This window comes from Somniosus microcephalus, chromosome 4 (assembly GCF_052327205.1).
Source record: "Somniosus microcephalus isolate GS21.2 chromosome 4, FLI_Smic_1.0, whole genome shotgun sequence".
Lineage (NCBI taxonomy): Eukaryota > Metazoa > Chordata > Chondrichthyes > Squaliformes > Somniosidae > Somniosus > Somniosus microcephalus.
The window spans coordinates 183,900,649-184,015,441 of record NC_140990.1 but is presented as its reverse complement, the minus strand read 5'-3'; the positions used below and the strand labels follow the sequence as shown (position 1 = coordinate 184,015,441).

Below are 114,793 nucleotides of genomic sequence, written 5' to 3'. Positions count from 1 at the left end.
CTTCCTTTTTACATACCGCTGATTTTTAAAACCCTCACAACCCCTAGGCTGGAAAAGTGGTCCAATCATGACTAACCAGAGAAGTTAAGGATAATATTAGATTAAAAGAGGCTTACAATGTTGCCAAAAATAGTACACTTTTTGGCAACATTGTAAGCCTCTTTTAATCTATTATCCTTAACTTCTCTGGTTAGCCATGGTTGGACTGCTTTTCCAGTGGAGTTTTTATTCCTCAAGGGAATGTATATTCATTGAAAATTATGAATTATTTCTTTAAATGTTTGCCATTGTTTATCTACCATCATATTGTTTAATCTAATTTCCCAATCTACCTTAGCCAACTCATCTCTCATACCTACATAATTGGCTTTGTTTAAATTTAAGAGCCTCGTTTTGGACTTAACCACATCACTCTCAAATTTAATATGAAATTCTATTATATTGTGATCACTCTTCCTGGAGGATCCTTCACTGTAAGATTACTAACTAACCTCATTACACAACATTAGATCTAAAATAGCCTGTTCCCTCGTTGGTTCCTCGATATATTGTTCTAGAAAACTGTCTTGAATGCATTCCATGAACTCGTCCTCTAAGCTACCTTTGCCAATTTGGTTTGCCCAGTCTATATGAAGATGAAAGACCCCCACGATTATTGCATTACCCTTGTATGCTCCTCTAATTTCCTGATTTCTACTCTGTCCAACAATATGATCACTGTTAGGGGGCCTATAAACTACCCGACCAGTGTTCTGGCTGGGCTATGTATAGACTAGACTGTCCGTGGACACGATAAGAAGAAGAAGCTCCACCCATACTGATTCTACAACTTGATTTTCTGGGCTAAGATCCTTTCTCACTACTGTCTTTATCTCATCCTTTATTATCGGAGCTTTTCTATTTTGCCTAAATTTTTTAAAAGTCAAGTATTCTGGAATATTTAGTTCCCAGCCTTGGTCACCCTGCAACCACGCTTCAGTAATGGCTACTAGATCAAACCCATTTATCTCTATTTGTGCCATTAATTCTTCTATTTTGGTATGAATGCTTCGGGTATTTAGATAAAGTGCCTATAATTTTAACTTTTTACTGTTTTCCCTAATGTGGCCTTCGTCACTAATGACCTATTACCGTTGTTAAACTCTTTGTCCCTCCGACACACTGCTTGATTTCACCCAAATCACTACTCTGCTCTACAGCCTTGCCTTTTCTCTTTCGAGTTACAAATTTACTTGAACCCTCGCGCCCCCTTATTAGTTTAAAGCCCTATCTACTGCCCTGAGTACTGGGTACAACTCTGGGCCCTGGTACCCCACACCTGGAGTACTGCGTACAATTCTGGGCCCTGGTCCCCCACACCTGGAGTACTGGGTACAATTCTGGGCCCTGGTACCCCACACCTGGAGTACTGCGTACAATTCTGGGCCCTGGTACCCCACACCTGGAGTACTGGGTACAACTCTGGGCCCTGGTCCCCCACACCTGGAGTACTGAGTACAATTCTGGGCCCTGGTCCCCCACACCTGGAGTACTGCGTACAACTCTGGGCCCTGGTCCCCCACACCTGGAGTACTGCGTACAACTCTGGGCCCTGGTCCCCCCACACCTGGAGTACTGCGTAGAATTCTGGGCCCTGGTCCCCCCACACCTGGAGTACTGGGTACAACTCTGGGCCCTGGTCCCCCACACCTGGAGTACTGAGTACAATTCTGGGCCCTGGCACCCCACACCTGGAGTACTGAGTACAATTCTGGGCCCTGGTACCCCACACCTGGAGTACTGGGTACAATTCTGGGCCCTGGTCCCCCACACCTGGAGTACTGCATACAATTCTGGGCCCTGGTCCCCCACACCTGGAGTACTGGGTACAATTCTGGGCCCTGGTACCCCACACCTGGAGTACTGCGTACAATTCTGGGCCCTGGTACCCCACACCTGGAGTACTGGGTACAACTCTGGGCCCTGGTCCCCCACACCTGGAGTACTGAGTACAATTCTGGGCCCTGGTCCCCCACACCTGGAGTACTGCGTACAACTCTGGGCCCTGGTCCCCCACACCTGGAGTACTGCGTACAACTCTGGGCCCTGGTCCCCCCACACCTGGAGTACTGCGTAGAATTCTGGGCCCTGGTCCCCCCACACCTGGAGTACTGGGTACAACTCTGGGCCCTGGTCCCCCACACCTGGAGTACTGAGTACAATTCTGGGCCCTGGCACCCCACACCTGGAGTACTGAGTACAATTCTGGGCCCTGGTACCCCACACCTGGAGTACTGGGTACAATTCTGGGCCCTGGTCCCCCACACCTGGAGTACTGCATACAATTCTGGGCCCTGGTCCCCCACACCTGGAGTACTGGGTACAACTCTGGGCCCTGGTCCCCCACACCTGGAGTACTGAGTACAACTCTGGGCCCTGGTATTGCCTCGGTATTTTTCCAGTGTTTAGGGTACATTTGCCTGTGTTCGTGGTGTTTTCACGGTATCTGCCCTTGCTTTCCTGGGTAATTGCTCAGTGATATCCCGGGTATTTTCCCTGTGTTTTCCGGGGTATTTGACACGTTTTTTGGCGCGTTTGCCCTGTGTTTTCCGGGGTATTTACCATGTTTTCCGGGTAGGGTGTTGGTCGGGGTATTTGCCCTGTGTTTTCCGGGTGTTGGTCGGGGTATTTCCCCGATTCCCAGAACGCGCCGCAGTCGCAGTGACTCAGCTCTCTGTCACCGAACAGCACATTTCCGGGTCCGCCGAGGCCGCAGTCAGGCCGTCCCGGCCGGAGCCCCGCCGCCACCGCCGGCCGCTCTTCCAGGTCAGTGCCGCTTGCTGCCTGCCGGCCGCCGCAACAAAACACAGGCACCGGGCCGGAGCCTCCACACTCTTGGCCTGTCCCTGGTCCCAGGGGTTGGACGAGGGCCGGCGCCTGTGACCCTGACACATTCCCCGCAGCGATACACTGTATCCCGGGCCGTGTAGCCAGTCCCGACCCGGCAACAGTGTGAGAGGCGGAGAGACAGAGAGGAAATCAGCCAGGCTTCCTGCTCCTGATCACTGTCCAGTGACCCCTGGGATAGAGAGGGGGAAATCAGCCAGGGTTCCTGCTTCTGATCACTGTCCAGTGACCCCTGGGATAGAGAGAGGGGAAATCAGCCAGGATTCCTGCTCCTGATCACTGTCCAGTGACCCCTGGGATAGAGAGAGGGAAATCAGCCAGGGTTCCTGCTCCTGATCACTGTCCAGTGACCCCTGGGATAGAGAGAGGGGAAATCAGCCAGGATTCCTGCTCCTGATCACTGTCCAGTGACCCCTGGGATAGAGAGAGGGAAATCAGCCAGGATTCCTGCTCCTGATCACTGTCCAGTGACCCCTGGGATAGAGAGAGGGAAATCAGCCAGGATTCCTGCTCCTGATCACTGTCCAGTGACCACTGGGTTACAGAGCGGGAAATCAACCAGGGTTCCTGCTCCTTATCACTATCCAGTGATCCATGGGATAGAGAGAGGGGAATCAGCCAGGGTTCCTGTAGTGTCCGCGTTTAAATAACACACGGACTGCAGGAGAACGGTAATAACAGGTGTTTACTGAACAGAGGGTATGCTGGAACTAACTGTACAAATTGCTACATCGTGTTATATACAGGTGTGGTCACTACTGGTACTGCAGTATACAGAGGCTGTAAAAGATAGTTCCTCTCTTAAAGGTACATACATTACAATTCCTCCCCTTTTAGATAAACAGTACATAACATTCATTTAAAAATTAAATAATAACTAATTACAATTACAATTTTCTTTGTACTATATACATCAGCTGAACGTAATCATTTATAAATTCAGTCTTTGAGGAGGCTTCCTGATCCTGTCTGGATAGCGCCTTTCTCGAATATCCTGTTCTTGAGGCGGAGTCGATTCTGGCTCATTGTCATTAGTTGGTTCATCAGCTTCCAATACCACTGATTCTGAGGTAGACGCAATCTGTACTTCGGGTTCATCACCAGGTGCGTATGATCGTGGCATGGATTTGACTTGTTCCTGTGACTCTAGAATCTGGTCAGCGTGGCGTCTCACGATGCTCTCTCCAACGTCCACTGTGTACATTAGTGGTCCCTGCCGTGTGCATATCGTTCCTGGCTGCCATTTTTCTGTTCAGTAGTCGCGGGCCAAGACTGGTTGCCCTATCTTGAAGCTCCTGGTTGGCTTCTCATTGATGTGCTGGAATTGCTTATTCTCAACATCTCGTCTTATGTTTGGTTTGAGCAAATCCAGGCGACGTCTTAACCTTCGGTTAAAGAACATCATGGCTGGAGCTTGGTTGGTGACTGCATGTGCCGCATTCCGGTAAGCAAACAAGAAATTATTCACCTTGTGTTGCAGTGGTATGTTGTTGTTATACATCGCCTTTATTGCTTTTTTAAAGGTTTGAACAAACCTCTCAGCCAATCCATTTGTGGCTGGATGATATGGGGTGGATGTGTAATGCTTTACCCCATTATTCCTCAAAAACCTCCGGAAATCCTCGGACACAAACTGTGGTCCATTGTCGGAGCAAATCTGTTCTGGCAAACCATTCCTGGCGAAGATGGTCCGTAGGACTGCAATAGTTTTCTCCGTGGTGGTGGAGGACATTTTGATGACCTCTGGCCATTTCGAATGTGCATCCACGGCGATTAAAAACATTGAGTCCATAAATGGACCAGCAAAATCAATGTGTACCCGTTGCCATGGAGATGAGGGCCACTCCCATGGGTGTAGCAGGGCCTGTGGTGGAGCGTTTTGGACTTTCTTGCATCCTGTGCAGCTCTTGGTCATTTCCTCAATTTCTTTATCGATTCCCGGCCACCACACAAACGCCCTGGCTAGGCTCTTCATTTTTACCCCTCCCAGATGACCCTCATGAAGCTCATTGAGCACTCTATCTCTCAACTTGGGTGGAATTACCACTCGGGATCCACACATCAAGGTCCCCCGGCACACTGACAGCTGTTCTCTCCTTGGCGAGAATGCTGGCAACAGTGAGTCGCCATGTGCTGGCCATCCCTTCACCGTCAAATCATAGACCAGAGAGAGTGTCGGGTCATTTCGGGTTTCCTTCTCTATACTTGAGTTTGTAACAGGTAGACATTCGACTATGGTTGAATGGAATATCTCAACAGGGTCCACTGCAGGTGCTTCCTCCACCGTACGCAGCGGCAGGCGCGACAGCCCATCAGCGTTTCCATGCTGTTTCGTGCCCTTATACTCTATTTCGTATTGATGTGCCCCTAGAAAAAGGGACCATCTTTGCAGCCGTTGCGCCGTCATCACCGGAACGCCCTTCTTTGGGTTAAAAATGGAGACAAGAGGCTGGTGATCAGTCAGTAAGGTGAATTTCTGCCCGTGCAGATAGTGATTGAACTTCTTCACCCCCCACACCAGGCTGAGGGCCTCCCTGTCAATCTGGGCATAGTTACACTCGGCTGAGGTTAACGAGCGTGACGCAAAGGCTATTGGCCTCTCTGAACCGTCATGGAATTTGTGCGAGAGCACCGCTCCAATGCTGTAGGGAGACGCATTACATGCCAACCGAATCGGTAGTGTTGGATTGTAGTGGGCCAATACTTCTTTTGAAGTGATTAGGCATTTACATTTCTGAAAGGCACGCTTACACTCATCACTCCATTTCCATGCTACTCCAGTTTGCAGCAGGGCGTTCAGTGGATGCAGAATTGTAGACAAACTTGGCAAGAACTTATGGTAGTTGTTCACCAACCCGAGGAACGACCTCAGTTGCGACACATTTTCCAGTGCTGGAGCCTTGACTACTGCCTCAATCTTGTCTGGGGACTTATGTAACCCCTCTTCATCAATCACGTGGCCACAATACGAGATTTGTTTCCTGAAAAACTCGCATTTGGGGTGGTTGGCTCGTAGCCCATATTCTTGTAATCTAGTGAGCACCTGCTCCAGGTTGGCAAGGTGTTCACTGTCATTTTCGCCCGTAACCAGGATGTCGTCCAAATAACACTGGGTCCCCGGGATCCCTTGCAGGACTTGTTCCATCGCCCTCTGCCAAATAGCCGGAGCTGATGCTATCCCGAATACCAGTCGGTTGTACTGGTAAAGACCTTTGTGAGTGTTTATCGTGAGGTATTTTCTAGATGCTTCTTCTACCTCCATTTGTAGATACGCTTGGGCCAGATCAATCTTCGTAAAGTGTTTCCCTCCAGATAGTGAGGCGAAAATATCTTTTATCCGCGGAAGTGGATATTGTACTGTGTGAAGGACTGGGTTCACAGTTACCTTAAAGTCCCCACAGATGCGAACCTTCTTCAGCTCCCCAGGCGTGCTGCTCAATGATTTCTTCATTACAGGAACGATGGGTGTGGCCCACTCGCTCCAGTCCACCTTGGACAGCACACCCGAATGCTCCAGACTCTCCAGCTCTGCTTCGACGGCTGGGCGGATTGCATACGGTACCGATCTAGCGTAAAAAAATGTTGGGTTTGCGTTATCTTCAATTTTTATCGTTGCCGTTATGCCTTTTAGAGTCCCAAGTCCTTGCTGGAACACTTCTTTCGCGTCAGTTAGAATTTTTGACAGTCGTCCAGGTGTGACGTCGTCATCCTTTTTGTCAGCCACAGTTAGCGCCTGAATGGAATGCCAATCCAATTGTATTTTTCGGATCCATTCACGTCCCAATAATGGTGGTCCTCCATCTTGTAGTATATATAGATACAGTTTCTGTGTTTCCTTGCCGTTATATTTAACGGGCGCCGTTATATTTAACGGGCACCCTTATTTTTCCTCTGGGCTAGACTTTTTGCCCCGTATATGTCTTCAAGACAATGGACGTCTCCTTCAAGGGTATGTGTGAGAATAGCCGCTCATAGTCTCGTCGATTCATGACTGTTAGGGCTGATCTTGTGTCCAATTCCATCTTTACTTGGGACCCTGCTATCATGAGGGTGACCCAAATGGTTCGGTGATCCTCCTTTGTGATCACGTTGTGTAACTTTAGACAATTTAGTCTCCTGCTCCCGGAGTCATTATCACTCTTCTGATCTTCTGAACTACTGTCCGTCATCTTTTGTACTTTCTTGTACTTTTCCTTAGTAGTTCTTTTAGTGTTGGTTTTCTTTCCCGACCTGCAGACTCATGCTGTGTCCCACTTTTCCACATTGCCTGCATACTTTGTCCTTAAACCAGCAATCCTTCTGCTCATGGGTTGTTCTGCCGCAGTGATAGCACTTTTCTGCTTCATATGCCATTTCATTGGTGCTATATTCTTGCAGTTTCTGTTGTATTTCCGCAGCTCCCCGTGCTGCTGCTTCGTAGGATACTGCAACGCTGAAAGCCTTTTCTAGCGTAAGGTCCTTTTCCGAATGTAGTCGTTTCTGGGTTCCTTCACTCTGGAGCCCGCAGACAAACTTATCCCTTAAGGTATCTGCCAGTCCTGCTCCGAACTGGCAGTGTTTCGATAACTTGCGTAGTTCCGTAAGATAGTCAGCATTACTTTCGTCTTTGTGTTGGTTTCTTTTATGGAACTTGAATCTTTCTGCTATCAGCAGCGGTGTAGGGTTTAGATGTTCCTGTAAGATATTGACAATCTCTTCAAAGCTTTTCTCCATTGGTTTAGCTGGGGTAATTAAATTCCGCAATAGGCCGTACGTTCTCGCGCCCATCAAATTCAATAATACCGACGCCTTCTTTTCATCGGCCACCTCATTTGCCTTGCAGTACACTTCAATTCTTTCCACATACGTGGTCCAGTCTTCTATTTCGTTGTCGAAAGCAGTGATGCTGCCACTCTTCGGTACCTTGGGTGGTTTAAAATGGCGCCTCCCGCGCTTTTCCTTCTTCCCCAATGGATTAAAATGGCGCCTCCCGCGCTTTTCCTTCTTCCCCCCACTGCTGCCAACGCTGCTCCTAGCGTTCTAAATAGTAATGGCGACGCCTCGCAGCTTTCTGCACGTCTCTCTTTTGTTAATTAATTTTCTTCATTTTCTTCTTCTTCGACGCTGTCCACTGCGCGTCTCTTTTCCTTCCCCCTTTTTTATTTTCTTGAACGCTGCCCGGCTCTTGAGCACCGGCCGCGCCCTGTGCACTCCACCCTCTCTCTCTCTTTTTCTTCCCAACGACGCTGCTCGGCCCCCTTGCAGAGCCGCTCGATCGAGCTCTAGCCCGCTGCAGTCTGGGAAGGGTCAGCGCACTACCTGCTACCAGCCCGATTTGCTGGAACACCCTGACTGGAGAACCAAGCCCAGCCCTCCACAGCCTCCCCTGCGATTCTCTGAACTCCGATGGATCACTGGGCGGTTGCCCGCGGTCGACGCCCGTTGCTCTGGCTTCGACCTCCAAGAAGCTTCTTTTCAGGGATGGATCCCCGTGAGGTGATGCAGTACTGCAGGTGAGTTCGAACCTGCTCGTCGCCACTGTAGTGTCCGCGTATAAATAACACACGGACTGCAGGAGAACGGTAATAACAGGTGTTTACTGAACAGAGGGTATGCTGGAACTAACTGTACAAATTACTACACGGTGTTATATACAGGTGTGGTCACTACTGGTACTGCAGTATACAGGGGCTGTAAAAGATAGGTCCTCTCTTAAAGGTACATACATTACAGTTCCTGCTCCTGATCGCTGTCCAGTGACCACTGGGTTAGAGAAAGGGGGCATCAGCCAGGGTTCCTGCTCCTGGTCACTGTCCAGTGACCACTGGGTTAGAGAGAGGGGATATTAGCCAGGGTTGCTGCTCCTGATCACAGCCCAGTGACCCCTGGGTTAGAGAGAGGGGGCATCAGCCAGGGTTGCTGCTCCTGATCACTATCCAGTGATCCATGGGATAGAGAGAGGGGGAATCAGCCAGGATTCCTGCTCCTGATCACTGTCCTGTGACCCCTGGGATAGAGAGAGGGGGAATCAGCCAGAGTTCCTGCTCCTGATCACTGTCCTGTGACCCCTGGGATAGAGAGAGGGGGAATCAGCCAGAGTTCCTGCTCCTGATCACTGTCCTGTGACCCCTGGGATAAAGGGGTCCCAGGGGTTGGACGAGGGCTGGCGCCTGTGACCCTGACACATTCCCCACAGCGATACACTGTATCCCGGGCCGTGTAGCCAGTCCCGACCCGGCAACAGTGTGAGAGGCGGAGAGCAAGAGAGGAAATTAGCCAGGCTTCCTGCTCCTGATCACTGTCCAGTGACCCCTGGGTTAGAGAGAGAGGGGGAATCAGCCAGGGCTGCTGCTCCTGATCACTGCCCAGTGACCCCTAGGTTAGAGAGAGGGGGCATCAGCCAGGGTTCCTGCTCCTGATCACTATCCAGTAATCCCTGGGATAGAGAGAGGGGAAATCAGCCAGAATTCCTGCTCCTGAGCACTGTCCTGTGACCCCTGGGATAGAGGGGAATCAGCCAGGGTTCCTGCTCCTGATCACTGTCCAGAGACCCCTGGGTTAGAGAGAGGGGGAATCAGCCAGGGTTCCTGCTCCTGATCACTGTCCAGTGACCCCTGGGTTAGAGAGAGGGGGAATCAGCCAGGGTTCCTGATCACTGTCCAGAGACCCGTGGGTTAGAGAGAGGGGGAATCAGCCAGGGTTCCTGCTCCTGATCACTGTCCAGAGACCCCTGGGTTAGAGAGAGAGGCAATCAGCCAAGGTAGAGAATGAGGCATGGGGTGAATGTGGTAGAGGAGGGGAGAATGGGGTGGGGGTGCGGATGGAGATGAAGGGGATGGGGAGGGTAGAATGGGGCGGTGAAGGAAACAAATGGGTGGGGGAAGTATTTGTGGAAGGGGGAGTCTGCAATGGGGGTCTGACACTCATCCACTCTCTGCTCATGCAGGTGTTCGAAGGGGGGATGGATTTCACCAACTTGCGATTCCAAGGCCTTCTCAATGACATCAGTGAGAACCTGGGCTCCGACGAGCTGAAGGCTATGAAGTTCCTTTGCCGAGATTTGTTGAGCAGTAACCGGCTTGATAGGGCTGATTCCGGGCACAAACTCTTCAGCGTTCTGCAGGAGCAGGGCCTCCTTGAGGTGAGCGACAGCTTCATCGTTGCTGAGCTCCTGTACCGGATCAAACAGTTCAGGCTCCTGAAGAGAATGAATTACGACAAATACCAGGTCTGCAAGAAGCTGAAGGGCAAAGGAAATGCAAGGATCTCATCGTACAGGTGAGCAAGGCCTTACGGCCAGCTGGACCTGCACCGACCCTCCTTTATGTTCATCTCAGGAGGATTGCATTGAGGGGAGATGCTGGGGAAGCCTAAGCTATGTGGGGTCAGGTGCTCCAGCTATGTGGCTGGTTCCCAGTGGAGCTGTCAATCACATGGCTAGCAGCAGTGGCTATTCCCTGAAACATTTGCAAATGAGCTGATCCCAGTTAGCCAGCCTCCCAACAAGGCTGTGTGTTGGGGGACGAGAGAAGGACCACTCTCAAATCTGATTAACGCGATAAATACGGGTATTTATAAAAAGAGTTACAATATTTAAATATATTTGTATCTGCCCTGGGAGTGTTTGATGGGATGTTTTAGAGGGAGCTTTACTCTGTATCTAATTCATGCTGTACCTGCCCTGAGAGTGTTTGATGGGACAGTGTAGAAGGAGCTTTACTCTGTATCTAACCCATGCTGTACCTGCCCTGGGAGTGTTTGATGGGACAGTGTAGAGGGAGCTTTACTCTGTAACCAATCCATGTTGCACCTGCTCTGGGAGTGTTTGATGGGGCAGTCTAGAGGGAGCTTTACTCTGTATCTAACCCGTGCTGTACCTTGTAAAGCCCGCGCCTCAATAATACACGGACTTCGGGAGAACAGTTTAACAGGTACTTTACTGAACAAGAGGCAGCTTGAAACTGAAACTACAGAAGCCTGCTAGGGCCTTTTATACAGGGGTGGTCACTGCCGGTACTGCAGTGTAAGACCAGTTATTCCCTTAAAGGTACATACACAACAATCCCTCCCCTTTTAGATAAACAGTACATAACATTCATTTAACAACTAAATAATAACTAATTACAATTACAATTTTCTCAGTAATATATACATCAACGGAAATAGTCATTTATAAGTTCAGTCTTTGAGGAGGCTTCCTGATCCGGACTGGATAGCGCCTTTCTCGAGTAGCCTGGTCTGGCGGTGGAGTCAATTCTGGCTCATTGCCATTGGTTAGTTCGTCAGCTTCCAATACCCCTGCTTCTGAGGTAGACGCAATCTGTACTTCGGGCTCATTACCAGGTGCACATATTTGTAGTACAGGTTTGGCTTGTTCCTGTGACTCTAGAATCTGATCAGCATGGCGTCTCACGATGCTCTCTCCAACGTCCACTGTGTACATTAGTGGTCCCTGCTGTGTGCATATCGTGCCTGGCTGCCATTTTTCTGTTCGGTAGTCGCGGGCCAAGACTGGTTGCCCTATCTTGAAGCTCCTGGTTGGCTTCTCATTTATGTGCTGGAACTGCTTATCCTCAACATCTCGTCTTATGTTTGGTTTGAGCAAATCCAAGCGACATCTTAGTCTCCGGTTGAAAAACAGTACGGCTGGAGTTTGGTTGGTTACTGCATGTGTCGCATTCCGGTAAGCAAACAGGAAGTTACCCACCTTGTGTTGCAGTGGTATGTCGTCATTATACATTGCCTTTATGGCCTTTTTAAAGGTCTGAACAAACCTCTCAGCCAATCCATTTGTGGCTGGATGATGTGGGGCAGATGTGTAATGTTTCACCCCATTATTCCTCAGGAACCTCCGGAAATCCTCAGACACAAACTGTGGGCCATTGTCGGGACAGATCTGTTCTGGCAACCCATTCCTGGCGAAGATGGTCCTTAGGACTGCAGTAGTTTTCTCCGCGGTGGTGGAGGACATTTTAATGACCTCTGGCTATTTCAAATGGGCGTCCACAGCGATTAGAAACATTGAGTCCATAAATGGACCAGCGAAATCAATGTGTACCCGTTGCCATGGAGATGAGGGCCACTCCCATGGATGTAGCGGGGCCTGTGGTGGAGCATTTTGGACCTTCTGGCATCCTGTGCATCTCTTGGTCATATCCTCGATTTCTTTATCGATTCCCAGCCACCACACAAACGCCCTGGCTAGGCTCTTCATTTTTACCCCTCCCAGATGACCCTCGTGAAGCTCATTGAGTACTCTATTTCTCAACTTGGGTGGAATTACCACTCGGGATCCACACATCAAGGTTCCCCGGCACACTGACAGCTGTTCTCTCCTTGGCGAGAATGCTGGCAACAGTGAGTCGCCATATGCTGGCCATCCCTTCACCGTCAAATCATAGACCCGAGAGAGTGCTGGGTCATTTCGGGTTTCCTTCTCAATACTTGCGTTTGTAACAGGCAAACATTTGACTATGGTCGCATGGAATATCTCCACAGGGTCCACTGCAGGTGCTTCTTCCGCCGTAGGCAACGGTAGGCGCGACAGCCCATCAGCGTTTCCATGTTGTTTCGTACCTTTGTACTCTATGTCATACTGATATGCCCCTAGAAAAAGTGACCATCTTTGCAGCCGTTGCGCCGTCATCACCGGAACGCCCTTCTTTGGGTTAAAGATTGAGACCAGAGGTTGATGATCAGTCAGTAGGGTGAATTTCTGCCCGTGCAGATAGTGATTGAACTTCTTCACCCCCCACACCAGGCTGAGGGCCTCCCTGTCAATCTGGGCATAGTTACGCTCGGCTGAGGTTAGCGAGCGCGATGCAAAGGCTATTGGCCTCTCTGAACCGTCAAGGAATTTGTGTGACAGCACCGCTCCAATGCCGTAAGGTGACGCATCACATGCCAACCGAATCGGCAGTGTTGGGTTGTAGTGGGCCAATACTTCTTTTGAAGTGATTTGGCATTTACATTCCTGAAAGGCACGCTTACACTCATCACTCCATTTCCATGTTACACCAGTTTGAAGGAGGGCGTTCAGTGGGTGCAGAATTGTAGATAAATTCGGCAAGAACTTATGGTAGTAGTTCACCAACCCGAGGAACGACCTCAGTTGCGACACATTATCTGGTGCCTGAGCCTTGACTGCAGCCTCAATCTTGTCCGGCCACTTATGCAACCCTTCCTCATCAATCATGTGGCCACAATACGAGATTTGTCTCCTGAAGAACTCGCATTTGGGACGGTTGGCTCGTAGCCCATATTCCTGCAATCTCGTGAGCACCTGTTCCAGGTTGGCAAGGTGTTCATTGTCATTTTCGCCCGTAACCAGGATGTCGTCCAAATAACACTGGGTTCCCGGGATCCCTTGCAGGACTTGTTCCATTGCTCTCTGCCACATAGCCGGGGCCGATGCTACCCCAAATACCAGTCAATTGTACTGGTAAAGGCCTTTGTGAGTGTTTATCGTGAGGTATTTCCTAGATGCTTCTTCCACCTCCATTTGTAGATACGCTTGAGCCAGGTCAATCTTTGTAAAACGTTTCCCTCCAGATAGTGAGGCGAAAATATCTTCTATCCGCGGAAGCGGATACTGTACTGTGTGCAGGACTGGGTTCACAGTCACCTTGAAGTCCCCACAGATGCGAACCTTCCTTGGCTCCCCAGGCGTGCTGCTCAATGCTTTCTTCATTACAGGAACGATGGGTGTGGCCCACTCGCTCCAGTCCACCTTAGACAGCACCCCCGAACGCTCCAGACTCTCCAGTTCAGCTTCCACAGCTGGGCGTATCGCGTATGGCACCGGTCTGGCCTTGAAAAATTTTGGGGTTGCGTTATCCTCAATCTTTGTGGTTGCCTTTACTCCTTTTAGAGTCCCAAGTCCTTGTTGGAACACCTCTTCCGCGTCAGATAGAATTTGTGACAGACGTCCAGGTGCGCTGTCATCATCTTTTTTGTCAGTCACAGTTAGTGCCAGAATGGAATGCCAATCCAATTGTAATCTTCGGATCCATTCACGTCCCAATAATGGTGGTCCTCCATCTCGTAGTATATACATGTATAGTTTCTGTGTTTCCTTTCCGTTATATTCAACTGGCACCCTTATTTTTCCTCTGGGGTAGACCTTTTGCCCCGTGTATGTCTTCAATACAATGGACGTGTCCTTTAAGGGTATGTGTGAGAATAGCCGCTCATAGTCTCATCGATTCATGACAGTTAGGGCTGATCCTGTGTCCAATTCCATCTTCACTGGGGACCCTGCTATCATGAGGGTGACCCAAATGGTTCGGTGATCTTCTTTTGCGATCATGTTGTGTAACTTTAAACAACTTAGTCGCCTGCTCCCGGAGTCCTTATCACTCTCCTGATCTTCTGAACTACTATCTGTCAGTTTCTTTAATTTCCTGTACTGTTCCTTAGTAGTTCTTGTCGTGCTGGTCTTCTTTCCCGACCTGCAGACTCTTGCTATATGTCCCATTTTCCCGCATTGCCTGCATATTTTGTCTTTAAACCAGCAGTCCTTCTGCTCATGGGTTGTTCTGCCGCAGCGATAGCACTTTTCGGCTCCATACGCCATTTCGTTAGCGCTGTATTCTTGTGGTTTCTGTTGTATTTCCGCAGCTCCCCGTGCTGCTGCTTCGTAGGATACTGCCACGCTGAAAGCCTGTTCTAGCGTCAGGTCCTTTTTTGAAAGTAGTCGTTTCTGGGTTCCTTCACTCTGGAGCCCGCAGACAAACTTATCCCGTAAGGTGTCTGCCAGTCCTGCTCCGAAGTGGCAGTGCTTCGATAACTTGCGTAGTTCCGTAAGATAGTCAGCATTGCTCTCATCTTTGTGCTGGTTTCTTTTATGGAACTTGAATCTTTCTGCCATCAGCAGTGGTGTAGGGCTTAGGTGTTCCTGTAAGATATGAACAATCTCCTCAAAACTTTTCTCCATTGGTTTAGCTGGGGTAATTAAATTCCGCAATAGGCCGTACGTATTCGCACCCATCAGATTTAATAATACCGACGCCCTCTTTCCATCGGCCACCTCATTTGCCTTGCAGTACACTTCGATTCTTTCTACATACGTGGTCCAGTCTTCTACCTCGTTGTTGAAAGCAGTGATACTGCCACTTTTTGGCATCTTGGGCGATTTAAAATGGCGCCTCCCGCGCTTTTGCTTCTTCCCCAATGGAATAAAATGGCACCTCCCGCGCTTTTGCTTCTTCCCCAACGGGATAAAATGGCACCTTCCGCGCTTTTGCTTCTTCCCCTTACTGCCACGCTGCTCCTAGCGTTCTACGGGGTAATGGCGGCGACCCGCAGCTTCGGCGCGTCTCGCTTTCCTTCCCCCTGTTTAGTTTCTCTCCGCTGTCCTGTTCTTGAGCCCGACCGCGCCCTGTGCGCTCCACCCTCTCTCTCTTGTTTTCTTTTCCCGGCGACGCTGCGCGGCCCGATTTGTAGAGCCGCTCGATCGAGCTTGAGCCCGCCGCAGTCCGGAAGGGTCAGCGCGCTACCTGCTACCAGCACGATTCGCTGGAACCACAGTCTCTCCCACAATTCTCCAAACACCGATGGATTCTTTGGGCGGTTTCCCTCGGTCGACGCCCGTTGCTCAGACTATGACCTTCCAGGACCTTCCTTTCAGGCGAGATCCCCATGAGATGATGCCACACTGCAGGTGAGTTCTAACTTACTCATCGCCACTGCAAAGTCCGCGCCTCACTAATACACGGACTTCGGGAGAACAGTTTAACAGGTACTTTACTGAACAAGAGGCAGCTTGAAACTGAAACTACAGAAGCCTGCTAGGGCCTTTTATACAGGGGTGGTCACTGCCGGTACTGCAGTCTAAGACCAGTTATTCCCTTAAAGGTACATACACAACATACCTGACCTGGGAGTGTTTGGTGGGACAGTGTAGAGGGAGCTTTACTCTGTATCTAACCCATGCTGTACCTGCCCTGGGAGTGTTTGATCGGACAGTGTAGAGGGAGCTTTACTCTGTATCTAACCCGTGCTGTACCTGCCCTGGGAGTGTTTGATGGGACAGTGTAGAGGGAGCTTTACTCTGTATCTAACCTGTGCTGTACCTGACCTGGGAGTGTTTGGTGGGACAGTGTAGAGGGAGCTTTACTCTGTATCTAACTCGTGCTGTACCTGCCCTGGGAGTGTTTGATGGGACAGTGTAGAGGGAGCTTTACTCTGTATCTAACCTGTGCATTACCTGCTCTGGGAGTGTTTAATGGGACAATGTAGAGGGAGCTTTACTCTGTATCTAACCCATGCTTGACCTGCCCTGGGAGTGTTTAATGGGACAGTGTAGAGGGAGATTTACTCTGTATCTAACCCATACTGTACCTGCCCTGGGAGTGTTTGATCGGACAGTGAATAGGAAGCGTTAATCTTTATCTAACCCATGCTTTTTCTGTCTGGGAGTGTTTGTTAGGGTTGTGTAGAGTGAGCTTTACTCTTACATAGAATTACGTAGAACATACAGTACAAAAACACGCATTCAGCCCAACCGGTCCATGTCGGTGTTTATGCTCCACTCCAGCCTCCTCCCATCTTTCCCCAGCTAACTATCAGCATAACCCTCTATTCCCTTCTCCCTCATGTGCTTATCTAGCTTTCGCTTAAATGTATCTATTCTTTTCGCCTCAACCACTCCCTGTGGTAGCGAGTACCACATTCTCACCACTCTCTGGGTAAAGAAGTTTCTTCTGAATTCCCCATTGGATTTCTTGGTGACTATCTTATATTGATGGCCTCTAGTTTTGCTCTTCTCCACAAGTGGAAACACTCTCTCTCTCTGTCTACTCTATCAAAACTTTTCATAATTTTAAAGACCTCTATTAGGTCTCCCCTCAGCCTTCTCTTTGCAAGAGAATAGAGACCCAGCCTGTTCATCCTTTCCTGATCGGTATAACCTCGCATTTTTGGTATCATCCTTGTAAATCTTCTGTGCACCCTCTCCAGTGCACAGTACTCCAAGTGTGGTCTAACCAAGGTTCGATACAAGTTTAACATAACTTCACTACTTTTCAATTCAATTCTCCTAGAAATAAATCCTGGTGCTGGGTTTGATTTATTTTTATGGCCTTATTAATCTGTGTCGCTACTTTCAGTGATTTGTGTATTTGTACTCCGAGATCCCTTTGCTTCTCCACCCCATTTAGATTCTTATTTTCCAATTAATATGTGAACTTATTTTTCTTACTATAATGTAATACCTCACACTTATCTGTATTAAAATTAATTTGCCAATTATATGCTCATTCTGCAAGTTTATTAATATAAGAACATAAGAAATAGGAGCAGGAGTAGGCCCTTCGAGCCTGCTCCGCCATTCAATGAGGTCATAGCTGATCTTCTGCCTCGACTCCATTCACCGGCCCTATCGCCATATTCCTTGATGCCCTTACTAGTCAGAAATCTATCGACTTCTGTTTTGAATATACCCAATGACTAAGCCTCCACCGCCCTTCTGGGGTAGAGAATTCCAAAGACTCACCACCCTCTGTGTGAAGAAATTTCTTCTCATCTCAGTCCTGAATGGCCTACCCTTTATCCTGAGGCTGTGGCCCCTGGTTCTAGACTCCCCAGCCAAGGGAAACATTCTCCCAGCATCCATCCTATCAAGCCCTGTAATAATTTTGTATGCTTCAATGAGATCCCCTCTCATTCTTCTGAATTCAAGAAAATACAGGCCTAGTTTACTCAATCTCTTCTCATACGACAGTCCCGCCATCCCAGGAATCAATCTCGTGAACCTTCATTGCACTCCCTCTATGGCAAGTATATCCTTCCTTAGGTAAGGAGACCAAAATTATACACAGTACTCTAGGTGTGGTCTCACCAAGGCCCTATATAATTGGAGTAAGACTTCTTTTTTCCTGTACTCAAATCCTCTTGTAATAAAGGCCAGCATACCATTTGCCTTCCTAATGGCTTGCTGCACCTGCACATTCACTTTCAGTGACTCATGTCCAAGGACAACCAGGTCCCTTTGAGCATCTGCATTCCCCAATCTTTCACCGTTTAAGAAACATTCTGCCTTTCTGTTTTTTCTACCAAAGTGAATAACTTCACATTTATCAACATTATATTCCATCTGCCATGTTCTCGCCCATTCACTGAGCCTGTCGAGATCCCCTTGACGCCTCTTCACATCCTCTTCACAACTGACACTGCCACCTAGCTTTGTATCATCAGCAAATTTGGAAATGTTACATTTAGTCCCCTCATCCAAATCATTGATATAGATTGTGAGTAGCTGGGGCCCAAGCACCGATCCTTGCGGTACCCCACTAGTCACAGCCTGCCATCCTGAAAAAGACCCGTTTATCCTTACTCTTTGTTTTCTGTCTGTTAACCAATTCTCAATCCATGCTAGTATATTACCTCCAATTCCATGTGCCCTAATTTTGTTCACCAACCTCTTGTGTGGGACCTTATCGAAGGCCTTCTGAAAATCCAAATACACCACATCTACCGGTTCCCCTTTGTCTACTCCACTAGTTACATCCTCAAAGAACTCCAATAGGTTTGTCAAACAGGATTTCCCTTTCATAAATCCATGTTGACTCTGCCCAATCTTACTATTAGTTTCTAAGTGCCCAGTTATTGCATCCTTTATAATAGATTCCAGCATTTTCCCAACTACTGATGCGAGGCTAACAGGTCTGTAGTTCCCCGTTTTCTCTCTCCCTCCTTTCTTAAATAGCGGGTTACATTTGCTATCATCCAATCTGCAGGAACCGTTCCAGAATCTAGAATTTTGGAATATGACAACCAATGCATCCACTATCCCAATGGCCACCTCTTTCAAAACCCTAGGATGTAGGTCATCCGGTCCTTGGGATTTATCGACTTTTAGTCACATTAATTTTGCTAGCACTGTTTTTTTACTAATAATTTCTTTAAGTTCCACATTCTCGCCACACCCTTGGTTTTCTCGTATTTCTGGGAGATTTTTTGTGTTTTCCTCCGTGAAGACAGAAACAAAGTATTTATTAAATTTCTCTGCCATTTCCTCATTCCCCGTTATAAATTCTCCCCTCTCTGACTGTAAAGGACTTACAGTTACCTTCACCAGTCTTTCCCTTTTCACATACCTATAGAAGCTTTTACAATCCGTTTTTATATTTTTCGCTAGTTTGTGCTCATATTCCATTTTCCCTTTCTTTATCAATTTCTTGGTCCCCCTTTGCTGACTTCTAAAAAGATCCCAATCCTCAGGCTGACCGCTTTGTCTGGCAACTTTATAAGCTTCCTTCTTTGACTTAATACTAGCTTTAATTTCTTTTGTTAGCCATGGTTGGATCACTTTTCCTTTTGGGTTTTTATGCCCTAGAGGAATATATGTTTTTTGTTGCAAATTACGCATTATTTCCTTGAATGTTAGCCATTGTATGTCCACCTTCATACCTTTTAGTGTAGTCTCCCAATCTACCATGGCCAACTTGTCCCTCATACCCTTGTAGTTTCCTCTGTTTAGATTGAAGACCTTAGTTTCAGATTGGACTATATCACTCTCAAACTTAATGTAAAATTCAATCATATTATGGTCACTTGTCCCTAAAGGCCCCTTTATAAGATTATTGATTACCCCTTTCTCGTTACACCGTGCCAGATCCAGAATCGCCTGTTCCCTGGTTGGTTCCTCCACATACTGATCCAGGAAACCATCTCACATGCATTCCAAGAATTTGTCCTCCACACCATTAGTGGTAATTTGATTTGCCCAGTCAATATGTAGATTAAAGTCCCCCATGATTACCATATTGCCCTTGTTACATGTACTTCTAATCTCTTGATTGATACTGTGCCCTACATTACCACTACTGTTTGGTGGCCTATACACAACTCCCACCAATGTTTTCCGCCCTTTGCAGTTCCTCAGCTCCACCCAAACTGATTCCAATTCTACATCATGATCTGCTGAGCCAAGATCTTTTATCTCTGCCGTACCGATCTCATCCCTTATTAACAGCGCTACGCCACCTCCTTTTCCTTTTTGTCTGTCCCTCCTAAATGTTGAGTACCCTGGCTGGAACATTCAGTTCCCAGCTTTGGTTACCCTGCAACCATGTCTCTGTAATGGCAATTACATCATACCCATTTACTTCTATTTGTGCCATTAATTCATCCACCTTGTTGCGAATGCTACGTGCATTTAGATAAAGTGCCTTCAACTTTGCATGTTTAATATTTTTCTGCACTTTGACCCTCTTTACTGTTGGCCTTTGTTTCTGCTCCCTATCTTCTTGTAATTTGCTGCAGTCCTCCTCAGTATTGACTATACCCCCCAATTTGGTGTCATCTGCAAATTTCGAAATTGTGTTTTTGATTCCAAAGTCAAAATCATTAATATAAATTATGAACAACTGTGGTCCCAGCACTGATCCTTGTGGGACCCCACTTCCACCTTCTGTACTCTGAATAGCTACGCTTTACCCCTACTCTTTGCTTTCTGTCTTTCAGCATACCAGCTATCCATTCTGCTACTTGTCCCCTGAGTGCGCCTGCTCTGATCTTATTTATTAGTCTAATATGTGGCACCTTACCAAAGGCCTTTTGGAAATCTAGATAAGTTACATCTGCTACATTACCCTTGTCTACTCTCTCTGTTACCTCCGCAAAGAATTCAATGAGGTTGGAAAGCAAAAATTTCCCTTTTGCAATCCATGCTGACTATTCATTATTATTCTATTATTATTACACTATTCACTTCATTATTATATTTTTGGTTTCTAGATGTTTTTTCTATTTTCTCCTTTAGTAGGGATTCCATTATTTTTCCTACCAATTATGTGAAGCTGACTTGTCTATAGTTCCCTGGATAGGTTCTGTCTCCCTTCTGTGTAGAGGGAGCTTTACTCTGTATCTTACCCGTGCTGTACCTACCCTGCGATTGTTTGATGGGACAGTGAGCATGCTATGGAAAGTTTTGAACATATTACCATAATTTTCATTTTTGAAATGTTTTTCTAATGGTTCAGTAGTTTAGCGTTGAGTTAGCACCTCCTCTGGAGAATTGGAGAGGATTCCATTCAATTCAGCCTTCTCCTGACTTATATCTGCATCCGAGGCATCTTTTATGTTATAAACTTGCTTCTAATTGCAGACAGCTTTTGTTCGAGGTATCAGAGGATATCACTATGAATGACCTGGAGACTGTGAAACTTTTATTGCACAACGACCTGTCCAAATCTAAGCTGGAGAACATCACGGTGAGTACAATGGTTGTGCTGTATTTGGTGCCTGACACACTCCAGCCTGTGTTATCTTGTGTATAACATAGAATTTTATAGCACAGAAGGAGGCCGTTCAGCCTATCGCTCCTCTGCCCTCTCTCTGATAGAGCTATCCCCTCGGTCCCATTTCCCTGCCGTTGCCCCATATCCATTTTTTTTCTTTAAAAAATATTTATCCACTTCCCTTTTAAAAGCGATGATGAATTCTGCTTCCCTCACTGTATCTGGTAGGGCGTTCCATGTCCTTACATCCCTCTGTATACATAAAAAATTCTCCTAACTCTCCCTTTGAGCTTCTGGAGGTGATCTTAAATTGATGCCGTCTAGTTATTGACTCACCAAACATTGGAAATAGTTTCATCCTGATTTATAATAGCAAAATACTGCAGATGCAGGAAATCTGAAATAACAACAGAAAATGCTGGAAATACTCAGCAGGCCAGGCAGCATCCGTGGAGAGAGAAACAGGGTTAACGTTTCAGGTCTGGGACCCTTCACCAGAACTGGAAAAAGCTGGAACTGTAACAGATATTAAGCAGTTTCAGCCTGTTCTTGCCCCACGGAACTTATCTCTTCCTATCTCGACTCTATTTTTTCTCCCCTTGTCCAGTCTCTTCCCACCTACATTCGCGACTCTTCCGACGCCCTCCATCACTTTAACAGTTTCCAGTTTCCTGGCCCCAACCGTCTCCTTTTCACTATGGACGTCCAATCCCTCTACACCTCCATTCCCCACCAGGACGGCCTTCGGGCGCTCCGTTTCTTCCTTGAACAGAGGGAGAGTCAGGTAGCGGATTCAATTTAATGTGAGGTAATATATGTAGGAGGAAAAACAAGGAATGAGAGTGTACACTAAATAGAAAGAGACTGAAAGGTGTAGATGAACAGAGACCTAAGAGTTCAAATACATAATTCCCTGAACGTGCAGGGAGATAAATCCATAAAAAGGGCAATAGCAGTTAGGGTTTTTCAAATAGGGACAGAGAGTAGAAGAGTTAAGCAGTAATGATAAATTTATACTAATCATTGTTTAGGCCACAGTTCGAGTATTGTGTGCAGGTTTGGGAGCTCTATTGCAGAAAGGACATTAAAACCATAGACAGCGTACAGCACAGATTCACCAGGTTGATGCCAGGGATGGGAAACTATATTTATGAGGAGAGACTTGAGATACTGGGACTGTTTCCACGGGAGCCGAGAGAGATAAGAGGGGATTTAATTGAGCTTTTTAAAATTATGGAGGGTTTTGTTGGAGTGAATAGGGAAAGACAATTTCCTCTGGTTGGGGAGTCAGTGACGAGGGGTCACCAATTTAAAACTGTGACTCAGAGTGAGGAGAGAGGTTAGGAGAAATTTCATAGTCTCAGGATAAGGGGTCGGCCATTTAAGACCGAGATGAGGAGGAATTTCTTCACTCAGAGGGTTGTGAATCTTTGGAATTCTCTGCCCCAGAGGGCTGTGGATGCTGAGTCTTTGAGTATATTCAAGGTTGAGACAGATAGATTTTTGGACTCTAGGGGAATCAAGTTTTATATGGAGATTGGGCGGGAAAGTGGAGTTGAGGTCGATGATCAGCCATGATCTTATTGAATGGCAGAGCAGGCTCAAGGGGCCGTATGGCCTACTCCTGCTCTTATTTCTTATGTTCTTAAATGAATAGCTAAATCAATAGTAGTCCCATCTGATCTACTCTTCACCAACAGTTTGTTGTGTAAATCTGACATTTCACTTCTTCCTCAGACGATGCTGGATGCCCTCATTGAAATGGAGAAGGAGGGATTGCTGGAAGAAGATAATATGAAGCTTCTGGAGTACATCTGCAAACAACTGGGGGAGGATTTAGTGAAGAAGTTTGACCGTTACAGACAGAAAGGTAATGACCATTGACCTCAGCCCAGTGTTGTACTGAGAGCAATGCAGAAATGGTCGGTGACAGTGAATCTGGGGCCATTATGATGCAAATTACAACACTCCGATTTGCTGCTTTAAAGATAAGCCCCCTTTCTGCTGGGTGATATAGATCGGTGATTTCAGCTAATCCACCAGCTCTAATTGACTCTCATGCCCACTCCCGCCCCCTTGACCCTGGCGTCCAAACTCTCCAGGGGACTTAATTGGTCTCAGTTCCCAGCCTGGGAGTGGTCAGTGGGTGGTGGTCAGAGATCAGGGGGCTGTGGGCAGGGTAGGGCAGGGGGCAGCAGGTAGTGGGCAGCTGGCAGGGTAGGGCAGGAGGTAGCGGGTGGTGAGTATTGGGTGGTTGGTGGTAGGCAGAGGGCAGGGGCAGCAGGTAGTAGGCAGTGGGTGGTGGTCAGCGGCACGTCATCCACCAGCCGGGTAGCGGTCCAGCCCTCCATTCAAAACGGGTGAGATTGGAGTATCGAAGATCCGATGATAGCCCAGGCACTCCTCTCCTGTCGTCTCATCAGGGCCCAGATGTGCTGGGTAAAGATCCAGGACACGGGGCCATTCCTCCTGTGTCTGCACTGTATTCGATTTTTGAAAGTCAATGGGTGCTGATTCTAACTGCTCCCATCAGAGATCAGCTACCCCAGCACAGATGGGCAGTTTATTCCAAAACTCGTTACTCTGCGACCCTTTTAAACTGTGAATCCCATTACTGCGGCCCCGTTACTCTGCGGCCCCGTTGCCCTGCGGCCCCGTTGACCTGCGGCCCCCGTTACCCTGCGATTCCTATGCTGATTTGTTCCTTTGTTAATTTAGGAAGCTGGCAGGATGAGGAATCTGCTCTGGTGCTGGCTCCGACTCCCGAGACCCACTGTCTTGCTGGGATCTTAGTTGCACGAAGTACGCAGCCCATAGAGCTGCCGCCTGCTGTAAGTACGCCTCCTGTTCAGTGCACATAATCTGACTAAGGGGATGTGGTGGACAGGCACCGGCCGTGAGTTCAATGAGAGGAGGGGACAGTAAGAGAAGTTGAATGGCTGAACTTGTTCTCACATTGAACAACTTCTCCTTTGACTCCACTCATTTCCTCCAAATCAAAGGTGTTGCTATAGGTACCCACATGGGTCCTAGCTATGCCTGCCTTTTTGTGGGATATCACAGAATCACAGAAACCTCACAGTACAGATAGAGGCCATTTTGGCCCATCGAGCCTGCACCGACACATATCCCACCCGATCCCTGTAACCCCTACACCAACACATATCCCACCCTATCCCCGTAACCCCACGTATTTAATCCCCCTAACACTAAGGGTCAATTTTTATCATGGCCAATCAACCTAACCCGCACATCTTTGGACTGTGGGAGGAAACCGGAGCACCCGGAGGAAACCCACGCAAACACGGGGAGAATGTGCAAACTTCACACAGACAGTCACCCGAGGCCGGATTCGAACCCGGGTCCCTGGCGCTGTGAGGCAACAGTGCTAACCACTATGCCACCGTGCTGCCCACATAACGGATATGTGGAACACTCTTTGTTCCAGTCCTACTCGGGTCCCCTCCCTCACCTCTTTTTCCGGTACATTGATGACTGTATCGGTGCCGTTTCCTGCTCTCGCCCTGAACTAGACAATTTCATTCACTTTGCCTCCAATTTCCACCCTTCCCTCTCCTTCACATGGTCCATCTCCGACTCTTCCCTTCCCTTCCTCGACTTCTCCGTCTCCATCTCTGGGGATAGGTTACTGACCAACATTCACTACAAGCCCACTGACTCCCACAGCTACCTGGACTACACTTCCTCCCACCCCGCCTCCTGTAAGGACTCTATTCCGTTCTCCCAGTTTCTCCGACTCCGCCGCGTCTGTTCTGACGATGCCACATTCCATACCAGTGCTTCCGACATGTCTTCCTTTTTCCTCAACCGAGGATTCCCCTCTACCGTGGTTGACACGGCCCTTGACTGTGTCCGTTCTATCTCCCGCACTTCTGCCCTCACCCCTGCCCCTCCCTCCCGTAACAACGATAAGGTTCCCCTTGTCCTCACCTTTCACCCCACCAGCCTCCACATTCAACGGATCATCCTCCGCCATTTCCGCCACCTCCAAAGTAAATCCCACCACTAAACGCATCTTCCCCTCCCCTCCCCTCCCCTTTCAGCATTCCGTAGGGACCGCACCCTCCGAGACACCCTAGTCCACTCCTCTATCACCCCCAGCACCCCTTCCCCTTCGCCCAGCACCTTCCCGTGCAAGCGCAGGCGATGCAACACCTGCCCTTATACCTCCTCCCTTCCCACTGTCCAGGGCCCCAAACACCCCTTCCAGGTGAAACAGTGATTTACTTGTACTTCTTGCAATTTAATATACTGTATTCGCTGCTCATGATGCGGTCTCCTCTACATTGGGGAGACCAAACGCAGATTGGGTGGCCGCTTTGTGGAACACCTCCGTTCAGTCCGTAAGGATGACCCCGAGTTTCCGGTCGCCTGTCATTTTAATTCACCGCCCCATTCCCATTCAGACCTCACTGTACTCGGGCTCTTGCATTGTTCCACGGAAGCTCAGCGTAAACTCGAGGAACAGCACCTCATCTTCCGATTAGGCACTTTACAGCCTTCCGGACTCAATATCGAGCTCAACGATTTCAGATCATAACCTCGGCCCCCATTACATTTTTACTTATTTTTTATCCACACCTTTGTTTTGGCCCTTTCCCCCCCCACTTTTTTTCTCTCCCACATGGCAGCTGTCTCCCATTCTGCCAGCGCATTTCACACCTAATCTAGAGCCGTCTTTTGTCTCCACTAGTCCTATCACCATCTCATCTCGTTTTGAATACCTCTTAATGTCTCTTCACTTCTCTTTTGTTCTCTCCCAGCCTGGCCTTCAGTCTTGACAAAGGGTTTGACCCGAAACGATGACTCGCTGGGGGAGGGGATGTGGTAGGAGGTGGAGTGAATGGTAGTGTGAACTAGGATGGGGTTGATAAGGGTAAGGGGTGCGAGGGGGGGAAGGGGATAATAAGGAGTCCCTCCCACTCACTGAATGGGAGCTGGGATAACCCCGCCGCAATAACAGGCCCATCCCACTTATTGGGAGCTGGGATAATCCGACTCCTAATAATCCCAGCTCAGACACCATCCTTGGGCTAGAAAGTCCATGAGTGGAGGTCCATGGAGCAGTGTCCCCCCTGGGGAACAGGGTGTTGGGGAGGTGGGCGAAGGAGAGACCCTGGCCCATGGAGCAGTGTCCCCCCCCCTGGGGGACAGGGTATTGGGGAGACCCTGGCCCAGGGAGCAGTGTGTCCCTGGGGGACCGGGTATTGGGGAGACCCTGGCCCAGGGAGCAGTGTGTCCCTGGGGGACCGGGTATTGGGGAGACCCTGGCCCAGGGAGCAGTGTGTCCCCTGGGGGACCGGGTATTGGGGAGACCCTGGCCCAGGGAGCAGTGTGTCCCTGGGGGACCGGGTATTGGGGAGACCCTGGCCCAGGGAGCAGTGTGTCCCCTGGGGGACCGGGTATTGGGGAGACCCTGGCCCAGGGAGCAGTGTGTCCCCTGGGGGACCGGGTATTGGGGAGACCCTGGCCCAGGGAGCAGTGTGTCCCTGGGGGACTGGGTATTGGGGAGACCCTGGCCCAGGGAGCAGTGTGTCCCCTGGGGGACCGAGTATTGGGGAGACCCTGGCCCAGGGAGCAGTGTGTCCCCTGGGGGACCGGGTATTGGGGAGACCCTGGCCCAGGGAGCAGTGTGTCCCTGGGGGACCGGGTATTGGGGAGACCCTGGCCCAGGGAGCAGTGTGTCCCCTGGGGGACCGGGTATTGGGGAGACCCTGGCCCAGGGAGCAGTGTGTCCCCTGGGGGACCGGGTATTGGGGAGACCCTGGCCCAGGGAGCAGTGTGTCCCCTGGGGGACCGGGTATTGGGGAGACCCTGGCCCAGGGAGCAGTGTGTCCCCTGGGGGACCGGGTATTGGGGAGACCCTGGCCCAGGGAGCAGTGTGTCCCCTGGGGGACCGGGTATTGGGGAGACCCTGGCCCAGGGAGCAGTGTGTCCCTGGGGGACCGGGTATTGGGGAGACCCTGGCCCAGGGAGCAGTGTGTCCCTGGGGGACCGGGTATTGGGAAGACCCTGGCCCAGGGAGCAGTGTGTCCCCTGGGGGACCGGGTATTGGGGAGACCCTGGCCCAGGGAGCAGTGTCTCCCCTGGGGGACTGGGTATTGGGGAGACCCTGGCCCAGGGAGCAGTGTGTCCCCTGGGGGACCGGGTATTGGGGAGACCCTGGCCCAGGGAGCAGTGTGTCCCCTGGGGGACCGGGTATTGGGGAGACCCTGGCCCAGGGAGCAGTGTGTCCCCTGGGGGACCGGGTATTGGGGAGACCCTGGCCCAGGGAGCAGTGTGTCCCCTGGGGGACTGGGTATTGGGGAGACCCTGGCCCAGGGAGCAGTGTGTCCCCTGGGGGACCGGGTATTGGGGAGTCCCTGGCCCAGGGAGCAGTGTGTCCCCTGGGGGACCGGGTATTGGGGAGACCCTGGCCCAGGGAGCAGTGTGTCCCTGGGGGACTGGATATTTGAGAGACCGTGGCCCATATTCAGGTGCGACTGATACGTGCTGGCGCAGTCAGAGGATCGAAGACATTGGGCACACTGAGAGTTCTGAAGGATAATGTGCACCCGAAGTGTTACCATGCCCTTTGTGCTTTCGTCTACACACTGACCCACTCTGCGTATCCAATGTTTTCAGTTTGTATTTTAGATTTGACACTGATCGTATCCTTAAATCAACTCGCTTTCTGTTCAATGCAGGAACAGTCGGGACCCCTCATGTCGCTAGAACCCCACAATCGATTGTTGGCGGAATTTTCACTACTTTCTGGTGCGTATAATTACACTGCCAGGATTCACTGGGTAGCTGGGAAAATTTTATCTTCCCTCTGATTGGATTGAATCAATCTGAAGTATCGAGTCAGCACAACAAAAAACTGGGTCCATTACTAGTGGGTACACGTCTGTCGCTGTATTACACTGGGGGACAGCATTGGTGGGTACAGGTCTGTCACTTCATAACACGTGTCCAGTACTGGTGGGTGCAGGTCTGTCACTGTATAACACAGGGGGACAGTATTGGTGGTTACAGGTCTGTCACTATATAACACTGGGGGTCAGTATTGGTGGGCACAAGTCTGTCGCTGTATAACACTGGGGGACAGTATTGGTGGGTACAGGTCTGTCACTGTATAACATTGGGGTTCAGTATTGGTGGGTACAGGTCTGGCACTGTATAACATTGGGGTACAGTACTGGTGGGTACAGGTCTGTTGCTGTATAACATTGGGATCCAGTACTAGTGGGTACAGGTCTGTCCCTGTATAACACAGGGGGCCAGTATTGGTGGGCACAGGTTTGTCACTGTATAACACTGGGGGACAGTACTGGTGGGCACTAGTCTGTCACTGTATAACACTGGGGTTCAGTATTGGTGGGTACAGGTCTGGCACTGTATAACATTGGGGTACAGTACTGGTGGGTACAGGTCTGTCGCTGTATAACACTGCAGTCCAGCACTAGTGGGTACAGGTCTGTCACTGGATAACATTGTGTGGCAGTACTGGTGGGCACAGGTCTGTCGCTGTATAACATTGGGGGACAGTATTGGTGGTTACAGGTCTGTCGCTGTATAACACTGGGGGACAGCATTGGTGGGTACAGACTGTTGCTGTATAAGACTGGGGTACAGTATTGGTGGGTACAGGTCTGTCACTGTATAACACTGGGGTCCAGTACTGGTGGGTACAGGTCTGTCACTGTATAACATTGGGGGACAGTATTGGTGGGCACAAGTCTGTCACTGTATAACACTGGGGTCCAGTACTGGTGGGCACAAGTCTGTCACTGTATAACACTGGGGGACAGTGTGGGTGGGCACTAGTCTGTCACTGTATAACACTGGGGGACAGTATTGGTGCGTAGAGCTCTGTCACTGTATAAGACTGGGGTCCAGTACTGGTGGGTACAGGTCTGTCACTGTATAACACTGGGGGACAGTACTGGTGGGTACAGGTCTGTCGCTGTATAACACTGGGGTCAAGTACTGGTGGGCACAGGTCTGTCACTGTATAACACTGGGGTACAGTACTGGTGGGCACAAATCTGTCACTGTAGGTCCAGTACTGGTGGGCACAAGTCTGTCGCTGTATAACACTGGGGTTCAGTATTGGTGGGTACAGGTCTGGCACTGTATAACATTGGGGTACAGGTCTGTCGCTGTATAACAGTGGCGTACAGTACTGGTGGGTACAGACTGTCGCTGTATAATACTGCAGTCCAGTACTAGTGGGTACAGGTCTGTCACTGGATAATATTGTGCGGCAGTACTGGTGGGTACAGGTCTGTCACTGTATAACACTGGGGAACAGTACAGGTGTGTACAGGTCTGTCGCTGTATAACACTGGGGGACAGCATTGGTGGGTACAGACTGTTGCTGTATAAGACTGGGGTACAGTATTGGTGGGTACAGGTCTGTCACTGTATAACACTGGGGTCCAGTACTGGTGGGTACAGGTCTGTCACTGTATAACACTGAGGGACAGTACTGGTGGGTACAGGTCTGTCGTTGTATAACATTGGGGGACAGTATTGGTGGGCACAAGTCTGTCACTGTATAACACTGGGGTCCAGTACTGGTGGGCACAAGTCTGTCACTGTATAACACTGGGGGACAGTGTGGGTGGGCACTAGTCTGTCACTGTATAACACTGGGGGACAGTATTGGTGCGTAGAGCTCTGTCACTGTATAAGACTGGGGTCCAGTACTGGTGGGTACAGGTCTGTCACTGTATAACACTGGGGGACAGTACTGGTGGGTACAGGTCTGTCGCTGTATAACATTGGGGGACAGTATTGGTGGTTACAGGTCTGTCGCTGTATAACACTGGGGTCCAGTACTGGTGGGCACAAGTCTGTCACTGTATAACACTGGGTGACAGTATTAGTGGGTACAGGTCTGTCACTGTATAACACTAGGGTACAGTACTGGTGGGTGCAGGTCTGTCACTGTATAACATTGGGGGACAGTACTGGTGGGTACAGGTCTGTCACTGTACAACATTGTGGTTCAGTACTGGTGGGCACAGGTCTGTCACTGTATAACACTGGGGGGCAGTATTGGTGGATACAGGTCTGTCACTGTATAACACTGGGGGACAGTACTGGTGGTACAGGTCTGTCACTGTATAACACTAGGGTACAGTACTGGTGGTACAGGTCGGTCACTATAACACTAGGGTACAGTACTGGTGGGTACAGGTCTGTCACTGTATAACACTGGTGGACAGTGCTGGTGGGTACAGGTCTGTCACTGTATAACACTGGGGGACAGTATTGGTGGTTACAGGTCTATCTCTGTATAATACTGGGGTCCAGTACTGGTGGGTACAGGTCTGTCACTGTATAACACTGGGGTTCAGTATTGGTGGGTACAGGTCTGGCACTGTATAACATTGGGGTATAGTACTGGTGTGTACAGGTCTGTCGCTGTATAACACTGCAGTCCAGTACTAGTGGGTACAGGTCTGTCACTGGATAACATTGTGCGGCAGTACTGGTGGGTACAGGTCTGTCGCTGTATAACACTGGGGTACAGTATTGGTGGGTACAGGTCTGTCACTGTATAACATTGGGGGGCAGTACTGGTGGGTACAGGTCTGTCACTGTATAACATTGTGGTTCAGTACTGGTGGGTACAGGTCTGTCCCTGTACAACACTGGGGGACAGTATTGGTGGGTACAGGTCTGTCACTGTATAACACTGGGGTTCAGCATTGGTGGGTTCAGGTCTGGCACTGTATAACATTGGGGTACAGTACTGGTGGGTACAGGTCTGTCGCTGTATAACAGTGGCATACAGTACTGGTGGGTACAGACTGTCGCTGTATAACACTGGCGTCCAGTACTAGTGGGTACAAGTCTGTCACTGTATAACACTGGCGTCCAGTACTGGTGGGTACAAGTCTGTCACCGTATAACACTGGGGGACAGTACTGGTGGGTACAGACGGTCGCTGTTTAACACTGGGGTACAGTACTGGTGGGTACAGGTCTGTCGCTGTATAACACTGGGAGACAGTACTGGTGGGTACAGGTCTGTCACTGTATAACACTGGCGTCCAGTACTGGTGGGTAAAGGTCTGTCACTGTATAACACTGGGGGACAGTACTGGTGGGTACAGATTGTCACTGTATAACACTGCGGTCCAGTACTGGTGGGTACAGGTCTGTCACTGGATAACATTGGGAGACAGTACTGGTGGGTTCAGGTCTTTAATTGGATAACATTGAGGGACACTACTGGTGGGTACAGGTCTGTCACTGTACAACACTGGGTGACAGTACTGGTGGGTACAGGTCTGTCACTGTATAACACTGGGGTCCAGTACTGGTGGGTACAGGTCTGTCGCTGTATAACACTGGGTGACAGTACTGGTGGGTACAGGTCTGTCGCTGTATAACACTGGGTGACAGTATTGGTGGGTACAGGCCTATCACTGTATAACACTGGGGTACAGTACTGGTGGGTACAGGTCTGTCACTGTATAACACTGGGGGGCAGTGGTAGCTGAAAATCACTTGAAGGAGTTGTCCTTCTGACCCCTACCCCAGTTAGCTGATTGTGACAGTCTGGGTCTGCAGACTCTGCCTCTAACCTTCCCTCTGTTTTATTATGTTCATATTTCAGTCTCACAAGATCAGCAAACTCCTGTACAGGACGCAAGTATCAGCCACATGGTGCTTCAAGGTAACCAACTACATCTGAAGAGGGGAGGGAGGTGGACAGTGATAGAGAGAAAGGCCTAGAAATTCGGTTGGGGCGCCAAAGTGGCACAAAAGTCACCTGAGCGCAGGATTTAGCGCAGCGTTCGAGGTTTTAGCGATCGTCAGATTTTCAGTTTCATTGCCCCTCGAGGGACACGGGGCAAGGCTCGAGGCGCTCCGCGTCCCTCTTAGGGCGCTGAAACTGAATATCGCAGCGCAACGCGCCGCAGCGCCACACGCTGCGGCACGGCACGCTGTGGTACTGCAGGCCTTCCTCCCACTGTTAAGGGGGAGGGGCCTGCAACAGCGCGATCCCCGCTCGCGAGTGCCGGCAAATGAGCCCGGCACCAAGGAGAAGTGCCGGGCTCTCGGGAAACAGCCGGCAATGCCGCGGGGGGGGGGGTTAGGAGGCCGGGGACGGAGGTGCTGGCAGGCGGCCGCCCCGCACCTCCACCTTAACTTGCGCCGCTGCCGGCACAGTAAGGCCCGTGAACCGGGCGTGGGTAGCGAACGGCGCAACTGCGGCGTTCGCTGCCAAATATCACGAACGGGGCGCGAATGGGGCGCTGCGCACACCGATGACGTCATCGGTGGCGGCGCAGCGCAAATGGCTAACGCCACCATTAGCACCCCTGCTGAATATTGCGGGAGGCACAGCCAATGGCGCTATAGCCACTGACTGCCTCTTTAGGCGCTAACAGGTGGCGCTACTCACCCAATTTTTCCCCCAAAGTGTATAAAGAGGAGAGAAGAGCGAGTGAATGAACAGAGAGCTGGAGAGATGGTAGGGGTGAGGAGATCGAGCAAGTGGGAGATGGAGTAGTGTGAGCGAGAGACAGAAAGTAGATGGTGAGAACGAGAGTGAATGAAAGAGGAAGACAGTGGGAGAGCTAGAAGCGGTGGAAGATTGACAATGGAGTGAGAGAGATGGGGAAAGAGAGAGAAAGACGAGAGGCAGTGGGAAGGAGAGAGAAAGGCAGACAGAATGGGAGATGTGTTGGAAAGTAACGAATATGACTCCCATTTCTAAAAAAAGACAAACGAAGTGTTCTGAAATTACAGACAGGGATCTTGCCCTGGCTGTGCGGAAGATGTTTGAGAATATGATGAGGGATCAGTGAGGGAGTATTGGGAAGGGCAGCGTCTGATTCGCGAGAGACAGCTTGGGTTCAGGAGGGTTAGGTCAGGTCAGGTCTCCCCAGTGTACTGGGGTAAGCAGGTTTGGTAATCTGGTGGCTGAGGCAGTGTATGGTATCAGTTGGGTTTCGGGAAGACATTAGATACATTGCCACGTAACCGACAGATTGACAGGATGCATGTCTCTAGGATAGATGTCACAATATTTGTCTGATTAGACACCTTGGAAGGAGTGCAGCGTAGATTCACCAGAATGTTACCAGGGCTCCAAGGGTTAATTTATGAGGAGAGATTGCATAAACTAGGCTTGTATTCCCTGGAATATAGGTTAAGGGATTGTAGTGTCCGAGGATCAATAATACTCAGACTGCAGGAGAACAATAAAACAGGTATTTACTGAACAGAGAGTAATTCAAGACTGAAATACAGAAGCCTGCTATGGCTTTATATACAGGGGTGGTCACTGCCGGTACTGCAGTATAGAATCAGTTCTTCTCTTAAAGGAACATACACAACAATTCCTCCCCTTTTAGATAAACAGTACATAACATTCATTTAACAACTAAATAATAACTAATTACAATTACAATTTTCTCTGTACTATATACATCAACTGAAATAATCATTTATAAGCTCAGTCTTTGAGGAGGCTTCCTGACCCTGACTGGATAGCGCCTTTCTCGAGTATCCTGTTCTTGCGGCGGAGTTGATTCTGGCTCATTGTCATCGGTTGGTTCGTCAGCTTCCAATACCACTGCTTCTGAGGTAGACGCAATCTGTACTTCGGGTTGATTACCAGGTGCACCTGCTCGTGGTATGGGTTTGACTTGTTCCTGTGACTCTAGAATCTGGCCAGCATGGCATCTCACGATGCCCTCTCCAACGTCCACTGTGTACATTAGTGGTCCCTGCTGTGTGCATATCGTTCCTGGCTGCCATTTTTCTGTTCGGTAGTCGCGGGCCAAGACTGGTTGCCCTATCTTGAAGCTCCTGGTTGGCTTCTCATTTATGTGCTGGAATTGCTTATCCTCAACATCTCGTCTTATGTTTGGTTTGAGCAAATCCAGGCGACATCTTAGCCTTTGGTTGAAGAACATTATGGCTGGAGCTTGGTTGGTGACTGCATGTGTCGCATTCCGGTAAGCAAACAAGAAATTATCCACCTTGTGTTGTAGTGGTATGTCTTCATTATGCATTGCCTTTATGGCCTTTTTAAAGGTCTGAACAAACCTCTCAGCCAATCCATTTGTGGCTGGATGATATGGGGCAGATGTGTAATGTTTCACCCCATTATTCCTCAGAAACCTCCGGAAATCCTCTGACACAAACTGTGGCCCATTGTCGGAGCAAATCTGTTCTGGCAAGCCATTCCTGGCGAAGATGGTCCGTAGGACTGCAATAGTTTTCTCCGTGGTGGTGGAGGACATTTTGATGACCTCTGGCCATTTCGAATGGGCGTCCACAGTGATTAGGAACATTGAGTCCATAAATGGACCAGCAAAATCAACGTGTACCCGTTGCCATGGAGATGAGGGCCACTCCCATGGATGTAGCGGGGCCTGTGGTGGAGCGTTTTGGACCTTCTGGCATCCTGTGCATCTCTTGGTCATATCCTCGATTTCTTTATCGATTCCCAGCCACCACACAAATGCCCTGGCTTGGCTCTTCATTTTTACTCCTCCCAGATGACCCTCATGAAGCTCATTGAGCACTCTATCTCTCAACTTGGGTGGAATTACCACTCGGGATCCACACATCAAGGTCCCCCGGCACACTGACAGCTGTTCTCTCCTTGGCGAGAATGCTGGCAACAGTGAGTTGCCATGTGCTGGCCATCCCTTCACCATCAAATCATAGACCCGAGAGAGTGTCGGGTCATTTCGGGTTTCCTTCTCTTTACTTGAGTTTGTAACAGGTAGACATTCGACTATGGTCGCATGGAATATCTCAACAGGGTCCACTGCAGGTGCTTCCTCTACCATAGGCAATGGTAGGCGCGACAGCCCATCAGCGTTTCCATGCTGTTTCGTACCCTTGTACTCTATGTCGTACTGATGTGCCCCTAGAAAAAGTGACCATCTTTGCAGCCGTTGCGCCGTCATCACCGGAACGCCCTTCTTTGGGTTAAAAATGGAGACCAGGGGCTGATGATCAGTCAGTAGGGTGAATTTCTGTCCGTGCAGATAGTGATTGAACTTCTTCACCTCCCACACCAGGCTGAGGGCCTCCCTGTCAATCTAGGCGTAGTTACGCTCGGCTGAGGTTAACGAGCGCGACGCAAAGGCTATTGGCCTCTCTGAACCGTCAGGGAATTTGTGTGACAGCACCGCTCCGATGCCGTAGGGAGACGCATCACATGCTAACCGAATCGGTAGTGTTGGATTGTAGTGGGCCAATACTTCTTTTGAAGTGATTAGGCATTTACATTTCTGAAAGGCACGCTTACACTCATCACCCCATTTCCATGTTACTCCAGTTTGCAGTAGGGCATTCAGTGGGTGCAGAATTGTAGATAAATTCGGCAAGAACTTATGGTAGTAGTTCACCAACCCGAGGAACGACCTCAGTTGCAACACATTTTCCGGTGCTGGAGCCTTGACTACAGCCTCAATCTTGTCCGGCGACTTATGCAACCCTTCCTCATCAATCATGTGGCCACAATACGAGATTTGTCTCCTGAAGAACTCGCATTTGGGGCGGTTGGCTCGTAGCCCATATTCCTGTAATCTCATGAGCACCTGCTCCAGGTTGGCAAGGTGTTCACTGTCATTTTCGCCCGTAACCAGGATGCCGTCCAAATAACACTGGGTCCCCGGGATCCCTTGCAGGACTTGTTCCATCGCCCTCTGCCAAATAGCCGGGGCTGATGCTACCCCGAATACCAGTCGATTGTACTGGTAAAGGCCTTTGTGAGTGTTTATCGTGAGGTATTTCCTAGACGCTTCTTCCACCTCCATTTGTAGATACGCTTGGGCCAGATCAATCTTTGTAAAGCGTTTCCCTCCAGATAGTGAGGCGAAAATATCTTCTATCCGTGGAAGTGGATATTGTACTGTGTGCAGGACTGGGTTCACAGTTACCTTGAAGTCCCCACAGATGCGAACCTTCTTCAGTTCCCCAGGCGTGCTGCTCAATGATTTCTTCATTACAGGAACGATGGGTGTGGCCCACTCGCTCCAGTCCACCTTGGACAGCACACCCGAACGCTCCAGACTCTCCAGCTCTGCTTCAACGGCTGGGCGGATCGCGTAAGGTACCGGTCTGGCCTTAAAAAATTTTGGGTTTGCGTTATCTTCGATTTTTATCGTTGCCGTTACTCCTTTTAGAGTCCCAACTCCTTGTTGGAACACCTCTTTCGCGTCAGTTAGAATTTTTGACAGTCGTCCAGGTGTGACGTCATCATCCTTTTTATCAGTCACAGTTAGCGCCTGAATGGAATGCCAATCCAATTGTATTTTTCGGATCCATTCACATCCCAATAATGGTGGTCCTCCATCTGGTAGTATATATAGATACAGTTTCTGTGTTTCCTTGCCGTTGTATTCAACTGGCACCCTTATTTTTCCTCTGGGGTAGACTTTTTGCCCCATGTATGTCTTCAAATACAATGGACGTGTCCTTCAAGGGTATGTGTGAGAATAGCCGCTCATAGTCTCGTCGATTCATGACAGTTAGGGCTGATCCTGTGTCCAATTCCATCTTTACTGGGGACCCTGCTATCATGAGGGTGACCCAAATGGTTCGGTGATCCTCCTTTGCGATCACATTGTGTAACTTTAGGCAAGTTAGTCTCCTGCTCCCGGAGTCCTTATCACTCTCCTGATCTTCCGAACTACTGTCTGTCAATTTCTTTACTTTCTTGTACTTTTCCTTAGTAGTTCTTGTAGTGTTGGTTTTCTTTCCCGACCTGCAGACTCTTGCTACGTGTCCCATTTTCCCACATTGCCTGCATACTTTGTCCTTAACCCAGCAGTCCTTCTGATCATGGGTTGTTCTGCTGCAGCGATAGCACTTTTCTGCTCCATACGCCATTTTGTTAGCGCTGTATTCCTGTGGTTTCTGTTGTATTTCTGCAGCTCCCCGTGCTGCTGCTTCATAGGATACTACCACGCTGAAAGCCTGTTCTAGCGTCGGGTCCTTTTTCGAAAGTAGTCGTTTCTGGGTTCCTTCACTCTGGAGCCCGCAGACAAACTTATCCCGCAAGGTGTCTGCCAGTCCTGCTCCGAACTGGCAGTGCTTCGATAACTTGCGTAGTTCCGTAAGATAGTCAGCATTGTTCTCATCTTTGTGCTGGTTTCTTTTATGGAACTTGAATCTTTCTGCTATCAGCAGCGGTGTAGGGTTTAGGTGTTCCTGTAAGATATTAACAATCTCTTCAAAACTTTTCTCCATTGGTTTAGCTGGGGTAATTAAATTCCGCAATAGGCCGTACGTTCTCACACCCATCAAATTTAATAATACCGACGCCTTCTTTCCATTGGCCACCTCATTGGCATTGCAGTACACTTCAATTCTTTCCACATACGTGGTCCAGTCTTCTACCTCGTTGTCGAAAGCAGTGATACTGCCACTCTTCGGCATCTTGGGTGATTTAAAATAGCGCCTCGCGCGCTTTTTCTTCTTCCCCAACGTAATAAAATGGCGCCTCCCGCGCTTTTCCTTCTTCCCCAATGGAATAAAATGGCGCCTCCCGCGCTTTTCCTTCTTCCCCTTGCTGCCACGCTGCTCCCAGCGTTCTACAGGGTAATGGCGGCGACCCGCGGCTTCGGCGCGTCTCACTTTTCCTTCCCCGCGTTCTATCCTCTCCACGCTGCCCTGTTCTTGAGCACCGACTGCGCCCTGTGCGCTCCACCCTCTCTTTCTCTTCCTCCCGACGACGCTGCACGGCCCCTTTGCAGAGCCGCTCGATCGAGCCCGAGCCCCCCGCAGTCCGGAAGGGTCAGCGCACTACCTTCTACCAGCACGACTTGCTGGAACACCTCGACTGGGGAGCCAGGCCCAGCTCTCCACAGCCTCCCCCGCAACTCTCCGATGGATCCCTGGGCGGTTGCCTGCGGTTGACGCCCGCCGTTCTTATTATGTCCGTGTATAATTGAGACACGGACTGCAGGAGTTGGTTATAACAGGTCTTTACTAAATGGAGGCAACCTGGAACTACTATGCAAATTTTATGACACAGGCTTATATACAGGGGTGGTCACTACTGGTACTGCAGTATACAGGGGCTGCAGAATATAGTTCCTTCTGCAAAGTACATACACTACAATTCCTCCCCTTTTAGCTAAACAGTACATAACATTCGATTAACAATGAAATAACATATTTACAATTACAGTTGCTAGATACATTAGTTGAAGTTAAGCAATTATAAGTTCAGTCTTTGAGGAGGCTTCCTGATTCTGTCTGGATAACGCCTCTTTGGGGTATCAGGTTCTTCTGGCAAAGTTGAGTCGGGATCAATGTCGTTGTTTGGTTCGTCTGCTTCCAATATCACCGATTCTGAGGTAGCTGCCATTGGTACTTCGGTTTCATCGCCAGGTGTATCAGATCGCGGTGTGGAGTTGACGTTTCCCAGTGACTCTAGAATCTGGTCAGCATGGCGTCTTACAATGCTCTCTCCAATGTCCACGGTATACATTAGAGGTCCTTGCCGTGTACAGATCGTTCCTGGCTGCCATTTCTCTGTGCGGTAGTCCCGGGCCAAAACTGGTTGACCTATCTTAAAACTCCTGGTCGGCCTTTCATTCATATTCTGAAACTGCCTGTTCTCCACATCTCTTCGGACGTTTGACTTAACCAAATCCAAGCGGCATCGTAGTCTTTGATTGAAGAACATCATGGCTGGAGTTTGGTTGGTAACCGCATGTGTCGCATTCCGGTAGGCAAACAAGAAGCTATCCACCTTGTGCTGTAGGGGTATATCTTCATTACACATTGCCTTGATAGCCTTCTTGAATGTTTGAACGAACCTCTCGGCCAATCCATTAGTGGCTGGATGATATGGGGCGGATGTGTAATGCTTAACACCATTGTTCTTTAAGAACCTCCGGAACTCTTCAGACACAAACTGTGGTCCATTGTCGGAGCAAATCTGTTCAGGCAGCCCATTCCTGGCGAATATGGTTCATAAGACTGTGATAGTTTTTTCTGTGGTGGTTGAGGGCATCCACCGCAATTACAAACATCGAGTCCATAAATGGACCAGCAAAATCAATGTGCACCCTTTGCCATGGAGATGAGGGCCACTCCCATGGATGTAGAGGGGCTTGTGGTGGGGCGTTTTGGACCTTCTGGCATCCTGTACAGCTCTTGGTCATCTCTTCGATTTCTCTATCGATTCCCGGCCACCACACAAACGCTCTGGCTAAGTTCTTCATTTTTACCCCTCCCAGATGACCCTCATGAAGCTCATTGAGCACTCTATCCTTCAATTTGGGTGGTATTACTGCTCTGGATCCACACATCAAGGTTCCTCTGCACACTGACAGCTGTTCTCTTCTCGGCGAGAATGCTGGCAGCAGTGGTTCGCCATGTGCTGGCCATCCCTTCACCGTTAAATCATAGACCCAGGAGAGTGTCGGGTCATTTTGTGTTTCCTTTTCTATGTTTGCATTCATCACAGGGAGACATTCGACTATGGTCGAGTGGAATATCTCCACTGGATCCACTGCAAGTTGTTCTTCCACCGTCGGCAATGGTAGGCGCGACAATCCATCAGCATTCCCATGCTGTTTAGTTCCTTTGTACTCGATGTCATATTGGTGTGCCCCTAGGAAAAGGGACCACCTCTGTAGCCATTGTGCTGTCATTATCGGTACGCCCTTCTGAGGGTTGAAAATGGAGACAAGAGGTTGATGATCAGTAAGTAGAGTAAATTTCTGACCGTGCAGGTAGTGATTGAACTTCTTCACCCCCCACACCAGGCTGAGGGCCTCTCTGTCAATCTGGGCGTAGTTACGCTCGGCTGAAGTTAACGAGCGTGACGCAAAAGCTATCGGCCTCTCTGAACCATCAAGGAATTTATGTGACGGTACCGCCCCAATGCCGTAGGGAGACGCATCACACGCCAGTCTTATCGGTAGTGATGGGTTGTAGTGAGCCAATACTTCTCTTGAAGTGATTAGGTCCTTACTCTTCTGAAAGGCCCGCTTACATTCATCGCTCCATTTCCATGCTACTCCCGTTTGTAGTCGGGCGTTCAGTGGGTGCAGAATTGTGGACAAATTTGGCAAAAACTTATGGTAGTAATTCACCAATCCGAGGAATGACCTCAGTTGCGACACATTTTCAGGCGCTGGAGCCTTAACTACCGCTTCAATTTTGTCAGGGGACTTATGTAACCCCTCTTCATCAATCACGTGGCCACAATACGATATCTGTTTCTTAAAAAACTCGCACTTAGGGCGATTGGCCCGTAGCCCATGTTCACGTAGTCTAGTGAGCACCTGCTCTAGGTTGGCAAGGTGTTCACTGTCATCTTCACCTGTCACTAGGATGTCGTCCAAGTAACACTGAGTCCCCGGAATTCCTTGCAGGACTTGTTCCATCGCTCTTTGCCATATCACCGGAGCTGATGCTACTCCGAATACCAGTCGATTATACTGGTAAAGATCTTTGTGAGTGTTTATCGTGAGATACTTCCTAGAGGATTCTTCCAACCTCCATCTGTAAATATGCTTGTGCTAGGTCAATTTTTGTAAAACGCTTCCCTCCAGATAGTGAGGCGAAGATATCTTCTATCCTTGGAAGAGGATATTGTACTGTGTGAAGGACTGGGTTCACCGTCACCTTGAAGTCCCCACAGATGCGAACCTTCCTTGGCTCCTCAGACTTATTGTTTAATGTTTTCTTCATGACAGGAACGATGGGTGTCGCCCACTCGCTCCAGTCTACCTTAGATAACACGCCTGCATTCTCCAGATTCTCCAGCTCTGCCTCGACGGCTGGGCGAATTGCATATGGTACCGGTCTTGCTTTGAAAAACTTGGGAATTGCATTCTCTTCTATTTTTATCGAGGCGGTTGCGCCTTTAAGAGTTCCCAGTTCTTGTTGAAATACCTCTTTGGCGTTAGCTAAGATTGTTGACAATCGTCCAGGAGTGACGTCGTCATCCTTTTTACCAGCCACCGTCAGTGCCTGAATGGAGTGCCAGTCTAAACTTATCTTTCTGATCCATTCACGTCCCAATAACGGTGGTCCACTGTAAAGTATGTGTCTATACTTAATCCAATAATGAAGAGACAGCTTGGAGGATTCAACGTAGGTCTTTACTTAATACCAACAGGCGGGGAACTGAGGGGAGATCAGTACCCACAGTACTATTTATACCCCTATGGCCAGGAGTGGTACTACGGTATCACTACGCCCTACAAAGTAGTGCTGCCCTGGCCATAGGTTTAAAGTAACATACCTATTACATACACAACATTCCTCCCCTTTTAATTAAAACGTACCCGTGCAATTAAGTCAATAGATGCCCCATAACTAGGGCTAATAACATTTGGTAACACAATATACATAACATATTTACATCAAGAGTTGTCTACTTATATATATATATATATATATATAAACAGAAACATGTTATAGATTCAGTCTCTGAGGAGGCCTCCTATCTCGACTAGGATAACGTCTTTCTCTAGTCGGTCTCGGTGTAGGCGGCGGTACTTCCGTCACCCCTTCATCGCTGGACTCGTCGGTGTCTGATGGCACATCCTGTGCCGTGGAGATCACTGGAGTGCTGAACTCCTCGCAATCCTGAGCCCTCTGTAACGACGAGCTGGGCCGTGATTCCGCTGTAACAATGTGCTGAGACGTTTGAGGTAGTGAATCAGTTGGGGTTCTGGACTCCACAAGTTGATCAGCATGTCGTCTGATTATGCCTTCCCCTGTCTCAAGTGTGTACATCAAGGGTCCCTGGCGGGCCTTTATCGTACCAGACCGCCACTTTTCATTCCGATAATCACGGGCCAACACTTGCTGCCCCACCTCGAAGCTCCGTGTCTGTCTGTCAGGAGCCCTACGAAATACTCGGTTTTCCACATCTCTCCAAATGTTTGGTCTGAGCAATTCAAGGCGAGACCTTAACCTTCTATTAAAGAACATGATGGCGGGGGCCTGGTTGGTCACCGTATGTGCAGCATTACGGTATGCGAATAGGAAGTTGTCCACCTTGTGTTGTAGTGGCAACCTTTCCTCCCCCATCGCCTTGATGGCCTTTTTAAAAGTCTGTACAAAGCACTCTGCCAGCCCATTTGTAGCCGGATGATATGGTGCGGACGTATAATGTCGCACTCCATTCCTTTTTAGGAATGCTTGAAATTCTTCTGCCACAAATTGTGGCCCATTGTCCGAACAGACTTGCTCGGGCACCCCGTTTCAGGCAAAAATGGTCCTTAAGACTGCGACCGTCTTTTCGGCTGTCGTTGATGACATCTTTATGACCTCCGGCCATTTTGAATGGGCGTCCACTACAATAAGGAACATCGCATCCAGGAAGGGGCCAGCGAAGTCCACGTGGATCCTTTGCCACGGCGTTGAGGGCCACTCCCACGGATGTAGTGGGGCTTGTGGTGGTACGTTCTGTACCATCTGGCACCCTTGGCACGCTTTTGCTACTTCCTCAATGTCCCTGTCAATGCCGGGCCACCAGACGTAGGCTCTGGCGAGGCTTTTCATTTTGACACCCCCCAGATGACCTTCGTGTAAGTCCGGCAACACTTTATGTTGTAATTTTTGAGGGACCACCACCCTGGCTCCGCACATCAATGTACCCCGGCAGACGGACAACTGGTCCTTCCTTGCCGAAAACGCCGGCAATGATGCGTCATCCTGCGCCGGCCAGCCTTTCACGGTTAACTCGTAAACCCTTGCCAATGTCGGGTCGTTCCGTGTTTCCCGCTCGATACATTGGCTGGTGATGGGCAAGTGTTCCATAACAGCCGTATGATATATTTCCACGGGGTCCTGTACTATCTCTTCGATCTCGGCAGGCAAGGGTAGCCGCGACAGGCCATCCGCATTGCCATGCTGTTTGGTACCCTTATATTCGATAAGGTACTGGTGTGCTCCTAAGAACAGTGACCATCTCTGTAGCCTTTGGGCCGTCATCAGGGGCACCCCTTTTGTTGGATTAAATATCGACACCAACGGTTGATGATCCGTCAGTAGTGTGAAACGTTGCCCATGCAGGTAGTGGTGGAATTTTTTTACACCCCACATCAGACTGAGGGCCTCCCTGTCGATTTGCGCATAGTTTCTTTCGGCTGTAGTTAACGACCTTGAGGCAAATGCTATTGGCCTCTCCGTCCCGTTGGGAAATTTGTGTGACAACACTGCCCCTATACCGTACGGGGAGGCGTCACATGCCAACCTCATTGGCATTTTTGGGTCAAAGTGTGCGAGCACTTCCTTTGATGTAATGAGTTGTTTACCCTTTTTAAAAGCAGCCTCACACGCTTCGTCCCAATTCCAGGAGACTCCCTTTTGCAGCAATGAATTTAGTGGATGTAAAATGGACGATAAGTTCGGGAGGAACTTATGGTAATAGTTTATAAGGCCTAAGACTGATCGTAACTGAGATACATTCTCAGGGGGCGGGGCCTTCACTACTGCCTCGATCTTTTCCGGGGACTTACGCAGGCCTTCCTTATCTATAATGTGACCACAGTATGAGATACGTTCCTGGAAAAACTCACATTTCTGCTTGTTCGCCCTGAGTCCGTATTGTTGCAACCGCAGAAGTACTCGCTCCAGGTTAGCGAGGTGGTCGTTAGCCGTTTGTCCTGTCACCAGGATGTCATCCAGGTAGCACTGCGTTCCTGGAATGCCCTGTAGGACCTGTTCCATGGTCCTCTGCCATATTGCCGGGGCGGACGCCACACCAAATACCAGGCGATTGTACTGGTACAATCCCTTGTGTGTGTTAATCGTTAGGAGCTTTTTCGAGTCCTGTTCCACCTCCATCTGTAAATAAGCTTGACAAAGGTCAATCTTCGTAAAGTGTCTACCCCCAGCTAACGATGCGAATATGTCCTCTATCCGCGGCAGCGGATACTGTACCGTGTGCAGGACTGGGTTAATAGTTATCTTAAAATCCCCGCAAATGCGAACCTTCTTTGGTTCCCCCGGTGTGTTATTTGCAGATTTCTTTATAACTGGGACGATGGGCGTGGCCCACTCACTCCACTCAATCTTTGTAAGGACACCTGCACTCTCTAAGGCATCCAGTTCTGCTTCCACAGCTGGCCGAATGGCGTAAGGCACCGGTCTGGCCTTACAAAACTTGGGGTTTGCGTCTTGAGCAATAGTTATTTTTGCTCTAATGTCCTTTAAGGTCCCCAGCCCTTGTTGGAACACCTCTGGCGTTTTTGCCCATATTTTCGACAGCCTGCTTGTAATGGTTGTATCATCCTTGGTGGTCTCTACTTTTAACTCGTGTATCGACTTCCAGTCGAAATGGATTTTTCTTATCCATTCCCTACCCAAAAGTGGTGGTCCACCGTTTGGTAGGACGTATAAATAAAGTCCTGGCACTTTCCTGCCGTTGTATTTAACTGTTACTTGCATTTTTCCCTTCGGGTAAACTTTTTGTCCCGTATATGTTTTTAATTTAATTTCCGTATCCTTTAAGGGAATGCGTTTGAACAGAGCCTGTTATAATCTTGTTCATTAATTACTGATAGGGCTGAACCCGTGTCCAGCTCCATATTAACTTCGACGCCTGCTACCTTCATTTTAACCCACATGGTGCTGTGGTCCTCCGTTTTGTCTACACCATATAACTTGAGACATCCCAGACCTTTAGGCTCTGCTTTTGTGCCTTCCTGTGACTCCTCTGATCTACTGTCAGACATCCTATGTATTTTTGTCCTTGCCTTGGTACTGCTCGGACTGCCCCCACTATTGGGTTTCGTACCCGACCGACAAACTTTCGCTATATGCCCCTTTTTTCCACACTGCCGGCATATTTTATCACGAAACCAACAATTACTTTGGTCGTGGGTGGTTTTGCCACAACGGTAGCATTTACCTTTGTGAAATGTCACCTCATGGGTGTCATAGCAGGTTGTGTTTTGTCGCATTTGAGCAGCACCCTGTGCTGCTGCTTCGTGGATCAATGCTATTTCAATCGCCTGATCTAGGCTGAGCTGTTTCTTGGCTAGCAACCGTTTTCGTGTACTCTCATTTAACATGCCACAGACAAATCTGTCTCTGATCGCGTCCGCCAATATGGCTCCAAACTGGCAAAGTTTGGACAACCTTCTGAGCTCAGCTAAATAGGCTGCCTGCGACCCATCATTCCTTTGGTCGCGTCTGTAGAAGCGGTACCTTTCTGCTATAAATGGTGGCTTAGGGTTTAAATGTACCTTTAACGTATCAACAATTTGGGCATACGTTTTGTCTGCTGGCTTTTCTGGAGTAAGAAGATTCCTCAGCAGACCGTATGTTTTTGCCCCCATACAATTTAATAAGGTTGCTACCTTTTTGTCATCTTCCACCTTGTTTACTATGCAATAAAGTTCATGCCTTTTGATATAGGCATCCCACTCTTCTGTGTCCTCAACAAATGCTGACAACCAACCTTCCTTAGACATTTTAAACTGCTGAAGAGCTTTTCCCGCCTTTCTCCACTAGATGGCGTTTTTTTTTTTAATTTTAAACTGCTGAAGAGAAAAAAAAACTTTTCCCCTTTGTCCACTAGATGGCGTTTTTCCCACCTTTTCTCCTGCTGCTGCTAACGGCTTTTCTCCAGCGTCGTTATTTTTGGCCCTTGCAGCTCCCGTTATTGCCACCGCCGCTATTGACAAAGACCTTCCCCTCTCGTGGCTTGCTAGTCCTTGTGGCTCCGTTTGTTCCCCAGATCGCCTGCCCATTCTGGCCCTTGCAGCTCCCGTTCCCCGGGAAGGATTTCAGTTTACCTGGCCCTGGGTGGACTTTTGCCCCGTGGCTGGAGCGCCCATTCAGCCTCTTCTCTCAGCTGCTGCAGCCTCCGCTGGAACCCTCTCTCTCTCGCTCCGTTGCTGCCGCTCCTCCCGAACCTGGAGTGCTGGGCGGCCTCCTTCGGTCGACGCTGGACTCTGCAGGCTGGCTGGTAAGAAACCTCTCTCCGTACTGCTACCGTTCCTTTGTTGCACCGTGTACTGGTGAGTTCGAACCTTACTCGTCGCCAGTGTAAAGTATGTGTCTATACTTAATCCAATAATGAAGAGACAGCTTGGAAGATTCAACGTAGGTCTTTACTTAATACCAACAGGCGGGGAACTGAGGGGAGATCAGTACCCACAGTACTATTTATACCCCTATGGCCAGGAGTGGTACTACGGTATCACTACGCCCTACAAAGTAGTGCTGCCCTGGCCATAGGTTTAAAGTAACATACCTATTACATACACAACATCCACCATCTTGCAGTATGTACAGATACAATATCTGTATTTCCTTGCCGTTGTATTCGACAGGCACCCTTATTTTTCCTCTGGGGTATACTTTTTGCCCCGTATACGTCTTCAAGACAATGGATGTCTCTTTCAAGGGTATGTGTGAGAATAGCCGCTCGTAGTCTCGTCGATTCATGACGGTTAGAGCTGATCCTGTATCCAATTCCATTTTGACTTGGGACCCTGCTATCGTGAGGGTGACCCAAATGGTTCGGTGATCCTCTTTTGCGATTACGTTGTGAAGTTTGAGACAGCTTAGTCTCTTGTTCCCGGATTCACTATCGCTCATCTGGTCTTCGGAACTACTGTCCGTCATCTTTTGTACTTTCCTGTACGGTTCCTTAGTAGCCTTTTTGTTGTCGTTGGTCTTCTTCCCAGACCTGCAAACTCGTGCAATGTGTCCCATCTTTCCGCATTGCCTGCATATTTTGTCCTTGGACCAGCAGTCCTTCTGGTCATGGGTTGTTCTGCCGCAGCGATAACATTTTGCAAATCCCCGTGTCATTTCGTGGGTGCCGTATTCCTGTGGCTTTTGCTGTATTTCCGCAGCTCCCCTTGCTGCTGCTTCGTACGATACTGCCACGCTGAAAGCCTTATCTAACGTCAGCTCTTTCTCTGAGAGTAACCTCTTCTGGGTTCCTTCACTCAGGAGTCCACAGACAAATTTGTCCCGTAAGGTATCTGCCAGTCCTGCTCCGAACTGGCAGTGCTTTGATAGCTTGCGTAGTTCCGTAAGGTAATCAGCATTGCTCTCTTTATGCTGATTTCTCCTGTGGAATTTAAATCTTTCTGCTATCAGCAGCGGTGTAGGATTTAGGTGTTCCTGTAGGATAGCAACAATTTCGTTAAAACTCTTCGCCTTCGGTTTGGCTGGAGTAATCAGGTCCCACAATAGGCCGTACGTTCTTGCGCCCATTAAGTTTAGCAGTACCGATGCCTTTTTCTCATCGGCTACTTCGTTTGCCTCGCAATATACCTCGACTCTTTCCACATACGTGGTCCAGTCTTCTATTGCGTTATCGAAGGCAGTGATATTGCCAGTCTTCGGCATCTTGGAAATCTAAGATGGCGCCTCCCGCGCTTTGCCTTCTTCCCCGATTTAAGAAAATGGCGCCTCCCGCGCTTTGCCTTCTTCCCCGCTGGATTAAGATGGCGCCTCCCGCGCTTTCTGTCTTCTCCGCTGTTGCTAGCGCTGTTGCTGGCGTTTTATGCCTTGATGGCGACGCCCTATGGTCTTCGCGCACTTCCCCCCGCGCTGCTGCTAACGCCGCTCTCCGCGGTTCCCGTGGCAAACTGCAGCTCCTCGCGGCTTTCTGCGCATTTAATTTTTATTATTTCCCCGTCGTCGGAACAACCCTGCGGGACACTTGCCTCCCTCTTCTCGGGCCTGTACGCTGCCCGGCTTCATAGCACCGGCCGCGCCCTGTGTGCTCCACCCTCTCTATCTCTCCTCTTCCCGACAGCGCTGCTCGGCCCCGTTGCAAAGCCACCCGCTCGAGCTCTAGACCGCCGCAGCCCAGGAAGGATCAGTGTACTACCTGCCACCAGCCCGATTAGCTGAAGCACCATCGACAGGATAACCAAGCCCCAGTCTCGACAGCCTCTCCTGCAAATCTTCAACTCCGCTGACTCAGAGGCGGATGCCCACGGTCGATGCCCGTTTCTTCTGTTTCTTCCTTCTTTCTGGCCTCGACCTCTGATAACTTCGCTTCAGGGATGGATCCCCATGAGGTGGTGCAGACTGTAGGTAAGTTCGTATCTGCTCGTCGCCAGTATTATGTCTGTGTATAATTGAGACACGGACTGCAGGAGTTGGTTATAACAGGTCTTTATTGAATGGAGGCAACCTGGAACTACTATGCAAATGTTACTACACAGGCTTATATACAGGGGTGGTCACTACTGGTACTGCAGCATACAGGGGCTGCAGAATATAGTTCCTTCTGCAAAGTACATACACTATAGTTCTGACTTCGACCTCCAAGAAGCTTCTCTTCAGGGAAAAGATCCCCGTGAGGTGATGCAGTACTGCAGGTGAGTTCAAACCTGCCCGTCGCCAGTGTAGTGTCCGAGGATCAATAATACTCAGACTGCAGGAGAACAATAAAACAGGTATTTACTGAACAGAGAGTAATTCAAGACTGAAATACAGAAGCCTGCTATGGCTTTATATACAGGGGTGGTCACTGCTGGTACTGCAGTATAGAATCAGTTCTTCTCTTAAAGGCACATACACAACAGGGATTAATTGAGGATTTTAAGATTTTGAAAGGAATTGATGGGGTAGATAGAGGAAAAACATTTTCCGCTGGCGAGGGATCTATCACAAGGAGACATAACCTTAGAATCAGAGTCAGGCCATTCAGGAGAGAAGTTAGGAAACACGTCTTCACGCAAAGGGTGGCAGAAGTGTGGAACTCTCTCCCACAAAGCGCAGTAGATGCTAGTGCAATTAATAATTTTAAATCTGAGATTGATAGATTTTTGCTGGCCACTGGTATTAAAGGATATGGAACCAAGGCAGGTGGATGGAGTTAGGATACAGAGCAACCATGATCTCATTGAATGGTGGAACAGGCTCAAGGGGCTGAATGGCCGACTCCTGTTCCTATGTAAACAATGGTGTGTGGGGAGGTATCAAAGTGGAAACCAGTTGCCAGTGGAGTCTTCTTGAGATGGATGCTGATTATAATTTCTATAAAGTGACCGAGAGGCTGGAATATTTTCCTCTGATTATGGGTGACTCCAAATGGTGTGCAGTGCCCCACAGAGGGATTTAAAGTTTTCATGGCTCTGGATAATTCAGATCCAGGAAAGTTCTGTTGAGTGCAGGCCACAAGGACTCGTGACAGTTGCCAAAGTTAAAGTTAAAGTTGCCAAAGGTAAATAGGGAATTTATAAAGCCCAGGATCCCATATGCTTTTTTAACAGCAACTTGTCCTGCCATCTTCAAAGATTTGTGTCTGTGAACCCCCAGGTCTCTCTTTTCCTGCATCCCCTTTAAAATTGTACCATTCACTTTATATTGCAGTGATGTCAATCCAGTCGGAGGTGCAGCATTTACTGATAATCTGCCCATTTGTGTTTCTGTAGATATGAGGGAGCAGGATGGCAATACTTCCTACAGTCAGAGTGTTCGGTTGCACTCTGAATTCCAGGTGAGAGTGATTCACTCACCCGCACAGTTTGCCAATTCTCTGTTCTCGTCAACACTATTTTCTGTGTTGTTTTTGCATCCTCTTCCAACGTGTCTCCACCGTCATCCAGTTGGATGGGACTGCACTCACCTAGTTTCAATCTTAGCTATCTAATCGTAGCCAGAGAATCACCTGCAACGGCTTCTCTTCCCACTCCTGCATCATTACCTCTGGTGTCCCCCAAGGATCTATCCTTGGCCCCCTCCTATTTCTCATCTACATGTTGCCCCTCGGCGACATCATCCGAAAACAGTGTCAGTTCCCACATGTACACTGACGACACCCAGCTCTACCTCACCACCACTTCTTTCAAACCCTCGACGGTCTCTAAATTGTCAGACTGCTTGTCTGACATCCAGTTCTGGATGAGAAGAAATTTTCTCCAATTAAATATTGGGAAGACCGAAGCCATTGTTTTCGGTCCCCGCGCACACTCCGTTCCCTAACCACCAACTCCATCCCTCTCCCTAACATCTGTCTGAGGCTGAACCACACTGTTCGCAACCTTGGTGTCATATTTGACCCGAAATGAGCTTCCAACCACACATCCATAGCATAACTAAGACCGCCTATTTCCACCTCCCTAACATTGCCCGTCTCCGCCTTGCCTCAGCTCATCCGCTGCTGAAACCCTCATCCATGCCTTTGTTACCTCTAGACTTGACTATTCCAACGCACTCCTGGCTGGCCTCCCATATTCTACCCTACGTAAACTCGGCTGCTCGTGTCCTAACTCACACCAAGTCCTGTTCACCCATCACCCCTGTGCTCGCTGACCTACATTGGCTCCCGGTTAAGCAACGCCTCGATTTCAAAATTCTCATCATTGTTTTTAAATCCCTCCAAGGCCTCACCCCTCCCTATCTCTGTAACCTTGTCCAGCCCTACAACCCCCTGAGATATCTGCGCTCCTCTAATTCTGCCCTCTTGAGCACCCCTGATAATAATTGCTCCACCATTGGTGGCCATGTCTTCAGCTGCCTAGGCCTTAAGCTCTGGAATTCCCTCCCTAAACCTCTCCATCTCTCTACTTCTCTTTCCTCCTTTAAGACGCTCCTTAAAACCTACCTCTTTGACCAAGCTTTTGGTCATCTGACCTTAATTTCTCCTTATGTGGCTCGGTGTCAAATTTTTTGTCTTATAATACTCCTGTGAAGCGCCTTGGGACGTTTTACTACGTTAAAGGTGCTATATAAATACAAGTTGTTGATTTTTCATTATTTCAGTCGGGTCCTGATAATTAAAAACACTAATGGAATGTTGCCCTTTATATCAAGAGGACTAAGAACATAAGAAACAGCAGCAGGAGTCGGCCATTTGGCCCTTCGAGCCTGCTCCGCCATTCATGGAGATCATGGCTGATCTTCTACCTCAGCTCCATTCACCGGCCCTTTCGCCATATTCCTTGATGCCCTTACTAGTCAGAACTCTATCGCCTTCTGTTTCTTCTCACCTCAGTCCTGAATGGCCTACCCTTTATCCTGAGGCTGTGGCCCCTGGTTCTAGACTCCCCAGCCAAGGGAAACATTCTCCCAGCTTCCACCCTATCAAGCCCTGTAATAATTTTGTATGCTTCAATGAGCTCCCCTCTCATTCTTCTGAATTCAAGAGAATACAGGCCTAGTTTACTCAATCTCTTCTCATACAACAGTCCCGCCATCCCAGGAATCAATCCCGTGAACCTTTGTTGCACTCCCTCTATGGCAAGTATATCCTTCCTTAGATAAGGAGAGCAAAATTGTACACAGTATTCCAGGTGTGGTCTCACCAAGGCCCTATATAATTGGAGTAAGACTTCTTTACTCCTGTACTTAAATCCTCTTGTAATGAAGACCAGCATACCATTTGGCTTCCTAATGGCTTGCTGCACCTGCACATTCACTTTCAGTGACTCATGTACAAGGACACCCAGGTCCCTTTGAGCATCTGCATTCCCCAATCTTTCACCATTTAGGAAATACTCTGTCTTTCTGTTTTTTTCTACCAAAGTGGATAACTTCACATTTATCCACATTATATTCCATCTGCCATGTTCTCGCCAACTCACTGAGTCTGTCAAGATCCCCTTGACGCCTCTTCACATCCCCTTCACAACTGACACTGCCACCTAGCTTTGTATCATCAGCAAATTTGGAAATGTTACATTTAGTCCCCTCATCCAAATCATTGCTATAGATTGTGAATAGCTGGGGCCCAAGCACCGATCCTTGCAGTACCCCACTAGTCACAGTCTGCCATCCTGAAAAAGACCCGTTTATCCCTACTCTTTGTTTTCTGTCTGTTAACCAATTCTCAATCCATGCTAGTATATTACCTCCAATTCCATGTGCCCTAACTTTGTTCACCAATCTCTTGTGTGGGACCTTATCGAAGGCCTTCTGAAAATCCAAATACACCACATCTACTGGTTCCCCTTTGTCTACTCCACTAGTTACATCCTCAAAGAACTCCAATAGGTTTGTCAAACAGGATTTCTCTTTCATAAATCCATGTTGACTCTGCCCAATCTTACTATTAGTTTCTAAGTGCCCAGTTATTGCATCCTTTATAATAGATTCCAGCATTTTCCCATATTGATGTGAGGCTAACAGGTCTGTAGTTCCCTGTTTTCTCTCTCCCTCCTTTCTTAAATAGCGGGGTTACATTTGCTATCCTCCAATCTGCAGGAACTGTTACAGAATCTATAGAATTTTGGAAGATGACAACCAATGCGTCCACTATCCCATACCTCTTTCAAAACCCTAGGATGTAGGTCATCCGGTCCTTGGGATTTATCGAATTTTAGTCCCAATAATTTTGCTAGTACTGTTTTTTTACTAATAATTTCTTTAAATTCCTCATTCTCACCACACCTTTGGTTTTCTCGTATTTCTGGGAGGTTTTTTGTGTCTTCCTCCGTGAAGACAGAAACAAAGTATTTATTAAATTTCTCTGCCATTTCCTCATTCCCCATTATAAATTCTCCCCTCTCTGACAGTAAAGGACCTACATTTACCTTCGCTAGTCTTTCCCTTTTCACATACCTATAGAAGCTTTTACAATCGTTTTTATATTTTTTGCTAGTTTGTGCTCATTTTCCATTTTCCCTTTCTTTATCAATTTCTTGGTCCCCCTTTGATTTCTAAAAAGATCCCAATCCTCAGTCTGACCACTTTTTCTGGCAATTTTATAAGCTTCCTCCTTTGACTTAATCCTAGCTTTAATTTCTTTTGTTAGCCATGGTTGGATCACTTTTCCTTTTGGGTTTTTATGCCCTAGAGGAATATGTTTGTTGCAAATTATGCATTATTTCCTTGAATGTTAGCCATTGTATGTCCACCTTCATACCTTGTAGTGTAGTCTCCCAATCTACCATGGCCAACTTGTCCCTCATACCCTTGTAGTTTCCTCTGGTTAGATTGAAGACCTTAGTTCTGAGTGGAAGTTATGTTACAGTTATATAAAGCTCTGGTTAGACCCTATCTGCATTCAGTTTTGGGCACTACACCTAAGGTAGTATATATTGGCCTTGGAGGGGGTGCAGCGCAGATTCACCAGAATGATCGCAGGGCCAAAAGTGTTAAATTACGAGGTTGTATAGACTAGGCTTGTATTCTTCCGAGTATATAAGATTAAGTGTTTAAGATGATTAAAGTATTTGATAGGGTAGAGAGAGAGAAACTATTTCCTCTGGTGGGTGAGTCCAGATAAGGGGGTATAACCTTAAAATTAGAGCTAGGCTGTTCAGGGGTGATGTCAGGAAGCACTTCTTCACACAAAGGGTGGTGGAAATCTGGAACTCTTGCCCCCAAAAAGCTGTTGAGGCTGGGGGTCAATTGAAAATGTCAAAAGTGAGATTGCTGGATTTTTGTTAGATAAGGGAATTAAGGGTTATGGAACCTAGGCGCGCTCGGTGTGTGACTGATACTGAACGAAGGAGAGTGTTGGGGACTGGATGCAGCGGGTAATGTTCGATGTTGTATCTCATGATCTCTTGTTTGTCTATAACAGAGTCTGGGCAGCTACAAAATGGAGAGCATTCCAAGGGGCAACTGTGTCATAATTAACAACCGTACCTTTCAAACGTTGCTGAAGCGCAGAGGAACCAATGTGGATGCGGGTAATTATTGGAATCGCCGACTTGTTCTTGAACCTTGTGTAGCTTTGCCCCGATGAGTGAAGCTACAACCGTTTCACCATCGGATCAACTTGTGTCCCCACAGTGCGGCTGGAGAAGACCTTCAGTTGGCTGGGATTCGAGGTGACCCTGTTGCAGGACCTTTCTGCTGCAAAGATACAAGAGGAGATGGAGCGCTACCGGCAGGTTGACCACACGCTCCACGATTGCTTCGTCTGCTGCATCCTGACCCACGGCCAGAAGGGCGTGATGTGCGGTACGGACGGTCAGCAGGTCGCCATTCGCGACATCACCTCGGCCTTCTCGGCCTCGCGATGTCGCTCTCTCCAGCAGAAGCCCAAGCTCTTCTTCATCCAGGCGTGCCAGGGCTCCAAGAAGCAGGACGGCGTTGTGATCGAGGCCGAGAGCGTCAGTCCCGAGCTGGAGGAGGACGCGGTCTGCACCACCAGTGCCACCATCCCCGATGAGGCGGACTTCCTGCTGGGCATGGCGACGGTGGAGGGATACGTCTCGTTCCGAGACGTTGAACAGGGCACCTGGTACATTCAGTCACTCTGCGACAACCTGGAGAAATACTGCGCCAGGTAAGCACCCCACCCTGAGTGACGGGGTAAACGTGGGGAACATGGGGGAGGGGGGAACACGGGGGAGTGGGGAACACGGGGGAGTGGGGAACAGGGGGGAGGGGGGAGCACGGGGGAGGGGGGAGTGGGGAGCACGGGGGAGGGGGGAGCACGGGGGAGGGGGGAGTGGGGAACACGGGGGAGGGGGGAGCACAGGGGAGGGGGAGTGGGGAATGGGGGGGGAGGGGGGAACACGGGGGAGGGGGAACACGGGGGAGGGGGGAACACGGGGGGGGAGAGGGGAACACGGGGGGAGGGGGGAACACGGGGGAGTGGGGAACACGGGGCAGGGGGGAACAGGGGAGGGGGAGTGGGGAACACGGGGGAGGGGGAGTGGGGAACACGGGGGAGGGGGGAGTGGGGAACACGGGGGAGGGGGGAACACGGGGGATGGGGGTACACTGGGGAGTGGGGAACACGAGGGAGGGGGAGGGGGGAACACGGGGGAGGGGAGAGTGGGGAACACGGGGGAGGGGGGAACACGGGGGAGGGGGGAACACGGGGGAGGGGGAACACGGGGGAGTGGGGAACACGGGAAGGGAGAAGGGGGAACACGGGGGAGTGGGGAACATGGGGGAGTGGGAGTGGGGAACACGGGACGGGAGAAGGGGGAACACGGGGGAGTGGGGAACACGGGGGGAGTGGGAGTGGGGAACACGGGAAGGGAGAAGGGGGAACACGGGGGAGTGGGGAACACGGGGGATTGGGGAACACGGGGGAGGGGGAGTGGGGAACACGGGGGAGGGGAGTGGGGAACATGGGGGAGGGGGGAATACGGGGGAGGGGGGAACACAGGGGGGAGGCGGGGGAGGGGGGAGTGGGGAACACCGGGGAGTGGGGAACACGGGGGGAGAATGTGGAACATGGGGAGAATGGGGAAAACAGGTAAGGGGAAGACGAGGGGAGAATGGGGAACACGGAGTGGGGAGTGGATAACACGGTGGGGAGTGGGGCATATGGGGTAGGGGACAGAAGAGTGGGACATGTGGGTGGGTGAAGGGAGCAGGGGGTCTGTCGTTCTCAGCCTCTCCCAGTCCAGGCCCCAGGCCCCCTCACTCGCCAGGCCTGGGCTTAGTGCACTGGGCGTGCGTGCATTGATAAGAGCGACTAGCTGACGGAATTGTCTCTTTGCTCCTTTCCAGTGAGGACCTCCTGAGCATTCTTACCATCGTCAACAAGGATGTCAGTGAGAAAAAGGACAAGGCAGACAAGACGCAGATGCCACAGCCCAGTTACACCCTCAGGAAGAAACTTTACTTCCCTGTGGCCCAAAGCTTTGCTCAGTTCTCTAACTCCTCGTAGAGTCTCCACACTGGTGCCATGGTCGTTGGGGGGGGGGTGGGGGGGGGTGTTCCAGTGGGTGCTGGGGGTCCCAGGGGTCTCAGCTGATGGGGTCCCGGTGTACTGGGGGTCTCGGGTCCTGGGGGTCTCGGGTGCTGGGGTCCCGGGGGTCTCAGGTGATGAGCCCCCGGGGTACCGGGGGTCTCGGGTGCTGGAGTCCTGGGGGTTTCAGTTGCTGGTGTCCTGGGGTACTGGGGGTCCCAGGTGATGAGCCCCTGGGGTACTGGGGGTCCCAGGTGGTCTCAGGTGCTGGGGTCCCGGGGTACTGGGGGTCTCAGGTGCTGGGGCCCGGGGTACTGGGGGTCCCGGGGGGGTCTCGGGTGCTGGGGGTCCAGGGTACTGGGGGTCTTAGGTGCTGGAGTCCCTGGGGTCTCAGGTGATGGGATACTGGGGGTCACGGGGGTCTCAGGTGATGCGGTCCCGGGGTACTGGGGGTCCCGGGGGTCTCAGGTACTGGGGTCCCGGGGGTCTCAGGTGCTGGGGTCCCGGGGGTCTCAGGTGCTGGGGTCCCGGGGTACAGGGGGTCCCGGGGGTCTCAGGTGCTGGGGTACTGGGGGTCCCTGGGGTCTCAGGTGCTGGGGTCCCTGGGTACCGGGGGTCCCAGGTGCTGAGGTCCCGCTGTTCTCAGGTGCTGGGGTCCCGCTGTTCTCAGGTGCTGGGGTACTGGGGGTCTCAGGTGCTGGGGTACTGGGGGTCTCAGGTGCTGGGGTACTGGGGGTCTCAGGTGCTGGGGTACTGGGGGTCTCAGGTGCTGAAGGTCCCGGGTGTGCTGGGTGTCCTGAGGGTGCCAGGCTGGTGGGGGGCGGGGGGTGGAGGGCTCAGGGGGTGCGATGCTGCGATGGTAGGTTGCTGGTGCCCCTGGGGTGCTGGTGGGGGGGTCCGTGTGATCCACTCTGTCTGAGGGACCCTCATGTTTCAATGTGAATGCTGCTCATTAACCCGGGGTCTGCGTCTGGGTCTGCTCTGAGCCGCAGTGAACAGTTTATATTTTACACCGTTCCATAGATTATTTTATGATCAAAACGTGGCAGTATTTTCTAGCAAATTTTTAAAATATTTTATATGACTTAAAAATTAATGAAGTGGGAGGGGCCCAGCGTGAGGTTTCCTTTTCTGCTAAAGGTTCTTTGCACCTGGTCTGGTTTTGTTTTTCCCTCCATGGCCGAGAGAAAATCTCGTGCAGTTGTTCCTTGCTGAGTCCTTGCACAGAAAGAGGGAAAGAGGTTTGTAAATTTTAAATGAATAAGTTTATTATCTGACTGAAGTTCAGGTGATTCTCTCCTCAACACTTGATTACTGGAGATCTCTTGTGATTTTCTCATTCTTGGATTTTAAGCTTGTGTTTACAATCAGTTGCTCACGAGTCCTCAGTGACAGTAAATGATCAAAAATAAATCTTGAATGTAACTATCTCACTTTTAATGCTTATTTGTGGTTGTACCTTTTGAAAGTGTGAAATTAGCAATAAACAGACAAACAATTGTGAATGAGCACTGTACACATCCCTATTTATAGAATCATAGAATGATACAGCACAGAAAGAGGCCATTCGGCTTGTGTACGTACACCTCCAGGTCTCTCTGTTCCTGCACCACCTTTAAAATTGTATCATTTAGTTTATACTGTGATTCGCTCTGGATCGTACCCAAAGTGGTTAGCCATTGAAACAAGAATCTGTTCTGTTCTTCTCCCAGGCTCTTGGGTCACTGGGATCTGCTCTGCTTTGCCATCTCGTCCCCACCATATCTGCTGTTCACACTCACTCTGCTGTTCACGCACACACTGAGGTGAGAGTGACTGCCCTTGACATTAAGGCAGCATTTGAATGAGTGTGGCATCAAGGAGCCCTAGTAAAATTGAAGTCAATGGGAATCAAGGGGAAAACTCTCCACTGGCTGGAGTAATAACTAGCACAAAGGACGATGGTTGTGGTTGTTGGAGGTCAATCACCTCGGCCCCAGGACATCGCTGCAGGAGTTCCTCAGGGCAGTGTCCTAGGCCCAACCATCTTCAGCTGCTTCAACAATGACCTTCCCTCCATCAGAAGTTCCATTCGCAACTCCTCAGATAATGAAGCAGTCCATTCCCCCATACAGCCAACATTCAGGCTTGGGCTGATAAGTGGCAAGTACATTCGCATCATACAAGTGCCAGGCAATGACAATCTCAAACAAGCAAGAGTCTAACCACTGCCCCATGACATTCAACTGCATTATCATCGCCAAATCCCCCAACATCAACTTCCTGGGGGGGTCACCATTGACCAGAAACATAAACTGGACCAGCCACATAAATACTGTGGCTACAAGAGCAGGTCAGAGGCTAGGTATTCTGCGGCAAGTGTCTCACCTCCTGACTCCCCAAAGCCTTTCCACCATCTACAAGGCACAAGTAAGGAGTGTGATGGAATACTCTCCACTTGCCTGGATGAGTGCAACTCCAACAACATTCAAGAAGCTCAGCACCATCCAGGACGAAGGAGCCCGCTTGATTGGCAGCCCATCCACCATCTTAAACATTCACTCCCTCCATCACCAGCGCAACGTGGCTGCAGTGTGTACTATCTACAAGATGCACTGCTGCAACTTGCCAAAGCTTCTTTGACAGCACCTCCAAAACCTACGATCTTTACCACCTGCAAGGGCAGGAGGCACATGGGAACACCATCACCTCCAAGTTCCCTCAATGTCACACACCATCCTAACTTCCTTCATCGTCGCTGGATCAAAATTCTGGAACTCTCTCCCTAACAGCACTGTGGGAGTACCCTAGAATCATAGAATGGTTACAGCACTGTAGGAGGCCATTCGGCCTGTTAAGCCCGTGCTGGCTCTCTGCAACAGCACTTCAGCTAGATTTTGAACACCTCTACCAAATCTTCTCTCAACCTTCTCTGCTCTAAGGAGAACAACCTAGCCTCTCCAGTCTATCCACGTAACTGAAGTCCCTCATCCCTGGAACCATTCTTGTAAATTTCTTCTGCGCCCTCTCTAAAGCCTTCACATCCTTCCTAAAGTGCAGTGCCCAGAATTGGACACAATACTCCAGTTGTGGCCGTACCAGTGTTTTATAAAGGTTCATCATAACTTCCTTGCTTTTGTACTCTATGCCTCTATTTATGAAGCCCAGGATCCCGTATGCTTTTTTAACTGCGTTCTCAACCTGTCCTGCCACCTTCAACGATTTGGGCACATATACCCCCATGTCTCTCTGTTCCTGCACCCTCTTTAGAATTGTACCCTTTAATTTATATTACCCCTCCTCGTTTTTCCTACCAAAATGTATCACTTCGCACTTTTCTGCATTAAACTTCATCTGCCACTTGTCTGCCCATTCCACCAGCCTGTCTATGCCCTCTTGAAGTCTATCCTCCTCACTGTTCACTATACTTCCAAGTTTTGTGTCTTCTGCAAAGTTTGAAATAGTGCCATGTACACCCAAGTCCAAAACATATATCAAGAAAAGCAGCGGTCCTAGTACCGACCCCTGGGGAACACCACTGTATACCTTCCTCCAGTCCAAAAAACAACCGTTCACCACTACTCTCTGTTTCCTGTCACTTAGCCAGTTTTGTATCCATGTACCTTTTTATTCCATGGGCTTCAACTTTGCTGGCAAGTCTATTATGTGGCACTTTATCAAACGCCTTTTGGAAGTCCATGTACACCACATCAACTGCATTGCCCTCATTAACCCTCTCTGATACCTTAACAAAAAATTCAATCAAGTTAATTAAACACAATTTGCCTTTAACAAATCTGTGCTGGCTTCCCTTAATTAACCCACACTTGTCCAAGTGACTGTTAATTTTGTCCCGGATTAACGTTTCTAAAAGCTTCCCCACCACTGAGGTTAAGCTGACTGACCTGTGTTTATCCTTATACCACACAGACTGCAAAGGTTCAAGAAGGCGGCTCACCACCACCTTCTCAAGGGCAATTAGGGATGGGCAGTAAATGCTGACCTTGCCAGCGACGCCCACATCCCAGGAACGAATAAAAAAAAAACTCTGCTGTTCACACACTCTGTGTCTCATAGACGTCTTTTATTTCTCTAGTTTCTCTCATTAGTATTATATTGTGCGCGCGTGCAAGTGTGTGTATCTGTATGTATGTGTATGGTTGTACGTGTATTTCTGTATGTACATGTCTGTGTGTAAGTGTGCACGTGTGTGTCTGCATGCGTATTTGCGCATACGTACATGTACACGGACATGTCGGTGTGCAAGTATGTACGTGTGTGTATGTATACGTGCACATGTACATGTGTATTTATGTGTATCTGTGTGAGTGTATTTCTGAGTGCGTGCGTGTATTTCTGTGCGTGCGTGCGTGTGTATTTAACAAATAAGTCCTTGTCCATGTAATCAGCCTTTCCCTGACTGAAGCGCTCGACCTTCACACTCCCGGCCCGAGACTGGTTATAGTGAGACACACCAGCCAAGAGATTTCGAACCTCTGCAGTTGTCCTCCTTGCTCAGTCCCATTCCGCCAAGGCTGGTCTCCTTCATTCATTCCTCCACTGGTGTCTCTAGACCCAGAATCTCTATCAGCTCAAAGTACGAGAAGACCCAGGGCCTGGTGATGTTCTGTGCCCGCTCCAGACCTATGAACTCCACTAACAGGTCACGGTGAAACTTGAGGTCATGTTCTATCAGCCTCTTCTGACTGTAAGGAGACAGTTAGTAACAGACAGTGAGGAGAGAGTGGGGAATGGGGTGAGAGTGGTGAATGGGAGCAAGGAGAGAGTGGGGTGGGAATTAGGTCGTACCTGAGGGAAGGTCGGGGTTAGGTTGTACATGAGGAAAGGTCGGGGTTAGGTTGTACATGAGGAAAGGTCAGGGTTAGGTTGTATATGAGGGAAGGAAGGGGTTAGGTCGTACATGAGGGAAGGAAGGGGTTAGGTCGTACATGAGGGAAGGTCAGGGTTAGGTTGTATATGAGGGAAGGAAGGGGTTAGGTCGTACATGAGGGAAGGAAGGGGTTAGGTCGTACATGAGGGAACATAAGAACATAAGAAATAGGAGCAGGAGTAGGCCATGGCTGATCATCTACCTCAACTCCACCTTCCCGCATTATCCTCATGCTTTGATTCCTTTAATATCCAAAAATCTATCGATCTCTGTCTTGAATATACTCAAATGAGCTCTCTGGGGTAGAAAATTCCAAAGATTCGCAACCCTTTGAGTGAAGAAATTTCTCCTCATCTCAGTCCTATTCTGAGACTGTGACCCTGGTTCTAGATTCCCCAGCCAGGGGGAACATCCTTCCAGCATCTACTCCGTCAAGCCCAGTAGGAATTTTATATGTTTCAATGAGATCACTTCTCATTCTTCTAAATTCTAGGAATATAGGCCTAGTACCCCCAATCTCTCCTCATAGCACAATCCCCCCATCCCAGGAATCAGTCTGGTGAACCTTTGTTGCACTCCCTCTAAATGAGTCAATGATTCTTCCCTCCTAGTTACTGGGCTTTTATTGGTGGACCAGTCAGGGTGACACTAGGTTGCCCCAGGACCACCAAACAAGAATCAGCACAAGTGCCCCTTTTAGGACATTACTAATATGGGAAAGAAAGATGTGGTCCAATCAAAATAAAAGTTGCCAAAATAAGCAATAAAGTCCCAACAAAAGCAAAGGGAACCTTCCCAGCTGAACCATAATGTTGTTACCAGTGTCTCTGTACTCTGAGGTGCCCACCGGTCGCAGAAGGTATCAAGCGTACTGGTGGACACCGCATGCTCACTCTTCAGGGCCAGCCGGGCACAGACAAGACCGTGGAAGAGGGACAGGCAGCCAGAGCGACCTATGCCCCACCCCACCCCTCCATGGGTCCCACCTATCCTGGACCTACATATTGCTGTTTCAGCCAGGCCCAAGAGCAGGTCCAAGAGAAGATCCTCCGACTTACCCACCCCCCTCCTCACTGGGTGGCCAAAGATTAGGAGCGTGGGGCTAAAGTGTAACCAAAAGATGAAAAGCAGCCACTTCAGATAACTATATATTGAACTAGCTGGGGGTGCCCGGCGGTGCTGAGGGTTTTTTGAAGGCATGTTGTTGTTGGAAGAGAGAGAGAGTGCGACTGGGGGGAAGAGAGAGAGAGCGACTGGGGGGAAGAGAGAGAGAGCGACTGGGGGGAAGAGAGAGAGCGAGCGACTGGGGGGGAAGAGAGCGAGCGACTGGGGGGAAGAGAGAGCGACTGGAGGGAAGAGAGAGAGTGACTGGGGGGAAGAGAGCGAGCGACTGGGGGGAAGAGAGAGCGACTGGGGGGAAGAGAGAGAGCGCGACTGGGGGAAGAGAGAGAGCGACTGGAGGGAAGAGAGAGAGCGACTGGAGGGAAGAGAGAGAGCGACGGGGAAGAGAGAGAGCGACTGGGGGGAAGAGAGAGAGCGAGAGACTGGGGGGAAGAGAGCGAGCGAGAGACTGGGAGGAAGCGGAAGGGGGGGGAAGGAAGGGGGGCGGGAAGGGGGGAGTGGAGGGGGGAGAGTGGGAGGGCGGAGGAGGGAGGGGGGAGAGGGGGAGGGAGCGGGGGAGGGGAGTGGGGGGTGGGGCCATGAACTCCTCTAGGCTGCAAAACTCACATGAGTGTCCATGAAGGTGATTAAAAACCTGTTGCACATGATGCTCCATCTCCTGGGCACTGGGACCCGCCTGGGAACAGAGCCCCACCCACTCTCTGTTCTTGCCCAAGATGGCCACGCATATGCCGTGATCCCGCCCTGTCCCAAGATGGCAGCCAGTTATCCCGCTCATTCAGGCAGCGGACAAACATGGGGCCTGTGGACTGTTTTTAGGGGCCTCAGGCCTACACCAGGTGTTTATAAAACCTCCCAGCCCACCCACGATCCAAATCCTCTCCTGGGCCAACAATCTCCTACCAGCTCTCGATCCACCTGTTCCACCTCCGTGGAGCGGGCACAAAAGGGGTTAGGTCGTACCTGAGGGATGCTCAGGGTTAGGTTATATATGAGGGAAGGAAGGTGTTAGGTCATACACGAGAGAAGGTTGGGGTTAGGTCGTAGCTGAGGAAAGGTTGGGGTTAGGACGTACCTGAGGGATGGTCGGGGTTAGGTCAGATCTAAGGGCAGGTGGAGGTTAGGTTGTACCTGAGGGATGGTCGGGGTTAGGTCAGATCTAAGGGCAGGTGGGGGTTAGGTCGTACCTGAGGGATGCTCGGGGTTAGGTCAGATCTAAGGGCAGGTGGAGATTAGGTTGTACCTGAGGGATGGTCGGGGTTAGGTCAGATCTAAGGGCAGGTGGGGGTTAGGTCGTACCTGAGGGATGCTCGGGGTTAGGTCAAATCTAAGGGCAGGTGGGGGTTAGGTCGTACCTGAGAGATGGTCGGGGTTAGGTCAGATCTAAGGGCAGGTGGGGGTTAGGTCGTACCTGAGAGATGGTCGGGGTTAGGTCGTACCTGAGAGATGGTCAGGGTTAGATCGGGGTTAGGTCGTACCTGAGAGATGGTCGGGGTTAGGTCGTACCTGAGAGATGGTCAGGGTTAGGTCAGATCTAAGGGCAGGTGGAGGTTAGGTCGTACCTGAGAGATGGTCGGGGTTAGGTCAGATCTAAAGACAGGTGGGGGCTAGGTTGTACCTGAGGGATGCTCGGGGTTAGGTTGTACCTGAGGGATGCTCGGGGTTAGGTTGTACCTGAGGGATGGTCGGGGCTAGGTTGTACCTGAGGGATGCTCGGGGTTAGGTTGTACCTGAGGGATGCTCGGGGTCAGGTTGTACCTGAGGGATGCTCGGGGTTAGGTTGTACCTGAGGGATGGTCGGGGCTAGGTTGTACCTGAGGGATGCTCGGGGTTAGGTCGTACCTGAGGGATGCTCGGGGTTAGGTTGTACCTGAAGGATGGTCGGGGTTAGGTCGTACCTGAGAGATGGTCGGGGTTAGGTCAGATCTAAGGGCAGGTGGAGGTTAGGTCGTACCTGAGAGATGGTCGGGGTTAGGTTGTACCTGAGAGATGGTCGGGGTTAGGTTGTACCTGAGAGATGGTCGGGGTTAGGTCATACCTGAGAGATGGTCGGGGTTAGGTTGTACCTGAGAGATGGTCGGGGTTAGGTCATATGAAGGGCAGGTGGAGGTTAGGTCGTACCTGAGGGATGGTCGGGGTTAGGTCAGATCTAAGGGCAGGTGGAGGTTAGGTCATACCTGAGAGATGGTCGGGGTTAGGTCATACCTGAGAGATGGTCGGGGTTAGGTTGTACCTGAGAGATGGTCGGGGTTAGGTCATATGAAGGGCAGGTGGAGGTTAGGTCGTACCTGAGGAAAGGTTGGGATTAGATCGTACCCTAGGGCAGGTGTTGCGCGGTCCGTGCCCTAGTGTAATTGCCTCTTGAACACATGTAGGGGAAGATGGCGAGGCACCACCTAGAAAAGATGAGGTTCATGATAGCTGAGTAGTTCTGGTCCACCGACCCTGAGGTTGTGATTTCGATTCTCACCAAGGCAAGTTACAGATATGGGACCAGTCTGGGAATACAGTGCTCTGTGCGTATAGGTCAAGTCTGGGAGTACAGTGCTCTGTGGGTATGGGTCTAGTCTGGGAGTACAGTGCTCTGTGTGGATGGATCTAGTCTGGGTGTACAATGCTCTGTGTGTATTGGTCTAGTCTGGGAGTACAGTGCTCTGTGGGTATGGGTCTAGTCTGGGAGAACAGTGCTCTGTGTGTATGGATCTAGTCTGGGTGTACAATGCTCTGTGTGTATGGGTCTAGTCTGGGAGTACAGTGCTCTGTGTGTATAGGTCTAGTCTGGGAGTACAGTGCTCTGTGGGTATGGGATCAGACTGGGAATACAGTGCTCTGTGGGTATAGGTCTAGTCTGGGAGTACAGTGCTCTGTGGGTATGGGTCTAGTCTGGGAGTACAGTGCTCTGTGTGTGTTGGTCTAGTCTGGGAGTACAGTGCTCTGTGGGTATGGGTCTAGTCTGGGTGTATAGTGCTCTGTGGGTATGGGTCTAGTCTGGGAGTACAGTGCTCTGTGGGTATAGGTCTAGTCTGGGAGTACAGTGCTCTGTGGGTATGGGTCTAGTCTGGGAGTACAGTGCTCTGTGGGTATAGGTCTAGTCTGGGAGTACAGTGCTCTGTGGGTATGGGTCTAGTCTGGGAGTACAGTGATCTGTGTGTATGGATCTAGTCTGGGAGTACAGTGCTCTGTGGGTATAGGTCTAGTCTGGGAGTACAGTGCTCTGTGGGTATGGGTCTAGTCTGGGAGTACAGTGATCTGTGTGTATGGATCTAGTCTGGGAGTACTGTGCTTTGTGGGTATAGGACCAGTCTGGGAGTACTGTGCTCTCTATGTCTGGGTCTAGTCTGGGAGTACAGTGCTCTTTATGTCTGAGTCTAGTCTGGGAATACAGTGCTCCATGTCTTTGGGACCTGTCTGGGAGTACAGTGCTCTGTGTGTCTGGGCCTAGTCTGGGAGTACAGTGCTCTGTGTGTATGGATCTAGTCTGGGAGTACAGTGCTCTGTGTGTATTGGTCTAGTCTGGGAGTACAGTGCTCTGTGGGTATGGGTCTAGTCTGGGAGAACAGTGCTCTGTGTGTATGGATCTAGTCTGGGAGTACAGTGCTCTGTGGGTATGGGATCAGTCTGGGAATACAGTGCTCTGTGGGTATAGGTCTAGTCTGGGAGTACAGTGCTCTGTGGGTATGGGTCCAGTCTGGGAGTACAGTGCTCTGTATGTATTGGTCTAGTCTGGGTGTACAGTGCTCTGTGGGTATGGGTCTAGTCTGGGTGTATAGTGCTCTGTGGGTATGGGTCTAGTCTGGGAGTACAGTGCTCTGTGGGTATGGGTCTAGTCTGGGAGTACAGTGCTCTGTGGGTATAGGTCTAGTCTGGGAGTACAGTGCTCTGTGGGTATGGGTCTAGTCTGGGAGTACAGTCATCTGTGTGTATGGATCTAGTCTGGGAGTACAGTGCTCTGTGGGTATAGGTCTAGTCTGGGAGTACAGTGCTCTGTGGGTATAGGTCTAGTCTGGGAGTACAGTGCTCTGTGGGTATGGGTCTAGTCTGGGAGTACAGTGCTCTGTGGGTATAGGTCTAGTCTGGGAGTACAGTGCTCTGTGGGTATGGGTCTAGTCTGGGAGTACAGTCATCTGTGTGTATGGATCTAGTCTGGGAGTACAGTGCTCTGTGGGTATAGGTCTAGTCTGGGAGTACAGTGCTCTGTGGGTATAGGTCTAGTCTGGGAGTACAGTGATCTGTGTGTATGGATCTAGTCTGGGAGTACAGTGCTCTGTGGGTATAGGTCTAGTCTGGGAGTACAGTGCTCTGTGGGTATTGGTCTAGTCTGGGAGTACAGTGCTCTGTGGGTGTGGGTCTAGTCTGGGAGAACAGTGCTCTGTGTGTATGGATCTAGTCTGGGAGTACAGTGCTCTGTGGGTATGGGATCAGTCTGGGAATACAGTGCTCTGTGGGTATAGGTCTAGTCTGGCAGTACAGTGCTCTGTGGGTATGGGTCTAGTCTGGGAGTACAGTGCTCTGTGTGTATGGATCTAGTCTGGGTGTACAGTGCTCTGTGGGTATGGGTCTCGTCTGGGAGTACAGTGCTCTGTGTGTATTGGTCTAGTCTGGGTGTACAGTGCTCTGTGGGTATGGATCTAGTCTGGGTGTATAGTGCTCTGTGGGTATGGGTCTAGTCTGGGAGTACAGTGCTCTGTGGGTATAGGTCTAGTCTGGGAGTACAGTGCTCTGTGGGTATGGGTCTAGTCTGGGAGTACAGTGATCTGTGTGTATGGATCTAGTCTGGGAGTACAGTGCTCTGTGGGTATAGGTCTAGTCTGGGAGTACAGTGCTCTGTGGGTATGGGTCTAGTCTGGGAGTACAGTGATCTGTGTATGGATCTAGTCTGGGAGTACAGTGCTCTGTGGGTATAGGTCTAGTCTGGTAGTACAGTGCTCTGTGGGTATGGGTCTAGTCTGGGAGTACAGTGATCTGTGTGTATGGATCTAGTCTGGGAGCACTGTGCTTTGTGGGTATGGGACCAGTCTGGGAGTACTGTGCTCTGTGTGTCTGGGTCTAGTCTGGGAGTACAGTGCTCTTTATGTCTGAGTCTAGTCTGGGAATACAGTGCTCCATGTCTTTGGGACCTGTCTGGGAGTACAGTGCTCTGTGTGTCTGGGTCTAGTCTGGGAGAACAGTGCTCTGTGTGTATGGATCTAGTCTGGGAGTACAGTGCTCTGTGGGTATGGGATCAGTCTGGGAATACAGTGCTCTGTGGGTATAGGTCTAGTCTGGGAGTACAGTGCTCTGTGGGTATGGGTCTAGTCTGGGAGTACAGTGCTCTGTGGGTATGGGTCTAGTCTGGGAGTACAGTGCTCTGTGGGTATAGGTCTAGTCTAGGAGTACAGTGCTCTGTGGGTATGGGTCTAGTCTGGGAGTACAGTGATCTGTGTGTATGTATCTAGTCTGGGAGTACAGTGCTCTGTGGGTACAGGTCTAGTCTGGGAGTACAGTGCTCTGTGGGTATAGGTCTAGTCTGGGAGTACAGTGCTCTGTGGGTATGGGTCTAGTCTGGGAGTACAGTGATCTGTGTGTATGGATCTAGTCTGGGAGTACAGTGCTCTGTGGGTATAGGTCTAGTCTGGGAGTACAGTGCTCTGTGGGTATAGGTCTAGTCTGGGAGTACAGTGATCTGTGTGTATGGATCTAGTCTGGGAGTACTGTGCTTTGTGGGTATGGGACCAGTCTGGGAATACAGTGCTCTGTGGGTATAGGTCTAGTCTGGGAGTACAGTGCTCTGTGGGTATGGGTCTAGCCTGGGAGTACAGTTCTCTGTGTGTATGGATCTAGTCTGGGTGTACAGTGCTCTGTGGGTATGGGTCTAGTCTGGGAGTACAGTGCTCTGTGTGTATTGGTCTAGTCTGGGTGTACAGTGCTCTGTGGGTATGGGTCTAGTCTGGGTGTATAGTGCTCTGTGGGTATGGGTCTAGTCTGGGAGTACAGTGCTCTGTGGGTATAGGTCTAGTCTGGGAGTACAGTGCTCTGTGGGTATGGGTCTAGTCTGGGAGTACAGTGATCTGTGTGTATGGATCTAGTCTGGGAGTACAGTGCTCTGTGGGTATAGGTCTAGTCTGGGAGTACAGTGCTCTGTGGGTATGGGTCTAGTCTAGGAGTACAGTGCTCTGTGTGTATGGATCTAGTCTGGGAGTACTGTGCTTTGTGGGTATGGGTCTAGTCTAGGAGTACAGTGATCTGTGTGTATGGATCTAGTCTGGGAGTACAGTGCTCTGTGGGTATGGGTCTAGTCTAGGAGTACAGTGATCTGTGTGTATGGATCTAGTCTGGGAGTACTGTGCTTTGTGGGTATGGGACCAGTCTGGGAGTACTGTGCTCTGTGTCTGGGTCTAGTCTGGGAGTACAGTGCTCTTTATGTCTGAGTCTAGTCTGGGAATACAGTGCTCCATGTCTTTGGGACCTGTCTGGGAGTACATTGCTCTGTGTGTCTGGGTCTAGTCTGGGAGAACAGTGCTCTGTGTGTATGGATCTAGTCTGGGAGAACAGTGCTCTGTGTGTATGGATCTAGTCTGGGAGTACAGTGCTCTGTGGGTATGGGATCAGACTGGGAATACAGTGCTCTGTGGGTATAGGTCTAGTCTGGGAGTACAGTGCTCTGTGGGTATGGGTCTAGCCTGGGAGTACAGTGATCTGTGTGTATGGATCTAGTCTGGGAGTACAGTGCTCTGTGGGTATGGGTCTAGTCTGGGAGTACAGTGCTCTGTGTGTGTTGGTCTAGTCTGGGAGTGCAGTGCTCTGTGGGTATGGGTCTAGTCTGGGTGTATAGTGCTCTGTGGGTATGGGTCTAGTCTGGGAGTACAGTGCTCTGTGGGTATGGGTCTAGTCTGGGAGTACAGTGCTCTGTGGGTATGGGTCTAGTCTGGGAGAACAGTGCTCTGTGTGTATGGATCTAGTCTGGGTGTACAATGCTCTGTGTGTATGGGTCTAGTCTGGGAGTACAGTGCTCTGTGTGTATAGGTCTAGTCTGGGAGTACAGTGCTCTGTGGGTATGGGATCAGACTGGGAATACAGTGCTCTGTGGGTATAGGTCTAGTCTGGGAGTACAGTGCTCTGTGGGTATGGGTCTAGCCTGGGAGTACAGTGATCTGTGTGTATGGATCTAGTCTGGGAGTACAGTGCTCTGTGGGTATGGGTCTAGTCTGGGAGTACAGTGCTCTGTGTGTGTTGGTCTAGTCTGGGAGTACAGTGCTCTGTGGGTATGGGTCTAGTCTGGGTGTATAGTGCTCTGTGGGTATGGGTCTAGTCTGGGAGTACAGTGCTCTGTGGGTATAGGTCTAGTCTGGGAGTACAGTGCTCTGTGGGTATGGGTCTAGTCTGGGAGTACAGTGCTCTGTGGGTATAGGTCTAGTCTGGGAGTACAGTGCTCTGTGGGTATGGGTCTAGTCTGGGAGTACAGTGATCTGTGTGTATGGATCTAGTCTGGGAGTACAGTGCTCTGTGGGTATAGGTCTAGTCTGGGAGTACAGTGCTCTGTGGGTATGGGTCTAGTCTGGGAGTACAGTGATCTGTGTGTATGGATCTAGTCTGGGAGTACTGTGCTTTGTGGGTATAGGACCAGTCTGGGAGTACTGTGCTCTCTATGTCTGGGTCTAGTCTGGGAGTACAGTGCTCTTTATGTCTGAGTCTAGTCTGGGAATACAGTGCTCCATGTCTTTGGGACCTGTCTGGGAGTACAGTGCTCTGTGTGTCTGGGCCTAGTCTGGGAGTACAGTGCTCTGTGTGTATGGATCTAGTCTGGGAGTACAGTGCTCTGTGTGTATTGGTCTAGTCTGGGAGTACAGTGCTCTGTGGGTATGGGTCTAGTCTGGGAGAACAGTGCTCTGTGTGTATGGATCTAGTCTGGGAGTACAGTGCTCTGTGGGTATGGGATCAGTCTGGGAATACAGTGCTCTGTGGGTATAGGTCTAGTCTGGGAGTACAGTGCTCTGTGGGTATGGGTCCAGTCTGGGAGTACAGTGCTCTGTATGTATTGGTCTAGTCTGGGTGTACAGTGCTCTGTGGGTATGGGTCTAGTCTGGGTGTATAGTGCTCTGTGGGTATGGGTCTAGTCTGGGAGTACAGTGCTCTGTGGGTATGGGTCTAGTCTGGGAGTACAGTGCTCTGTGGGTATAGGTCTAGTCTGGGAGTACAGTGCTCTGTGGGTATGGGTCTAGTCTGGGAGTACAGTCATCTGTGTGTATGGATCTAGTCTGGGAGTACAGTGCTCTGTGGGTATAGGTCAAGTCTGGGAGTACAGTGCTCTGTGGGTATAGGTCTAGTCTGGGAGTACAGTGCTCTGTGGGTATGGGTCTAGTCTGGGAGTACAGTGCTCTGTGGGTATAGGTCTAGTCTGGGAGTACAGTGCTCTGTGGGTATGGGTCTAGTCTGGGAGTACAGTCATCTGTGTGTATGGATCTAGTCTGGGAGTACAGTGCTCTGTGGGTATAGGTCTAGTCTGGGAGTACAGTGCTCTGTGGGTATAGGTCTAGTCTGGGAGTACAGTGATCTGTGTGTATGGATCTAGTCTGGGAGTACAGTGCTCTGTGGGTATAGGTCTAGTCTGGGAGTACAGTGCTCTGTGGGTATTGGTCTAGTCTGGGAGTACAGTGCTCTGTGGGTGTGGGTCTAGTCTGGGAGAACAGTGCTCTGTGTGTATGGATCTAGTCTGGGAGTACAGTGCTCTGTGGGTATGGGATCAGTCTGGGAATACAGTGCTCTGTGGGTATAGGTCTAGTCTGGCAGTACAGTGCTCTGTGGGTATGGGTCTAGTCTGGGAGTACAGTGCTCTGTGTGTATGGATCTAGTCTGGGTGTACAGTGCTCTGTGGGTATGGGTCTCGTCTGGGAGTACAGTGCTCTGTGTGTATTGGTCTAGTCTGGGTGTACAGTGCTCTGTGGGTATGGATCTAGTCTGGGTGTATAGTGCTCTGTGGGTATGGGTCTAGTCTGGGAGTACAGTGCTCTGTGGGTATAGGTCTAGTCTGGGAGTACAGTGCTCTGTGGGTATGGGTCTAGTCTGGGAGTACAGTGATCTGTGTGTATGGATCTAGTCTGGGAGTACAGTGCTCTGTGGGTATAGGTCTAGTCTGGGAGTACAGTGCTCTGTGGGTATGGGTCCAGTCTGGGAGTACAGTGATCTGTGTATGGATCTAGTCTGGGAGTACAGTGCTCTGTGGGTATAGGTCTAGTCTGGTAGTACAGTGCTCTGTGGGTATGGGTCTAGTCTGGGAGTACAGTGATCTGTGTGTATGGATCTAGTCTGGGAGCACTGTGCTTTGTGGGTATGGGACCAGTCTGGGAGTACTGTGCTCTGTGTGTCTGGGTCTAGTCTGGGAGTACAGTGCTCTTTATGTCTGAGTCTAGTCTGGGAATACAGTGCTCCATGTCTTTGGGACCTGTCTGGGAGTACAGTGCTCTGTGTGTCTGGGTCTAGTCTGGGAGAACAGTGCTCTGTGTGTATGGATCTAGTCTGGGAGTACAGTGCTCTGTGGGTATGGGATCAGTCTGGGAATACAGTGCTCTGTGGGTATAGGTCTAGTCTGGGAGTACAGTGCTCTGTGGGTATGGGTCTAGTCTGGGAGTACAGTGCTCTGTGGGTATGGGTCTAGTCTGGGAGTACAGTGCTCTGTGGGTATAGGTCTAGTCTAGGAGTACAGTGCTCTGTGGGTATGGGTCTAGTCTGGGAGTACAGTGATCTGTGTGTATGTATCTAGTCTGGGAGTACAGTGCTCTGTGGGTACAGGTCTAGTCTGGGAGTACAGTGCTCTGTGGGTATAGGTCTAGTCTGGGAGTACAGTGCTCTGTGGGTATGGGTCTAGTCTGGGAGTACAGTGATCTGTGTGTATGGATCTAGTCTGGGAGTACAGTGCTCTGTGGGTATAGGTCTAGTCTGGGAGTACAGTGCTCTGTGGGTATAGGTCTAGTCTGGGAGTACAGTGATCTGTGTGTATGGATCTAGTCTGGGAGTACTGTGCTTTGTGGGTATGGGACCAGTCTGGGAATACAGTGCTCTGTGGGTATAGGTCTAGTCTGGGAGTACAGTGCTCTGTGGGTATGGGTCTAGCCTGGGAGTACAGTTCTCTGTGTGTATGGATCTAGTCTGGGTGTACAGTGCTCTGTGGGTATGGGTCTAGTCTGGGAGTACAGTGCTCTGTGTGTATTGGTCTAGTCTGGGTGTACAGTGCTCTGTGGGTATGGGTCTAGTCTGGGTGTATAGTGCTCTGTGGGTATGGGTCTAGTCTGGGAGTACAGTGCTCTGTGGGTATAGGTCTAGTCTGGGAGTACAGTGCTCTGTGGGTATGGGTCTAGTCTGGGAGTACAGTGATCTGTGTGTATGGATCTAGTCTGGGAGTACAGTGCTCTGTGGGTATAGGTCTAGTCTGGGAGTACAGTGCTCTGTGGGTATGGGTCTAGTCTAGGAGTACAGTGCTCTGTGTGTATGGATCTAGTCTGGGAGTACTGTGCTTTGTGGGTATGGGTCTAGTCTAGGAGTACAGTGATCTGTGTGTATGGATCTAGTCTGGGAGTACAGTGCTCTGTGGGTATGGGTCTAGTCTAGGAGTACAGTGATCTGTGTGTATGGATCTAGTCTGGGAGTACTGTGCTTTGTGGGTATGGGACCAGTCTGGGAGTACTGTGCTCTGTGTCTGGGTCTAGTCTGGGAGTACAGTGCTCTTTATGTCTGAGTCTAGTCTGGGAATACAGTGCTCCATGTCTTTGGGACCTGTCTGGGAGTACATTGCTCTGTGTGTCTGGGTCTAGTCTGGGAGAACAGTGCTCTGTGTGTATGGATCTAGTCTGGGAGAACAGTGCTCTGTGTGTATGGATCTAGTCTGGGAGTACAGTGCTCTGTGGGTATGGGATCAGACTGGGAATACAGTGCTCTGTGGGTATAGGTCTAGTCTGGGAGTACAGTGCTCTGTGGGTATGGGTCTAGCCTGGGAGTACAGTGATCTGTGTGTATGGATCTAGTCTGGGAGTACAGTGCTCTGTGGGTATGGGTCTAGTCTGGGAGTACAGTGCTCTGTGTGTGTTGGTCTAGTCTGGGAGTGCAGTGCTCTGTGGGTATGGGTCTAGTCTGGGTGTATAGTGCTCTGTGGGTATGGGTCTAGTCTGGGAGTACAGTGCTCTGTGGGTATGGGTCTAGTCTGGGAGTACAGTGCTCTGTGTGTGTTGGTCTAGTCTGGGAGTACAGTGCTCTGTGGGTATGGGTCTAGTCTGGGTGTATAGTGCTCTGTCGGTATGGGTCTAGTCTGGGAGTACAGTGCTCTGTGTGTATGGATCTAGTCTGGGAGTACAGTGCTCTGTGTGTATTGGTCTAGTCTGGGAGTACAGTGCTCTGTGGGTGTGGGTCTAGTCTGGGAGAACAGTGCTCTGTGTGTATGGATCTAGTCTGGGAGTACAGTGCTCTGTGGGTATGGGATCAGTCTGGGAATACAGTGCTCTGTGGGTATAGGTCTAGTCTGGGAGTACAGTGCTCTGTGGGTATGGGTCTAGTCTGGGAGTACAGTGCTCTGTATGTATTGGTCTAGTCTGGGTGAACAGTGCTCTGTGGGTATGGGTCTAGTCTGGGTGTATAGTGCTCTGTGGGTATGGGTCTAGTCTGGGAGTACAGTGCTCTGTGGGTATGGGTCTAGTCTGGGAGTACAGTGCTCTGTGGGTATGGGTCTAGTCTGGGAGTACAGTGATCTGTGTGTATGGATCTAGTCTGGGAGTACTGTGCTTTGTGGGTATAGGACCAGTCTGGGAGTACTGTGCTCTCTATGTCTGGGTCTAGTCTGGGAGTACAGTGCTCTTTATGTCTGAGTCTAGTCTGGGAATACAGTGCTCCATGTCTTTGGGACCTGTCTGGGAGTACAGTGCTCTGTGTGTCTGGGTCTAGTCTGGGAGTACAGTGCTCTGTGTGTATGGATCTAGTCTGGGAGTACAGTGCTCTGTGTGTATTGGTCTAGTCTGGGAGTACAGTGCTCTGTGGGTGTGGGTCTAGTCTGGGAGAACAGTGCTCTGTGTGTATGGATCTAGTCTGGGAGTACAGTGCTCTGTGGGTATGGGATCAGTCTGGGAATACAGTGCTCTGTGGGTATGGGTCTAGTCTGGGAGTACAGTGCTCTGTGGGTATAGGTCTAGTCTGGGAGTACAGTGCTCTGTGGGTATGGGTCTAGTCTGGGAGTACAGTGCTCTGTGGGTATGGGTCTAGTCTGGGAGTACAGTGATCTGTGTGTATGGATCTAGTCTGGGAGTACAGTGCTCTGTGGGTATAGGTCTAGTCTGGGAGTACAGTGCTCTGTGGGTATGGGTCTAGTCTGGGAGTACAGTGATCTGTGTGTATGGATCTAGTCTGGGAGTACAGTGCTCTGTGGGTATAGGTCTAGTCTGGGAGTACAGTGCTCTGTGGGTATGGGTCTAGTCTGGGAGTACAGTGATCTGTGTGTATGGATCTAGTCTGGGAGTACTGTGCTTTGTGGGTATAGGACCAGTCTGGGAGTACTGTGCTCTCTATGTCTGGGTCTAGTCTGGGAGTACAGTGCTCTTTCTGTCTGAGTCTAGTCTGGGAATACAGTGCTCCATGTCTTTGGGACCTGTCTGGGAGTACAGTGCTCTGTGTGTCTGGGTCTAGTCTGGGAGTACAGTGCTCTGTGTGTATGGATCTAGTCTGGGAGTACAGTGCTCTGTGTGTATTGGTCTAGTCTGGGAGTACAGTGCTCTGTGGGTGTGGGTCTAGTCTGGGAGAACAGTGCTCTGTGTGTATGGATCTAGTCTGGGAGTACAGTGCTCTGTGGGTATGGGATCAGTCTGGGAATACAGTGCTCTGTGGGTATAGGTCTAGTCTGGGAGTACAGTGCTCTGTGGGTATGGGTCTAGTCTGGGAGTACAGTGATCTGTGTGTATGGATCTAGTCTGGGAGTACTGTGCTTTGTGGGTATAGGACCAGTCTGGGAGTACTGTGCTCTCTATGTCTGGGTCTAGTCTGGGAGTACAGTGCTCTTTATGTCTGAGTCTAGTCTGGGAATACAGTGCTCCATGTCTTTGGGACCTGTCTGGGAGTACAGTGCTCTGTGTGTCTGGGTCTAGTCTGGGAGTACAGTGCTCTGTGTGTATGGATCTAGTCTGGGAGTACAGTGCTCTGTGTGTATTGGTCTAGTCTGGGAGTACAGTGCTCTGTGGGTGTGGGTCTAGTCTGGGAGAACAGTGCTCTGTGTGTATGGATCTAGTCTGGGAGTACAGTGCTCTGTGGGTATGGGATCAGTCTGGGAATACAGTGCTCTGTGGGTATAGGTCTAGTCTGGGAGTGCAGTGCTCTGTGGGTATGGGTCTAGTCTGGGAGTACAGTGCTCTGTATGTATTGGTCTAGTCTGGGTGTACAGTGCTCTGTGGGTATGGGTCTAGTCTGGGTGTATAGTGCTCTGTGGGTATGGGTCTAGTCTGGGAGTACAGTGCTCTGTGGGTATAGGTCTAGTCTGGGAGTACAGTGCTCTGTGGGTATAGGTCTAGTCTGGGAGTACAGTGCTCTGTGGGTGTGGGTCTAGTCTGGGAGAACAGTGCTCTGTGTGTATGGATCTAGTCTGGGAGTACAGTGCTCTGTGGGTATGGGATCAGTCTGGGAATACAGTGCTCTGTGGGTATAGGTCTAGTCTGGGAGTACAGTGCTCTGTGGGTATGGGTCTAGTCTGGGAGTACAGTGCTCTGTGTGTATGGATCTAGTCTGGGTGTACAGTGCTCTGTGGGTATGGGTCTCGTCTGGGAGTACAGTGCTCTGTGTGTATTGGTCTAGTCTGGGTGTACAGTGCTCTGTGGGTATGGATCTAGTCTGGGTGTATAGTGCTCTGTGGGTATGGGTCTAGTCTGGGAGTACAGTGCTCTGTGGGTATAGGTCTAGTCTGGGAGTACAGTGCTCTGTGGGTATGGGTCTAGTCTGGGAGTACAGTGATCTGTGTGTATGGATCTAGTCTGGGAGTACAGTGCTCTGTGGGTATCGGTCTAGTCTGGGAGTACAGTGCTCTGTGGGTATGGGTCTAGTCTGGGAGTACAGTGATCTGTGTATGGATCTAGTCTGGGAGTACAGTGCTCTGTGGGTATAGGTCTAGTCTGGTAGTACAGTGCTCTGTGGGTATGGGTCTAGTCTGGGAGTACAGTGATCTGTGTGTATGGATCTAGTCTGGGAGCACTGTGCTTTGTGGGTATGGGACCAGTCTGGGAGTACTGTGCTCTGTGTGTCTGGGTCTAGTCTGGGAGTACAGTGCTCTTTGTGACTGAGTCTAGTCTGGGAGTACAGTGCTCCGTGTCTCTGGAACCTATCTGGGAGCACAGTGCTCTGTGTGTCTGGGTCTAGTCTGGGAGTTCGGTGCTCTGTGGGTATAGGAGCAGTCTGGGAGTACAGTGCTCTGTGGGTTTGGGTCTGGTCTGGGAGAACAGTGCTCTGTGTGTATGGATCTAGTCTGGGAGTACAGTGCTCTGTGGGTATGGGATCAGTCTGGGAATACAGTGCTCTGTGGGTATAGGGCTAGTCTGGGAGTACAGTGCTCTGTGGGTATGGGTCTAGTCTGGGAGTACAGTGCTCTGTATGTATTGGTCTAGTCTGGGTGTACAGTGCTCTGTGGGTATGGGTCTAGTCTGGGTGTATAGTGCTCTGTGGGTATGGGTCTAGTCTGGGAGTACAGTGCTCTGTGGGTATGGGTCTAGTCTGGGAGTACAGTGCTCTGTGGGTATGGGTCTAGTCTGGGAGTACAGTGATCTGTGTGTATGGATCTAGTCTGGGAGTACTGTGCTTTGTGGGTATAGGACCAGTCTGGGAGTACTGTGCTCTCTATGTCTGGGTCTAGTCTGGGAGTACAGTGCTCTTTATGTCTGAGTCTAGTCTGGGAATACAGTGCTCCATGTCTTTGGGACCTGTCTGGGAGTACAGTGCTCTGTGTGTCTGGGTCTAGTCTGGGAGTACAGTGCTCTGTGTGTATGGATCTAGTCTGGGAGTACCGTGCTCTGTGTGTATTGGTCTAGTCTGGGAGTACAGTGCTCTGTGGGTGTGGGTCTAGTCTGGGAGAACAGTGCTCTGTGTGTATGGATCTAGTCTGGGAGTACAGTGCTCTGTGGGTATGGGATCAGTCTGGGAATACAGTGCTCTGTGGGTATAGGTCTAGTCTGGGAGTACAGTGCTCTGTGGGTATGGGTCTAGTCTGGGAGTACAGTGCTCTGTATGTATTGGTCTAGTCTGGGTGTACAGTGCTCTGTGGGTATGGGTCTAGTCTGGGTGTATAGTGCTCTGTGGGTATGGGTCTAGTCTGGGAGTACAGTGCTCTGTGGGTATGGGTCTAGTCTGGGAGTACAGTGCTCTGTGGGTATGGGTCTAGTCTGGGAGTACAGTGATCTGTGTGTATGGATCTAGTCTGGGAGTACAGTGCTCTGTGGGTATAGGTCTAGTCTGGGAGTACAGTGCTCTGTGGGTATAGGTCTAGTCTGGGAGTACAGTGCTCTGTGGGTATAGGTCTAGTCTGGGAGTACAGTGCTCTGTGGGTGTGGGTCTAGTCTGGGAGAACAGTGCTCTGTGTGTATGGATCTAGTCTGGGAGTACAGTGCTCTGTGGGTATGGGATCAGTCTGGGAATACAGTGCTCTGTGGGTATAGGTCTAGTCTGGGAGTACAGTGCTCTGTGGGTATGGGTCTAGTCTGGGAGTACAGTGCTCTGTGTGTATGGATCTAGTCTGGGTGTACAGTGCTCTGTGGGTATGGGTCTCGTCTGGGAGTACAGTGCTCTGTGTGTATTGGTCTAGTCTGGGTGTACAGTGCTCTGTGGGTATGGATCTAGTCTGGGTGTATAGTGCTCTGTGGGTATGGGTCTAGTCTGGGAGTACAGTGCTCTGTGGGTATAGGTCTAGTCTGGGAGTACAGTGCTCTGTGGGTATGGGTCTAGTCTGGGAGTACAGTGATCTGTGTGTATGGATCTAGTCTGGGAGTACAGTGCTCTGTGGGTATAGGTCTAGTCTGGGAGTACAGTGCTCTGTGGGTATGGGTCTAGTCTGGGAGTACAGTGATCTGTGTATGGATCTAGTCTGGGAGTACAGTGCTCTGTGGGTATAGGTCTAGTCTGGTAGTACAGTGCTCTGTGGGTATGGGTCTAGTCTGGGAGTACAGTGATCTGTGTGTATGGATCTAGTCTGGGAGCACTGTGCTTTGTGGGTATGGGACCAGTCTGGGAGTACTGTGCTCTGTGTGTCTGGGTCTAGTCTGGGAGTACAGTGCTCTTTGTGACTGAGTCTAGTCTGGGAGTACAGTGCTCCGTGTCTCTGGAACCTATCTGGGAGCACAGTGCTCTGTGTGTCTGGGTCTAGTCTGGGAGTTCGGTGCTCTGTGGGTATAGGAGCAGTCTGGGAGTACAGTGCTCTGTGGGTTTGGGTCTAGTCTGGGAGTACAGTGATCTGTGTGTATGGATCTAGTCTGGGAGTACAGTGCTCTGTGGGTATAGGTCTAGTCTGGGAGTACAGTGCTCTGTGGGTATGGGTCTAGTCTGGGAGTACAGTGATCTGTGTATGGATCTAGTCTGGGAGTACAGTGCTCTGTGGGTCTCGGTCTAGTCTGGGTGTTCAGTGCTCTGTGTATCTGGGTCTAGTCTGGGAGTACTGTGCTCTGTGGGTATGGGACCAGTCTGGGAGTACTGTGCTCTTTGTGTCTGGGTCTAGTCTGGGCGTACAGTGCTCTGTGTGTCTGGGTCTAGTCTGAGTGTACAGTGCTCTTTGTGACTGAGTCTAGTCTGGGAATACAGTGCTCCATGTCTCTGGGACCTGTCTGGGAGTACAGTGCTCTGTGTGTCTGGGTCTAGTCTGGGATTTTGGTGCTCTGTGGGTTTGGGACCAGTCTGGGAGTACAGTGCTCTATGTGTCTGAGTCTAGTCTGGGACTACTGAGCTCTGTGGGTATAGGACCAGTCTGGAAGTACAGTGTGTAGTGTATGTACCTTTAAGAGAGAACTACTTTTACAGCTCCTGTATACTGTAGTACCGGCAGTGACCACACCTGTATATAAGCCTTGAGCAGGCATCTGTACTGTTAGTCTTTAGACTACCCTCCTCCAGTAAACACCTGTTGATTGTTAATCTGCTGCCTCCGTCTAGTTATTGAAGAACACCATACTTTTAGATTCACGGATTCAACCGTGGCGACGAGGTCGATTCGAATCTACCTGCAACTCTGCATTTCCTTCCAAGGATTCGCTCCGGGAGGACGGTGTAAGAAAGTCGAGGCCAGAAGCACGGGCGTCAACCACGAGCAACCGCCTAGTCATCCGGCAGAGAGTGAACATCGCAGGGGAGGCTGTTGAGAGCTGGGCTTGGTTCTCCAGCCACGACGATCCAGCAACAGACTGGCAACAGGTGCAGCGCAGACCCTTCCCGGACAGCAGCGGCTGGAGCCAACCGACGGCACAGAAAAGGCCAAGCAGCGTCAACGGGATAAGAGAGAGGGTAAAGCCCACAGGGCGCAGCCGGGGGTTGAAGACCGAGCGGCGTCGACGGAAAACAAAAAGAGAGAGAGGGTAAAGCACAGCCGGGGTTCAGGACCGAGCGGCGGCAACGAGAGAGGCACACAGGAGAACGCGCAGAGCGCAGCCAGGGCTCAAGGGCTGAGCAGCGTCCGCGGGGAAAGAAAGGGAGCACGGGAGATGCCATTTGAGCCGCGGAGAAGAAGGGAGAGCGCGGGAGACACCATTTTTGAAGCCGCAGCGGAGAAGAAGGGAGAGCGCGGGAGACGCCATTTTAGAAAGTCTAACCACACCCAGGGATGCCGAAGAGTGGCAGCGTCACTGCGTTCGACAATGAAGTCGAAGATTGGGCGACATATGTGGAACGCATTGAGGTGTACTGCAAGGCGAATGAAGTGCCAGATGCCAGGAAAGCACTGGTTTTGTTGAATTCCATGGGTGCAAAAACGTATGGCTTACTGCAAAACCTAATAACCCCAGAGAAGCCAGTGGATAAGGATTTCGAAAGCATAGTGGAAATCCTACAGGACCACTTAAACCCCACACCGCTGCTGATAGCAGAAAGATTTAAGTTCCACAAAAGGAACCAGCATAAAGACGAAAGTAATGCTGAGTATTTAACGGAACTGCGCAAGCTATCGAAACACTGCCAGTTTGGAATGGGACTAGCAGATACGTTAAGGGACAAGTTTGTGTATGGGCTTCAAAGTGAAGGAACCCAGAAACGGCTTCTATCAGAAAAGGATCTTACGCTGGACAAGGCTTTCAGCATGGCAGTATCACACGAAGCAGCCGCACGGGGCGCTGCAGAGATACAACGGAGACCGCAAGAATATGGCACCAATGAAATGTCATATGGAGCAGGGAAGTGTTATCGCTGCGGCAGAACAACACACGACCAGAAGGATTGTTGGTTCAAGGACCAAGTGTGCAGACAGTGTGAAAAGCAGGACACATAGCAAGAGTCTGCAGGTCAGGGAAGAAAACCAGCAGCAAGAAATCTCCACAGGAGAAGTACAAAAAGGTACATAAGGTGATGGACAGTAGTTCAGATGAACAGAAAAGTGATACAGACTCTGGAAGCAAGGAGCTGGGTTGTCTGAAACTACATAAGGTAATCAAAATGGAGGATCACCAAACTATCTGGGTCACGCTCAAGATAGACGGAGTCCAAGTGAAAATGGAATTGGACACAGGATCAGCCCTAACAGTCATAAACCGAAGGGACTACAAGCGGCTATTCTCACATATACCCTTGAAAGCTACAGAGATTGTCTTGAAGACGTACACGGGGCAAAAAGTCTACCCCAAAGGAAAAATAAGGATGAACGTGATATACAAAGGCCAGGAAATACCAAAAATGGACCTATATGTATTGCCAGATGGAGGACCACCACTACTAGGACATGAATGGATCCGGAAGATACAATTAGATTGGCATTCCATACAGGCACTGAAGGTTGAGGCCAAAAAGGATGACGACGTCACACCTGGACGACTGTCAAAAATGCTAACTGATGCACAAGAAGTGTTCCAGGAGGGACTCAGAACACTAAAAGGCATAACAGCGACGATTAAAATAGAGGAAAATGCAAGCCCAAAGTTTTTTAAGGCCAGACCGGTGCCTTATGCGATCCGACCAGCCGTCGAAGCAGAGCTGGAAGGGTTGGAACATTCAGGAGTACTGTCCAAAGTGGACTGGAGCGAGTGGGCTACACCCATCGTTCCTGTAATGAAGAGGTCGTTGAGTAATACGCCTGGGGAACCAAAGAAGGTCCGCATCTGTGGGGATTTTAAGGTGACAGTGAATCCAGTCCTTCACATGTTACAATATCCGCTTCCACGGATTGAAGATATTTTCGCCTCGCTGCCTGGAGGAAAACGCTTCACTCAGATTGATCTGGCCCAGGCGTACCTGCAAATGGAAGTAGAAGAAGCCTCGAAACAATACCTCACGATAAACACTCACAAAGGTCTCTACCAATACAACCGGCTGGTGTTCGGGGTAGCATCGGCTCCGGCTATTTGGCAAAGGGCAATGGATCAAGTCCTGCAAGGGATTCCAGGGACCCAGTGTTATTTGGACGACATCCTGGTCACAGGCGAAAATGACAGTGATCACCTCGCCAACCTGGAGAAGGTGCTCACTAGATTGAAGGAATATGGGCTACGAGCTAATCGCCACAAGTGCGAGTTTTTCTAGAAGCAGATCTCGTATTGTGGCCACGTTATTGATGAAGAGGGGTTACATAAGTCCCCTGAAAAGATTAAGGCAGTAGTCAAGGCTCCAGCACCGGAAAATGTGTCACAACTGAGGTCGTTCCTCGGGCTGGTGAACTACTACCATAAGTTCTTACCAAATTTGTCCACAGTATTACACCCACTGAACACCCTACTGCAAACGGGGGTACCATGGAAGTTGAATGACGAATGTAAACGAGCTTTCCAGAAGTGCAAAGAATTGATCACATCAAAAGAGGTGTTGGCCCATTTCAACCCAGCACTACCAATTCGGTTGGCGTGTGATGCATCACCCTATGGCATTGGAGCGGTGCTGTCGCACAAATTCCCAGACAGGTTGGAGAGGCCAGTAGCCTTTGCGTCTCGGTCACTAACCTCAGCCGAGCGCAACTACGCCCAGATTGACAGGGAGGGCCCTCAGCCTAGTATGGGGAGTAAAAAAAATTCAACCACTATCTGCATGGGCAGAAGTTCACCTTGCTGACTGACCACCAAACACTTGTCTCCATCTTTAATCCAAAGAAGGGCGTTCCAGTGATGACTGCACAACGGCTACAAAGATGGTCCCTTTTTCTAGGGGCAAACCAATATGAAATAGAGTATAAGGGCACGAAACAGCATGGAAACGCTGATGGGCTATCACTCCTGCCACTGCCTACTGCGGAGGAAGCACCAGCAGTGGACCCTATCGAAATATTTTATTCGTCAATAATTGAACGCTTGCCAGTAACTAACGCGGATATAGAGAAGGAGACCCGAAATGATCCGATACTGTCTCGGGTATATGATTTGACGGTGAAGGGATGGCCAACACATGGCGGCTCACTGTTGCCAGCATTCTCATCCAGAAGAGAACAGCTGTCAGTATGCCAGGGGACAGTGATGTGTGGATCCCGAGTGGTAATTCCACCCAAGTTAAGGGAGAGAGCGCTCAATGAGCTTCACGAAGGCCATCTGGGAGGGGTGAAAATGAAAAGCCTTGCTAGGGCTTATGTGTGGTGGCCGGGGATCAATCAACAAATCGAGGACCTAACAAAGAGCTGCTCAGGATGCCAGAAGGTCCAAAATGCACCACCACATGCCCCTCTACACCCATGGGAGTGGCCCTCCTCTCCATGGCAACGGGTGTATATTGATTTTGCTGGTCCATTCATGGACTCAATGTTCTTAATAGCAGTGGATGCACACTCGAAATGGCCTGAGGTGATCAAAATGTCCTCCACCACTACGGAGAAAACGATTGCCGTCCTACGGACCATATTTGCCAGGAACGGCTTGCCAGAGCAGATTTGCTCTGATAACGGACCACAGTTTGTGTCCGAAGAGTTTCGGAAATTTATGAGAAGGAATGGGGTAAGGCATTACACATCCGCCCCGTATCATCCAGCCACAAATGGATTGGCTGAGAGGTTCGTACAAACCTTTAAAAAGGCAATAAGGGCCATGTGCAATGATGACATTCCACTACAGCATAAGGTGGACAATTTCCTGTTAGCCTACAGAAATGCGACACATGCAGTTACCAACCAGACCCCAGCCATGATGTTCTTTAACCGAAGGTTGAGATCTCGTCTGGATTTGCTCAGACCAAATGTGCGAAGAAATGTTGAGGATAAGCAATTCCAGCACATCAATGAGAAGCCGACAAGGAGCTTCAATGTAGGACAACCAGTCTTGGCCCGCGACTACCGAACAGAGAAATGGCAACCCGGAACGATATGCACACGGCAGGGGCCACTAATGTACCCAGTGGATGTCGGGGAGAACATTGTGAGACGCCATGTCGACCAGATCCCAGCGTCACAGGAACGAGTCAACCCCATGTCTCGCGTACCTGGGGATGAACCCGACATACCGGTAGCATCTACCCCAGAAACAGTAGCAGCGGAAACTGATGAACTAACCGACGACAGGGGGCCAGAATCGCCTCCGCACCAAGAACAAGACACTCAGGAAAGGCGCTATCCAGAAAGGATCAGGAAGCCGCCCCAAAGACTGAACCTATAAATGGACTACTTCAGTTAAATGTGCATGTTAAAGTGTTAACTGTTATTTGAATGTTATGGGTACTGTTAATCTAAAAGGGGAGGAATTGTAGTGTATGTACCTTTAAGAGAGATCTACTTTTACAGCTCCTGTATACTGTAGTACCGGCAGTGACCACACCTGTATATAAGCCTTGAGCAGGCATCTGTACTGTTAGTCTTTAGACTACCCTCCTCCTGTTGATTGTTAATCTGCAGCCTCCGTCTAGTTATTGAAGAACACCATACTTTAAGATTCACGGATTCAGCACAGTGCACTGTGTGTCTGGGTCTAGTCTCGGAGTGCAGTGCTAAGTGTGTCTGAGAGTACAATGCTCTGTGTGTCTTGGTCTAGTCTGGGCGTACAGTGCTAAGTGTGTTTGGGTCTAGTCTGGGAGTACACTGCTGAGTGGGTCTGAGTCTCGTCTGGGAGTACAGTGCTCTGTGGGTATGGGACCAGTCTGGGAGTACAGTGCTCTCTGTGTCTGGGTCCAATCTGGGAGTTTTGTGCTCTGTGTGTCTGGGTCCAATCTGGGAGTTTTGTGCTCTGTGTGTCTGGGTCCAATCTGGGAGTTTTGTGCTCTGTGTGTCTGGGTCTAATCTGGTGGTACAGTGCTCTGTGTATCTGGGTCTAATCTGGGATTACAGTGCTGTGTGTGTCTGGGTCTAGTCTGGGAGTACAGTGCTCTGTGTGTCCGGATCTAGTCTGGGAGTACAGTGCTCAGTGTGTCCGGATCTAGTGTGTGAGTACAGTACTCTGTGTGTCTGGGTCTAGTCTGGGAGTTTGGTGCTCTGTGGGTATGGGACCAGTCTGGGAGGGAGTACAGTGCTCTGTGTGTCTGGGACTTGTCTGGGATTAATATGCTCTGTGGGTCTGGGTCTAGTCTGGGAGTACAGTGCTCTGTGTATCTGGGTCTAGTCTGGGAGTACAGTGCTCTGTGTGTCTGGGTCTAGTCTGGGATTAATGTGCTCTGTGGGTCTGGGTCTAGTCTGGGAGTACAGTGCTCTGTGTGTCTGGGTCTAGTCTGGGAGTACTGTGCTCGTGTGTCTGGGAGTACATTGCTCTGAGTGTCTGGGAGTAGTCTGGAGTACAGTGCTCTGTGTGTCTGGGTCTAGTCTGGGAGTACACTGCTCTGTGGGTATGGGACCAGTCTGAGAGTACAGTGCTCTGTGTGTCTGGGACCAGTCTGGGAGTACAGTGCTCTGTGTGTCTGGGTCTAATCTGGGATTACAGTACTCTGTGTGCCTGGGTCTAGTCTGGGATTAGAGTGCTCTGTGTGTCTGGGTCTAGTCTGGGAGTACAATGCTCTGTGTGTCTGTGTCTAGTCTGGGAGTACAGTCCTAATTGTGTCTGGGTCTAGTCTGGGAGTCCAGTGCTAAGTGTCTGGGTCTAGTCTGGGAGTACAGTGCTCTGTGTATCTGGGTCTAGTCTGGGAGTACAGTGCTCTGTGTGTCTGGGTCTAATCTGGGAGTACTGTGCTCTGTGTGTCTGGGTCTAGTCTGGGAGTACAGTGCTCTGTGTGTCTGGGTCTAGTCTGGGATTACTGTGCTCTGTGTGTCTGGGTCTAGTCTGGGAGTTTGGTGCTCTGTGGGTATGGGACCAGTCTGGGAGTACTGTGCTCTGTGTGTCTGGGACTTGTCTGGGATTAATATGCTCTGTGGGTCTGGGTCTAGTCTGGGAGTACAGTGCTCTGTGTATCTGGGTCTAGTCTGGGAGTACAGTGCTCTGTGTGTCTGGGTCTAGTCTGGGATTAATGTGCTCTGTGGGTCTGGGTCTAGTCTGGGAGTACAGTGCTCTGTGTGTCTGGGTCTAGTCTGGGAGTACTGTGCTCGTGTGTCTGGGAGTACATTGCTCTGAGTGTCTGGGAGTAGTCTGGAGTACTGTGCTCGCTCTGTCTGTATCTAGTCTGGGAATACAGTGCTCTGTGTCTGAGTCTAGTCTGGGGGTACAGTGCTCTGTGTGTCTGGGTCTAGTTTGGGACGACAGTGATCTGTGTGTCTGGGTCGAGTCTGGGAGTACTGTGCTCTGTGTCTGGGTCTAGTCTGGGAGTACAGTGCTCTGTGTGCCTGGCTCTAGTCTGGGAATACAGTGCTCTGTGTGTCTGAGCCTAGTCTGGGAATACAGTGCTCCATGTCTCTGGGACGTGTCCTGGGAGTACAGTGCTCTGTGTATCTGGGTCTAGTCTGGGAGTTTGGTGCTCTGTGGGTATGGGACCAGTCTGGGATTACAGTGCTCTGTGTGTCTGGGACCAATCTGGGAGTACCGTGTACTGTGTGTCTGGGACCTGTCTAGGAGTACGGTGCTCTGCGTGTCTGGGTATAGTCTGGGAGTACAGTGCTAATAGTGTCTGGGGACTAGTCTGGGATTACAGTGCCAAGTGGGTCTGTGTCTAGTCTGGAGTACAGTGCTAGGTGTGTCTGGGTCTAGTTTGGGAGTACAGTGCTCTGTGTGTCTGAGTCTAGTCTGGGAGTACAGTGCTCTGTGTGTCTGGGTCTAGTCTGGAGTACAGTGCTCTGTGTGTCTGGTTCTAGTCTGGGAGTACACTGCTCTGTGGGTATGGGACCAGTCTGAGAGTACAGTGCTCTGTGTGTCTGGGACCAGTCTGGGAGTACAGTGCTCTCTGTGTCTGGGTCTAGCCTGGGAGTACAGTGCTCTGTGTGTCTGGGTCTAGTCTGGGAGTACAGTGCTCTGTGTGTCTGGGTCTAGTCTGGGAGTACACTGCTCTGTGGGTATGGGACCAGTCTGAGAGTACAGTGCTCTGTGTGTCTGGGACCAGTCTGGGAGTACAGTGATCTGTGTGTTTGGGACCAATCTGGGAGTACAGTGCTCTGTGTGTCTGGGTCTAGTCTGGGAGTACAGTGCTCTGTGTGTCTGGGTCTAGTCTGGGAGTACAGTGCTCTGTGGGTATGGGACCAGTCTGGGAGTACAGTGATCTGTGTGTTTGGGACCAATCTGGGAGTACAGTGCTCTGTGTGTTTGGGTCTAGTCTGGGAGTACAGTGCTCTGTGTTTGGGTCTAGTCTGGGAGTACAGTGCTCTGTGGGTATGGGACCAGTCTGGGAGTACAGTGCTCTGTGTGTTTGGGACCAATCTGGGAGTACAGTGCTCTGTGTGTCTGGGTCTAGTCTGGGAGTACAGTGCTCTGTGGGTATGGGACCAGTCTGGGAGTACAGTGCTCTGTGTGTCTGGGTCTAGTCTGGGAGTACAGTGCTCTGTGGGTATGGGACCAGTCTGGGAGTACAGTGCTCTGTGTGTTTGGGTCTAGTCTGGGAGTACAGTGCTCTGTGGGTATGGGACCAGTCTGGGAGTACAGTGCTCTGTGTGTCTGGGTCCAGTCTGGGAGTACAGTGCTCTGTGTGTCTGGGTCTAGTCTGGGGGTACAGTGCTCTGTGGGTTTGGGACCAATCTGGGAGTACAGTGCTCTGTGGGTATGGGACCAGTCTGGGAGTACAGTGCTCTGTGTGTCTGGGAGTACTGTGGGACACTCTGACACTCACCACAGTAAAGATATTGCTTCCTGCTTCGCCTCATGCATCAGACACCTGCCCCTCTCTCCCTCCTTCCTCCGTCGCTCCTCAAGATCCTCCCTGAGTTGCTGTTCTTCGATCTGCTTCCTTCGCAGGTACTCCAATTTCTGCGGGTCATCCATTCCCTTCAGGAGCTCCATCTCCTCCTCCAGCTGCTGCTGGCGCGCCCTCTCCAGTCTCATGGCCTCCTCTGTGGGTGCAGCAAGGTGACAAACACAGGCAGCTTACACACTGTGCATTCTCCAGCCTCACCGCTCAATCCTTCATCTCCTAACCCGCTCACTCAGGGCTTGATTCTTTGCTGGGCTAAACTTCTATGGCTCCCGCTGCCCTCCCAATCCTCCCCATGTGGCTGGACAATGTTGGCCAGATATTTGACAGTGGAGGGCATCACAGCATAGCTCGATCCCACACGCAGGGTTGAGGAATGGACCCCTGTCCATCCCGTCTTCAATCCAAGGTACAAGACCCCTATGACCATGCCGGCTGGTGTCAGCTGGCCCAGCCCTGATTGGCAATCGAACCATTGTGCCTTTCTATATTTGCTGTCGAAGGAGCCTGTTCCGGTATGCTGCTCTCTCCCCCTGCTCCAACTCCCTCCCTCCCCCTGCTCCAACTCCCTCTCTCCCCCTGCTCCAACTCCCTCTCTCCCCCTGCTCCAACTCCCTCTCTCCCCCTGCCCCAACTCCCTCTCCCCCCCTGCTCCAACTCCCTCTCTCCCCCTGCTCCAACTCCCTCTCTCCCCCTGCTCCAACTCCCTCTTTCCCCCTGCTCCAACTCCCTCTCTCCCCCTGCTCCAACTCCCTCTCTCCCCCTGCTCCAACTACCTCTCTCCCCCTGCTCCAACTCCCTCTCTCCCCCTGCTCCAACTCCCTCTCTCCCCCTGCCCCAACTCCCTCTCCCCCCCTGCTCCAACTCCCTCTCTCCCCCTGCTCCAACTCCCTCTCTCCCCCTGCTCCAACTCCCTCTTTCCCCCTGCTCCAACTCCCTCTTTCCCCCTGCTCCAACTCCCTCTCTCCCCCTGCTCCAACTCCCTCTCTCCCCCTGCTCCAACTACCTCTCTCCCCCTGCTCCAACTCCCTCTCTCCCCCTGCTCCAACTCCCTCTTTCCCCCTGCTCCAACTCCCTCTGTCCCCCTGCTCCAACTCCCTCTCCCCCTGCTCCAACTCCCTCCCTCCCCCTGCTCCAACTCCCTCTCTCCCCCGCTCCAACTCCCTCTCCCCCTGCTCCAACTCCCTCTCTCCCCCTCCTCCAACTCCCTCTCTCCCCCTGCTCCAACTCCCTCTCTCCCCCTGCTCCAACTCCCTCTCCCCCTGCTCCAACTCCCTCTCTCCCCCTGCTCCAACTCCCTCTCTCCCCCTGCTCCAACTCCCTCCCTCCCCCTGCTCCAACTCCCTCTCCCCCTGCTCCAACACCCTCTCTCCCCCTGCTCCAACTCCCTCTCTCCCCCTGCTCCAACTCCCTCTCCCCCTGCTCCAACTCCCTCTCTCCCCCTGCTCCAACTCCCTCTCTCCCCCTGCTCCAACTCCCTCTCTCCCCCTGCTCCAACTCCCTCTCTCCCCCTGCTCCAACTCCCTCTCCCCTGCTCCAAATCTCTCTCTCCCCCTGCTCCAACTCCCTCTCTCCCCCTGCTCCAACTCCCTCTCTCCCCCTGCTCCAACTCCCTCTCTCCCCCTGCTCCAACTCCCTCCCCCGCTCCAACTCCCTCTCTCCCCCGCTCCAACTTCCTCTCTCCCCCTGCTCCAACTCCCTCCCTCCCCCTGCTCCAACTCCCTCACTCCCCCTGCTCCAACTCCCTCTCTCCCCTGCTCCAACTCCCTCTCTCCCCCTGCTCCAACTCCCTCTCTCCCCCTGCTCCAACTCCCTCTCTCCCCCTGCTCCAACTCCCTCTCTCCCCCTGCTCCAACTCCCTCTCTCCCCCTGCTCCAACTCCCTCTCTGCCCCCGCTCCAACTCCCTCACTCCCCCTGCTCCAACTCCCTCTCTCCCCTGCTCCAACTCACTCTCTCCCCCTGCTCCAACTCACTCTCTCCCCCTGCTCCAACTCCCTCTCTCACCCTGCTCCAACTCCCTCTCTCCCCCTGCTCCAACTACCCCCTCCCCCTGCTCCAACTCCCTCTCTCCCCCTGCTCCAACTCCCTCTCTCCCCCTGCTCCAACTCCCTCTCTCCCCCTGCTCCAACTCCCTCTCCCCCTGCTCCAACTCCCTCTCTCCCCCTGCTCCAACTCCCTCTCTCCCCCTGCTCCAACTCCCTCTCTCCCCCTGCTCCAACTCCCTCTCTCCCCCTGCTCCAACTCCCTCCCTCCCCCTGCTCCAACTCCCCCCTCCCCCTGCTCCAACTCCCTCTCTCCCCCTGCTCCAACTCCCCTCTCCCCCTGCTGCAACTCCCTCTCTCCCCCTGCTCCAACTCCCTCTCTCCCCCTGCTCCAACTCCCTCTCCCCCTGCTCCAAATCCCTCTCTCCCCCTGCTCCAACTCCCTCTCTCCCCCTGCTCCAACTCCCTCCCTCCCCCTGCTCCAACTCCCCTCTCCCCCTGCTCCAACTCCCTCTCTCCCCCTGCTCCAACTCCCTCCCTCCCCCTGCTCCAACTCCCTCTCTCCCCCCGCTCCAACTCCCCCTCCCCCTGCTCCAACTCCCTCTCTCCCCCTGCTCCAAATCCCTCTCTCCCCCTGCTCCATCTCCCTCTCCCCCTGCTACAACTCCCTCTCTCCCCTGCTCCAACTCCCTCTCCCCCTGCTCCAACTCCCTCTCTCCCCCCGCTCCAACTCCCACTCTCCCCCTGTTCCAACTCCCTCTCACCCCCTGCTCCAACTCCCTCTCTCCCCCCGCTCCAACTCCCTCTCTCCCCTGCTCCAACTCCCTCTCTCCCCCTGCTCCAACTCCCTCTCTCCCCCTGCTCCAACTCCCTCTCTCCCCCTGCTCCAACTCCCTCTCTCCCCCTGCTCCAACTCCCTCTCTCCCCCTGCTCCAACTCCCCCTCTCCCCCTGCTCCAACTCCCTCTCTCCCCCTGCTCCAACTCCCTCTCTCCCCCTGCTCCAACTCCCTCCCTCCCCCTGCTCCAACTCCCTCCCTCCCCCTGCTCCAACTCCCTCACTCCCCCTGCTCTAACTCCCTCTCTCCCCTGCTCCAACTCACTCTCTCCCCCTGCTCCAACTCCCTCTCTCCCCCCGCTCCAACTCCCTCTCTCCCCCCGCTCCAACTCCCTCTCTCCCCCGTGCTCCAACTCCCTCTCTCCCCCTGCTCCAACTCCCTCTCTCCCCCTGCTCCAACTCCCTCTCTCCCCCTGCTCCAACTCCCTCTCTCCCCCTGCTCCAACTACCCCCTCCCCCTGCTCCAACTCCCTCTCTCCCCCTGCTCCAACTCCCTCTCTCCCCCTGCTCCAACTCCTTCTCTCCCCCTGCTCCAACTCCCTCTCTCCCCCTGCTCCAACTCCCTCTCTCCCCCTGCTCGAACTCCCCCTCCCCCTGCTCCAACTCCCTCTCTCCCCCTGCTCCAACTCCTCCCTCCCCCTGCTCCAACTCCCCCCTCCCCCTGCTCCAACTCCCTCTCCTCCTGCTCCAACTCCCTCTCCCCCTGCTCCAACTCCCACTCTCCCCCTGCTCCAACTCCCTCTCTCCCCCTGCTCCAACTCCCTCTCTCCCCCTGCTCCAACTCCCTCTCTCCCCCTGCTCCAACTCCCTCTCCCCCTGCTCCAACTCCCTCTCCCCCTGCTCCAACTCCCTCTCTCCCCCTGCTCCAACTCCCTCTCTCCCCCTGCTCCAACTCCCTCTCTCGCCCTGCTCCAACTCCCTCTCTCCCCCTGCTCCAACTCCCTCTCTCCCCCTGCTCCATCTCCCCCCTCCCCCTGCTCCAACTCCCTGTCTCCCCCTGCTCCAACTCCCCCTCTCCCCCTGCTCCAACTCCCTCTCTCCCCCTGCTCCAACTCCCTCTCTCCCCCTGCTCCAACTCCCCCCTCCTCCTGCTCCAACTCCCTCTCTCCCCCTGCTCCAACTCCCTCTCTCCCCCTGCTCCAACTCCCTCTCTCCCCCTGCTCCAACTCCCTCTCTCCCCCTGCTCCAACTCCCTCTCTCCCCCTGCTCAAACTCCCTCTCCCCCTGCTCCAACTCCCTCTCCCCCTGCTACAACTCCCCCCTCCCCCTGCTCCAACTCCCCCCTCCCCCTGCTCCAACTCTCTCCCTCCCCCTGCTCCAACACCCTCCCTCCCCCTGCTCCAACTCCCTCTCCCCCTGCTCCAACTCCCTCTCTCCCCCTGCTCCAACTCCCTCCCTCCCCCTGCTCCAACTCCCTCTCTCCCCCTGCTCCAACTCCCTCTCTCCCCCTGCTCCAACTCCCTCTCTCCCCCTGCTCCCACTCCCCCCTCCGCCTGCTCCAACTCCCTCTCTCCCCCTGCTCCAACTCCCTCCCTCCCCCTGCTCCAACTCCCCCCTCCCCCTGCTCCAACTCCCCCCTCCCCCTGCTCCAACTCCCCCCTCCCCCTGCTCCAACTCCCTCTCTCCCCCTGCTCCAACTCGCTCTCCCCCTGCTCCAACTCCCTCTCTCCCCCTGCTCCAACTCCCTCTCTCCCCCTGCTCCAACTCCCTCTCCCCCTGCTCCAACTCCCTCTCTCCCCCTGCTCCAACTCCCTCTCTCCCCCTGCTCCAACCCCGTCTCTCCCCCTGCTCCAACTCCCTCTCTCCCCCTGCTCCAACTCCCTCTCTGCCCCTGCTCCAACTCCCTCTCTGCCCCTGCTCCAACTCCCTCTCTCCCCCTGCTCCAACTCCCTCTCTCCCCCTGCTCCAACTCCCTCTCCCCCACTGCTCCAACTCCCTCCCTCCCCCTGCTCCAACTCCCTCCCTCCCCCTGCTCCAACTCCCCTCTCCCCCTGCTCCAACTCCCTCTCTCCCCCTGCTCCAACTCCCTCCCTCCCCCTGCTCCAACTCCCTCTCTCCCCCTGCTCCAACTCCCTCCCTCCCCCTGCTCCAACTCCACTCTGCCCCTGCTCCAACTCCCTCCCTCCCCCTGCTCCAGCTCCCTCCCTCCCCCTGCTCCAACTCCCTCCCTCCCCCTGCTCCAACTCCCTCCCTCCCCCTGCTCCAACTCCCTCTCTCCCCCTGCTCCAACTCCCCTCTCCCCCTGCTCCAACTCCCTCTCTCCCCCTGCTCCAACTCCCTCCCTCCCCCTGCTCCAACTCCCTCTCTCCCCCTGCTCCAACTCCCTCTCTCCCCCTGCTCGAACTCCCTCTCTCCCCCTGCTCCAACTCCCTCCCTCCCCCTGCTCCAACTCCCTCCCTCCCCCTGCTCCAACTCCCTCCCTCCCCCTGCTCGAACTCCCTCTCTCCCCCTCCTCTAACTCCCTCTCTCCCCCTCCTCTAACTCCCTCTCTCCCCCTCCTCCAACTCCCTCTCTCCCCCTGCTCCAACTCCCTCTCTCCCCCTGCTCCAACTCCCTCTCTCCCCCTCCTCCAACTCCCTCTCTCCTCCCTCAGCCTCCCCTCCCCTCCCTCAGGCTTCACTCCCCTCCCTCAGCATTCCCTCTCCTCCCTCAGGCTTCCCTCCCCTCCATCAGCCTCCCCGCCCCACCCTCAGCCTTCCCTCCCCTCCCTCAGCCTTCCCTCTTCTCCCTGAGCATTCCCTCCCCTCCCTCAGCCTTCCCTTTCCTTCCTCAGCCTTCTCCCTCCTCCCTCAGCATTCCCTCTCCTCCCTCAGGCTTCCCTCCCCTCCCTCAGCCTTCCCTCCCCTCCCTCAGCGTTCCCTCCCCTCCCTCAGCCTTTCCTCCCCTCCCTCAGTCTCCCCTCCCCTCCCTCAGCCTCCCCTCCCCTCCCTCAGCCTCCCCCCTCAGCCTCCCCTCCCCTCCCTCATCCTCCTCTCCCCTCCCTCAGCCTCCTCTCCCCTCCCTCAGCCTCCCCTCCCCTCCTCTCCCCCCTCCCTTCCTCTCCCTCCCCTCCCTCAGCCTCCTCTCCCCTCCCCTCCCTCAGCCTTCCCTCCCCTCCCTCAGCCTTTCCTCCCCTCCTCAGCCTACCCTCCACTCCCTCAGCCTTCCCTCTCCTCCCTCAGCCTTCCCTCTCCTCCCTCAGCCTACCCTCCGCTCCCTCAGCCTTCCCTCTCCTCCCTCAGCCTTCCCTCCCCACCCTCAGCCTTCCCTCCCCACCCTCAGCCTTCCCTCCCCTCCCTCAGCCTTTCCTCCCCCCCTCAGCCTTCCCTCCACTCCCTCAGCCTTCCCTCTCCTCCCTCAGCCTTCCCTCTCCTCCCTCAGCCTTCCCTGTCCTCCCTCAGCCTTCCCTCTCCTCCCTCAGCCTTCCCTCTCCTCCCTCAGCCTTCCCTCCACCCCCCTCAGCCTTCCCTCTCCTCCCTCAGCCTTCCCTCTCCTCCCTCAGCCTTCCCTCTCCTCCCTCAGCCTTCCCTCTCCTCCCTCAGTCTTCTCTCCCCTCCCTCAGCCTTCCCTTTCCTCTCCCTTCCTCCTACAAGCTACAGGCATTTCAACCCAAGTTTGAAGTCACCCAATCATCAGTCTCTAATTTGGATCACCTTCTCAGCAGGTAAGAGGGAATGATTCACTCCTGCCTGGTACTGTACAGCCCGTGTCTCTCAGTGTCGGCCCCTGTACATCTACAGCACCCAGTGAGCTGAAGGCAGTACTGGTGTCTGCAGTAGGTTTGCGGGATCCAGTACGATAGCAAAATACTGCAGATGCTGGAAATCCGAAATAACAACAGAAAATGCTGGAAAAACTCAGCAGGCCAGGCAACATCCGTGGAAAGAAATTAGAGTCAACGTTTTGGGTCAAAACCCTTTATCAAGACTAAAGAGGCACAGGGAATGAAATAGATTAAGAGGCCGGGCTGGGAGAGAACAAAAGAGAAGTGAAGAGACATTAAGAGGTATTCAAAACGAGACGAGATGGTGATAGGACTAGTGGAGACAAAAGACAGCTCTAGATTAGGTGTGAAATGCGCTGGCAGAATGGGAGACAGCTGCCATGTGGGAGAGAAAAAAAAAGGAAAGGCGGGGGGGAAACAACACAAAGGTGTGGATAAAAAATATAAGTAAAAATGTAATAGGGGCCGAGGTTATGATTTTAATTCACCGCCCCATTCCCACTCGGACCTCACCGTCCTTGGCCTCTTGCATTGTTCCACGGAAGCTCAACGTAAACTCGAGGAACAGCACCTCATCTTCCGATTAGGCACTTTGCAGCCTTCCGGACTCAATATCGAGTTCAACAATTTCAGATCATAACCTCGGCCCCTATTACATTTTCACTTATAATTTTTATCCACACCTTTGTGTTGTTTCCCCCCCCCCTTTCCTTTTTTTTCTCTCCCACATGGCAGCTGTCTCCCATTCTGCCAGCGCATTTCACACCTAATCTGAGCTGTCTTTTGTCTCCACTAGTCCTATCACCATCTCATCTCGTTTTGAATACCTCTTAATGTCTCTTCACTTCTCTTTTGTTCTCTCCCAGCCCGGCCTCTTAATCTATTTCATTCCCTGTGCCTCTTTAGTCTTGATAAAGGGTTTTGACCCAAAACGTTGACTCTAATTTCTTTCCACGGATGTTGCCTGGCCTGCTGAGTTTTTCCAGCGTTTTCTGTTGTTATTGCGGGATCCAGTGATGTCTGTTGCACACACACCTGCTTTCTCTGCCAGGCTCCTCTCCTTTCTCTGCTGCATTTCCTGGACCTTCCTCCGATACTCCTCCTGTTGCCTGTGTCCCCGTTCACGTTCACGCTGCTCCCCAATTTGTCGGCTCAGCTCGGCCTCTTCCTGCTCTAACATTTCACGTTCGCACTGTTGCCTTTTAAACCTGCGAATCAGAAGTAAAGTGAGACGGGCGATCGGTTGTTGGGGCCCCCGCTTGCAACGTTACCGCGGTGACACGTTCACCTGCGGGTCATATGCTTGTAGCGGGGGGTGAAAGCGGCCAAAGTTTCGATACGTTAGCGTGCCAGTGCACTGTGCCACGTGGAGTGGGCCACAGGTTCCTCCTTCATTCCTCAGGGAATGGCAGAGGAGAAACAACTAACAGTGAACTATGGAGAGAGGGAGAGAGTTATACTAGGGCCCAGAATTGTACCCAGTACTCCAGGTGGTCTCTGCACTATCGCAGGGATATCCAGGTACTGCAAACAGTGCGGAAAAGGGCAACCAAACTCATACTGAGCTTCAGGCATCTGAGCTCTGAGGAGAGGGTGAAGACCGCGGATTGGGTCGTTTCCCCCTCCCTCCCCGCTGTGTGAGGGGCTGTCTGGGACCCTCAGTGTGTTACCTGCATGTACCATGGGCCCTTCACGTGTCTCAGACTGAGAGTGGGTAAGCTGTGGCACAAACCCGACAACCAATAATTTAAACCTTGTGGCGTACTGATCACAGAAAGGACACAATCCGCTTTTCGGTCCGTAGACTATAAATCAGGCGTCATGCTTTTAAGAAGGATCACACCTTTAAGAAACTCGATCTGCAACATAGTTAAGCCCAGAGCGGGGGAGGAGCAGTCGAAGCTGTGGACTGATGAAAGGCAGTCGGACTTGGTGTAGTCTCTGACGCCATTTTTGTGTTCAACATGCAGTCTCAACAATTAAACCTTTTCTGTTGAAGCTCTCCGAGTTCAGTATTTTTTGCTAGGAGTACGTAGACTCCTACATTGGTGACCCCGACGCTCAGGATGACTCCTAAGCGTAACCATGGCTGACACAAACGCAGTTTCTGTGAAGCTGCCGGAGTTCCTTCAAGCCGAATCGCAATTCCGACTCCGCGGCATCACCGCCGATGCAACGATGTACGACTACCTCCTCGCCTCCCTGGGCAGCTCCACAATCACGAAATCTGGACAACACTACAAAACCATTCGGAGGAAGGCAAGTACGCACATCTCAAGGCCGCGCTCCTTAAAAAATTCACAGCCTCCCAATTTTTGCGCAACTGCCACCTCCTCGACCTCCCGGGCCTCGGTGACTCCATGCCGTCAGACTTGCTCTCACACATGCTTGCTCTGACCGATGAGAAACCGCCCGGCTCCCTCTTCTGCATGCTCTTTATCCGCCAACTACCTCCCAGCATCCGCCCGGCGATCGTGGCGTCCAGCCTCACGGACCTCGAGGCCCTGGCCGACGAAGCCGATAAGCTCCTGTCCGCCGGCTCCAACCACGCCGTCACCCCCGACCTGGCCTCCGCAGCGTCGGTGCGCGCTCCACCCTCTATCGCGCGGCCACACAGCTCGGCCACCAGGCCCCCACGTCCCCCAAGCCCTCCGACCCAGGGCTACTGCTACTTCCATACCTGGTTCGGCGCACGGGCACGCCGCTGCAGCCATCCCTGCACGTTTCCAACCACCCCCACACCGGCCTACACGATGGCCGTGGGGCAAGCAGGCGCGCTGCTGTACGTTACGGACAGCGCCTCTGGACGCCGTTTCCTATGCGACACGGGCGCGCAGCGCAGCATCATCCCCGCGTCCGCCCTCGAGATCCAGCGAGGCGGCCGCGGCCCTGCTCTGGATGCCGCCAACGGCACCGACATCCGGACGTACGGCACCCGCACCGTCACCATCGACCTCGCAGGCCGCCGCTACCACTGGGAGTTTATCACTGCCAAGGTGCTCTCCCCGCTCCTCGGTGCGGATTTCCTGTGCGCCCACGGCCTGTTGGTCGACATGCCTCAGCGCCGCCTCGTGGACATGAACACCATGTCACCTATCCCGGGCGCCATGGCCCCCCCCAACCCGCCGAAATGGCGTGGCAGTGCCGCGCCCGCTCAACGGACGACTACTCAGCACTCCTGGCTGAGTTCCCAGCCCTCACCAACCCGACCTTCTCCGCAAAAGTTGCTAAGCACGGGGTAGAACACTTCATCCCCACCACAGCCCACCGGTGTATGCCCACGCCCGCAGGCTGGACCCGGCCAAGCTGGAGATCGCGCGGGCCGAGTTCGCCACAATGGAACAGCTCGGCATCATCCGCCGCTCCAACAGCCCCTGGGCCTCCCCACTCCACATCATCACCAAACCCGACGGGGGATGGCGCCCCTGTGGGGACTACCGGCGCCTAAACGACGCCACCACGCCGGATCGGTACCCCATACCGCACATTCAAGACTTCTCGGCTAGACTGGCCGGCCGCTCAGTCTTCTCCAAAGTCGACCTGGTGCGCGGTTACCATCAGGTGCCAGTCCACCCCACGGACGTTCCCAAGACGGCCATAATCACCCCTTTTGGGCTATTCGAGTTCCTCCGAATGCCCTTCGGCCTCAAAAATGCGGCCCAGGCCTTCCAGCGGCTCATGGACTCGGTCCTCCGGGACCTGAAGTTCCTCTTTGTCTACCTGGATGACATCCTGGTAGCTAGTTCCTCCAAGCAGGAACACATCGAGCACCTCCGCACCCTGTTCCAGCGGCTCAGTGAGCACGGGCTCATCATCAGCCCAGCCAAGTGCCAATTCGGCCTCAGCAGGATCGAATTCCTCGGCCACCACATCACGCAGGACGGAGCCATTCCCCTGCCCGCCAAGGTGCAAGCCGTCCAGCAGTTCCCCCGGCCTACCACCATCAAAGGCCTCCAGGAGTTCTTGGGGATGATCAACTTTTACAACCGCTTCATTCCCGGAGCGGCCTCCCTCATGCGGCCCCTATACGAAGCCCTCCGGGGTAAGAAAGACAGAATGGCGATCGAGTGGTCGGCGGACATGTTGACCGCTTTCGACTCGACCAAAAAGGCGCTCGCCGACGCCACCATGCTCGCTCACCCACAGCCCAACGCCAGGGTGGTCCTCACCACGGACGCCTCCGACCACGCGGTCGGCGCCGTGTATGAACAGTGGGTCGACGGGGCCTGGCAACCACTGGCCTTTTTCAGCCGCCAACTGCGCCCCCCGGAGGCCAAATACAGCGCCTTTGACCGCAAGCTCCTCGCACTGTACCTGGCAGTCCGCCATTTTAGATTTCTTCTGGAGGGCCGCCCCTTCACCGCGTTTGTCGACCACAAACCCCTGACATTCGCGATGGCAAAATCTGTGGACCCGTGGTCAGCCAGGCAACAATGCCAGCTCACCGCGGTGTCCGAATTCACCACGGACATCCGGCACGTCTCCGGTCGAGACAACGTGGTGGCCGACTGCCTATCCCGCCCCGCCGTCCACGGCGCCCACCTGGCAGTGGACTATGCTCAACTGGCAGCGGAGCAACGCACCGACCCCGATCTGCTCTCCGCGCCCACAACCCTCCCAGGGCTGCGACTGACCAACATCGCCTGCGGCCCGTCCGCCGTCACAGTCAAATGCGACACCTCCTTGGCGCAACCCCGCCCCGTTGTCCCAGCGTCCTGGCGAAAACGGGTGTTCGACATCGTCCACGGCCTCACACCCCGGCACCCACGTGTCCATTAGACTGGTGACCAACCGATTTGTCTGGCGCGGCCTGCGCAAAGATGTGCGCGTCTGGTCCAGATCCTGCATAGCTTGCCAGCGTGCCAAAATCCACCAGCACGTCAAAGCCCCACTCGAGGAGTTCACCGTGCCAGAAAGAAGGTTTGACCACGTCCACATCGACCTCGTCGGCCCCCTGCCGCCATCACAAGGTCACACGCACCTGCTGACAATCGTGGACCGTACCACCCGCTGGCCCGAGGCCATTCCACTGACGTCCACCACCACCGCTGACATCGCAAGGGCGTTCATCGGTACCTGGGTTGCTCGGTTCGGCGTCCTCTCCGACATGACGTCGGATAGAGGCCCGCAGTTCACCTCTGATCTGTGGGCCGCCATCGCCTGAAACCTCGGGGTGGCCGTTCACCGCACCACGGCTTACCACTCCCAAGCCAACGGACTGTGCGAGCGATTCCACAGGTCCATGAAGGCGTCCCTCCGCGCCAGCCTCGAGGACGAGGCTTGGATCGACCGCCTCCCATGGGTGCTACTTGGCCTACGCTCTGCGGTCAAGGAAGACCTGCAAGCCTCGGCAGCGGAACTCGTGTACGGCCAGCCGCTGCATGTCCCCGGAGGGTTCCTGCCCACCGCCACGACCCCCTGGTTGGCTGACCAGCAACGCCGCGCTTTCGCCAACTGAGCACAACAGTTCGCTCCGGTACCCACCACGTACCACCTAGCCTGCAGATGGCCAAATTTGTTTTCTTGCGCCATGACGCCCACCGAGGACCTCTACGGCCCCCATACGACGGACCCTACAAGGTACTCCAGACGGGGAACAAGTTCTTCCTCCTCGAAGTGGGCAGCAGAACTGACAAGGTGTCGGTCGACCGGCTCAAGCTGGCGCACCTAGAGCCCGACGAACTCGTTCAAGTGGGCCAACCCCCACCGCGGGGCAGACCGCCTAAGAGCCCGACGCATCCGACCGCCCCGCTCCCGACACCAACCGCCAAGAGCCGTTCTGGCCATGCCATCAAGCCGCCACGCCGGTTCGTAAACTCCCTACTAGCGGATTCTAGGGGGAGCTGTGTGGCGTACCGATCACAGAAAGGACACAATCCGCTTTTCGGTCCGTAGACTATAAATCAGGCGTCATGCCTTTAAGAAGGATCACACCTTTAAGAAACTCGATCTGCAACATAGTTAAGCCCAGAGCGGGGGAGGTGCAGTTGAAGCTGTGGACTGATGAAAGGCAGTCGGACTTGGTGTAGTCTCTGACGCCATCTTTGTGTTCAACATGCAGTCTCAACAATTAAACCTTTTCTGTTGAAGCTCTCTGAGTTCAGTATTTTTTGCTAGGAGTACATAGACTGCTACAACCTCACTTATCCACATCCACAACCTTTCGCTACCTGATCTCCTGCTCCTTCCTCCTCTGATCTTCATCCAGTTCTTGTTGGATTCGCTGCTCTGTCTCCCGTCGTCTCTGCTCGCTGTAATCCTGTTGCTCTTGATCAGGCCTCTGCCCCCGATCGGGCTTCTGCCCACCCTCCAGCCTGCTGTTCCCTGACTGCGTGGGGAGCTTTGACCCTGGTGCAGGTGTAGTCCCCTGTGGGCGCTCAGTGCTTTCCTAATTGTACACAAAAGGCAGTTAGCGTGCAGCTCCCTGTAAAAAGGCCCCCATTGGATTTTAGTGGAATTATTGGGGAGAAATTGCTTTAGGCCCATTTTGGAGCCTGAACCGGAAGGCCCGAGATCGGATTTTGTGTGAGCTTGCTGGCTCCTGTGGTGGCTCTGCAGATGGTTCGCCCACTTTACCAGGAGGAATATCGGCCCCTTTACCTCTCCAGCAGCAGCCTGAGGGAAAGTCCCAGGATGGGAAGGGGCAATTGCGAGAACTGTGCAGCTGGAGGGGAGTTGGGGGGAGGGAAGCACTCCAGCTCCTCCTGGATTCACAGCAACAATATATAAATGTCTACTGAGCAAATAAACTTAGTTTCCGTGGGAGGCTGGTGAAGAATCGCGAGCGGAGCATGTCCAGTGAGGGGCCTAAAGCAGGAGTTGAGGTCCCTCATTTACATATGCAAAGGACAATTACCTTCTGTTAGATAGCTACAAGGAACGTCTGAACATTTAACTAGGCCCGAGCACACCCAGATTGGGCTCGGATGACTGCCAAATTAGTCATAGTTACACAACACACACCAAACTCTACCCCAATGTTCCTTTCGATCTTTGCCACTGCAGGAAGTAGGACATAGTCAAGAGGTTGGAGAGTAACAGTAGATCAATCTTGTAGTGTCCGCGTATCAATAACACACGGACTGCAGGAGAACAATAATAACAGGTGTTTACTGAACAGAGGGTATGCTGGAACTGAAAGTACAGAAGCCTGCTACGGCTTTATATACAGGTATGGTCACTGCCAGTACTACAGTATAAAAGCAGTTCTCTCTTAAAGGTACATACACAACAATTCCTCCCCTTTTAGATAAACAGTACATAACATTCATTTAACAATTAAATAATAATTAATTACAATTACAATTTTCTCTGTACTATATACATCAACTGAAGTAATCATTTATAAATTCAGTCTTTGAGGAGGCTTCCTGATCCTGACTGGATAGCGCCTTTCTCGAGTATCCTGTTCTTGCGGCCGAGTCGATTCTGGCTCATTGTCATTGGTTGGTTCGTCAGCTTCCAATACCACTGATTCTGAGGTAGACGCAATCTGTACTTCGGGTTCATCACCAGGTGTGCCTGCTCGTGGTATGGGTTTGACTTGTTCCTGTGACTCTAGAATCTGGCCAGCATGGAATCTCACGATGCTCTCTCCAACGTCCACTGTGTACATTAGTGGTCCCTGCTGTGTGCATCTCGTTCCTGGCTGCCATTTTTCTGTTCGGTAGTTGCGGGCCAAGACTGGTTGCCCTATCTTGAAGCTCCTGGTTGGCTTCTCATTGATGTGCTGGAATTGCTTATCCTCAACATCTCGTCTTATGTTTGGTTTGAGCAAATCCAGGCGACATCTTAGCCTTCGGTTGAAGAACATTATGGCTGGAGCTTGGTTGGTGACTGCATGTGTCGCATTCCGGTAAGCAAACAAGAAATTATCCACCTTGTGTTGTAGTGCTATGTCGTCGTTATACATCGCCTTTATTGCTTTTTTAAAGGTCTGAACAAACCTCTCAGCCAATCCATTTGTGGCTGGATGATATGGGGCAGATGTGTAATGTTTTACCCCATTATTCCTCAAAAACCTCCAGAAATCCTCGGACACAATTGTCCATTGTCGGAGCAAATCTGTGCTGGCAAGCCATTCCTGCCGAAGATGGTCCGTAGGACTGCAATAGTTTTCTCCGTGGTGGTGGAGGACATTTTGATGACCTCTGGCCATTTCGAATGTGCATCCACGGCGATTAAAAACATTGAGTCCATAAATGGACCAGCAAAATCAATGTGTACCCATTGCCATGGAGATGTGGGCCACTCCCATGAGTGTAGCGGGGCCTGTGGTGGAGCGTTTTGGACCTTCTGGCATCCTGTGCATCTCTTGGTCATATCCTCGATTTCTTTATCAATTCCCGGCCACCACACAAACGCCCTGGCTAGGCTCTTCATTTTTACCCCTCCCAGATGACCCTCATGAAGCTCATTGAGCACTCTATCTCTCAACTTGGGTGGAATTATCACTCGGGATCCACACATCAAGATCCCCCGGCACACTGACAGCTGTTCTCTCCTTGACGAGAATGCTGGCAACAGCGAGTCGCCATGTGCTGGCCATCCCTTCACCGTCAAATCATAGACCCGAGAGAGTGTCGGGTCATTTCGGGTTTCCTTCTCTATACTTGAGTTTGTAACAGGTAGACATTCAACTATGGTCGATTGGAATATCTCAACAGGGTCCACTGCAGGTGCTTCCTCCACCGTAGGCAACGGTAGGCACGACAGCCCATCAGCGTTTCCATGCTGTTTCGTACCCTTGTACTCTATGTCGTATTAATGTGCCCCTAGAAAAAGGGACCATCTTTGCAGCCGTTGCACCGTCATCACCGGAACGCCCTTCTTTGGGTTAAAAATGGAGACCAGAGGCTGATGATCAGTCAGTAGGGTGAATTTCTGCCCGTGCAGATAGTGATTGAACTTCTTCACTCCCCACACCAGGCTGAGGGCCTCCCTGTCAATCTGGGCGTAGTTACGCTCGGCTGAGGTTAATGAGCACGACGCAAAGGCTATTGGCCTCTCTGAACCGTCAAGGAATTTGTGTGACAGCACCGCTCCAATGCCGTAAGGAGACGCATCACATGCCAACCGAATTGGTAGTGTTGGATTGTAGTGGGCCAATACTTCTTTTGAAGTGATTAGGCATTTACATTTCTGAAAGGCACGCTTACACTCATCACTCCATTTCCATGTTACTCCAGTTTGCATCAGGGCGTTTAGTGGGTGCAGAATTGTAGATAAATTCGGCAAGAACTTATGGTAGTAGTTCACCAGCCCGAGGAACGACCTCAGTTGCGACACATGTTCCGGTGCTGGAGCCTTGACTACAGCCTCAATCATTTCTGGGGACTTATGTAACCCCTCCTCATCAATCATGTGGCCACAATACGAGATTTGTCTCCTGAAAAACTCGTATTTGGGGCGGTTGGCTCGCAGCCCATATTCTTGTAATCTAGTGAGCACCTGCTCCAGGTTGGCAAGGTGTTCACTGTCATTTATGCCCGTAACCAGGATGTCGTCCAAATAACACTGGGTCCCCGGGATCCCTTGCAGGACTTGTTCCATCGCCCTCTGCCAAATAGCCGGGGCTGATGCTACCCCGAATACCAGTCGGTTGTACTGGTAAAGGCCTTTGTGAGTGTTTATCGTGAGGTATTTCCTAGATGCTTCTTCCACCTCCATTTGTAGATATGCTTGGGCCAGATCAATCTTCGTAAAGCGTTTCCCTCCAGATAGTGAGGCGAAAATATCTTCTATTCGTGGAAGTGGATATTGTACTGTGTGCAGGGCTGGGTTCACAGTTACCTTAAAGTCCCCACAGATGCGAACCTTCTTCGGCTCCCCAGGCATGCTGCTCAATGATTTCTTCATTACAGGAACGATGGGTGTGGCCCACTCGCTCCAGTCCACCTTGGACAGCACACCCGAACGCTCCAGACTCTCCAGCTCTGCTTCAACGGCTGGGCGGATCGCGTACGGTACTGGTCTGGCCTTAAAACATTTTGGGTTTGCGTTACCTTCGATTTTTATCGTTGCCGTTACTCCTTTTAGGGTCCCAAGTCCTTGTTGGAACACCTCTTTCGCGTCAGTTAGAATTTTTGACAGTCGTCCAGGTGTGACGTCGTCATCCTTTTTGTCAGCCACAGTTAGCGCCTGAATGGAATGCCAATCCAATTGTATTTTTCGGATCCATTCACGTCCCAATAATGGTGGTCCTCCATCTTGTAGTATATATAGATACAGTTTCTGTGTTTCCTTGCCGTTGTATTTAACGGGCACCCTTATTTTTCCTCTGGGGTAGACTTTTTGCCCCGTGTATGTCTTCAATACAATGGACGTGTCCTTCAAGGGTATGTGTGAGAATAGCCGCTCGTAGTCTCGTCGATTCATGACAGTTAGGGCTGATCCTGTGTCCAATTCCATCTTTACTTGTGACCCTGCTATCCTGAGGGTGACCCAAATGGTTCGGTGATCCTCCTTTGCGATCACGTTGTGTAACTTTAGACAACTTAGTCTCCTGCTCCCGGAGTCATTATCACTCTCCTGATCTTCTGAACTACTGTCTGTCATTTTTTTTACTTTCTTGTACTTTTCCTTATTAGTTCTTTTAGTGTTGGTTTTCTTTCCCGACCTGCAGACTCTTGCTATGTGTCCCACTTTCCCACATTGCCTGCATACTTTGTCCTTAAACCAGCAGTCCTTCTGATCATGGGTTGTTCTGCCGCAGCGATAGCACTTTTCTGCTCCATATGCCATTTCGTTAGTGCTATATTCTTGTGGTTTCTGTTGTATTTCCGCAGCTCCCCGTGCTGCTGCTTCGTAGGATACTGCCACGCTGAAAGCCTGTTCTAGCGTCAGGTCCTTTTCCGAAAGTAGTCGTTATTGGGTTCCTTCACTCTGGAGCCCGCAGACAAACTTATCCCTTAAGGTATCTGCCAGTCCTGCTCCGAACTGGCAGTGCTTCAATAACTTGCGTAGTTCCGTAAGATAGTCAGCATTGTTCTCATCTTTGTGCTGGTTTCTTTTATGGAACTTGAATCTTTCTGCTATCAGCAGCGGTGTAGGGTTTAGATGTTCCTGTAAGATATTGACAATCTCTTCAAAACTTTTCTCCATTGGTTTAGCTGGGGTAATTAAATTCCGCAATAGGCCGTACGTTCTCGCGCCCATCAAATTTAATAATACCGACGCCTTTTTTCCATCGGCCACCTCATTTGCCTTGCAGCACACTTCAATTCTTTCCACATACGTGGGCCAGTCTTCTATTTCGTTGTCGAAAGCAGTGATACTGCCACTCTTCGGCATCTTGGGTGGTTTAAAATGGCGCCTCCCGCGCTTTTCCTTCTTCCCCAATGGATTAAAATGGCACCTCCCGCGCTTTTCCTTCTTCCCCAATGGAATAAAATGGCGCCTCCCGCGCTTTTCCTTCTTCCCCTTGCTGCCAACGCTGCTCCTAGCATTCTAAAGGGTAATGGCGGCGCCCCACGGCTTCGGCGCGTCTCTCTATTCCTTCCCCTGGTTTTATTTTCTCTACGCTGCCCGGTTCTTGAGCACTGACCGCGCCCTGTGCGCTCCACCCTCTCTCTCTCTCTTTTCCTCCCGACGACGCTGCACGGCCACTTTGCAGAGCTGCTCGATCGAGCTCGAGCCCGCCGCAGTCCGGAAGGGTCAGCGCACTACCTGCTACCAGCACGATTTGCTGGAACAGCTTGACTGGGGAGCCAAGCCCAGTTCTCCACAGCCTCCTCTGCGATTCCCTGAACTCCGATGAATCACTGGGCGGTTGCCCGCGGTTGACGCCTGTTGCTCTGACTTCGACCTCCAAGAAGCTTCTTTTCAGGGATAGATCCCCGTGAGGTGATGCAGTACTGGAGGTGAGTTCGAACCTGCTCGTCGCCAGTGTAGTGTCCGCGTATCAATAACACACGGACTGCAGGAGAACAATAATAACAGGTGTTTACTGAACAGAGGGTATGCTGGAACTGAAAGTACAGAAGGCTGCTACGGCTTTATATACAGGTGTGGTCACTACCGGTACTACAGTATAAAAGCAGTTCTCTCTTAAAGGTACATACACAACAAATCTAACCCGTGCAGTACTTGCCCTGGGAGTGTTTGATGGGACAGTGTAGAGGGAGCTTTACTCTGTATCTAACCTATGCTGTACTTGCCCTGGGAGTGTTTGATGGGACAGTGCAGAGGGAGCTTTACTCTGTATCTAACCCATGCAGTACTTGTCCTGGGAGTGTTTGATGGGACAGTGTAGAGGGAGCTTTAGTCTGTATCTAACCCGTGCTGTACCTGCCCTGGGAGTGTTTGATGGGACAGTGCAGAGGGCGCTTTACTCTGTACCTAACCCATGCAGTACTTGTCCTGAGAGTGTTTGATGGGGCAGTGTAGAGGGAGCTTTACTCTGTATCTAACCTGTGCTGGACCTGCCCTGGGAGTGTTTGATGGGGCAGTGAAGAGGGTGCTTTACTCTGTATCTAACCCGTGCTGTACTTACTCTGGGAGTGTTTGATGGGACCCTGAGGAGTGAGCTTTACTCTGCTGGGGGTGGGGGGAGATCAGAAAGGCTGGGGAAGATTGGAGTCTGCAGCCTGGAAGCACAGTGGAGGGAGGGAGGGATTGAAAAGGCCAGGTCAGTGGGAGATCGTGGCTCGGGGGTCCAATTGTGGGGTGGGAGTGGTCTGATTGTGGGGGTGGGGTGAATCCGATCACGGGGTGGGGTTGGGTCTGATTTTGGGGATGTGGGGGGATTGTTCCAATCACGGGACGGTGGGGTGGTGGGGTGTTGGCTGATTGCAGGTGTGGTTTACAGACTTGCTTGGGGGCTGGGGGGGATGCACTCCTGCTCCTCCTGGTCCACAAGCAGTGCTGGAAAGGCACGTACCTGCTGGATCCAGCAGTCCTCACCTCCCTTCAGCTGCAAACCCGGCCAGCCAGGGTTCAATCTAAAATGGAGGTAAAGTGTGAGGCACGCAGCCTCATTAAAATATTTAAATGTGCCACCTATCTCTTGGGAGCGGATTGGTTGCCTACCTCCCGTCCCTCTCTGTTAAAACCAAGTGGGCGGGCTCGAGGCGGGTTGGATTCGAGTTTGAGATTTTTAGCATTTTAATATCCCAGCTGACCCAAACCCACCCATTTTTGGGGTGAAAGTTCCCCCCACTTAATCAGAACAGCTCTGACTACCCCTCTCCCCTGATACATACGTCTGTCTTTCCCTTTCAGATGCTGACTGACCTACTGTGCACGTCCTGCAGTTTGCGCAAGTTCCACACTGTGTCACTTACTCCCAATCGTTCTCTCCGCCTCGCCTGCTCCGACGCTGGGCCTGTAGTTGTGGTGTCGGTGAAGCGGGAGTTTGGGCCCTGGTCAGTGGTGATTGCCGTGACTGCTGGCACTGGGGTTGGAGCGTTCTTTCTGATCGCTGAATGCAGGAGTCCCTCTGAGCTGTGCTGTGTGTCCTCCTCACCACCTCTCATTGCCTCCTTCTTCCCTAGTTTGGAAGCTTCCTTCTGCTGCTTCACCTGGGACAGGTGTTGCTGCTGGACTTTTTTTTCCCTGGGTCTTCCTAAACAAATAAAGGGCAGGTTCTATTTACTTTTAAATTTCAGTATGGCTGCTGTTCATTCGCTTCCATCTGGTTAAACTAGTTAAAAGTGATTGAGAGGATCAGCGAGAGTCAGCACCTTGACTCACTCGGGACAGGGGAGTCATTGGAGTGACACCAGGTCCATGGCTAAATGTGTTTGACCACAGGCTGACCCAGTGACATCATCAGGAGCCCCCAGGGCCAGCCAGTAATATCATCAGGAGCCCCCAGGGCTACCCAGTGACATCATCAGGAGCCCTCAAGGCCACCCAGTGACATCATCAGGAGCCCACAGGGCCACCCAGTGGCATCATCAGGAGCCCTCAAGGCCACCCAGTGACATCATCAGGAGCCCCCAGGGCCACTTAGTGACATCATCAGGAGCCCCCAGGGCCACCCAGTGACATTATCAGGTGCCGCCCAGGGCCACCCAGTGACATCATCAGGAGTCCCCAGGGCCACCCAGTGACATCATCAGGAGCCCCCAGGGCCACCCAGTGACATCATCAGGTGCCCTCAAGGCCACCCAGTGACATCATCAGGTGCCCTCAAGGCCACCCAGTGACATCATCAGGAGCCCCCAGGGCCACCCAGTGACATCATCAGGTGCCCTCAAGGCCACCCAGTGACATCATCAGGAGCCCCCAGGGCCACCCAGTGACATCATCAGGAGTCCCCAGGGCCACCCAGTGACATCATCAGGAGCCCTCAAGGCCACCCAGTGACATCATCAGGTGCCCCCCAGGGCCACCCAGTGACATCATCAGGAGCTCTCAAGGCCACCCAGTGACAGCATCAGGTGCCCCCCAGGGCCACCCAGTGACATCATCAGGTGCCCCCCCCAGGGCCACCCAGTGACATCATCAGGTGCCCCCCCCCAGGGCCACCCAGTGATATCATCAGGAGTCCCCCAGGGCCACCCAGTGATATCATCAGGTGCCCCCCCCGGGGCCACCCAGTGACATCATCAGGTGCCCCCCAGTGCCACCCAGTGACATCATCAGGTGCCCACCCCAGGGCCACCCAGTGACATCATCAGGAGTCACATGCTGGCCCAGTGACATCATCATGAGTGACATGTCAGCCAAGTGACATCATCATGAGTGACATGTCAGCCCAGTGACCTCATCATGAGTCACATGTCAGCCCAGTGACATCATCAGGTGTCACATGCCGGCCCAGTGACATCATCAGTAATCACATGCCAGCTCAGTGACATCATTCCCAATATTGCTCACCTACTACAAACTCAGCACGTCCATTATTCTTGTTTTTCTCATTGTTTGGCCCCGGAGCCTGGTTTGGCCGCAGTAAGCTCCTCGGCCCCGATGTTTTGTTCGGCCCTGATGCCTGGTTTGGCCCCAATAAGCTCCTCGGCCCCTGATGTTTTGTTCGGCCCTGATGCCTGGTTTGACCCCAGTGAGCTCCTCGGCTCTTCTGAGCTGCTGGGCACTGTGTAGCTGCTCTGGATATTTGGATCCTGGTTGGGATTTTTCTTTCCTTTCTTTCTTTTGCTCTTTTGTTTCTTCTGTGGAGAGAAAGCTGTTACATTGTTATAGTATCACATCATTAAATGGAACTACTTTGGTATGGTGTAGTTATATTGCTATGTGGCACACTGTGCACGGGCAGTGCACAGTGCAGCGTCGGACATCTTGTATCACTCCGCACCATGCGGCAGCACTGGAACAAAGCAAATACAGCTAAGTAAAAAGCACTAACTAAAAATGAACTAAAAGTGTCTGTAATATATATAGTATAAGAACACAAGGAGACACAACAAAAACAATTTTACAAACATTTACTCCTACATTGTCCTCAGGCTGGACAGCCACCTACTCAGTCCCATGCCTCAGCCCAGCCAACACACCTAGTCCTAGGCTTCAATCTAGCCAACGCACTCAGTCCTAGGCCTCAGCCCAGCCAATAAACACAATACCAAGTCACAGCTCATGCACGTGTATGTGTTCCTGGAGGTTTCATCACATGACCTCCTGTCTATAAATGCCCCTCCCCCCTCAAACAAACAGCCTTTCCCCATCTCCAATATTTTTATAACGAAACTGTTCAAAGAAAATGAAGCCACACCATTTGTTAATGAGATTTTTCTCCCAATTTGTTTATAGCAGCATCCAGGAGATTGAACTTTAATTCCTGGAGACTCCAGCACTATCTGGAAGGGTTGGTGACCCTACAGGAGAAGCTGCTCCCAGGCCGGGCAGATCAACCTGCTCCCAGGCCCTAGGCTCCAGGACAGGCAGATCAACCTGCTCCCAGGCCCCAGGCTGGGCAGATCAACCTGGCCCCAGGCCCCAGGCCCCAGGCTCCAGGCCGGGCAGATCAACCTGCTCCCAGGCCCCAGGCTGGGCAGATCAACCTGGCCCCAGGCTCCAGGCCAGGCAGATCACCCTGCTCCCAGGCCCCAGAACAGGCAGATCAACCTGCTCCCAGGCCCCAGGCTGGGCAGACCAACCTGGCCCCAGGCCCCAGGCCCCAGGACAGGCAGATCAACCTGCTCCCAGGCCCCAGGCTCCAGGACAGGCAGATCAACCTGCTCCCAGGCCACAGGCCCCAGAACAGGCAGATCAACCTGCTCCCAGGACCCAGGCTGGGCAGACCAACCTGGCCCCAGGCCCCAAGCCCCAGGCTGGGCAGATCAGCCTGCTACCAGGCCCCAGGCTCCAGGACAGGCAGATCAACCTGGCCCCAGGCCCCAGGCTCCAGGTCGGGCAGATCAACCTGCTCCCAGGCCCCAGGCTCCAGGCCAGGCAGATCAACCTGCTCCCAGGCCCCAGGCTCCAGGCCAGGCAGATCAACCTGCTCCCAGGCCCCTGGCTCCAGGCCAGGCAGATCAACCTGCTCCCAGGCCCCTGGCTCCAGGCCAGGCAGATCAACCTACTCCCAGGCGCCAGGCCAGGCAGCCATTCAGGCATCAAATCAGCTAACCATTTAAGCCTAGATGGAGAGGATTTCTGGTCTGTCCAACTCACGGCCTTGATTCCAGTGTTTCCCTCGCTGAGTTGGCTCCACAGTTCGGCCTCCTGGTCTCCTGTGTCTGTCCCAGAATCCTCTGCAGCCACAAGGCCATCCTTTACCAGAAGACTTCCCCTTCCACTGGGATTGGGGGAACATCCACCGTCACTACACAGAACAGAGCACGGCCCACAGTTAAACATCTGGAGGGACACTGAAGGCAAAGGTCTGGGGTGACAGAACCAGGCTGCTGCATGCTTGTCTGTGCCTGTTTCTTCCTGTCCAGCAGGGAGGGGAGTCTGGCCACTGATCTCACCCACAGCTGTGTCGCTCTGCACTCAGCCAGTGAGTCCTGTTGGAGACACAGAAAGGGGGAAATCTCCCTATAGTAATCTGGGATGTAATGTTTAAGTTATCCACCAGATGGAGCCAAATATTAAGGGTTCACATTCACCAGTATTTAAGGTAACGGGGTCATGTATTCAATGTCCTGGTACACCAGTTAATACGGTAATGTGGCATTGCATTATGGGTATGACTCAGAGGGTGATCCTCCATCTTGTGCTTGTGCAATAAGAATTGTGCCTTGCCTCCAGCTTGTAAGAGATATGTTTCTCTGCTACACCGTGTAAATAAACAGTTGGGTTTGTTCCTAATATCTCGCTTCTCTCAGTTTCTGACCTTACCACTCGGATATCACACTCCCCTTCAGGACTGCAGACTGCCCCACTGTATCCACCCAGCCCCAACATGGGGTGGTGTACTGACCCTGAGCGCGGGGATGCCAATGAATTACTTCCCTGATACAGCGGCTGGTTTGTGGGAGAAATCTCTCAGGTGAGATCTGTGTCCAGGAGAACTCCGTAATATAAAGTGGGAGAACGCAAGAGAACCTGTGGGCTCATAGAATGATACAGCACAAAAGGAGGCCATTTGGCCCATCGTGCCTGTGCCGGTAGAGCTATCCAATTAATCCCACTCCCCTGATCTTTCCCCAGAGCCCTGCAATTTTTTTCCCCTTTAGGTATTTATCAAATTCCCTTTTGAAAGTTACTATTGAATCTGCTTCCACCACCCTTTCAGGCAGTGCATTTCAGATCATAACAACTTGTTGCATAAAGAACTTTCCTCCTGTCGCCTCTGGTTCTTTTTCTGGTTACCGACCCGCCTGCCAGTTGAAACAGTTTCTACCTATCGACTCTATCAATAATAATACAACAACACTCACACTGGATGGAGACTGCACAATGTCTCCAGCTCCTCAGTTGCAGTTAAGCTGCTAGGTTCTGACTGGGACCAGCCTGATTTTCCACAAGTGGAACCTGAGAACAGAGAATAGCACAGTCAGTGAGAAAGGTGCTTATCTAACAGCAGCATCGACACAGCACTCCAGGAATGGGTAACAACACAGGATTACTGGGAGTCGTGAGTTAGCACCATGTGGTCAGCTTTCTTATCATAGAGCCATAGCGCTTTCATCCTGGGTTAGATACAGAATAAAGCTCCCTCTACACCATCCCATCAAACATTCCAGGGCAGGTACAGCACAGGTAAGATACTGAGTAAAGCTCCCTCTACACTGCCCCAGCAAACACTCCCACGGCAGGTACAGCACGGGTTAGATACTGAGTAAAGCTCCCTCTACACTGACCAATCAAACACTCCCAGGGCAGGCACAGCACAGGTTAGATACTGAGTAAAGCTCCCTCTACACTGCCCCATCAAACACTCCCAGGGCAGGTACAGAACAGGTTAGATACACAGTAAAGCTCCCTCTACACTGCCCCATCAAACACTCCCAGGGCAGGTACAGCACGGGTTAGATACTGAGTTAAGCTCCCTCTACACTGCCCCATCAAACACTCTCAGGGCAGGTACAGCACAGGTTAGATACAGAGTAAAGCTCCCTCTACACTGCCCCATCAAACTCTCCCAGGACAGGTACAGCACGGGTTAGATACTGAGTAAAGCTCCCTCTACACTGCCCCATCAAACACTCCCAGGGCAGGTACAGCATGGGTTAGTTATAGAGTAAAGCTCCCTCTGCACTGCCTCATCAAACACTGCCAGGGCAGGTACAGCACAGGTTAGATACAGAGTAAAACTCCCTCTACACTGCCCCATCAAACACTCCAAGGGCAGGTACAGCACGGGTTAGATATAGAGTAAAGCTCCCTCTATACCATCCCATCAAACACTCCCAGGGCAGGTACAGCATGGGTTAGATACAGAGTAAAGCTCCCTCTATACCATCCCATCAAAGACTCCCGGGGCAGGTGCAGCACGGGTTAGAGACAGAGTAAAGCTCCCTCTACACTGACCCATCAAACACTCCCAGGACAGGTACTGCACGGGTTAGTTACAGAGTAAAGCTCCCTCTACACTGCCCCATCAAACGCTCCCAGGGCAGGTACAGCACAGGTTAGATACTGAGTAAAGCTCCCTCTACACTGCCCCATCAAACACTCTCAGGGCAGGTACAGAACAGGTTAGATACACAGTAAAGCTCCCTCTACACTGCCCCATCAAACACTCCCAGGGCAGGTACAGCACGGGTTAGATACTGAGTTAAGCTCCCTCTACACTGCCCCATCAAACACTCTCAGGGCAGGTACAGCACAGGTTAGATACAGAGTAAAGCTCCCTCTACACTGCCCCATCAAACTCTCCCAGGGCAGGTACAGCACGGGTTAGATACTGAGTAAAGCTCCCTCTACACTGCCCCATCAAACACTCTCAGGGCAGGTACAGCACAGGTTAGATAAAGAGTAAAGCTCCCTCTGCACTGCCTCATCAAACACTGCCAGGGCAGGTACAGCACGGGTTAGATACAGAGTAAAGCTCCCTCTACACTGCCCCATCAAACACTCCCAGGGCAGGTACAGCATGGGTTATATACAGAGTAAAGCTCCCTCTATAACATCCCATCAAAGACTCCCAGGGCAGGTACAGCACGGGTTAGATACAGATAAAAGCTCCCTCTACACTGTCCCATCAAACACTCCCAGGGCAGGGACAGCATGGGTTAGATACAGAGTAAAGCTCCCTCGACACTGTCCCATCAAACACTCCTAGGGCAGGTGCAGCACGGGTTAGAGACAGAGTAAAGCTCCCTCTACACTGACCCATCAAACACTCCCAGGACAGGTACTGCACGGGTTAGTTACAGAGTAAAGCTCCCTCTACACTGCCCCATCAAACGCTCCCAGGGCAGGTACAGCACAGGTTAGATACTGAGTAAAGCTCCCTCTACACTGCCCCATCAAACACTCTCAGGGCAGGTACAGAACAGGTTAGATACACAGTAAAGCTCCCTCTACACTGCCCCATCAAACACTCCCAGGGCAGGTACAGCACGGGTTAGATACTGAGTTAAGCTCCCTCTACACTGCCCCATCAAACACTCTCAGGGCAGGTACAGCACAGGTTAGATTCAGAGTAAAGCTCCCTCTACACTGCCCCATCAAACTCTCCCAGGGCAGGTACAGCACAGGTTAGATAAAGAGTAAAGCTCCCTCTGCACTGCCTCATCAAACACTGCCAGGGCAGGTACAGCACGGGTTAGATACAGAGTAAAGCTCCCTCTACACTGCCCCATCAAACACTCCCAGGGCAGGTACAGCATGGGTTAGATACAGAGTAAAGCTCCCTCTATAACATCCCATCAAAGACTCCCAGGGCAGGTACAGCACGGGTTAGATACAGATAAAAGCTCCCTCTACACTGTCCCATCAAACACTCCCAGGGCAGGGACAGCATGGGTTAGATACAGAGTAAAGCTCCCTCGACACTGTCCCATCAAACACTCCTAGGGCAGGTGCAGCACGGGTTAGCTACAGAGCAAAGCTCCCTCTACACTGCCCCATCAAATAGTCCCAGGACAGATACAGCACTGGTTAGATACAGAGCAAAGCTCGCTCTACACTGCCCCATCAAAGACTCGCAGGGCAGGTACAGCATGGATTAGTTATAAACTAAAGCTCCCTCTACACTGTCCCATCAAACACTCCCAGGAGAGGTACAGCATGGGTTAGCTACAGAGTAAAGCTCCCTTTACACTGTCCCATCAAACACTCCCAGGGCAGGGACAGCTTGGGCTAGATACAGAGTAAAGATTCCTCTACACTGTCCCATCAAACACACTTAGGGCAGTTACAGCACGGGTTAGATACAGAGTAAAGATCCCTCTACACTGTCCCATCAAACACTCCTAGGGCAGGTGCAGCACGGGTTAGAGACAGAGTAAAGCTCCCTCTACACTGACCCATCAAACACTCCCAGGACAGGTACTGCACGGGTTAGTTACAGAGTAAAGCTCCCTCTACACTGCCCCATCAAACGCTCCCAGGGCAGGTACAGCACAGGTTAGATACTGAGTAAAGCTCCCTCTACACTGCCCCATCAAACACTCCCAGGGCAGGTACAGAACAGGTTAGATACACAGTAAAGCTCCCTCTACACTGCCCCATCAAACACTCCCAGGGCAGGTACAGCACGGGTTAGATACTGAGTTAAGCTCCCTCTACACTGCCCCATCAAACACTCTCAGGGCAGGTACAGCACAGGTTAGATACAGAGTAAAGCTCCCTCTACACTGCCCCATCAAACTCTCCCAGGGCAGGTACAGCACGGGTTAGATACTGAGTAAAGCTCCCTCTGCACTGCCCCATCAAACACTCTCAGGGCAGGTACAGCACAGGTTAGATACAGAGTAAAGCTTCCTCTGCACTGCCT

The 114,793-nt window shown here is 51.5% G+C and overlaps 2 protein-coding genes across 2 annotated transcripts; one reads left to right on the top strand and one right to left on the bottom strand.

Annotated features, from left to right (window-relative positions):
* The first annotated feature begins 2,720 nt into the window (after nt 1-2,720).
* On the top strand, nt 2,721-57,160 carry LOC147120057 (caspase-8-like). Its single transcript, XM_085985573.1, has 11 exons — nt 2,721-2,805; nt 9,812-10,143; nt 20,975-21,080; nt 22,845-22,977; nt 23,826-23,938; nt 27,815-27,884; nt 31,743-31,802; nt 49,489-49,553; nt 53,583-53,691; nt 53,795-54,293; nt 55,475-57,160. Exons 2-11 carry the CDS (start codon nt 9,827-9,829, stop codon nt 55,632-55,634), a joined length of 1,632 nt encoding a protein of 543 aa, XP_085841699.1. The 5' UTR covers nt 2,721-2,805; nt 9,812-9,826; the 3' UTR covers nt 55,635-57,160.
* A 2,648-nt stretch (nt 57,161-59,808) lies between these two features.
* LOC147120056 (uncharacterized) lies at nt 59,809-108,608 on the bottom strand. The gene is made up of 6 exons (XM_085985578.1): nt 108,325-108,608; nt 106,785-107,065; nt 99,672-99,889; nt 94,537-94,709; nt 86,899-87,118; nt 59,809-60,340 (listed from the first exon to the last, which is right to left on the bottom strand). The coding sequence occupies exons 2-6, from the start codon at nt 106,974-106,976 to the stop codon at nt 60,184-60,186; spliced, it is 960 nt and encodes a 319-aa protein (XP_085841704.1). The 5' UTR covers nt 106,977-107,065; nt 108,325-108,608; the 3' UTR covers nt 59,809-60,183.
* Nucleotides 108,609-114,793: the final 6,185 nt, after the last annotated feature.

What these genes read in the sequence shown, in the direction of transcription:
- LOC147120057 (XM_085985573.1), top strand. Translation starts at nt 9,827, where the DNA reads ATGGATTTCACCAACTTGCGATTCCAAGGCCTTCTCAATGACATCAGT. An exon ending in GCAAGGATCTCATCGTACAG is followed by an intron (nt 10,144 to 20,974) that starts GTGAGCAAGGCC and finishes TTCTAATTGCAG; the next exon opens with ACAGCTTTTGTTCGAGGTAT. An exon ending in GGAATTTTCACTACTTTCTG is followed by an intron (nt 27,885 to 31,742) that starts GTGCGTATAATT and finishes TTCATATTTCAG; the next exon opens with TCTCACAAGATCAGCAAACT.
- LOC147120056 (XM_085985578.1), bottom strand. Translation starts at nt 106,976, where the DNA reads ATGAGAGGTGGTGAGGAGGACACACAGCACAGCTCAGAGGGACTCCTG. An exon ending in GGCGGAGAGAACGATTGGGA is followed by an intron (nt 99,890 to 106,784) that starts GTAAGTGACACA and finishes GTGTACAATTAG; the next exon opens with GAAAGCACTGAGCGCCCACA. An exon ending in GAAGCAATATCTTTACTGTG is followed by an intron (nt 60,341 to 86,898) that starts GTGAGTGTCAGA and finishes GTCTCCTTACAG; the next exon opens with TCAGAAGAGGCTGATAGAAC.